Below are 131513 nucleotides of genomic sequence, written 5' to 3'. Positions count from 1 at the left end.
CCAGTTCTTTCCAAATATTGGTGGCGAGTAATGACACTGAGATCAGACTGCCTGAAGGTCAGGTGATGAGTCCATCCTGCTCAGAGGATAGACATTGTATCTTTAAATCCAGCTGGAAATTCAGAGATGAGAATCTTTGCTTGCAAGTCAGGTGATATCTATGCATCCTTTCCATGGGGAGCCCACAGCCCCTCCCCCACCAGGGGGACTTTGAGTTAATTCTGGGGTTAAGGAAGATGCTGTGAAGGTTAAATGAGCCTGGAGTTCCCACAGGTCCCTGAGACTGGAAGCTTGCACAAGGTTTGAGGTGATTCTGGAAAAAAAACCTTGCACCTAGAATGTCAGAGGTCAGTTTTTACTGCTGCACATGGAACATTTCAGCACAGTATCTGGTAGATAAGATATGGTCACTAAATATTATTACTTAGCTTTCATTGATTTGACAAATATTTACTGAACTCTCACAATGTGGCAGGCACTGTTGTAAGCACTGGGGATAAGGTAGAATAAAAAATCCCAAATCTTTGTCCTTGTGGAGTTATATTCTAGTGTATATGTTTGGGGGCAGAGATGACAGACAATCAGCAACATGAATAAATAAAAAATATTGAGGGGTAGGTATGTGAGGTGATGAATGTGTTACTCAGCTTGGTTGTGGTAACCATTCACACAACGAGTATCTCTATTAAATGCATCCCATTGTACACCTTAAATATACACAATTTTATCTCCCAATCCTATCTCAGTAAAACTGAAAAGAATTTTTTTTAACATATTGAAGTTAGAAAGTGATAAATGCTAAGGAGGAACATCTGGCAGAGTACGGAGGGTAGGAAGCGTCACATGGGAGAGGGTTCCAGTCTTGGTTACGGAGGTCTCGATGGAAGATTGAGCAGAGTGTGGGGCCAGCTTGCAGGGGCACCCGGGAGACTTCATTTCAGGAACTTTTCAAGCCAGTCATTAAGGCTTTGGTGGCTTGAAATCGGCAGCGATGAGAGTACTTGACTGCAGGTATTGGCAAACGCTATGTGTCGGGTTACTCTTACTGTTGTTCTCAGACAGCCGGTTGACCAGCAGCCCCACTGCAGGCCAGCCCTTCTAACAGCAAACAGCAGGGAAACCTGTGTGGCTGGCGCAGAGCTAGCAAGGGAGTGAGAGGGAAGAGCCAGAAAGTCCGGTGGGGTCTGGCAGCTTACTCTCAGAGCTCTGGCTTTGTGAGCCCGACGGGGGACCTATAGCAGGCTTTTAAAAAATAGCTTTATTTAGGTTTAATTTACAAACCATAAAAGACACTGGTTATAAGTGTACAATTATTATTATTATTTTAGTAAGTAAATTTACAGAGTTGTGCATGACCACAGTCCAATCTTAAAACATTTCTATCACCTCAAAGAGATCCCTTGTGCCCACAGCACTGTGCACCTGTTTAGCCTCAGGGAACCACTAATTTCCTTTCCATCTCTGTGTACTAGAGGGTTTGGAGCAGGAAAGCGACATGGTTTTTGACATCTATGATTGTCACTATTATATTCTTTTGCTAAAGCATAAAAAAAGTTCCCGTTCTCTGTTGAGATTAGGTGCTGACCTGAATTTACAGGGAAAACACCTCCCAGGTCCAGGTTGTGCAGGTGTTAGAGCTGGAGTTTAATCTCTCAGCCACTCTGAGCTGTGAGAAAGGCTTGCTGGGGCCACTGTCACGGGCTGAAAGTGTGCTGGCCCGCGGAAGCCACCGTGTGCTCCACTGGCTTTGGGCTTGTGGCTGGGGCCAAAGTTCCCTGTAGAAGAGTGAGTCAGCAAATCGCCTTCCCCAGTGTCCTGAGGATCCTCAGTGTTTGTTTACGAGCAAGCGTTAAGGCCTGCGTTCCGCTGAAGCAAAACATAGGAGTCCTTTGCATTTCCTGGGTCCAAGGACAAGATAGTGGGGAAAGAAATCCTCCAGTGACAGGTGTCAGCTGTCCTTGAGGCCTTTGCTGATTGAGCCCATTAGGGGGCATACCTGAAAGCGCCTTGGGCGCTTGGAAAGGAGGCCAGGGGATTCTAATGAGGAGCTGTCAAAGGGGCCTGAGGCGTCCAGGGCGGGAAGGAGAAGAAAGGCTTGGGGTGGAGCTCAGGAGAGGTGAGGAGTGGGGGAAGGAGGGAGGGGAGTCTGTGGCCCCAGGGATGGAGGCCAAAGCAGAGACTGGAAGCTTGGGCTTTCTGGGAGGAGAGACCTGGAAGTCACTCGTCCTCTCCTCGCTTGCTGTACTTCCTTTAGCGGTAAAACAGAGAAAAGTAACACTTGACAGTTGTTCTAATGATTTAAGGAAATAACTTTATCAAGTACTTTCCAAATGCCTGGGGCACAGTGAGCCTTCAGGGGATGATAGTTACTGTTTCTCTTGTTACTGTGACACATTATTATTGTCGGTTCTTATCTTAGTCTGTTTGTGCTGCTCTAACAAAAATACCATGTATTGGATGGTTTAAACAACATTGATTTCTCACAGTTCTGGAGGCTGGGAGGTCCAAGATCAAAGTGCTGCAGGCAGATGCAGTGTCTGGTGCAAGCCTGTTTCCTGGCTCTTAGAAAGCCCTGTGTTTTTGCTGTTTCCTCACCAGGCAGAAGGGCAGCGGAGCTCTCTGGGGTCTTTCGTAAGGGCTCCACCCTCAGGACTAAGCACCTTCCAAAGGCACCCTTCTGATACCATCGCATTGGGGGTTAGGATGAACATAGGCATCTGGGGCGGGGGGTAGGGGGGGCACAAATGTTTAGTCTGTGGCACTGTCTCGCCTTATTCTGTGTAATTTTTCTTACCAAGAGGGGTTTTGTGGGCGGAAGCAGAACCTGGGCCCTGCTTCTCAGACTTGAATGAGCACACAGCTCACCCAGGATTTCTGCTGATGCACAGGGTCTAACCCCACACGTCTAACACAGGGTCTGAGGTTCTGCAGTTGGAATAAGCTGCCTGGACATGCTGATGCTGCTGGTCCGTAGACCACACTTTGAGTAGCAAGACTTACCGAGCCGCATCGCCCAACGCAGGAGCCCTACTGGCCACTTGTAGCTCTTGAGTCCTTGAAATGTGGCAAGTCCAAATGGAGATGTGCTTCTAAGTGTGAGGTACAGATCAGGTTTTGAGGACAACGCAAACAAAAAAAGAATACGAAATATCTCATTAGCAATTTATTTTTATATTGGTTACATGTTGACACTGTAGCATATGGCTAGCTAACTAAAATGTATTATAATTCATTTCACCTGTTTCTTTTTACTTTTTTGAAAGAAGCAAATAGAACATGGTACATTATAGATGCAGCTCATATTTTATTTCTACTGCATGGGGCTGCCCCAGAACTTACTCCAGCTTTGTCAGCCCAGTTCAGGATTCGCCAAAGGCTTCTGGAGAGATTTGCTTGGAAGGACGAAGTCTTGGGAGGTGGGCTGACCTCAGACCCATGAGCAGTGAGAGTTGGAAGGGGTGGACCCTCAGTCTCAGAGTGGAGAAATGACCAAAATCACACAGCAGAGCTAAAACTAAAGGCCAAAACTCCATTCTACAAGTCAATATGTACTACAGTCACTGCCAGGCTTCTCTCCAACCTATTTCTTCCCAGAGCCCAGAATTTGGGGTGATGCTTTTTTTTATTGTTGTTGGTAATAGGCAGCAGGTAACACCATCATGCTGTGGCAAAGAGGACTGGTCCTCCGGGTGCTGAGAAGTGCCCAGGGATTTTGTGGGCCTCCTGGGCAGCCATCACCTCCACCTGTCCCTCAGAGGATTGTGGCCACCTGGGAAGCCATCAGCCTGGGGAGGCAGCTAGTGCCTGAGTACTTCAACTTTGCCCATGATGTGCTGGACATGTGGATCAGCTGGAAAAGATGAAGCCCACTTGTCCTAGTGTACACCTTGGGCATCAGAGGCTGCCCTCAGGTACCCCAGTGAGACTCGAGGCTCCCAGGCATGGGGACATTTTGACCTAGGAATTTTGCATTCTTTGTACAATTTAATTTAAACTGTTAGCATTTAAGCCTTAGGAACAACAATTCTGACCAAGTTTTGTGAGCCTCAGACACTATTGCTCAATCCCTGGTGTGTCTCTCTTTAATTGCTCTCATGAGTGTCTTGTAGTTTTCAGAGTATAGATCTTTCACTTCCTTGGTTAGGTTTATTCCTAGGTATTTTATTCTTTTTGATGCAATTGTGAATGGAATTGTTTTCCTGATTTCTCTTTCTGCTAGTTCATCATTAGTGTATAGGAATGCAACAGATTTCTGTGTATTAATTTTATATCCCGCAACTTTGCTGAATTCAGATATTAGTTCTAATAGTTTTGGAGTGGATTCATTCAGGTGTTTTATGTACAATATCATGTCATCTGCAAACAGTGACACTTTGGCTTCTTCCTTCCAAATCTGGGTGCCTTGTATTTCTTTGTGTTGTCTGATTGCCATAGCCAGGACCTCCAGTACTATGTTGAATAACAGTGGGGAGAGTGGGCATCCCTGTCTTGTTTCCAATCTCAGAGGAAAAGCTTTCAGCTTCGGGCTGTTAAGTATGATGTTGGCTGTGGGTTTGTCATATATGGCCTTTATTATGTTGAGGTACTTGCCCTCTATACCCATTTTGTTGAGAGTTTTTATCATAAATGGATGTTGAATTTTGTCAAAAGCTTTTTCGGCATCTATGGAAATAATCATATGGTTTTTGTCCTTCTTTTTGTTGATGTGGTGGATGATGTTGATGGATTTTTGAATGTTGTACCATCCTTGCATCCCTGGAATAAATCCTACCTGATCATGGTGATAATGTTTTGGATATATTTTTGAATTCGGTTTGCTAGTATTTTGTTGAGTATTTTTGCATCTGTGTTTATCAGGGATATTGGTCTGTAATTTTCTTTTTTTGTAGTGTCTTTGCCTGGTTTTGGTATTAGAGTGATGCTGGCCTCGTACAATGAGTTTGGAAGTATTCCCTCCTCTTCTTCTTTTTGGAAAAGTTTAAGGAGGATGGGTATTAGGTCCTCACTAAATGTTTGATAAAATTCACCAGTGAAGCCATCTCTGGTCCAGGCATTTTGTTCTTGGGCAGTTTTTTGATTACCAATTCAATTTCATTGCTGGTAATTGGTCTGTTCAGATTTTCTGTTTCTTTTTGGGTCAGCCTTGGAAGGTTGTATTTTTCAAGAAAGTTGTCCATTTCTTCTATGTTATCCAGTTTGTTAGCATATAATTTTTCATAGTATTCTCTAATAATTCTTTGTATTTCTGGGGGGTCCATAGTGATTTTTCCTTTCTCATTTCTGATTCTGTTTATGTGTGTAGACTCTGTTTTTTTCTTGATAAGTCTGGCTAGGGGTTTATCTATTTTGTTTATTTTCTCGAAGAACCACCTTTTGCTTTCATTGATTCTTTGTATTGTTTCATTCTTCTCGATTTCATTTATTTCTGCTCTAATCTGTATTATATCCCTCCCTCTGCTCACTATGGGCCTCATTCGTTCTTCTTTTCCTAGTTTTGTTAATTGTGAGTTTAGACTGTTCATATGGGATGGTTCTTTTTTCCTGAGGTAGGCCTGTATTGCAATACACTTTCCTCTCAGCACAGACTTCACAGTGTCCCACAGATTTTGCGGTGTTAAGTTATAGTTGTCATTCGTCTCCATATATTGCTTGATCTCTGTTTTTATTTGGTCATTGATCCATTGATTATTTAGGAGCATGTTGTGAAGCCTACATGTGTTTGTTTGCTTTTCTGTTTTCTTTGCATAATTTATTTTTAGTTTCATACTTTTGTGGTCTGAGAAACTGGTTGGTACAATTTCAATCTTTTTGAATTTACTGAGGCTCTTTTTGTGGCCTAGTATATGATCTATTCATGAAAATGTTCCATGTGCACTTGAGAAGAATGTGTTTGCTGCTGCTTTTGGGTGTAGAGTTCTGTAGATGTCTGTTAGGTCCATCTCTTCTTATGTGTTGTTCAGTGCCTCTGTCTCCTCAGTTATTTTCTATCTGGTTGATCTGTCCTTTGGAGTGACTCGAGTATTGAAGTCTCCTAGAAGGATGCATTGTGTTCTATTTTCCCTTTTAATTCTATTAGTATTTGTTTCACATATGTAGGTGCTCCTGTGTTGGGTGCATAGATATTTATAATGGTTATATATTTTTATTGGATTGACCCCATTATCATTATGTAATGTCGTTCTTTGTCTCATGTGACTTTCTTTGTTTTGAAGTCTATTTTGTCTGATACAAGTACTGCAACTCCTGCTTTTTTCTCCCTATTGGTTGCATGAAATACCTTTTTCCATCCCTTCACTTTTAGTCTGTGTATGTCTTTGGATTTACAGAGAGTCTCTTGTAGGCAGCATATAGATGAGTCTTGTTTTTTTATCCATTCAGTGACTCTATGTCTTTTGATTGGTGCATTTAGACCATTTACATTTAGGGTGATTATCAATAGATATGGACTTATTGCCATAGCAAGCTTTAGATTCGTGGTTACTAAAGGTTCAAGGTTAACTTCCTTACTATCTAAGAGTCTAACTTAACTCACTTAATATGCTATTACAAACACAATCTAAAGGTTCTTTTTTTTTCTCCTCGTTTTTCTTCCTCCTCCATTCTTTATATATTAGGTATCATATTCTGTACTCTGTGTCTATCCCTTGATTGACTTTGGGGATAGTTAATTTAATTTTGCATTTGCTTAGTAATTAGCTGTTCTGCTTTCTTTTGCTGTGGTTTTATTACCTCTCGTGACAGCTATTAAACCTTAGGAACACTTCCATCTATAGCAGTCCCTCCAAAATACACTGTAGAGATGGTTTGTGGGAGGTCAATTCTTTCAGCTTTTGCTTATCTGGAAATTGTTTAATCCCTCCTTCAAATTTAAATGATAATCTTGCCAGATCAAGTATTCTTGGTTCGAGACCCTTCTGCTTCATTGCATTAAATATATCATGCCACACTCCCTTCTAGCCTGTAAGGTTTCTGCTGAGAAGTCTGATAATAGCCTAATGGGCTTTCCTTTGTATGTGATATTATTTCTGTCTCTGGCTGCTTTTAATAGTCTGTCCTTATCCTTGATCTTTGCCATTTTAATCATTATGTGTCTTGGTATTGTCTTCCTTGGGTCCCTTGAGTTGGAAGATCTGTGCACCTCCATGGCCTGAGAAACTATTTCCTTCCCCAGATTGGGGAAGTTTTCAGCAATTACTTCCTCAAAGACACTTTCTAACCCCTTTTCTCTCTCTTGTTCTTCTGGTACCCCTATAATGCAAATATTGTTCCATTTGGATTGGTCCCACAGTTCTCTCAATATTCTTTCATTCTTAGAGATCCTTTTTTCTCTCTGTGCCTCAGCTTCTTTGTATTTCTCTTCTATGATTTCTATTTCATTTATCGTCTCCTCCACCGTATCTAATCTGCTTTTAAAACCTTCCATTGTATGTTTCATTTCAGATACTGTGTTCCATAATGATTGGATCTCTGACTGGAATTCATTCCTGAGTTCTTGAATATTTTTCTATACCTCCATGAGCAAGTGTATGAATTTTATTTTGAAATCTCTTCCAGGAAGATTCATGAGGTCAATTTCATTTGACTCTCTGGTGTATTTATAATTTTGCTTTGAACCAGGTTCCTTTGACATTTTCATATTTGTATGTGGCACCCTCTAGTGCCCAGAAGCTCTACTCTCTGGAGCTGCTCAGCCCCTGGAGCAATGTCGGGGGTTGCAGGGGAGCGGTATTGGTGCCTGGGGAGAGGAAAGAGCTGTTTCCTGCTTTCCAGCTGCCCTGCCTGTTTCCACTGCCTGACCCAGTGGGCCGAGCACACAGGTATAAGCTTTTGTGCTTTGTGTTTGTAGCTGCTATAGGTGGGGCTTCTCTCTGGCTGGCCTGATGCCAGGGCAGAGTTTGCCGGTTTGCAAGCCAGGTGTGGGCTCTCTGGGAGGAAGGCACAGCAGGCTCCGTATCACAGAGTGGGGCCTTGGAGCTACATGGCCAGACCCGGGGAGGGAGTGCTTGAGGATTGTGAAAGTTCCCAGCCTGCTGGGGAGAGTGCACCCGGACAATTTTGTCTACCTGTCCTTTCTCCTGAGCAGTAAGCTCTGTGCAATCCTTGTCCCTTTAGGAGGCCTCTTACTGTGGGGAAGTTTCTCAGACTGTCCGCCTTTCTTTTGTCCCATAGCAGCCAGATATGGATCCCTGTTTTCCACCAGCAGCTGGAATCTCTGTCACCCCAGGTATTCTGCCTGTCTTAGCTTTTCAGCCCCCCTAATCATGAGAGCACTGTGTAATGTAGGTTTGTGCTCCCAGAGCAGATCTCCAGAGCTAAGTGTTCAGCAGTCCCAGGCCTCCACTCCCTCACTGCTCCATTTCTCTTCCTCCCGCTGGTGAGCTGGGGTGGGGGAAGGGCTTGGGTCCTGCCGGACCACAGCTTTGGTACATTACCCTGTTCCATGAGGCTTATTCTTTTCTCCAGCTGTATGCAGTCTGGTGCAGCCCTCTTTCCTGTTGTATTAATTATATTTTCAGGATTAGTTGTATTAATTATATTTTCGTAGTATATGTGGTTTTAGGTGGAAGCCTCTGTCTCACCTCTCATGCTGCCATCTTTTCTGCTTAAACTAGTTTCCAATTCAGGTTTCACATGGAGCATTTATTGTCAAATGCACATTATTCAACTTTGTGTTAGAGCTGTTTTAAAAATGAAGAGAAGAATAGCTTCAAAAAATTGGTAAGAGATTTGGTAAATATTTCAAAGCTTCCCCTGAAACATAGGTAGGTTTTGAGTATAGACAACAGCAGAAGTGAAATTGCATAAACAGGAACCTGGACACAGAATTGTCATTGTCATTGGGAATAAATGAGGCATAGCTTAGGATCCTAGCACAGAAGATATTTTAGAAAGATTAGTGCAATGCTAGTTTGAATATATACTGTGAACCCAGGTAATGAAAAATCTTCTTGATAACATCTCCAATGTTTAAGTCTTGATATTTGGAGCTTTGGGGCTCAAGGAATTAGATTTCTGAGTATAGGACTGTCAGTATTTATTTCCCTGAATGTGGATGAGAGCAACTAACAATAGTTCAGAGAATCAAAAAATTTTTAAGATACATAAAATAAAATCATAGAGGCAGCTTTAGAGAATCTGGTGTTTAAGGTGTTAAACCAAATAAAACCTGGGAGTATGAGAGCTCTTGTACATTTTGAGAATTAAGTCACAGTGTTATGTCAGGGACATGACTAGTTTTTAGGACTTTAGGAAGTCAGCAAATTGTAAGAAAATTAATAGCTTGACTTAAGCATTTGTTTTGTGTCATAAACTGTTCTAAGCAGTTTCCATGTACCAACTGAAGTATGTGTAAGTGTTAGAACTGAGGTTGCTTCATTTCAGCACTCTTAGCCAGTGAGCTCTGTGGTGGGACAGTAGTTGTTAGTGTCAAATAAGACCATTGTAGTCCTTCAGAGAGTTGATCATGTTGGGAGAATCTCTTGTCATCTGGCCTATCTTACATTTCTTTTGGACATTTATGTGCCTGAAACTCCTTCCAGATGAAGTTGAATGAGGGTTGAGGAGTTGGAGCCCTGTGTGGGGACTCTCTGTAAGCATGAGGAATGGGAGCTTTTAGAATGCATATTTGGATTTAGGGGCTTCAGGTCTGCACATGACCTTGGTAAGGGAGGGAAAAGGCGTTCACTTAACCATCATAAGTGAAGTGTAAGCAGAGCTCAGCGATGATATGCTAGAGCACTAGCCTAGGATGTCTCCCTCTTGTTGGGACAAGATACTACCTTTTCCAAACCACTTTGATTCGTGACAACTAGAGAAAAGTCATAAAAATACAAAACGGAAAGACAAAAACTACCATAAAGTTACCTACTGAACAGAATACACCATTCTGTTGAAAAAGAAGTGTGTGTCTCCCTGGAAAACTGAGCATTGTTTGGAGGGCATCCTTCTGCATTATTTGATTCCAGCCCTTTCTTGATCTTTGAGCTACTTTACCCTCTTTTGAGTTGTAGGGACCCTATGCAAATTCTGTCCTGCTTCATGGAAGCTCAGCTGGCTTCTGCCCGCCACCACCCCACCAAGAGAAAACCCAGTTTTGCCTTCAGTTTTCCATTTACACATTCCTTTCCACATTCCTGATGTGTAATGTGTGCTTCTCGGGATCTCTTTTGAACCGGTTACAACAGTTGCTGGTTCCCTCGATTTAAATAAAATGTTCAGCATATGTTCATTTGTATCTCACACACAGTGTGAGAGTCATGATCTTACCTTCATGTTTTAACAGTTGGGTGGGGAGTCTTCCCCGAGATCCCCAGTGGCGTCAGCAGGTAAACTTGCTGCCAAGAGTAGAGCAGCTCATTGTTACCTGTGGGCATCATGTGGTACAGCAGGCTTGCTAGGACTCACTCATCTTGTGTAACTGGAGCTTTCTGCTCACTGACAGTTCCCTCTCCCCCGTCCTCCATCTCCTGACAACCACCTTTGCATTTCCTGGTTCTCTATGTTTGGCTTTCTCAGATACCTCATATAAATGGTATCACAGTTTTGTCCTTCTTCAACGCACCTAATTCACTTCGCGTAGTCTCCCAGTTCTATCCGTGTTGTCACAAATAGTGGGATTTCCTGAGTAATATTCCATTGTATGTGTTATACCTCATTTACTCTATCCCTTTGTCTCTGGGACATTTAGGTTGTTGCCATGTCTTAGAAGCTGTAACTGTTTCCAAGCTGCTCCCATCAGATTGTTTCTACTTGTTTCCGTACATGCTGAATGTAGTTCCTCTGCTGCCCTTAGGCCATCTGCCTTGTCCCATTTCTGAATAATGTCCAGCTCATCGAACTGTTGTAATTAGGCACAAAGTCCCCGTGGCTCTTCTGGCCTTGGTGGTTTTCTGCAGTTGCTCCATGATTGTCAGCTGATGTCATTCAGCAGAACTGCACCCTGACCACTGACTCACAGATATGCTTCTCCTGTGGCTTCTCTTCACTCAGCTGCTCATGTCATTAGCTACCTCTGTGTAGAGAGAGCTGCTCCCATCTGCTAAATTTCTCACACCACCTAGCTATTCCGGTTGCCTTGTGAGCCCCTCACTGTTTCAACCCTTCTCATTTCTTCAGCTTCCGTAACCTCTCGTCATAGCTGTCCTGAAATGTTTACCTTCCCTGAGCACCTGAGTTCTGGCAGACTTCCAACAGTGGGTCAGTGTTGTACAGTGAAGAATTTGGCCAGTCCTTGCCCCTGGTGCCTGGGCAGGAGGTTTCCTGAGTGGAAGGGGAGTTTGTCTGTTACTCACGCTCGGCCCCTGCCCTACTGAGCACACCCAAGTCAGTGCCAAGGGAGGCAAGTCAGGGGAGGGGTCAGCCATGCAGAAAGACCAACCGTGTGATGAAATGGGGATTTGAGCCCCATGATATCAGGCCCCTCTCTGGGATGGGGAAGGAGGCTGGACATTGAGTTCAAAATGTATGGCTAGTGATTGACTCAATCCCATGTAAACAGGGAAACCCTACTAAAACCTCTGGCCACTGAAACTCAGGTGAGCTTTCCTGGTGGGTGATACACATCTATGTGCCAGGAAGGAGGTGCATTGAGGACACAGAAGCCTGGTATTTGGGACTGTCCAGTCCTCTGATGCTCCCATCTGCAAGATGCTTTCCTCCACGTATTCATGTCACCAGCTTTCTCTTCTCCACAATTACTCAACAACTGTAGCTCTTCCTATCTTCTTGTCTGTCTCAGAAATTTCCCCAGCACCCCCATTTTTTTACTTTTTCCTACGTAAATACACATTCTACCACATAAGACTGGCATTGGAGGTTGTGACAGAAAGTCCCATCATGATTAAAATGCTGGGTGCATTTCCTTGAGTCTGTGGGTCTGCTTTGCATGGACTGTTTCCAGGAGTGTGTTTTGTTGAGTCACTTTTCCTTCATTTTGAATTTTGGATTATTATCTATGCACCCAGTGCACTTTCTTCCTCTTCTCTACTCCCCACCTTTCTCCTTCAATATGTTCTCGTTTCCTGCTTTAAGGCTCTCGCTTAATATCTGCTTTACCTTCCTTTGGTGTTTCTACGTAAAAAATTGAGTCAGGAATTATTTTCCAGAATTAAGATGTTTGTTGAATAGTCATGACCCCCTCAGGAAGCAACAGTGTCATTTGACAGTGAACAGGTACGCCAGCCCAGGACAGCCACACACATTATGATGTTGAGAAGACCCCCAGCTTTATTACATTTCCCCACAGATGCTCTGCATGACCCTCTTTCATAGTCTAAAACAACATACAAACAAGTCTTCAAGGCAAGTTTTAAAAAAGTACAACTGAATTCTTACAAATTAATAATGAAGACTAAACATAAAAATATGTATTTATAGGAACTTGAGAGAACTACCCACCTCGCTGTAAGCATAAATGATATATTATGTAAATATAAGAGATAAAAACACAGAAACCTCTCCTGCAAAATGGAAACAAAACTTTATGTATGTATAGTGTTGGCAACAACACTGTTAAGTGACAATTGTTTATCACAAAACTTCGTAAGAATAGCATCTTTTCAAACCATGACTCTTTCCAAACTATTTAAAATAAGTGTATAGAGAATATAAAAATAAATATAATTCTTAAGGTAACATGTTCAAAATAAACATTTACAAAATGTGTGCTGTTTTTGGCATATGATAGGCTATCTATTACAATCCTATGGCTCTAATTTCATCTTGTTAAAATAGTTCCCTCCCAATCTGAGTCTCTTAACTCCAGTTTCAAATGGTTCTAGATTGTGGCAACCAAATGCATGAAAAACCAGGACCTCCAACTTCTACCTCAGGGGAGATTTGAATTAAACCATCTGAAAATTCAGGTAGTGCCTTAGGAAGGGATGGAATCTGGAAAAACTCTGGTTCCTTTTTATTCTCCACAGACTCCTGGGTACCCTCAGATCCCAGGAGCATGCCATGATGTTCCATCTCATTCTAGAAGATTTTCCTCCCAGGAGGCTTCTCTCTTCCTCCCGTCAGTGTCTTGATTGATTTCCTGCTGAAAACTTGCATCTTCCCGGGGCTCAGTGACCTGGAGATAAGGAAAAAAGAGGATGTCAGATTTCAAGGAGGCAACTCTCCATAAATAAAGCTTATTCACGTTCTTGGGCAATTCTAGGTTAATGTTTAGACCAACTTGCAAGACATAGAGTTCATTTAACAGCCAGTTATTATTATCTTTGTTTCATTGCTATTTTTATTTGCCTTCCTTAATGAATGAATCATTTCAAAAGTACTGTTTACAAAGTAATACTTGTTTCTACTATCTCTCCTGTAACAAATGCATTCTTTATTACTGTCCTACTATATGTCTCTCCACCAAGTCACAACTGATATCAAAATCAGAAAGAGATGAATGTCTTTAAGAATGCAGCTCTCTCATGTACAACTTCCAGGCTGTCATCCATAGACTATATCTATAAGTAACCATGACTTTGACAATTCAGGAAACTAGTTATTGGTGAAGTATGAGAAATGAGAATCAAGAGAAAAATCTGTCAGGTCATATTAGAATTTGTAAAGAAAAGCATGGGAAGAGTCATATACCTTTAATTTAGTAAGGCAGATTTCAGAGAGGTAGTCATGATTAATAATCACAGCTGATGCCAATAAAAGAAAAGGAAGTAGGTACTAAAGGAATCAGGATGGTAGCATAGGAACTCACTGGAGTGGCACACTATAAAAAACAACAGAACAGTGTGCTATCAAGACCAGAGCACAAGTTTTGAATCCAGCTCCACCACCTACTTAGATGCCAAGCAAATCACTCTCCTCTCTGAATGTTTCCTCATCAGCAAAGTGGGAATAACATCTCCCATGAAGAGCTACTGTAGGGGGTTTGCTGCCTACTAAGCTCAGTATTTCTTTGCTGTTCTTTTTGTCCTCAGACTATACCCCATTAAGGAAGCACAAATACTGTGTTCAAAAGTTACTTATTTTCCCTTGGTAGTTGCATTATCAATTTGGTACACAGGCTCATTGGTTTCAATTTGTATTCAATTAGGTCTTGCTTTCTTCCTATTATTTAAAATTTTTTGAAATATGTAAAACACACATGGTCCTTTTCCCATGTTATTACAGTAATGGTATTATTCATTATGTAAGGTAAAAACTCTGGCCAATTTGGCCAAAATGTATATTCCAGGATGGTAATATTTATATTTACAACCTTAAACTACACAGTACTTTTGATCAATTTTAAGATAGCTGCCTACATAGTACTATGTGCCAAGCCCTTTAGTACTTTGTACAGTGAATGCTTTCATCCTCTAACAGACTTCTCCAGTATGTTGGCCAAGACCATACTGCCAGTAAGTGGAATAGGAAGAATCTGAACCCAGGCTCCAGAACCTTGCTCTTAGACACTTCATTATGTCTCCTGCACTCTAACTGATTACACATATGGTTAGGCCATATGGGGATTATGGAATTTAAACCATTTCTGACTTACCTAGAAAAAGATGTCATCTTAGGAAAATTATCATACTTTCTCATTATAAATATTTAAAAGACAGTAAGTGAACATGGACTAAGTTTCTCACAAATACTTGTTACTATTTAGCTCAAATCAACTGCACTACTGATTCCTCTCATTCAATTAACATTTATTAAACACCTTCAGAAAGTAAAGTGAGTGAATTTACTCTTCTCCAAATCCCACTGAAATGATGTAACTATATATATAAAACTCTCTAACAGCATGGGAAAAATGACAAGTATATCAACAACAAATCAGAATCTCTAAATAATTTTTGGAATGTATAAAAGAGAGCAGTTTCACAGAAAAGGAGTTAATGCCTCTGTAGCCTATAACAATACAGGTCAAAAGTCAGTCCTAGTTAGAGAACTGCAAGTTCTAAAAACTCAGTAAAAACTGCAGCTCAGAGAAACAGAAGCTGAGCACAGTAAAGGGCTATGGTTGGTATTTAATGGGATACCAGAAAAATCTGAACTGTACCAGTGTCTTTGATCATTTGGAATAGCTGATGACATCTACACCTCAGACTTTTTCATCTGAGTACAAAACTGCTTGAATGGACAAGTTGGGGATTTGCCAAGAGGAAGGGCAGTAGAAAGTGATAAGGGATACAATATTTTAACATTAGGCTAACAGAGAGAACAAAAGCACTGGCCAACAACTTATAGACACAAAAAATAAAATAAACAGCAAAGGAGGAAAACCCATAATGTACCCACTTTCCTAGTAACTATGAAGATATTCACAACGAAGGAAATCAAATCTTAAATACAGGGTGGTCCACTTAAAGCAGACATCTTTTATGAGCTACTGGTGTGATTCTAAATGGTTACTGGATGATAGCTACCTACTGGATTGTAGCTAAGTAGGCACATATAGAAACAGTCTTCTAAAGCTCTGGGGATTAGTTCTATATCAGCATTTCAACACACAAGAGTTTGTCTTCTTATTCTAACCCATTTTGTCTTCTTATTCTAACCCACTGAATCTTATCTAGGAGTCCTAAAGGTGACTTAACATGCTGATATATTACTGTCTATATGTTTTAAATAAGATTCCTTGTTATGGTTCCTAAGTAATTCATTACTTTTTTAAAAAATTTAAATTTAACTTCAAAGTAATTATTTTATGTACAGGACAAAATATGTATTTTCTCATTTTATGCATCCTAATAAGCAAATGTAGGATTTTAACATCATCTTCTAGGCTACCTGTGATTATCAATCATCCTTTACTTTTAGAATACTCATTTACACTTAGTTACTGAGTTCAATTAATGAGGTTCAATTAATGACCTCACTAATACTTAGCTAGTTGGAGGAAAATCTACTCTTGGGGCTACTGACTATATCCATAATCCACCTAGCTAGAGTAAGAAGTTTGACAGAATGGTTTTAGTTTAGTATAATGTCATCATTACTGGAAAATTCCCCAGTATATGTTACCTTTGATATGAAGAACAGCACTTGCATATAAACATTTGGATAGGTTGTCTGGTACTCTTTTCTCAGTGCAGTAATGTGGAAGAAGGCAGCAATCCAGGTAAGTATACAGTGCATATGGTAAAAATGACACAGAGATCCAGGTCTAAAACAGTGATATACCTTAGATTTAAAAAAATCAGAGTGCTTTTGGTGACTATATGATGGGTAAATAAGCAACTACATTATATTCCATGTATCCAATGTGATGAAATGACTCTATTTTGTCCTTAACAACAACAATACCTACCACATGTACTGTGGTGTTTCAGATATATTAACTCTTAATTTTTACAGGAGCCTTGAAGGGTAGGAGGTATTATCCTCATTTATATCCTATATATAAAGATAAAGCTCAAAAAGGCCAACTAACATGTCCAGAGCCACACAGCTGGTAAACGGCACAGCCAGAATTGGAACTGAGTTCTGACTTCAACCCCCATATTCTTTTCACAACTTTCTTAATAAAATAATCTCTGAGAATTCATGTATGTTCATTTTTAAACTAAATCAAGAGATGGGTGTGGGATTGATGGGGTTAATACATAATTCACATAAGGCAGAAATCAAATGCATAAGCACACATGACTTGATTGTTTTTCCCACACACTCTGTTGATGTATAATTAAGGGCTGAGTGATGAGAACCAAAGCAGTTCTCATGGCTTGGAGCTGCCTTCACTCAGTTTTGGTTTCCTTGAGAAGCGTCGCATCCTTGGGCTAGACTCAAGGCCGGAGAATGATGTTTGAGTTCATTGTAAGTTCATTTACTCAATAAATATGAGGAGTGCCTTTTCAGCATTGCTCTTGAGCTGTTACTCCTTGAGTCCCCTGGCTGGACCTTCCAGATCTCCAATATCTCATTGTGTCTCCTCTCTTGTCTGTGGGTCGGAAGCAGGGAGGAGACCAACAAGTGGCTCCCAAACAGGGACGGTTGAATCTCAGAACAAAGACCACTGAGACTCAGAACGGCGACATTTGAAACCCAGAGCGGGGAAGCTCTGCTCGGGCGACCCTTGAAAAGCAGAGCAGACAGGCTCCGAAGATTGTCTATCTGGTAAGACTCCTGAGAAATCGCGTGTAGGAATAGGATCGAGACGTCAGGGACAACTGAAACCAAAACAGCTAAACCGGAGGATTATTTACAATTGCTCTGTGCCCTCCTAAAAACATCAGGAGTGAGAACTTCTAAAAGAGATTTTGCTCAGCTTTATAAATATATTAAGAAGCATTGTTATTGGCTGCCACCACAGGTAACCTTTGAACAGACTGATTGGAATAATGTATTAAGAGACTTTAAAAAGGCTCACAGAAAGGGGGATGTAATCCCTGTGCCTGTCTGGTCTTTATGTAATCTGACTGCTTTTGCCTTGTAGCCTTTGCAGACTGCCCCACTGTCTGAGACTAAATCTGATGCACAGGAAGAAGAGAGAGAACTCTTAGATGATGTGGCAAAATCAAGTAAATGTTCCTCATCTCCACATTCTTTTGACTCCTCTTTATCGCCTCCCTCCTCAGAGAACGATGATGAAAGTCCTGTTCCATCTCTCTCATCATAAAAAATTCTCAGCCTCTGCCTCTGCAGTGTCTGCCTTTGTGGCAGGAATATGCAAAGCCCGGAGATAGGGTGATATAGATGCTTATTTGGCACCCTTAGCACCAGTTAACTTAACCCCTTTTGAGCCAGGTGAAGATGCCGATTTTCCACAAGGTGGAGTCAGAGAACTTTATATGCCTAATCCTTATAAGACATTAAAAGATTTCAAACAAGCCATTTCTGCTTATGGCACTAATTCACCATAAGTTGTGGGTCTCTTGAGAGGGTTAATGGAACAAGAAAGGATGATTCCTCATGATTGGGACTTATTAGCTAGTACCTATTTAATCTCTTCTGAATTTTGACAATTCAAAGCATGGTGATATAAGGAAGCAAAAGCACAAGCTTTGAGTTTGAGAAATCAGTGTGCCAATCCTCTGGTCTTATAACTGCTGAAAAACTGACAGGACAAGGATATTGGCTGCAGTTAGAGAGACAAGCTGGGTATGAGGACACAGCAGTAACACAAGTACATCTATATTGTCTGAAAGCTTGGGAAAAGATCCAAGCAGCTGGAAAGCCCACTTTACCGTTCAGTAAGCTTAAACAGAGACTTAATGAACCATATGTTGACTTTATTGTGAGATTACAAGATAATTTGAGAAGGACTATAGCCCATCCAGATTTAAGAGAAATGTTGTTGCAAATACTAGCTTATGATAATGCTAATACAGAATGCCAAAGAGTTATTCAACCCTTAAAAGCTGTGGGAGCTGGAATGGAAGATTATATTAAGGCTTGTGCTCATGTGGGTTCTCCTACATATCAAGCTAACTCACTAGCAACCGCTATGAAGGGAAGATCAAGGGGAAATTTAAGAAATCTGAAATGTTTTGGCTGTGGTAAACAAAGACATATGAAAAGGGACTGCAGATCACAAAAGAGAGCAAAAGAGTTAAATGTCAAAAATAAACTGCCATCTGTTTGCCCAAAATGTAGAAAAGGGAAGCATTGGTCTAATGAGTGTCGTTCAAAATTTGATAAAGATGATAATCCTATCAATGAGTCTCAGCTTTTAACTTTCAACCAGGCCAGCCTCTGAGGCCCTAAAAAATAATACAGAGGCATCTTCCCCAGGTAAAAGAACATGGCATGGAAGGAGAGGAGCCAAGATGGCAGTGTGAGTAGGGCAGCGGAAATCTCCTCCCAAAACCATATATATTTTTGAAAATACAACAAATACAACTATTCCTAAAACAGAGACCAGAAGATACAGTACAACAGCCAGGCTACATCTACACCTGCGAGAACCCAGTGCCTCACAAAGGGGGTAAGATACAAGCTGCGGCCCGGCAGGACACAAGCGCCCCCGACCCCAGCTCCCCAGCAGGAGGAGAGGAGTCAGAGCAGGAAGGGAAAGGGAACCCAGGCCTACTAAATACCCAGCCCTAGTCATCCACACCGGGAGCGCAGACACACAGTGCATGGTGTGCTGGATACTAGGGAAACAGAAAGTAAAACCTGCAAGTGGGTCCCTGCAGCTGGCGCCCCTGGGACAAAAGAGTGTTTTTTTGAAAGTCTCAAAGGGACAGAAGCCTCACAGCTGGACAGAAGCACCTCGGCACACTTAGCCCAGCCGCTGGGAATCCCGGAGAACTATGGGTGCTCTAACAACCTGGGCGGCACCGCAGCTCTGAGGCCCCTCTTGGCGATAAACAGCCTCCCGCCCGTTCCCCCTCCGGCGTGGCCCCTCCACAGTGAGGCAGTAGCCTGAGGGCAGCTACGCCGCCCACAGCAGCTGCCTGGGCCACACTAAGAGGCCCTGTCGGCGCGCAGCTGCCCAGCACAAAGCCACTAGGGGTCGCTGTTCTCACAGGCAGGGAAGGCAACAGGCAAGCAATAAGGGACTTTGTTCTCCAAGATGACACACGCCAACTGCCTACGACTACCTCTATTGTCATGAAAAGACAGAAGAATTTGATACAGACAAGAATATCCCAGACATTGCCTGAGAGGGAACCTGGAAGATAGATTTAACCAATCTTCCTGAAAAAGAATTCAAAATAAAGGTCATAACCATGCTGATAGAGATGCAGAGAAAAATGCAAGACCTAATGGATAAAGTTGGGAGGGAGAATACAGAAATAAAACAATCTCTGGAAGGACTTAAAAGCAGAATGGACGAGATGCAAGAGGCCATTAATGGAATAGAAATGAGAGAACAGGAACGCAGAGAAGCTGATGCCGAGAGAGATAAAAGGATCTCCAGGAATGAAAGATTAAGAGAACTGTGTGACCAATCCAAACAGAACAATATCTGCATTATAGGGGTACCAGAAGAAGAAGAGAGAAAAAAAGGGATAGAAAGTGTATTTGAAGAAATAAATGCTGAAAACTTCCCCAAACTGGGGAAGGAAATAGTGACTCAGATCACGGAAGCACACAGAACTCCCAACAGAAGGGACCCAAGGAGGACAACACCAAGACACATAATTAAAATGGCAAAGATCAAGGACAAGGACAGACTATTAAAGGCAGCTAGAGAGAGAAAAAAGGTCACCTAAAAGGTAAACCCATCAGGCTATCATCAGACTTCTCAACAGAAACCTTACAGGCCAGAAGAGAATGGCATGATATATTTAATGCAATGAAACAGAAGGGCCTTGAACCAAGGATACTGTATCCAGCACGATTATCATTTAAATATGAAGGAGGGATTAAACAATTTCCAGACAAGCAAAAGTTGAGGGAATTTGCCTCCCACAAACCACCTCTACAGGATATTTTAAAGGGACTGCTCTACTATGGAAGTACTCTTAAGGCTAAATAGATGTCAACAGAGAAAATAAAATCACAACAAAGAAAGCAGACCAACCAAATACTAACTAAAGGCAAAAAATAAAATCAACTACTCACAAAAGCAGTCAGAAGAAACACAAAAGAGCACAAAATAAAACACCTAACATATAGAGAATGGAGGAGGAGGAGTAAGAAGGGACAATAAAGAATTATCAGACTGTGTTTATAATAGCTTAATAAGAGAGTTAAGTTAGACAGTAAGATAGTAAAGAAGCTAACCTTGAACCTTTGGTAACCACGAATCTAAAGCCTGCAATGGCAATAAGTACATATCTTTCAAAAATCACCCTAAATGTAAATGAACTGAATGCACCAATCAAAAGACACAGACTAATAGAATGGATAAAAAAGCAAGACCCATCTATATGCTGCTTACAAGAGACACCTCAAACCCAAAGACATGCACAGACTAAAGTCAAGGGATGGAAAAAGATATTTCATGCAAACAACAGGGAGAAAAAAAAGCAGGTGTTGCAGTACTAGTATCAGAAAAAATAGACTTCAAAACAAAGAAAATAACAAGAGATAAAGAAGGACATTACATAATGATAAAGGGATCAGTCCAACAAGAGGATATAACCATTATAAATATATATGCACCCAATACAGGAGCACCAACATATGTGAAACAAATATTAACAGAATTAAAGGAGGAAATACAATGCAATGCATTCATTTTAGGAGACTTCAACACACCACTCACTCCCAAGGACAGATCCACCAGACAGAAAAAAAGTAAGGACACAGAGGCACTAAACAACACACTAGAACAGATGGACCTAATAGACATCTATAAACTCTGCACCCAAAAGCAACAGGAAACACATTCTTTTCAAGTGCACATGGAGCATTCTCCAGAATAGACCACATATTAGGCCACAAACAGAGCCTCAGTAAACTCAAGATTGAAATTCTACCAACCAACTTCTCAGACCACAAAGGTATAAAACTAGAAATAAATAGTACAAAGAAAGCAAAAAGGCTCACAAACACATGGAGGCTTAACAACATGCTCCTAAATATCAATAGATCAATGACCAAATCAAAATAGACATCAAGCAATATATGGAAACAAATGACAACAACAACACAAACCCCCCACTTCTGTGGGATGCAGCGAAAGCAGTTTTAAGAGGAAAGTATATAGCAATCCAGGCCTATTTAAAGAAGGAAGAATAATCCCAAATGAATAGTCTAAAATCAAAATTATCAAAATTGGAAAAAGAAGGACAAATGAGACCTAAAAGCAAAAGGAGGGACATGATAAAGATCAGAGAAGAAATAAATAAAATAGAGAAGAATAAAACATAGAAAAAAATCAATGAAACCAAGAGCTGGTACTTTGAGAAAATTAACAAAATAGATAAGCCCCAAGCCAGACTTCTTAAGAGAAAAAGAGAATCAACACACATCAACAGACTCAGAAATGAGAAAGGAAAAATCACGATGGACCCCATAGAAATACAAAGAATTATTAGTGAATACTATGAAAACCTATATGCTAACAAGCTTGGAAACCTAGGAGAAATGGACAACATCCTAGAAAAATACAACCTTCCAAGAATGACCCAGAAAGAAACAGAAAATCTAAACAGACCAATTACCAGCAATGAAATTGAAGCAGTCGGTAATCAAAAAACTACCCAAGAACAAAATCCCCGGGCCAGATGGATTCACCTCAGAATTTTATCAGACATACAGGGAAGACATAATACCCATTCTCCTTAAAGTTTTCCAAAAAATAGAAGAGGAGGGAATGCTCCCAAACTCATTCTATGAAGCCAACATCACCCTAATACCAAAACCAGGCAAAGACACCACCAAAAAAGAAAACTACAGACCAATATCCCTGATGAACGTAGATGCAAAAATACTCAATAAAATATTAGCAAACCGAGTTCAAAAATACATCAAAAGGATAGTACACCATGATCAAGTGGGATTCATCCCAGGGATGCAAGGATGGTACAACATTCGAAAATCCATCAACATCATCCACCACATCAACAAAAAGGACAAAAATCACATGATCATCTCCATAGATGCTGAAAAAGCATTCGACAAAATTCAACATCCATTCATGATAAAAACTCTCAACAAAACGGGTATAGAGGGCAAAGTACCTCAACATAATAAAGGCCATATATGATAAACTGACAGACAACATCATACTGAACAGCGAGAAGCTGAAAGCTTTTCCTCTAAGATTGGGAACAAGATAAGGATGCCCACTCTACCCATTGTTATTCAACATAGTACTGGGGATCCTAGCCATGGCAATCAGACAAAACAAAGAAATACAAGGAATCCAGATTGGTAAAGAAGAAGTTAAACTGTCACCGTTTGCAGATGACATGATATTGTACATAAAAAACCCTAGGACTCCACTCCAAAACTACTAGAACTAATATCTGAATTCAGCAAAGTTGCAGGATACAAAATTAATACACATAAATCTGTGGCTTTCATATACAGCAACAATGAACTAATAGAAAGAGAAATCAGGAAAACAATTCCACTCACAATTGCATCAAAAAGAATAAAATACCTAGGAATAAACCTAACCAAGGACGTGAAAGACCTATATACCATGAAAACTACAAGACACTCTTAAGAGAAATTAAAGAGGACTCTAACAAATGGGAACTCATCCCATGCTCTTGGCTAGGAAGAATAAATCTCGTCAAAATGGCCATCCTGCTCAAAGTAATCTACAGATTCAATGCAATCCCTATCAAATTACCAACAGCATTCTTCAATGAACTGGAACAAATAGTTTTAAAATTCATATGGAACCACAAAAGACCCCGAATAGCCAAAGCAATCCTGAGAAGGAAGAATAAAGCAGGGGGCATCTCGCTTCCCAACTTCAAGCTCTACTACAAAGCCACAGTAATCAAGACAATTTGGTACTGGCACAAGAACAGAGCCACAGACCAATGGAAGAGAATAGAGAGTCCAGATATTAACCCAAACATATACAGGGAAGACATACAGGGAAGACATATACAGTCAATTAATATATGATAAAGAAGACATGGACATACAATGGGGAAATGACAGCTTCTTCAACAGCTGGTGTTGGCAAAAATGGACAGCTACATGTAAGAGAATGAAACTGGATCATTGTCTAACCCCATACACAAAAGTAAATTTGAAATGGATCAAAGACCCTGAATGTAAGTCATGAAACCATAAAACTCTTAGAAAAAACATAGGCAAAAATCTTTTGGACATAAACATGAGTGACTTCTTCATGAACATATCTCCCCAGGCAAGGAAAACAAAAGCAAAAATGAACAAGTGGGACCACATCAAGCTGAAAACCTTCTGTCCAGCAAAGGACACCATCAATAGAACAAAAAGGCATCCTACTGTATGGGAGAATATATTCATAAATGACAGATCTGATAAAGGGTTGACATCCAAAATATATAAAGAGCTCATGCACCTCAACAAGCAAAGAGCAAATAATCCAATTAAAAAATGGGCAGAGGAGCTGAATAGACAGTTCTCTAAAGAAGAAATTCAGATGGCCAACAGACACATGAAAAGATGCTCCACATCGCTAGTCATAAGAGAAATGGAAATTAAAACCACAGTGAGATATCACCTCACACCTGTAAGGATCGCCACCATCCAAAAGACAAACAACAAATGTTGGCAAGGTTGTGGAGAATGGGGAACCCTCCTACACTGCTGGTGGGAATGTAAATTCGTTCAACCATTGTGGAAAGCAATACGTAGGTTCCTGAAAAATCTCAAAATAGAAATACCATTTGACCCAGAAATTCCACTTCTAGGAATTTACCCTAAGAATACAGCATCCCAGTTTGAAAAAGACAGATGCACTCCTATGTTTATCTCAGGACTACTTACAATAGCCAAAAATGGAAGCAACCTAAGTGTCCATCAGTAGATGAATGGATAAAGAAGATGTGGTACATATACACAATGGAATATTATTCAGCCATAAGAAGAAAACAAATCCTACCATTCGCAACAACACGGATGGACCTAGAGGGGTATTACTTACGCTCAGTGAAACAAGCCAGGTGGAGAAAGACAAGTACCAAATGATTTCACTCATATGTAGAGTATAAGAACAAAGAAAAACTGAAGGAACAAAACAGCAGCAGACTCACAGAACCCAAGAATGGACTAAGAGTTACCAAAGGGAAAGGGACTGGAGATGATGGGTGGGAAGGGAGGGATAAGGATGGGGAAAAAGAAATGGGGCATTACAATTAGCATGTATAATGTGTGGGGGGGGCACGGGGAGGGCTGTGCAACACAGAGAAGACAAGTAGTGATTCTACAGCATCTTACTACGCTGATGGACAGTGACTGTAATGGGGTTTGTGAGGGGGGGCTTGGTGAAGGGGGGAGCCTAGTAAACATAATGTTCTTCATGTAATTGTAGGTTAATGATTCCAAAAAAAAAAAAAAAATACTAGAGGGGAAATAGGAAAAACACTTAGGATTCTATAATCAGTTTACATACTACCACAGATGAAAAATAATCAACAATATAAATGTCTAGAAACAACAAATTTCAACAGCTACTTTCTTTTACTACAAATCAATCTTCTTAAAAACTTAGTATCTTTGAGTGTAATCTCAAAATGCACTTACGAGCGTGTGGATTCTGAATAGCAACAGCTTTGTCAATCCTTAGCTGAGACTGAATAGCAGCTACTTTCCAACGACGAAATTCTGGTGCCGTGGAAGGGAACTCCATTAGGATATCACTGCAGAAAACATGAAGATAAGAGCTGCGAGTCAAAAATTTAAAACCAATATCCATTCCACATAACTGTAATGCTCTCAATATTAAACTTTAGGCTGTGCTATAAGCACAGTGTTCTAAGCAGTCTGTAAATTATAATCCAAAACCAAAGTGAGAGATCATACTGCACATTAAAAAGACCAGAACTCAGCAGTTTAGCATTTCTCTAAAAGCAGATGCCCTAATCACATGCAGGTACTTACATATCATCCCGCAGGCATTCCACAGTGTAAGCCATGTTTTCCCTTGTTGAAGTCACACTGAATCAGAAATAAATTACAGTGAATTGTCTAAATCAGAAGAACAAGCTTTCCTTTATATCTTTGTTAAATCAACTGATTCCTTTGGGAAAAATTATTTTGAAGTATAAAAAAATATGATAAAAACAAAAATTATTATTCATCAACAAAATTTTAAAAATATTTTAAAAAATTTTTAAATAAAAAGCAAATAATTCTACCTTAAAAAGGAAGGAAATCCTTTTTACACATGGATGAATTTTGAAGATGTTATGCTAAGGAAGGTCAGACACGAAAGGACAAATATTGTACATGATTCCACCCGAGATACCTGGAGTAGTCAAATTCATATAGACAGAACATAGAGTGGTTGCCAGGTGCCAGAAGAAGAAGGGAATGGTGAGTTACTGTTTAACAGCTACAGAGTTTTAGCTGCGGAATATGAAAACATTCTAGAGATGGATGGTGATGGCTGCATACTGCCACTTAACACCTAGAACTGTACACTTAAAAGTGGTAATTTTATGTTATGTACGTTTTACCACAATTTAATAAAATGGCAACTAAAGTTAAAGATTTCTTTGTCTCCTTCCCAGGCTAATGCCTTTACTCTCTTCCACTCTAGAGACAACATAATTATAAGCATTACATATTGTTACTTTATTTAAAAAATTACAAATGCTCATACCTTAAAAATATCTTAGAACTTGTTTTTCCACAGAACATTTTGTTCTTAACCCTGCTATACTGATACTTAGATCTAGTTTATTCCTTAACTGCTGTGTAGTAGTCCCATCATATGACTGTATCCATTTTCCCTCAAGAAGGGCATTTAAATTGTTTCCCGTCTATACATCAGCTTTGTACACGTAGATTAGAAACTGCTAAGTTATAGAATATGCTCATTTTCAGTATTACTCCTTGATTCTTTTCTAAGTAGTTTACTGTATTACCCTCCCACTGGCAATGTGAGACATTCTCCATCTCCCTTAACACTGCCAACATGATATATAAAAAAATCTAATGGGTGTGTATCTCCTGATTATAAGTAAAGATGAATGTTTCTGGCTTCCTCTTCTGGGAATTGCCTGTTCTTAACCTTTGTCCACTCATTTTCTCTTTGTTTTGTTCCTAATTTGTACTTTATTTTTCAAAATATTCCTCTCCATGTTATCTTTATTACAAATATGTACTTCCCGTTAAATTTTTACTTTAAGGCATGAGATGTTTTACATTTTGATATAGTCAAATTCATTAATCTTTTCTTTCTTGTTCCTTACTTTAAGAAACCCTTAACCACCTCTGTAAAAGAAAATTCCCTTATAATTGAGTATTCTCTGGTGTTTTCACTCTTTATTTCCTACTAGTAATTTTCAACAAACCTTAATTTACCACCAACTGCTTCAATTCCTCAGGTTATCTTGAAAGATGAAGCTCCTTTTGTAGTCTGGAAAAAGAATAACAATTGTTTTTAGTAGCTTTTTAATGATGAGTTTGCCAAACATCACACTGAATCAAAATCTCATGTCTAATTGTCATTAGATTCAAGAGGAACTTTACCTTAAATAGTGAGTCTTTCTTATTTCAGAATTACAAAACAAAGTGCACCAAAAAAACTTAAGTATATATTTTTATATAAAGTATGTTTAAGTAAATATTCCATTAAAAAATACAAATGTACTGGATTCATCAGTTTATTCTGAAAGAGATTTGCATATGGGAAAGTGTTATTTTCTTTCAATTTATGGCACTTTTTTTTAGAATTCAATTTTTTTTTTACTGGTTTCTTATACTCTAGAACTAACATTCAGATGGACATGAATTTAATGCTGCTCTGTGGCAAATATTCTGTGTTTTTTCACCTATTAGGTGACTGCACTGGGAACAACAAACTCATGCTCACCCAGAACCTGTGAATGTGACCTTCTTTGGAAATAATCCTTGCAAATATTAATATTTAAAATGAGGTCATACTGGATTAGAGTGGGCCCTACAGGCTAATGTGACTGGAAATATCAAATAAGAGGAAAACCTGGACACAGAGACACAGAGAGAAGGCCATGTGACAACAGAGGCAGAGGTTGGAGCAGCAGAGCTATAAGCCAGGGAATACCAAACACTGCTGGCAACCGTCAGAAGCTAGGAAGGGACAAGGGAAGTCTTCCTAGAGCCCTGAGAGGAAGCATGGCTCTACTGACATCCTGACTTTGACCTCTATTCTCTAGGACTGTGAGAGGATAAATTTCTGTTGTTTAAGTTGCTCGGTTTGTAGCACAGGCATACCTCGCTTACTGCACATCATAGATATTATATTTTTACAAATTAAAGGTTTGTGGCAACCCTGCATCAATCAAGTCTTACAGGGCATTTTTCCAATAGTATTTACTCACTCTGTGTCTCCTGGTCTCACTTTAATTCTTGCAATATTTCAATTTTTAATTTTTTGTTACGGTGATCTATGATTATGACCTGCTGAAAGCTCAGATGATGGTTAGCGATTTTTAGTAATAAAGTATTTTTAAATTAGGATATGCACATTGTTTTTTCAGACACAATGCTATTACACACTTAACAGACTACATTATAGTATATGTACTGGGAAACCAAAAAATTCATTTGACTCACGATAAAGCGGTATCTCCAGGGTATGCCTGTAATTTGTCATGGCAGCTCCAAGAAACTAATACTCAGATGTTGATTTTAGGTTTTCTTTTCTGTAGGACCAAGATACCACAGCATTTCTAAACATAGTGAGGTAGTACACATGCTTACCAAACTGGATGCAAGACGAAGCATATGAGAGGTTCCCAAATTATTGGAGTCCTCATTTCTACTGCCTGCTTTAATGAACAAACCAATTCTTGACAAAGGAACATAGTTTTTCAGAGAAGCAATCACTAAGCCATTTGGTAATTTGGTAAACTATATTTAAAATAAAATAGAGATGTGATTAATGTCTTTACTACTACCAAGGACAGAAAGGTATGTATGAGTTCCAGTGAGCAGCTCAGTGGGACTAACCTCAATGTCCTGAGGATGTGCAGGTGCTCCTGAAGGGGCAACCGTGGCTTTAATTTTGGGAGCAACTTTGAGGAATAAAATCTCTAAACACAAAAAGACAGGTTACACTTAATTCTCAAAAGAACAATACATACTATACACATCACTTTATAGATTTTAGCATTACTGATTCTCTTATCTGCTCAGAGTCTCATCTTTTTAGTCTATTTCCAATTGCAATGACTTCACCTCCTTCTTTTAGTAATCTTTAAAGAAAGGCAAAGCCTACCAAGAAAAATTTTCTCCAAGCCCCCAGTATTTCCCATAGTATCTGTACTCTCTTGTAAGCTACACTGAGACAATACAACCAGGGATTTTACCTTCTTTGACTAATACAAAGTTGCATTACCCTGAGATTAAAAATAGCTTCATTCACAGCAGTTTCTTGATTATGGAGAATCTGGAAGTCATTGGAAGGGTAACAGGGTCCTCTTAAATGTCCAATAATGGGTTCAAAATGTGTAACTTTACTTTTGGGGTGTGTGTGTGTGTGAGTGTGAAAATGATGCCACAGAATTCATTTTGATTGTGCCTAAGGTTCATGAGATTACTCGTGGAGATGTTAAGAGTTAATTGAACTTGGTACTTCCAAGATGGTGAGGAACCCCCCACCCCCCATCAGAGGCTGCAATGCCCCTAGGTCTGTGGAGACCAGCAGGGCTGTTTGTTGTGCATTCAGATCAGTGCTGTACTGAACTGGTTTCTAGTTCTTACTGCTGTTAGTACATTTTAATTATAGATGACAATCAGCTTTGCTTTTTCATCATCAATTTCATCTTTTGCTAGGTGTGGTATTTGCAACCCTACTTGTGACTTTAGCTTTTGACCTGCTAAAAAGTACAATTTAGATATGTGGGTATAGCAGTTCAAGTATGAATACTCATTAGTTCCACTGCCAAGGGAAATTTAGGTGATTTCCCCTCAAATGTGCCTGAACAGCGAGTGTATTGGTTATGTGCTTCCTGTAATTTGTCCCACTCAAACGTGCTGCAAAATTATCCTAGTAACTGTCAATTACTAGGTTATTTAGTATTTAATAAAATATGCATAAATTTCTTATGGGAACTAAGTGTTATAATTAGAAACATGAACAACTGCTTTCAAGTTTACTGCAATTTTTTTACATTGGTCCTCTCCTACTCTGTTATCTTTGAGTCTTTTTTTCTACTGCAAGGTGGGGATGGATGGAATTGAGGAAATTTCGCCATCTTTTGCCAGTCTAACTGGGCTTCTCTCAAAGGTTATTAACCATTACTTTGTCCAAGGGCAAGACAATTACAGCCTAAATCATAGTCATTTGTATCATCCACAGCGTATCTATTTCAACATTAAGTACAGGTAAACTCCATTCCCTGTTCTGTACCTCCCTCTGGCAGGTTACTAGGTTACCTATCGGCATTTGGGACGTTTTTGTAGGGGGCTATCTTTATGCGCTGCATGATGTTTAACAACACCCCCACCCCTCCGCCAAGTTGTTATAACCAAAAATGTCTACAGATAGCGCCAACTTCCCCTGGGGGATAAACTGGTCTACTTGAGGTTTTTAAGTATTCCCCATCTCCCTCTGATAAACACCACTCCACGAGAACATACGCTGACATCTACAGAATTTCCCCCAAGTGGCAGCTATGTTTCACTTGGGCTTGAAGGAGGAGCCTTTAGTAGTTCTTGAGAGCACACCGAGACCCTCTAGAGGAACAAGTGATCTCGAGAAAGCACACATTATTCTGCGAGGTCACCGTTATAATAATCAAGTTCCAGACATAGTGGTAAGGGTTACTATACAGGCCTTAGCTCATTTCTTACAATTTTGCTCATAAGCCCACTTAAGCGTTGGGGAAACTAACTGCCCCAGAAGCATAGGACGCAGCTGATGGGCTAAGAGTTGAGGGCTAGGTCCGCGGCGGCCCCCTCCTCGCGATCGCTTCGGCACTCAAGTGCAGCAGTGACCTTCAGTGGTCTCTCCACCTAGTCGCCTCACCTCCGCTCTCAAGCCCTTTCCATCTATTCAGGTTTTCCGGTGTTCGGCTTCTTCCGCTCAGAGCACGAGAGGGGCCTCCAGAGCCCGACCCACCCAGCCTGCAGCCGCCCGTTTGGCCCGCAAGGTTCAGCTGAAGGGCAGCCCCAAGGCGAAGGCCCAGGGACCCCAAGCCAGGCGCCTCCGGTACGTATCAGCCGGCTCACAAACGGCTCCCCAACACTTCCCCAAGCCCGCCGGCTGTGCTCACCGAGAAGAACCCAGCTCTGGTTAGCAGCTTCATCGTTCAAGGTTGCTCCGAGCCACGGTCAAAGCCCGCTCAGAAGTAAGCAAGACGGTGACCGACGAGTTTCCCAGCTTTCCCCGCGACACGCTTTCCCACACGCCCTACGTGAAGGGACTCTCTATACGGACCGCACTCTACTGCTCCCTGGAGGAGGTTGGACCAATCCAATTCTTCCGAGATGCAGAATAGGGAGACGCATAATTTCATAAGCAAATATTCATTGGGTAAATTAGCTTACCCCTTTTTGGTTTCCATTCCTGGCTTGGAGAGTCACTCTGTCATCTTCTGACAGTGTCCACGACAGCCCATCGCAACTCCCCTGCACTGTGGATTCTCCCGATCCGAACCGTCAAATGAAACAGCCCCTTTTCCCGGGATTCCTGCCGCAGTCTCCGGCCTCGCTCGTCCTCGGAAGCCAGCGGCTCTAGGAGAGAGGTGGCTTCGAAAGCCGGGACTGATTGCCTTTCGCTTGAAGCCCACTCCGGGTCTCTGCTCTCTGGAATTTATTTGTAGTCTGAAGTTACGTAGAAAATAAAACTAACCATAGTTTTTTTACGTAACTCTTTGGAGTAGGGTGTGTGTGTGTCCGCGAGAGAGAATTGCATACTTGAAATTTGCTGAGAGTAGCTCTTTAAAGTTCTCACCACACAATAACAAAATGTAATTTTGTGAGGTTACGGATGTTATCATGGCAATCATTTCACAAATCACATTTTCTCTTTTTAACTCATACAATGTTACATGTCAATTATAGCTCAGTAAAGCTGGGGGTAGGAGAAGGATTTTCTGTTCAGGTCTCTTGGGATTCCATATGAATTTTAGAATAGATTTTTCTACACCTTTCTCCTGCCCCCAAAATTGGAATTTTGAGACGAACTGGCTGAATCTGTTGGGGAGTATTGACATCTTAACAGTTTTAAGTCTGCCAGTCCATGAACACACAATGTCTACTTATTTGTCTAATTTCTTTCAGCAACATTTTGTCGTTTTCAGCATGTCTTATTCTTCAGTTATAACATGGCCCACACATCAAAAACACAACTGCAATCCCCCCCCCGAAAAAAATTCTGTTCAAAGTGTGGTAGGATCTGAAACAATTCCTGATATTGGCTACATAAATAACAAAATCCTAAATTTATTACGTATTTTTGCAACATTGCAAAATTTCCTAGTAAACTTTCAGCTACGAGTAGGACTGCCATCTTGTGGTCAGATATTCCACTTCCACATATGCCCATTGAAAGACATTAACTGCTGCTTTTATGTGGAGGGTGTGTGTGAATGAGTGCGTGGTTGGGATGGGACGCCATTATTAATACACGTGTACGGTGTTGACAGGTGGTGTGCGTTTCTGACCTCATGCTTTTGTTCAGCTCCCAGTTTTACAGCTAGTCATAGTGAGAGGAAGGTAGACGCCTGAGCTCCAATTCTTATTTTGTGTTATCACTCCCATACACTTTGAAGAATAAATGCTCGGAGTAGTAAACCCCCATCCCCATAATGGAGAGAAGTAGTGAAAGAGCTGAGAATGGAGGACACAGAAGGAGAAAGTGGGAGATCGAAAGGGTAAATATAGGTTACAAAAGGGGGTGGTTAAAAGAGGATTCTCAAGATGAGGTTCCAGATTAATCCTATCTTCTTAAAGTTACTATTGTTAATTAAATGTAGTTTTAAAATTCTCTTTTCCTTCTTTATAATACTCATGGCCCAGTATAGTATTAAGAACAAAGGTGTAGGCAACAGAAAACTGAGGTTTCTCCAGGTTGCCTTACCAGCTTCTGACACAGCTCTAGCATTTTACTGAAGAAAGTCAGGTCCTTGAAATTGTTTCTGTATAGGAGACACTGAAAGCCCTGGAAGAGGAAATGAGCAGACAGAAGAGAGCAGATGTGGAAGACCATGAGTGCCTTGCTGGAAAGCTATAGTTTTTAGTTTTCTTAATGTGGAGTCAAATCTGACTCCATGGAAACCCAACTCCTGTCCTGAGCAGGAGTGGGTGGGTGGGTATGTGCAGGGGTTGGGGATGTCAAATGCAAGACTACAGTGGAGGCAAAACAGACCTCAGGGAAGGGGTTTGATCTTATTCTTGGGAACATTACCTTGCCATGTAATTTCGATGGTTGGCATTTTCTTCTCCATTCCACTCAGAATCCTATCCAGGTATTATCTGGAATTTTCTCTCCCTTCTCTGAACTTTACTGATTTATATTAATGTTATATCATTAATTTTTATGTTTATAGTTAACTTTGTACTGTTTTATCTGCCTTAACTAGAGAAAAAGCATTATTTGCATTTTTAGACATAAATAGAACTTAAACAGATAGTATAATGAACTCCTATTTACCTGTTACAGTTTCAACTGTAATTAACATTTACCTGTCTTTGATGTTAAGCTCCTTAATGGAGAGAACTATGACTCATAAATGTTTAAGATGGCTTCAGTCATGACTGAGGAGGCATGAGCATTTCTCTCACGAGAAATGAAAATATAAGTCCACCGAAAGACCTACATGGGAATGTTCACAGCAGCATTGGTTGTGAGAGTCAGAAGTTCACACAACCCAAATATCCTTTAACTGGTGAATGGATGAGCAAATGTGGTTTATTCATGTAACTGAGTACTAACTATTCAGCAGTAGAAATGAAATATTGATTGATACATGCTACAACATGGATGAACCTTGTGTAGGCAGAATAAAGATAGCCATTCCTAGTTTTTGGTGAGTATGTGACATGTTTCAGTGAGTATGTTACCTAGCAAAAGGGGTATCACTTGACTTAAGTAAAGGATCATGAAATTATTGTAGTGAGCACAATGCAATCCACAGGAGTACTTGTAAGAAGGTAATGGAAGCAAAGTTCAGAGTGGCGTGACCAAAAGGCAAGAAATGGCACATAGCCTCTAGAAGCCCCAAAATAAGGAATGAATTCTTCCCTAGAGCCTCCAGAAGGAACACAGCTCTACCTATACCTTGATTTTAGCCCTGTAAGTCCCATTTTGGACTTCTGACTTCCAGTATTGTAAGATAATTTGTATTGTTTTGAACCACTAAATTTGTTGTAATTTGTTACAGCAGCAATTGGGAGCTAGTATAAACCTGATAAACATTATGCTAAGTGAAGAAGCCTGACATACAAAAAGAACTTACATGATTCCATTTATATGAAAATGTCCAGAAAAGGCAAATCTGTAGAGACAGAAAGATCAGTGGTTACCTGGGTCTGAGAATGGGAACAGGGATGAACTGTAAATAGAGGATCTTACTGGGGCAATACAAATGTTCTGAAATGGGTCATGGTGATAGCTGTACAACTTGGAAAATTTACAAAGAATCATTAATTTGTATAATTAGAACAAGTGAATTATATGGTAGTGTAAATTACACCTCAATAAAGTTGTTAGAAAGTGGGCAGATAGTCACATTAACTATGACAATGGTTCATCACAATCTCCTAGAAAATTAGTTTAAAAAGATGCCTTAGTCCCAATCCTCTAAATTCTTACTCATTTGGTTTGAGATAAGGCCAGGGGATGTTTCACAAGATCCCTGGGTATATCCTGATATTACCACTAGAATGTTTCTCAATGTATGGTCTGCACTATCATTTTGGGTGCTTATGAAAAATGCAGACGTCTGGGTCCCGGTACACTTCTGCTGAATCAGAATCTCAGGGAGTGGGGTCCATCATCTGCTGTTCTAATGAGTTTGAAAACCTCTGTTCTATGCAGCAAGCAATGTCCCTCCTTTTGCTGTTATCCTAGGCTTCCAAATGCTGTTCCACATCAGTGAGACTAGCATCACTGGATTTATATATCCCTCAAAAGTCAGAGGTTACTTTTTTTCTCTCCCTGTCATTGGATTTGGCTCAGGGATTAAAAATGATAGAGTTGTTGCCGAAAGATCTCAGCTAGAACACTTGTTTTTCCTTTTATATCTCCCATACATCTGAAAGGCTTTTTGTACAAATAGGTCCTTGCTTTAGTCTTCAAAATAGAAGATAAACTCATTGGGAAACTTCTTTAGAAATAATTTTTTACTTTATTTCCAGGGAACACATTTTATACACACATTTATCAAGGCACATATGTGCACACTTCTATGTAGACATTGTCGCTATATGTCAGTTATAGGCAGAAGGCTGGCAAGGTGGCTTGAGATGGTGGTTGAAAGCACAGTTTGATTATCTTTATAATTTTGATTTTGTATTTTTATTTCTGTTTGAGCAAAGCTCAGGAATATCTGTGGTCTAATGGAATAATCTTCTAATCCATATTCATCTTTGATTGACTCCAAGAAGTAAATACCTTCAGGGAAGCAGCAGAAATCAGTTATTAAAGGCCTTCAAAGGGACAGGTGGGAAAAAATGTTGAGTGGAGAGAAGGGGGAAGAAGGTTCTCTTTACCCTCACCTTGCATGGACCTAGAGATACCTGTGAATCTAATAAATCCCAGTTAGAGGAAAAGTTTTGCCCCTCTACTACCTCTCTGTTAATGTCCGTTTCCCAGGATACTGTGAAATTTATAAAGCTCACACTTGTGGACACAGAACTTATCTATGCCTTCAAATAATTTAGGGCTAAGACATGTCCTATAAAATTACTATGCTGAGAGCTGGAAAGAACCTGCACAGGTTTTACAAAAGTATCCAAGAAAGGGGAGAATAGATTCCAAACCTAGAAATGGTCTCTGAGGAGCCAGGTTTGACTGAAATTGGTCTGATGCCTTAATTTGAATGCTTCATGTTATTTACCAACTCTAAAGTCAAACACCCAGCATAGTTTTAGGGAGCCTGATACCACACTCACCTTTCCCCAGGTAAGGTCCTTGCTGGGTGTGTGGTAACGGACCTTCTGTTGGTGCTCATGCTTTTTATTTTAGGGAGCTGAGAAAGGGAAACAGATACTTTCTGTGAGGGTTAAAGTGGAACAAGGGCCACTTCCTGGCATATATTTTTTTCAAACAAAAGCAAAGGCTAGAGTGAATTCAACAGAAGAAATAAGTAAAAGCTTCTAATTAAAAAAAAAGATTGCTTGCATTATTTACCTTTCTAGTCATATTTTACTTCACTAAATACATCCTTTTTTTCTGTGTTCCATAAAAATGCACAGGGGTGGCAACAGGAAAACTGTTGCAAGGAGGTACAGGTCAGTTTTGTGTCCATATATTCTCAGCAGGGAAATGTGTAAAGACAAAAGGTGCTTCTCCCACTTTATTCCTGACTGCTTTTCCCTCTGCACATTTTTTGGCTTCCCTTTGTTATACATGAAGGGAAAGAAATCGTCCTGTATTTCACGTTAAAAGTAATAGGTAACATTCCAATAAAAATGCATCCCTTACATGATTGGGTTCCATCCTTGTGCAATGTTGGTAGGAATATGAAATGGTGCAGCTGCATGGAAATCAATATGGAAGCTCCTTGCATATATCCGTATGTTCCAGCATCATTTGTTGAAAAGTGTTATTTTTAATGTATGAAGTAAAATAAATTTACTTTATTTACAACTACTATATAAATATGTGACAGTGAAAAGGCTGCCATCTCTGCCTTCATATTGTCTCTGTCTCCTTTGCTGCCTGATCTTTGGGTAAAAAGGTTCTGCTCAGCCCTGCAACCCACATAAGGCTTGTTAATCATCAGAAGGAATTTTGCTCATGACTTAGGATTGATGTAACCAGGCCCTTCCCTGAAACTCACCTCCCGTGAGGAAATAAAGAAGTATGTAGAAGAAGTGATGACTGCATTATCAAGGACTTATAGGAACAGCATGGCCAGACCCATGTCAACAAAATGACTGGAGTCATCTAACCAAGCACAAGTTTTAGAACCCTCTTCAGACGCTTGCTGCTGTCCAGATGTCTGAGGTCAATCATCACCTCCTCACTTCAACCCTCTCCTGCTCCCTTTCCCTAATATAAAAGAAGCTTGAAATCAACCCTGAGGTAAGATGGTTCTTTAGGGCATTAGTCTGCCATCTTCTTGGTCTGCTGGCTTTCCAAATAAAGTCGCTTTCCTTGCCAAAAAAAAAAGAGAAAGAAAACAATATGGAGGCTCCTCAAAAAATTAAAAATAGAGTGCCATCTGTCACTTCTGAGTACATACGCAAAAGAATTAAAAGCAGGATCTTGAAGAGCTTTTTGCACACCCATCTTCACAGCAGAATTATTCACAATAGCCAAGAAGTGGATGCAACCCAAGTGTCCATTGATGGATGTGATGGATGATGAATAAAATGTGGCATATAAATTCAGTGGAGTATCAGCCTCAAAAAGGAAGGAAATTCTGAGACGTGCTGCAACGTGGATGAACCTTGACATTATGCAAAGTGAAGCAGACCCAAGTATTTTAGAATTCCACTTACATGAGGTCTCCAAAATAGTGAAATAAAGAGAAACAAAGTAGAATGGTGGTTGCCAGGGAATGGGGGAAGGGGGAAACGCATTGCTATTGTTTAACAGATAGTTTCAGTCGGCAAGATGAAAAAGGTCTGCAGGTGGGTTGCACAACAGTGCATATACTTAATACCACTGAGGTGTACACTTAGAAATGGTTAAAATGATAAATTTTAGACAACAGTTCTAAAGTGGGTATTGAGATTAGAACTTAGAGAACAATAAAAAGAAATATAATTAAATTATTAAGTAAATAATTATTTTGAATACTGTAATTTTTTCCTCTTTATGGGCCTGCATTACCCATTAATGGCTGTAAACTGCATGATGTCAGGGATCCCCCTTTTTTTTATATAGCCTAACACCAGCACAGTGTCTGGCAAAAGTAGTGTCTAAAAAGATGTTTGTTAAAAATTAAACTGGTCACCTGGAAAAGGCACTCATTCTATATACCCAGGTGAAGTCCCCCTCTTTTGCTGAAGCCCTCCATGACTGCTCCCCATTTTTCTCCTAAATTTCTACACTACTTTGATCTATGTCACATGGTTAAGCACACTGTCCTATACCTAATCCATGTCTACATTGTTCTACACCTAAATAATTTAATGATGAAGACAACTTTAAAACACTAAATGTTGTAATTTTAACTCATTTTATTTTTATGGGGGAAAAAACCTGGGGAAAAGACAGTATGCTCTATACTAATATATCTCAGGTATAGGAAGACATGGAAATGCATGGCCATCTAGATTGCAGAACTATGCTAATGACATAATGTAAGCTAGCAAAAAGTCCTCACTGGGGAAAGTGGTGTCAGTCAGATACTGTAGACGTAAGATTGAAGGCAGAAAGCACTGCAGGCAGGTAGAAGAGGCTTCAGTGGGTAAAGTTTGTGCACAATGGGAATGGAAAAAGAAAAGTTGCAGACTGAAGCTTTTTTATCTGGGCCAGTTCACAGATGCCCAGCTGGGCTACCCCTTTGTACAACATACTGGCTAGACTAAACGTCAGCCCTTTCATATTGCGTGTGGAGGAAAATAGTCCTCTCAGCAAGAAAGGGTTGGGGCACTGGGATTGTGACAATCCATCACAATTAAAATCTAAATATTTTATTGAGGGGGAGAGGGTTTTGTTGATTTTGAAATCTCTTAATTTCATCAGAGGGAAGCCAAATAGGAGCCAGATATCTGAACTCTCTTTTTCTCATTTCCTAATTCGATTGGCCAAGCACTAAGGTTTAAGTACATAAAAATTTCCATAGTGTGTCAGGTTCCAATTCTATTTCTACCCCAGAATATTATCCCTTCCTTCATGGAATTTATGAGTGAGACAGGTACCCATCAGAATAGCAGTCACATAGAGTATGAAAAATTCTATGGTAGGGCAAGTATGGGAACAGATAGCAAAAGCTTATCACTAGTCTAAACTCTGAAGTTGGATTGGTCTTCAAAAATACAAATCTGATCATGTCACACTCTTTTCACCAAGTTTACTGAATACCTTCTGTGTGCCAGGCACTGAGTTAGGCATGGGATGCGATTAACTACAGGAGACAGGAATATAACATGTTATTAAAAGTGGAATGAGTATTATAAAGAATGCTATGTAAGCATACGGCATAACTGGAGCATGGAGAAGTATGGGTGAGGGAGGGCTTCCATGGAAAGGAACACTGAAACTGAGATCTGAAGACTGATTAGGTAGGAATTAGCTCTGTGTGAGAGTATGTGGTGGGGAATGGAGGATAACAAAGGGGGACCATTACTCTTAGAACAAAGTCTAAACTCGGTATAAAAACTTTTCATGGTACGTCCCTTTTCTCTCTGTCCACTCTGCCTTGGGTGTATAGTGTACACTGGTGGGAGGAGCAAGACTAAATCCGGGAGACAGTTTGGAGACTGTTTCAGGAATCAGATAGATGCTAAACTCGGGCATGACATATGGATGACATATGGACGGATGACTTCCGGATGTTCACAAGCTAAACTGAGTTGTCTCCCCTTGTAAAGATCTATATGTAGCTTATATGGGTGAGAGGCAAGAGCACTAGGGTACAGACTCACATCAGTGACCCGGCTCCTGTACACACAGGGGCTCTCAAGATGTGTTCCACTGCTTGGCATAAGTACTTCAGCAATCCTGGTGACAAGCAAAGCCAGATCAAATCCAGCACTGAGACCCACGTTACTACATGCCCAGAGAGAAGGCACAAGTCGTGGGGACATACAAAGCTGGGTATGTCTAACTAACAGGGCTCTGTCATTTAAGTAAAGAGGACATCTGCCCTGTGTAGACTTTTATGGGTTATACGTGTAGTTATGTGCCTCATACAAATTCTGCCTGAGAAATGAGAGGGCTGTTAGTGCTGCTTAGGAATTCTTCCATATTCTTCAGCTAAGGTAGCTGGAAGAAATCTTAATAACTGGATCCAATAATTAGTGCATGGATACTTATTTTGTAGTTATCAAGAATTATCTTGTAGAATAGTTAGAATCACATGGAAGAAGAAAGCATTGTGACTGTTTAAAAACAAAAAGGGATGCTGAAAGTCTTACTCTTCTTTCTACATCATTTGGGATGGAAAGCTTGGGAACACTGTGTCCCAACAGAAGCTGGGGTGGGGGGGTTGTGCCTAAACTTTAGTACCTGGAAAGGTAATTTTTATGAATGTCTTTAGCTCTTGCACCTCCTCTGCCTGCTTATCCTTCTTGATTTTGGCTTGTAGGATGTATCCACTACCACACTTGAGATACTGTGGACTGCCAAGGCCCTGGAACTTCCCACTTACCATAATGGCCAGTCTTGAACACAAAGCCTCCCATTCCTCCATACTGGGAAAATATGGAACCAGGAGGAGGTAGGGCCCGAGAGGCCCACCATGGCAGGGTGAAGGCTGGAACCCTCAAAGAGTCAGGAGAGTCTTGGTATGACTACTAATTAGGAGCAGATTTGAAGAACAGAGAGATTCTCTTGTAGTCAAAAAAGGAAACCAAGTAGCAGATGCTTAAATCTGAAATAATAATCAACCCCAAATTCTTTCTACTTTCCCACTTTTGGACAGTGTTCCCGTGATTTCATCTAAGGACCATAGCATATTTCTTCTGGCAGGCATCACAGACTAATTTCTTCAGAAAAATTAATAGGCCCTGGAAAATTCATTACTGACCTACATTCTTAGACTTAATCATGTCTAAGAACGATGGTAGTGAGGGTAATTCTCCTTTCCCACCCCTCAATTAAGATACGGGACACACCTATGCGAGGTTATGAGATTGGCCTTGCCAGACTCACGAATCTGTGGGACTGTTTCCCAGAGGAAGTGCTGGGCTACAGGGCAATACCTGTCCTTAGTCTACACTTGGTGCCATTCCTTCATAGGGAAGGGTTTAAGCAGAAAAGGAAGTAAAAGAGGTGGTTATAAATAACGGTAATTTTTACATATATCACAAATGCTTAGAAGACCAGTAAATAAAATGAAATGTGCCCCGTACTTGTCCCTAGCAGATACACAAGCATGAGTATATACATTTAACAAAGCTATATGTAAAAATACACATATACATAAATACATATATACAATTGTTATAACATATATTTAACCTATGGCAGGCAACCTCATATGTCTAATAACAATTGAGTAAATGAGTCCTGGAAGCATCTTAGTGTGTTACTTTTAAAAATTCCATTCTGTATGAGAATCTGACTTTTGGTTAACTCTCTAGGTATGTTCTAGTAACCAGATTAAAAGCAGACTATTAACTATGTTATTAGGCAATATTGCTAATGGTAAAAATGACCTCTGAATGACAAATCACACCTGGACAGGAAGAACTATAAACACTTGATGAAGAAGCCATACTTTGGGCTTTCTTGAGGGCAGTGACCCTCATTGATTGCAACTGGGCCTCCCATGGGGACTCTGGAAGCTATACCTTTGAAATTGGGTTGTAAGAGATACAAGAGTATTTTGTCCTCTAGCATCTGAGTTATGCTGCAAGGACTTGTAGAAGAGCAGTACCTGATGCTGCCCTGCTGGCATGCTGCTTTTCCTGTCCTGTGTCTTTCTGAGTAGACTGGTACCAAGAATGGCCCTTGTGATTAATATTAGCTGAACCTAAGACCACTCTTGGTGGGCCTACAATGGATCTCAGAGCCATAAGAGAATTATGTTCTCAAAATGAATGAAGGGTATTAAAGGGACTGATCAGGTTAGAGTAGTTCTCAGAGATGGGAATCCAGTTTGAGTGGATAACCAAGGCCTCTTTTGCTAAGAAACACTCTCCTTTGACTGGAATAAGCTCTTCTTCAAATTTGAATGGTTATGGAAAAATCTCTGCTGGCAAGGCAATTTTACTTTAAGTTCTTTTAAGTTCATCTGCAAAGGTACCCAGGAGAAGTGCAGTTAGTATGTTTTTCACATATGCAGGAATATATTGTCCAGGAACTCCCCACAGACAGGTATGCAAGGCTAGCATTTTATACCCTGTTAAGTGTTCCAGCAAAGAATCATGGGTGTGTGGGACAGTAGGTGATTCGTTGACAGATCTGAAATGAGAACATCTAGAAGTGATAAATTCAAGGCAAGAGAAAGGAATGAAGGAGAAAATTCTATCCGTTGTTTATCTGAGGGATATTAGAGATGCAGAGGACATGGATGGAGTCCCTCTTCATTTTAGCAAGATTTGCTCCCTACCACTTTCTTTTGCAACTATGGATCATGGGTAGATGTTTGCTATTAGTTGGGGATGCTATGGTAAATATCCAGTTGGAATTTAGTTCAAATTAAAGATGTAAGTATTCAACACATGTTATAGGCTACATGGTATGTAAAGTAGTTTATAATTTTACTGGGAAGAGCATGTCTGTCTGTTTTGCACTCTCCCTCCTGTCTCAACTCTAGTATCTTTATGTCTTATCTACCTCAGCTCCCTTCAGTTCCCTTCCCATCTTACCCGAAACCACTCCAGCTCTGAATATACCTCTGGTTCCATTATACTTAAGTACTTGTATTTTGCTACTATGTCAGCATTTTCCCTGATTCCTATCCATAACAGAAAAGTGTGTGTGTCATCTCTGTACTCTGCAGTACACAGTGTCTACTTAGTTATAATATAACATGTACCATATTATATTAAACTTATTTCCTCATCTACTTCTTTCCAAAGACTATAAGGTCACTGAGTGCAAGGACCATGATTTTCATGTCTGTAATCCCAGGACCCAGCATAATACCAGAAATATAATAAACATCTAATAAATATGTTGAATGAATTAGGGATAAGGAAGAGATGGTCCTAGGGAGAATGAGGCTTTATGCTACAGTATCCATCCAGGTAAAGGTGATAAAGGTGGCCTAACAGACATCAGTAGATAGCATTCCGACTGACATTATGAATCTTCAACTTAATACTATCTTGGTAGAGTTTATTGTTGGCAGAAACGGGGAGCTTGTCGTTCTCTCTCTTCAACTTAGCAGCTAGTAGAAGCTTACCTGACTTGATTCAAGATGCTGGACTGAAATGATAGAAAGGTTGTTAAACTAAACTCATATCCGTGAGTTACAAGAAAACTAGATAATAAAAAAACCAACCAAACAAAAACACATGCAAAACACACTAATGGGAATTGAGGAGAGAGCTCATTCTCCTTAGGCCTGTTTGCAGATAATCTATGAGAGGAGGATTCTGGCAAGAGAACAAAGTATGAAGCACCAGAAATCTGTACCGGAAGAACCTTTCTGGTATAACAATTTTGGAAATCTGGAATCTACTAAAGGCTGGCAACTTCCAGGGGAAGGCTTGGACTATAAATTGTAGTTAATTTTTGTCAGTTTTAACTCCTAGCACAGTAGCTGCTGCCCATTGCCCACCCTTAGCCACAGGGCAGGCAGCTGTATATGTGTTCCTAGAGCGGCTTGCATGCACTTTGGGGAAGCCAGTGAAGTTGAAGCCAGTGTGGGCAAAAAGAATCACCTGTCCAAATAGAGGTGGTCTGTGCTCTGATCACTAACTGCTGCTTCCTATCAGAGAGGTGCCCACTAAAAGACAGGCAGCCATTGTTGTTGTGCCTACTGCCATTGCTGCAGCTCCTCCCAAGGCTGAAGTGATGTCCAGAGGATTTAAAGAGCTCGTACCCTTTTTTCCCCTCCCATTTTTCTCGTTTTACTTCTTTGAGAGCCAAACATTAAAGAGTAGGACATTCAAAACAGGGACAATTAGAAAGCCACTGTGCATGCCTAGTGAAAGCCTCAAGGAAGCTGTGAGAAGACCTTCAGTTTACACCACAGACTCATTCTCAGCACAGATACAATCTATAACAACAAGACAAAACAAATCCCAACACAAACAAAAAGCAGCAAACCCTGGGAAAGGGGGAGATTCTGATTTTCCAGAGTTATGACATTATTAGATTCAAATATCCAGTTTTCAGCAAAAAAATCACAAGGCTTGTAAAGAAACAGGAAAGTATGGCCCCTTCCAAGGAATAATAAGTCAGTGGAAACTTCCTAAGAAATATCTGATAGCAGATAAACTAGACAAAAACTTTAAAACAACTGCTATAAGCTCCTCAAGCTAAAGGCAGATGTTGAGAAAATCAAGAAAATGATGCACAATAAGCAAAATGTAAATATCAACAAAGAGAAAGAAAACCTAAAAGAAACCAAAAAGAAAGTCTGAAGCTGGAAGTACAGTGAATGAAATGAAAAATTCAGTAAAAAGATTCAAAGGCAACATGAACAGACAAAAGAATCAGCAAACTTGAGATAGGCTGATGGAAATAAACAAGTCTGAGGAACAGAAAGAAAAGATTGAAGAAAAGTGAACAGAATCTAAGGGCCCTATAGGACATTATCAAGAAGACGACCACAGCACTGCGGCAGTCTCGGAAGAGCAAAAGAGAAAGTACTTGAATAATGGCTGAAAACTTCCTAAATTTAATAAGAAACATGAATGTAAATATTTGAAGAGATTAACAGACTCCAAGATGAACCCACACACACCTAGACATCTTCTAATATAACTTTCAAAAGCCAAAGACTCATAAGAGAGAATCTTGAAAGCAGCAAGAAAGTGACTTGTTACATACAAGGAATGAAAGAAGAGACAGGATGCGAACTCAACAGTCCAAGTAGGTTTACTGCTGAACCTGAGAGGGACCCCTCTGTCCTGGCCAGCAGAACAAAGGACAGAGAGTCTCTAACAGGTCAAGAGGCTTTTTATGTCCAGGGCTTTTGGTGGGCTCTTTGAGGGGAGGGTCAGGGGAAAGGTGGGCTTGTGGCTTGCTGGGGTCTCCTCTGGAAAATGCTTATAGCCTAGGGTAGATGACACCTAGGTCTCTCTGAGATGGTGGGTGGGTTTATTTAAAAGGTGGTACTCAGGTCCAGAGTCTATCAAAGAATGCTTATATTACCAGTATATTTCTCATCAGAAACTTTGGATGCCAGAATGCAGTGGGCCAAGGTGCTACAAGTGCTAAAAGAAAAAAACTATCAACCAAGAATCCTATATTCAGCAAAACTTTCCTTCAAGAGTACTGGATAAATTAACACATTCACAGATAAACAAAAGCTGGGAGAATTCATGACCACTAGACCTACCCTGAAAAAAAAAAACTCAAATGAAAAAATACTAGACAGTAACTCAAAGCTCCATGGAGAAATAAGGATCTCAATAAAGGTACATACATGGTCAGTTACAAAAGCTGGTAGTATAATAATGATGGTCTGTAACTCCACTTTTTGTTTTTTGTATGATTTAAGAGACTTAGAATAATTTTAAAAATTATTAGTCTAAAAGTTACTATTACTGTAACTTTGGTTTTGTAACTCCACATTTTGTTTTCTGTATAATGTAAGAGACTAGGGCATATTAAAAAATTACTAGTTTATGTATTTGGACATATATAAAGATGTAATTTTTGGACATTCACAATTCAAAGGGATTGAATTCATAGAGACTCACAACAAGAGTTCGCATCCTGTCTCTTCTTTCATTCCTTGTATGTGACAAGTCACTTTCTTGCTGCTTTCAAGATTCTCTCTTATGAGTCTTTGGCTTTTGAAAGTTATATTAGAAGATGTCTAGGTGTGTGTGGGTTCATCTTGGAGTCTGTTGATCTCTTCAAATATTTACATTAAGCAGAGTTTCATATGTTGTTGAAAATAAACTGGTATAAATTCAAATTAGAATGTTATAACTTTAGAATTTTAAATGTAATCCCCATGGTAGCCACAATGAAAATAGCTACATAATATACACAAATGGAAATAAGAAAAGAATTTAAGCATTTTGCTACAAAAAATCAACTGAAGACAAAGAATGATATTAATGCAGGAAATGAGGGACAAAAAGCAATCTCACATAGAAGATAAACAGCAAAATGGCAGAAGTCTTATTGGTAATTATTTAAATTTAAATGAATTAAACTCTCCTATCAAAAGACAGGAATTGGCAGAATGGATAAAACTGCTTGATTCAACTATTTGCGGTCTATAGATATTCACTTTAGACCAAAAGGTACAAATTGGCTGAAAGTGAAAGGTTGGAAGAAAACATTCCATGAGAGTAGTAAACCAAAAGAGTGCAGGGCTTGGCTATAGACTTTAAATCAAATAGACTTCAAATCAAAGAAGGTTTCAAGAGACTAAGAAACATATTATATATTAATAAAAGACTCATTTTAGCAAGAAGATATAACAATTACAAAGTCACAAACTCATAATTAGACAAACCACTAAAATATATGAAGAAAAATTGATGGAACTAAAGGGAAGAAAAGACAGTTTTGTAGTAATGGTTGGAGACTTCAATACCCTACTCTCAATAATGGATATAGCACTAGACAGAAGTAAGGAAGTAGAGGATGTAAACAACACAATACCAAGTAGATCTAACAGATATATACAGAACAGTCTGCCTCACAACAATAGCATATACATTCTTCTCAAGTATACAACAGATATTTTCCACAATAGACCATACGTTAGTTGAGTTAAATCTTGATAGATATAAAAAGATAGATATCATACAAGATCTTCTCCAACCACAACAGGATGAACTTAGATAACCGTAATGGTAAAATTGGAAAATTCACAAATTTGTGGAAAGTAAACAACACGGTCTTAAACAACCAAATGGCACAAGGAGAAACCATGAGGGAAATTAGAAAATACTTACAGATAAATGAAAACAAAAGCAACATAAAAAAACTTAAGGGACAGAGTAAAAGTGGTTCTAAGGGGGAAATTTATCGCTGTATATCAAGAGTTACATTAAAAAACAAGAAAGATTTTAAATAAACAATGTAACTTTACAACTTAAGGACTAGAAAAAGTGCAAACTAAACCCAAAGCAAGCAGAAGGAAGGAGAGAATAAGGATTAGAGTGGATAAAATATAATAGAGAGCAGAAAAACAGAAAAATAATGAAGCCAGAAGTTGGTTCTTTGAAAATATAAACAAAATCAAAAAACCTTCAGCTCGATGGACTAAGGAAAAAAAGACTAAAATTACTAAAATCAGAAATGAAAATGGGGAAATTATGCAAAATTCCAAATGATTATACCAAATGATTTCACTCATCTGTAGAGTATGAATACAAAGCAAAAACTGAAGGAACAAAACATCAGCAGACTCATAGGACTGAAGAATGGACTAACAGTTACCAAAGGGAAAGGAACTGGGAAGGGTGGGTGGGAAGGGAGGAAGGAATAAAGGGATTAAGGGGCATTATGATTAACACACGTATTACAGGGGGTGCACGGGAAGAAAGTCTAGCACAGAGAAGACAAGTGTTGATGCTACAGCATCTTACTATGCTGATAGGACAGTGACTGCAATGGGGTTATGTGGTGGGGACTTGATAATAGGGGGAATGTGGTAAGCATAATGTTGCTCATGTGAAACCTGAGCATAAGATTGCATATCAATGATACCTTAATAGAAAAAAATAAATAAACTCCAATTGGATCAGTGATCTAAATGTAAAAAATCCAACACGACCAAAAAAATTGGTGAATTTCCCTAGAACCTTGATGTAGGCTTCCTTTCTAACAGTGAGTCAAAACATAGGTATTAGGACTTCTGCCTTCAGCTAAGATGAACACAGACTGCATTTACTTGCCTACCTGGAACCCCAGAAAAAACATAAGAGAACATATGCACAGCAATGCTCTTCAAGACACTGATCATCAGGCAGTGAAGGACAGTAACCCGTTAGGCAATAAACAGAGTGAGCCCTACAGCCCCTGCCCTGAGAGTTCCAGTCATGCAGCAGCACAGGAGCACCCAGAGAGAGGTGGGGAGAAAGGGTTGAGAAACTGGGGGGAAAATGTAGGGAAGTACAACCCATCAGGAAAATAATCAACGGAAATGGGCCCAGAACAAACAGATGTTACAATGAGCAGAGAACATTAAAACAGCTTATAATCATATTCTTTATGTTAAAAAAAACTGAGTACAGACAGGGAAGATATAAAATGAAACTCAAACAGAACTTCTACAGAAAAGAAACAGCATCTTAAGATGGAAATAACACTGGGTTAGAATAACAGTGCTGCCAAAAAAAGGATTAGTGAACGTGAAGACACAGCAGTGGAAGCAGTTACAAACAAAATATGCAGAGAAAAAAAATTAAAGGGAAAGGAAGGGTATTAGTCAGCTGTGGGACAATGTCAAGCCTTGTAATATACAGGTAATGAGAATCCCTGAAGTGAGCCTGGGGGAAGCAAAGGGAACACTTGAAGACATACAGTCAAAATTTCCCGAAAGTTGATGAAAACCGTGAACACACAGATCCAACAAGTTGCATGACCCCCAAGCACAGACACATGAGGGAAATGCAACCAAGATGATCAAGCACATCACCTACGACCAGTGATAGTGAGAACATTTTTTTGGGTATAATTAATCTACAATTCCATGAAGAACATTTTGTTTACTAGACCCCCCCAATCACCAAGTCCTACCCACAAACCCCATTACAGTCACTGTCCATCAGCGTAGTAAGATGCTGTAAAATCACTACCTGTCTTCCCTGTGTTGCACAGCCCTCCCTGTGCCCACACACACATTATACTTGCTAATCGTAATGCCCCCTTTCTTTCTCCCCCCTTATCCCTCCCTTCCCACCCATCCTCCCTAGTCCCTTTCCCTTTGGTAACTGTTAGTCCATTCTTGGGTTCTGTGAGTCTGCTGCTGTTTTGCTCCTTCAGATTTTTCTTTGTTCTTATACTCCACAGATGAGTGAAATCATTTGATACTTGTTTTTCTCCACCTGGCTTATTTCACCGAGCATAATACCCTCTAGCACCATCCATGTTGTTGCGAATGGTAGGATTTGTTTTCTTCTTATGGCTGAATAATATTCCATTGTGTATATGTACCACATCTTCTTTATCCATTCATCTACTGATGGACACGTAGGTTGCTTCCATTTCTTGGCTATTGTAAATAGTGCTGTGATAAACACAGGGGTGTGTCTGTCTTTTTCAAATTGGGCTGCTGCATTCTTAGAGTAAATTCCTAGGAGTGGAATTCCTGGGTAAAATGACATTTTTACTTTGAGCTTTTTGAGGAACCTCCATACTGCTTTCCACAATGCTTGAACTAGTTTATATTCCCACCAGCAGTGTAGGAGGTTTCCCCTTTCTCCACATCCTCACCAACATTTGTTGTTGTTTGTCTTTTAGATGGTGGCGATCCTTACTGGTGTGAGGTGATATCTCACTGTGGTTTTAATTTCCATTTCTCTTATGACTAGCGATGTGGAGCATCTTTTCATGTGTCTGTTGGCCATCTGAATTTCTTCTTTAGAGAACTGTCTATTCAGCTCCTCTGCCCATTTTTTAATTGGATTATTTGCTCTTTGCTTGTTGAGGTGCATGAGCTCTTTATATATTTTGGATGTCAACCCTTTATCAGATCTGTCATTTATGAATATATTCTCCCATACAATAGGATGCCTTTTTGTTCTATTGATGGTGTCCTTTGCTGGACAGAAGGTTTTCAGCTTGATGTGGTCCCACTTGCTCATTTTTGCTTTTGTTTTCCTTGCCTGGGGAGATATGTTCATGAAGAAGTCACTCATGTTTATGTCCAAAAGATTTTTGCCTATGTTTTTTCTAAGAGTTTTATGGTTTCATGACTTACATTCAGGGTCTTTGATCCATTTCAAATTTACTTTTGTGTATGGGGTTAGACAATGATCCAGTTTCATTCTCTTACATGTAGCTGTCCATTTTTGCCAACACCAGCTGTTGAAGAAGCTGTCATTTCCCCATTGTATGTCCATGGCTCCTTTATCATATATTAATTGACTGTATATGTTTGGGTTAATATCTGGACTCTCTATTCTGTTCCACTGGTCTTTGGCTCTGTTCTTGTGCCAGTACCAAATTGTCTTGATTACTGTGGCTTTGTAGTACACCTTGAAGTCGGGAGGTGAGATGCCCCCTGCTTTATTCTTCCTTACAGGATTGCTTTGGCTATTCAGGGTCATTTGTGGTTCCATAAGAATTTTAAAACTATTTGTTCCAGTTTGTTGAAGAATGCTGTTGGTATTTTGATAGGAATTGCATTGAATCTGTAGATTGCTTTAGGCAGGATGGCCATTTTGACAATATTAGTTCTTCCTAGCCAAGAGCATGGGATGAGTTTGCATTTGTTAGTGTCCTCTTTAATTTCTCTTAAGAGCGTCTTGTAGTTTTCAGGGTATAGGTCTTTCACTTCCTTAGTTTGGTTTATTCCTAGGTATTTTAGTCTTTTTGATGCAATTGTGAATGGAATTGTTTTCCTGATTTCTGTTCCTGCTAGTTCATCGTTAGTGTATAGGAAAGCAACAGATTTCTGTGTATTAATTTTGTATCCTGCAACTTTGCTGTATTCTGATATTAGTTCTAGTATTTTTGGAGTGGAGTATTTAGGGTTTTTATGTATAATATCATGTCACCTGCAAACAGTGACAGTTTGACTTCTTCTTTACCAATCTGGATGCCTTGTATTTCTTTATTTTGTCTGATTGCCATGGCCAGGACCTCCAGTACTACGTTGAATAACAGTGGGGAGAGTGGGCATCCCTGTCTTGTTCCTGATCTCAGAGGAAAAGCTTTCAGCTTCTTGCTGTTAAGTATGATGTTGGCTGTGGGTTTGTTATATATGGCCTTTATTATGTTGAGGTACTTGCCCTCTATACCCATTTTGTTGAGAGTTTTTATCATGAATGGATGTTGAATTTTGTCAAATGCTTTTTCAGCATCTATGGAGATGATCATGTGGTTTTTGTCTTTCTTTTTGTTGATGTGGTGGATGATGTTGATGGATTTTCGAATGTTGTACCATCCTTGCATCCCTGAGATGAATCCCATTTGATCATGGTGTATGATCCTCTTGATGTATTTTTGAATTCAGTTTGCTAATATTTTGTTGAATATTTTTGCGTCTATGTTCATCAGGGATATTGGTCTGTAGTTTTCTTTTTTGGTGGGGTCTTTGCCTAGTTTTGGTATTAGGGAGATGTTGGCTTCATAGAATGAGTTTTGAAGTATTCCCTCCTCTTCTATTTATTGGAAAACTTTAAGGAGAATGGGTATTATGTCTTTTCTGTATGTCTGATAAAATTCAGCAGTGAATCCATCTAGCCCAGGGGTTTTGTTTTTGGGGAGTTTTTTGATTACCACTTCAATTTTGTTGCTGGTAATTGGTCTGTTTAGATTTTCTGTTTCTCCCTTGGTCAGTCTTGTAAGGCTGTATTTTTCTAGGAAGTTGTCCATTTCTTCTAGGTTTTGCAGCTTGCTAGCATATAGATATTCTTAGTGTTCTCTAATAATTTTTTGTATTTCGGTGGGGTCTGTCATGATTTTTTCTTTCATGTTTCTGATTCTGTTAGAATGTGTGTAGATTCTTTTTTTCTCTTAATAAGTCTGACTAGGAGTTTATCTATCTTGATTATTTTGTCAAAGAACCAGCTCTTGGTTTCATTGATTTTTTAAATTGTATTATTGTTCTCAATTTTATTTATTTCTTCTCTGATCTTTATTATGTCCCTCGTTCTGCTGACTTTGGGCCTCATTTGTTCTTCTTTTTCCAGTTTCAATAATTGTGACTTTAGACTATTCATTTGGGATTGTTCTTCCTTCTTTAAGTAGGCCTGGTTTGCTATATATTTTCCTCTTAGAACTGCCTTCATTGCATCCCACAGAAGTTGGAGCTTTGGGCTGTTGTTGTCATTTGTCTCCATATATTGCTTGATCTCTGTTTTAATTTGGTCATTGATGCATTGATTATTTAAGAGCATGTTGTTAAGCCTCCATGTGTTTCTGAGCCTTTTTGTTTTCTTTGTACAATTTATTCCTAGTTTTATGCTTTATGGTCTGAGAAGTTGGTTGGTAGAATTTCAATCTTTTTAAATTTACTGAGGCTCTTTTTGTGGCCTAGTTGTGCTCTATTCTTGAAAATGTTCCATGTGCACTTGAGAAGAATGTGTATCCTGCTGCTTTGGGGTGTAGAGGTCTGTAGATGTCTGTTCAGTACATCTGTTCTAGTGTGTTGTTCAGTGCCTCTGTGTCCTTACTTATTTTCTGTCTGGTAGATCTGTCCTTTGGAGTGAGTGAGTGTTGAAGTCTCCTAGAACAAAAGCATTGCATTCTGTTTCCTCCTTTAATTCTGTTAGTATTTGTTTCACATATGTTGGTGCTCCTATATTGGGTGCATATATATTTATAATGGTTATATCCTCTTGTTGGACTGTCCCCTTTATCATTATGTGATGTCCTTCCTTATCTCTTGTGACTTTCTTTGTTTTGAAGTCTATTTTGTCTGATACAAGTACTGCAACACCTGCTTTTTTCTCACTGTTGTTTGCATGAAATATCTTTTTCCATCCCTTCACTTTTAGTCTGTGTATGTCTTTGGGTTTGAGGTGTGTCTCTTGTAAGCAGTATATAGATGGGTCTTGCTTTTTTTATCCATTCTATTACTCTGTGTCTTCTGATTGGTGCATTCAGTCCATTTGCATTTAGGGTGCTTATTGAGAGATATGTACTTATTGACATTGCAGGCTTTAGATTCATGGTTACCAAAGGTTCACGGGTAGCTTCTTTACTATGTAACTGTCTGATTTAACTCTCTTATTAAGCTATTATAAACACAGTCTGATGATTCTTTATTTCTCTCCCTTATTATTCCTCCTCCTCCATTCTTTATATGTTAGGTGTTTTATTCTGTACTCTTTTGTGTTTCCTTTGACTGCTTTTGTGAGTAGTTGATTTTATTTTTTGCCTTTAGTTAGTATTTGGTTGGTCTACTTTCTTTGTTGTGATTTTATTTTCTCTGTTGACATCTATTTAGTCTTAGGAGTGCTTCCATCTAGAGCAGTCCCTTTAAAATATCCTGTAGAGGTGGTTTGTGGGAGGCAAATTCCCTCAACTTTTGCTTGTCTGGGAATTGTTTAATCCCTCCTTCATATTTGAATAATAATCATGCTGCATACAGTATTCTTGGTTCAAGGCCCTTCTGTTTCATTGCATTAAATATGTCATGCCATTCTCTTCTGGCCTGTAAAGTTTCTGTTGAGAAGTCTGATGATAGCCTGATGGGTTTTCCTTTGTAGGTGACCTTTTTCTTCTCTCTGGCTGCCTTTATTACTCTGTCCTTGTCCTTGATCTTTGTCATTTTAATTATTATATGTCTTGGTGTTGTCCTCCTTGGGTCCCTTCTGTTGGGAGTTCTGTGGGCTTCCATGGTCTGAGAGACTATTTCTTCCCCCAGTTTTGGGATGTTTTCAGCAATTATTTCTTCAAAGACACTTTCTAACCCTTTTTCTCTCTTCTTCTTCTTGTACCCCTATAATGCAAATATTGTTCCATTTGGATTGGTCACACAGTTCTATTAATATTCTTTCATTCCTGGAGATCCTTTTATCTCTCTCTGCATTAGCTTCTCTGTGTTCCTGTTCTCTGATTTCTATTCCATTAATGGCCTCTTGCAGTTCATCCTTCTGCTCTTAAGTCCTTCCAGAGATTGTTTTATTTCTATATTCTCCCTCCCAACTTGATCCTTTAGCTCTTGCATATTTCTCTGCAGGTTCATCAGCATGGTTATGACCTTTATTTTGAATTCTTTTTCAGGAATATTGGTTAAATCTGTCTCCCCAGGCCCTCTCTCAGGGGTTGTCTGGGTAATTCTGGACTGGACCAGATTCTTCTGCCTTTTCATGGCAATAGAGGTATTTGTAGGCAGGTAGCACATTTGTCAGCTGGGAGAACAAAGTCCTTTCCTGCTTCTTGGTCACCTTGCCTTTCTCTGCTGCCCGTGTCACTTACCCACACACCAGAATCAGCCTCTGGATTAATCCCCTGAACTGCCGTAGGCAGGGTTGCTGTCAGGGTAGCCCAGAGCCCTGCAGGGAGTGGCAGGCATGCCGGGTGTGCTCTCCTGCAAGAACAGTGCCCCTTTGCGCCTTGTCCCAGTTTCCTCTGCCTGCGCCAGGCAGCCACATGCCGGTGGCAGCCTCTGGGTTTGGCCTCAGCGGTTGCATGCTGGGAGGAGATTCTGGGTGGTTGTTGTGGGTGCAGCCACTCTCCAGCTGCCCTGCTGCCACGGGCATGCAGCCCCTGTCCAGGTGCTCGGCTGCTGTGTTGGGGCCATGCCGGCCAGGGGAATGACTGGCAGGCTGCCTATTGCTGTTAGTGGTTTCAGGGGTGCAGCGCCACCTAGGGGGCCAGGGGGCCTGAAGTTCCTCAGGATTCCCAGCCTGCTGAGTTGAGTGTGCCAGGACACTTCCGTCCAGCTGTGGGGCCCCTGTCCCTTTAAGACTTTCAAAAAGCACTTGCTTTTCTTTTGTCCCAGGGGAGCCGGCTGCATGGACCCACTCACAGATTTTACTGTTCCATTTCTCTAATATCCAGCACACCATGCAATGTGTGTCTGCCCTCCTGGTGTAGATCACTAGGGCTGGGTATTTAGCAGTCCTGGGCTCCCACTCCCTCCCCTCTCTGACTCCTTTCCTCCCGCAGGGTATCTGGGGTGGGGGGAGTGCTTGGGCCCCACCTGGCCATGGCCTGTATCTTATCCCCTTCTTGAGGTGCTGAGTTCTCACAGATGTAGATGTAGCCTGGCTGTTGTACTGTATCCACTGGTCTCTTTTAGGAATAGTTGTATTTGTTGTATTTTCAAAAATATATATGGTTTGGGGAAGAGATTTCTGCTGCCCTACTCATGCTGCCATCTTGGCTCCTCCCCTTTAAAAATTTTAATTGTTTTATCTTTTTCAACCAGATGGTCATCCCAACCAATTTATTACCAGTCAGTTGGAAACAAAGTGTTTTGTTTACAGCTGAATCATTTTGGCCAAGTCACCTGGAATTTACCATGTTATGCCAAAACCTATTTTATGAGGTTCTGATTTTATTGCAAGTTCAAATAGGATTGTTTTTTTTAAAAAAAATAATATGTCCCTGAGGAGCATGCCTGCCAAGGCAGAGAATGGGGCCCTTGGAGCAGAGTTTGCAGCCGGGGGGAGGTTACTGTCCAGCCCCCTTAGGGGCCTGGGGCCTGGACCTAGAGAGCAGTGCTGGAGGGTGGTGGGGGGGGTGTCCTGACACAGGTGGCCTCATCTCCCTGGTGGACAAAGGTGGCAGTTTCAGAGCCTGTGGCATTGTTTGACTGGAAGAGAGGCACTGAATCCTGACGTGAGGGAGAAGCAGAAGAGCCAGACCGGCCTGGAGCTGACTGAGGGCTACGGTCATTCTGAAACGGTGAGTGATGTAGGGGCTGGGGTCAGACGGGGCATGGCTGACCCACAGAACTTCTGCCTTCCTGGCTGGCAGCTCTGTGGCCCTGCCCACAGACAGGGGAAGCTAATAACACAACTCCATCAGCTTTTCTTCCCTTTTGGTTTAAAGGTGATTTAAAGTAATTTCACAGTTGACACCATAGCCATAAAACAACTCTCCTGGCCGAGGTATTGTTTGTCTCCATCAGAATAGCCTGTGTCTGTCCCTGGCCAGAGCCCAAGATCTTAAGCAGTTTTCTTTACAGCCATCCAGGCACAGATGAGGCAATTGGCTGGGCCTGGGGCTCAGGGACACGTTAAGTTCATTATGTGTGAGCGCCTATTAGAGTGTTCAGTGAATGTTTGCTAACTGTGCAAAGAGTAAAGAAGGGATGGCAAGAAAGAAGGAAGAGAGGAAAGGAGGAAGGAGAGAAGGGAAGAGAAGGTAGGGGAAGAAAGAGGGAGGAACGGTTAGAAGGCAGAGAGAGAAACCACAGCCCAGGAAGGAAGTGAAGGGGATGTGGCTCCTCCTCATTGGTCCTGGTTTCTCTGCAGGCTGTAATCTGTGCCAATCCAAAAGGCACAAAAATCAAGTCTGGATCCATGGGGAAAGCATCCCCTCCTTACGAAGTGCAGGTAGGGGCCCTCTCCCAAATGTTGGTGAGACTTGGTTCAAAGAGGAGAGCAAAATGCACATCCCTGGGTTGCAACCTCAGGCTCAGTTGCTGGGTGGCCCGGCTTGCAGATATCCAGACACGGTCCTCTCATCTCCCTGCCAGATTGTGGGCAATGGAGGCAATATCCTGCCTGCGGGAGAAGTGGGGAGTATTGCCATCTGTGTTAGACCCTCCTGGCCCTTCTGTTTCTCCAACTGCTATTTGGTAAGTGGTGGGGAATGGCCATTTCACAGTCATTGCTGTGTGCTAAGCATTGTGTTCTGCACTTTAATAAACACTTATTTTTTGAACCCTTGCAATACTTATATGAGGTGGGTTGGACTCTTATTGATAAGGTGCTATTATGATAAGGAAGTTAGATAAAGTGACTTATCCAATGGCAAGCAATTAGTGTGTGCAGAACATGGGATTTAAACGTTGGTGTCTGAGAGAGCAAACTTACAGCATAAGGGTGACCCCATCATTTTAATGAAGAGAAAATGAAGTTCAGAGAAGGGAAGGGACTTACCAAAGGTCAAACTGCAATTTCATGTCAGAGCCTAGTTTTGGGGATTCTTTTCATCTTGAGTCTTGTGTGGATAGGGGTTTGCAGGCAGGGTTTGTGTACTTGGATTCTAGTTCTTTCTTTAGAAATGTCTTACCTATTCTTGGCCCTCTACTTTTCTGTATACCTTTTAGAATCACCTTGTCAAGTTCCATGGCAAGTATTTATTAGCATTTTAACTGGAATGTCATTAAGTTTCTAGATCAATGTAGGAAGAATCAACAACAACTTTAGGACATCAAGTCTATCTTTCCATTTATTTATATCTTCTTTAATGTCCTGCAGAGTTTTAAGTTTTCTGGATGCACTTCTAACAGATTCTGTGTTAGATTTAGTTTTAGATATTGATAGCTTAGCTTTCTTTTTCTTTTTTCTCAAAATGCAGATTTAAATTGAGGCATAATTTACATACAATAAAATGCCCCTGTGACAAATGTACAGGTCAATGACTTGAAACAGATGTGTGCACGTGTGACTGTCACTGCAAAACATCTACCAATATACAGAACATTTTTATCACTCCAGAAATTTCCCTTGTGTTCCTTGGCAGTCAATTCCCAAGCCCTGGGAAATTGTTAAATTATTTGTTGTAATAGAATAGAATAATTTTGCCTTTTTTTAGAAAAAGAATTTCATGCAAATGGAATCATAAAGCATTAATTTTTGGTGTCAGGTTCCTTTTATTCAGCATAATATTTTGAGATTCACTTGTCGCAAATATTAGTAATTTACATATATCTAAAAAATAGAGCCAGTGACCTGGTGCTCCCCTTCCTGCCTTCAACTGTGCTTCCTTCTAAGAAGGTAGTAAGTGGCTGTTCTTAATCATTTCCTGGCAGCTTCCTTGTAATTATAACAGGGAAAGCCCACAGTCCACGCCTCCTTGTCCAGTGAGGATTTGTGGCCAGCTTGGTCTTTTGGAACTGCTGGACTTCCCTTGAGAGGTCCTCAGCCTCCTGCGTGGGGCTCCAGGGCCATGCCTGGCCTGAGTGGCTGTGTCCAGATGGCCCTCAGAAACGATGGTGTGATCAATTCTTCAAGGTCTAGCTCTCTGCTCTTTCCTTCTTCTGCCTTTGCAGCTTTGTGAGGGAGAGGAGGGCATGTCAAAGAGTTTGTTTTTCTCGTCCAGCTACTGGATCGTGCCCGCTGAAGTGGAAAGTGCCCTTGCTGAGCACCCAGTTGTCCTGGAATCTGCTGTGGTCAGTAGCCCAGACCCCACCACAGGGGAGGTAACTCATCCCTCCAAGAACATTGCCTCCTGGGTCTGTACCTATTAGTTTCCAGCTGAGTAAGCTGGAAGGCCCAGATTCCCCCCACATCTCACACCAACCAGGTAGCACAAAGTCTGAAATGAAACCAGATAGCCATTCCTTTCTGTTAAACATTACCTTCATGTCTTTAGAGATCTAAATACTCTCTAGAGGGACACAGTGGGAAGATATCAACATTTTGGTGTCAAGTGAACACGGAACTGGGTCCATAGGAGGCTGACAGTTGAGTGGGAGATCTTGGTGATAGGTGTAGGCTCTGTCACCCATCTTGGAAAAGTGTCCTTTTCCATTTGCACATGAAGACATAGCAAACATACCAGTGCTGATGGTTCTACTGTGGGAGGAATAGCCAGCTTGAGAGACAACTGGACATTTATCCAACATGACCTTCACATGTCAGGTTGCCCATGTGATTTTATATTAATGATACCAAAAAAAAAAAAGACACCTAGGAAAATCTGCCTAATTTTGTATGCTGCAAATTCACTGGGGCCATGACAAAGGGCTGTGTGCTCAACGTTAATCCATGTATGGCACTCAGAACAGAGCCTGGCACATAGAAAGTGCTCAATAAATGTTTGCTAGTTTTAGAAGTCAAAAAAAGTCCTTCCTAGAAACCAGATCTGTCTGCATATGAAATGGGAATGAGGTGCCCATCTTCAGGAAGTATACAAGGAGGAACTACTTAACAGACTGTTGTTGGCAAGTTGCACGCTGATACGGATAAGCAACCTGCTGGCCTTTGAGTGTTTGTATTCCTAAGAGAAGCCCTGTTCTGTTGTGCCTGAGCTTGGGGCTCTTCCTTCCCCCGGCAGAAGGCCACCTGCCAGAAAGACATGGGCAGAGAGCCAAGGCACTGAGTGTCTCTCGGGATGCTGGGAATAGAGGCTCTGCAGCAAAATGTTTGCCAATTGCAAACCCTCATGCAGGCAGTCTGAGAAAGACCCACCTCCACTTGCAAGTGGTCTGCATTTTTCCCAATCCCTGTCCAAACCTATGCTTAGCTATGCTCCTCATGATGAAAACCTGGAAGTAATGGACCCTAAGGGGCTTGCGAAGCCCCTTTCTCCAAAGTATTTGCATCTTAAAAGAGAAGCATGTCTGCTCCTAACAGTGTCACTTCAGGTATGGGGAGTAGTTTAGGAAAAAGGTAAGATTATGAAATCATTCCCCAAAAGCTAGTGCTCCCAAGATTTGATCCCAGAAAGAGAAGCAACAGAAAATGAAATGGTGGTGTCCATTTCACTGGCTGAGCCCAAGGAACTGGCAGAACCTTCGTGGTGGGCAAATAAATGTGAACACTTATTCACAGGGCTAGGTTAAGGAGAAAAGAGGCCTTATTCTGTCTATTTGCTTTGTTTTTCATTTTTTGCTGTTTTCTGGCAGGTGGTAAAGGCATTTATAGGCCTTTCTCCAGCCTACTCCTCTCATGATCCAGAGAAACTAACCCAGGAACTCCAGGAGCATGTGAAAAGGGTGACAGCTCCATACAAGTACCCTGGGAAGGTAAAGCTCTGGGGTTCTAGGGCCTGAGGAATCAAATAAGCACACACTACCTGGGCTCTCTCTCAGAGTTCGGTGCTGGGGGGATACAGAAACAGGTAACTCTAGGTGCTGCTTGAAGGCTTTTCTCCCTGTTTCTTCACTGGGCCTGCCCCAAAGCCCATTTTATTTCCTACTCTAAGCAGTGACTATAAATCAGACTCAGGGCTAGGGGTTGCTGAAGTGCTGTTTCAAAGATCATGCCCTGCAGACTCTAGCTGTTTTTTGATGGTTGCCATTTGGAGAAAACCAAGAATATTGGAGACTTTCCAACAAAGTAGTAAAGGGTAATGACTCCTTCAGTACAAAAGTCTTTCTGGGAAATGATGATTTCAATAATGATTTTGTTTTTGTTTTACAGTCACAAGGTGACCTTTGTTTCAGAACTGCCAAAGACAGTTTCTGGAAAGATCCAGAGGAGTAAAGTGAGAAGCCAAGAGTGGGGGAGATGAGGGGCAGCCCCAGAAAGGCCGCTTGCCGCCTCAAAGCTTCTAAGAAGAGCTGGTGGGATCACTGGTTAGTCCTCACTTAGAGCATCATCTTTTCAGCCCTATAGACATCAAAGGCTTTCAGCTTCAAAATTAGCATCTCCAGAATCATTGTATGGCCCTAGAAGAGGGCAGAAGAACCTCCCAGAGGTTCAGAGCCACTGCCAGCCCAGCAAACGTTTGGCAGCTTACTCCCGTCTGTCTGCTGGCATCCTTAGCGGCTGCCCACTGGTCTTACTTGCTAAGAGTGTCCAGCTGGCCCTCAGAAGGACAGGTGACCTCAGTGTCGGGGCACCTGTGATCCTGTGCACTGCCAGGGTGAATGTGACCACTTGACCCTTTGGTAAAGCCATTTGGTAATCACATCCAGTGCCATGAAAAACTGGTCAAACCCTGTAGCTCAGCGATTCCGTATTTGGGAATCACTACAAAAGATTAAAAAGATGTTTACCATAATATTGTTTAAAACCACAAAAAAAGAGAAAAGGAAAGAAAATTGATGTCAAAGCAATAGGGCAATGATTAAATTGTAGTAGATTAACTCAGTAACACATTTTGCGGCCATTAAAAACATGCCTTCGGGAAAACTTGAGCAAAATTAATTTTAAATCACAATTAAAGATAGTATTTATATAGTGGGAAAGCCTCAGCTTTGAAAGGTTAAGGAAAAACTATAAATGGAAAAGCAGTTGGAAGGAAATTCATTAAAATGTTAGTAACACTTTTTCTGGGTATTGAAAACAATGGAAGACAGTTTTCTTCTTTCCTCTACATTTATACATCATCCCCAAATGTTAGTGTATTACCTGTACCAGGAAGGCACAAGGACCCTGTAGCCACATCCCAGGCCCAGAAACGGAAAGGGTGGCTCTGGGCAGCTGAGACCAGCCATGCGGAGAAGCTGATGGAAACTCAGACCGGACCCCAGCACCTCCATTCACCCACAAGTCAGTGTTTCCAGAGCACCAGCCCAGTGGCAGGCTCTGGGAATGCAAGGATAAGCAGAGCCCGGGCAGTCCCCACCTGCTCAGGTTGCCCTAAGAGTACTACAGCCTGGATGGCTTTCACAGCCGACTGATTTCCTTGGTGTTGGCGGCAGGAAGTCCAAGACCAAGGTGTTGGCCAGGCTGGTTTCATTCTGAGGATTCTCTTCTTGATTTGTAGATGGCCACTTCTCCTGTGTCTACATGTGACCTTTTCTCTGTGTGTGTCTGAATTCTAATTTCCTCTTCTTATAAGAACACCATTCAGACTGTGTAATATTGTGAAGATGAAATTATATTCAGTTTAGGGCCCATGCCAATGGCCTCGTTTTAATTTAATCACCTCTTTAAAAGCCCCATCTCTGAATACAGGTGCATTCTGAGCACCTGGGGATTAGCATATGAATTTTGGGGGAATACAATTTGGCTGGTGACACTACCCTTGCGGAGTTTACAGTGAGTGTGGAGGCCACTGTTATTCATCAAAGAATAATGCAAATAATGCACAACTGTACTAAGTTCCCTGAAGGGCCTAGTGTAGTTAAAACAGAGGCTGGGGGACTCAGGGTATCAGAATCTTCCATGAGGAGGTCCCTGGTGAGCTGGGATTGAAGGAAAGTGGAAGTTACATAAAGAGATTGGGGCTTAGCTTTCTGAACAAAGGCTACAGTTTGTGCTAAGGCCTTGAGGTGGGAAAGACAGGTGTGTATTCCTTAGAACAGTTCCTGCTCAACACCAGCTCTGTCGGCAGAGTTCCAAATGTTTGAACTCTCAACCATCCTGTTGGATGGGTACTGATAATACCCTCTTTTTACAGCTAGAACAGAGAAGTTAAGCAATTTGCTAAAGTCCACATAGCTGGTATCTCACAGAGAGGATTCAAACCCAGCTGGTCCAGCGCCTGTGTCCACACTTCATAATGGATTGACGGCCTGGTTTAGGAATTTGTTTTTCTCCTACGAGTGCTAGGGAGACATTGAAGGTTTGTGGCAAAGAAATGATCTTCTTAAAGTTTCATTAGCCCTTAAAAAGAAAAAAAAACTTGTCCAAGTGATCATGGTCTTTACAGCATTCCTGGGCTGGGCAAATTCTCTTACGGGTGGCAATCAAAGGGCTTTGGCACCCAGGAGGGGGCGCCAGAGACAAGGAAAACACGCAAGTCTGACTCCTCAACACCGTTTGTGCTCTTGGACTGCCCCTCCTCGGGTCCCCGCTGAAACATCTGACTCCCCAGACAGCTCTCCATTGTCACCGCAGACCCGAAAGGAAAAAGCTCATCTCCAAAAGGAAAACGGCAAAACTCCTAGCTGCAGCTTCCCCACAGGAGCCAGGCACCACCGCCCCACTAGCAACCCCAGCCCGTCATCGGTCATCAAGGCAGCAACACGGGCTACAGCCACCACGTTGTTGACAATTTATTCCCTGCCAGACATAGTGCTAAATGCCCCACTGACACCCTCTAATTCAGTTACTCTATTCCCATCCTGCCTTCATGATTGTAGCTCTATCCACCTGCCATCTGTGCTATAAATCAACTTTTAAAAGAAAATATCTTTAAGCAATGTAATATGTATTGAAAGATGTATCTGGAATTCTGTTGTTTTTCTAATGCACATCAAAATAACCATGAACGTGACAAATGCCCATCTAAAATCACCTTGCAAAATCCACATGAAGGAAAACGGATCCAACTCGTTTCTCACTCAAAGCCTGAGAAGAAAGTAGTATAATCTCCATTGAACAGATGAAAAGTCCGACGGTCTGGGGGGCGGTGGGTTTTACAATGCAGCCCCTTCCTGGATTTCCAGCCCCTCTCCTGCAGGAGTTGGGGGACCCTACCACGACCCCTGCCCACCTTTCCAGGTTCACCTCTTTTTCTCCCTCTTGCGTCCTCCACCCATTCCTTTTCTCCTCGAACTTCCCTTTGTTCTCCCACTTTGCCTCTTCCTGGCCTAAGGGCCCACCTGTACATGTGGCTCAGCTTTTAAGTCATTTCTTTTGCAAAGTTTTCTGGGAACCCTATATTAGGGATGTTTTGGGGGAATCCCAAGACACTCTCCCTAACCATATGGTGGCAGAAATAATAGAGATGGAGTGGACTGAGCTTGATGGCTACAGCCAGAAAAGAGCTTTTTATTTTTTCTTCCTACCGATGATACTCAAACCCACTGGTCTGCTCTCTCTTCCTCACTTAAAGGACTGTATATCCTTGGGCAGATCCCTTATCCCCAGCCCAGCTCTACCCAGGATGTGTACTGGGTTTTTTCGTACTTCTCCAGTCTGTGTTTTTCCTCATAGCCCTTATTCATTCACTCACATACTTACTAAGTACCTACTATTGGCTAGATACTATTGTTCAGTTCTTGAACTAAATCAGTGAACAAAACAGGTAAAGGTCTGTCAGCTCATGCAGCTTAGATCCTAATGGGAGGAAACAGAGCAAAAAAGAATGATTAAATTCTATAATATCTTAGAAAGTGATGCATATTAGGGAAAAAATAGTACTATGTAAGCAGGGAGGGGACCAGTTTTCAGAGGTGGGTGGCAATTTGAAGTTGGTGGTCAAGCTAAGCTTTATTGAGAAGGGGATATAAATCTTTGGCATAGATTTGAAGGAGGAGAGGGGATTATCCTGGTGGAAAGTGGTCTGGTAGGTAAGTCCTTATATTTTGACACTAAATTCCTTTAGAAAACATCATCTCCTTTTCCCAAGCAGATGTAATTATGTCTTAAAGTCCTTTAATATCGCCTTAATGGGGACAGCAACTCAGGTGCCTTCTGTAAGATTTAGGTCTCTACTCTAGGTGTTAAGGTCTCTTACCCTCCCGGGAAAATTGGTCAAAATAAAAGGAGTGACTGAAAAGAAGGGAAATTGTTGTCCAGCTGGCTTCCTGCTCTGAAGCCTTAGTGTAGGTAGGCGGTGGGATGGAACAGAGCAGCAGCAGCAGCAGTAGGGATTTGGGGCAGACACTGGGGAGAACTTCCTAAAAGAGAATTAAGAGGCTCATGGTTGTGATTCTGAGACATTCAGGAATACCTATTGCAGGGGTATTTAAGAAGGGACAGATACCTTCAGGGCTGGAGGGGCTGGGTGGTGGAATTATATGCATTTTCCCAGAGCAGGTGAGAGATTCTTCCCAGGGTATGGTTGCCACTCTACATAAACAGGTTTTTCAAGCCATATCATTTCTAGATTTGCCCACACACAAGCGCAGAAGGGCCCGAATTGCTTCTGGCATCTTCTGCAGGTTATCCTCTCTTCTCTCCCCACACCTCCACCTTGGACCCCGGCTTCTAGGATCCTTAAGCCCCTGTGGCTCCCCCCAATGGTGCTGATGTGGGTCTTTGTTTCTCTGTAAGGGCAGTGATTAGTCATTGCCAGGTAACACTCTAATCTTGTCCCTGGCCTGTTGGTCTCCATTTGCAAACTTCATTTCTCCAACAGAGACCTCTGCATTTAAGGAGCCCCCATCCCTGCCTGACACAGGGGCCCTCCTAGCAGATGGTTGCCAAAACCTCAAAGGAATAATTCTCTAGGAAGGGCATTTGGGGTGCAGACTGGCCAGGATGGGGGCAGGTAGGGAAGCTTCTCTCCATCTGGGAGGATACAGGATCTGAGATGGCCTGTAATGTCACAACTCCCTTAGCTGGCTGTGATATTTTTCCCTTTGGTGAGTGTTCCTGGAAAGTAGCTTGTCTCTGCTGCTCAGAGCCCTCTGGTTTCCCACTCCAGTCTCGGGGTACAAGGACCCGCTGCAAATCAGCAGCACATGGGCGTGAACCATTCTGGGAGGTTCAGATTCCAGGCCTGGATCTGGGACTGACTTGCCATGTGACCTTAAGCAAGTTATTGTTCCAGTACAGACTTTGACCTCATCCTGTGGACGATCTGGAAAGGTCATTTTTTTTCTGTTACTGTGATCCAAACAGAGCTGTGTAAGAGCTAACAGTCACCAAGATGGACGGGGTGGTAGTTGGGGTGGGATGATTAGCAAAGAGGGACTATTGGATTCAGCTTTGGGCACAGTACGTATGACAAGCTTAAAAGACATCCAAGGGGAGAAGTCAAGCAGGTTAGGATGCAGGAGAGAATCCAGGCTGGAGAGGTGCATGTGGAGGTCAGTGGCAAGAGAGTTGGGGTCCAAGTCATAGACGAGATCACATATGGAGTGAAAGTGGATAAAGGAGATGAGAGAAGCATTCAAAAGAGACAGAGTGAGCGAATGTGTATCATGGCAGCTCTTTCTCTCTCCCTCTCTGGGTTGGAGCAAGGACTTGCTGGGGGTCCTGTACTTAAATCTCCTTTTTACTCCCTAGATTAAAAGAACAATTCCTGCTGCCCCCACAAGGCCATGGGGCTGTGCAACCCACAAACACAGCAAGGAGGACTGACATAGCCCCAGGAAGGCTCCGTGGTTAATGATTAGCTGTGCCCTCCTTGAAAGCTACAGGGACTCTGGAGCTGTCTGCTAGATTAGTTGTGCATCCCTCCCAGCTGCAAGGGGTTCTGGAGGAGGAGGCTGGACCAAGAGATCCCCAGAGAGGGTTCCTGAAAAAACTTGGCAGGTGAGCACCGTTACAAGGAATGGATGATAGGATTATGCCTCATCATGGCATTAACCAGTCGAGGATTTCGAGGAAAATGTAAATGCCCAGGAAAAAGCAGTCTGTAATCCCTTAGGGGCCTCAAAAGAGAAGCCAAGTCTCAGTGAGGAGGCAGGGCAATGTAAAGGATCAGGTGTCTTTAGTGTAGCAAAAGGGAAGGGCTGGGATGGCTGGGCCTTGGGCGGTCAGATGGGGTCGGGGGTTGGGTAGTGGTCTGGGGAAAGACCTCTCTGAGGTGAGGCCCATAAAATAAGAAAGAGCCAGCTGTGGATGGAGAGAGGGACCCACAGGTACAAAGGCAATAAATATTCCTGCCAAGGAGGTAGTAAAGAAATCTTTACTTCTTGATCTTTTGAAAAATAGGAGAGGAGGCACCACAGATATCAGAAGCTTTGGGGATTCTGGCTGCTGCTGCCCAGTTAACAGGGTGGGAATCCATCCAGTTAGCAGGCTCCTGGCTGGATTCCTTGAATCAGAGTTCATTAGACTTATACTCTTCATCCCCCTCAGGCCCCATCAAGATGCACATGCTGGGACTCAGAGACCATCCCACACAGCCTTGGAACTACTTTCTCTGGAGCCAACACCTGGCTGGAAATAATAATTAAGGCAGTTATAATGTCTAAAATGATTCTGTATGTTAGGTGTTGTGTGCTGGGTGCATAGGGTTTAAGATATCTGAGCTTCAGTTGGAGGAAATACATGCTACTTTTATTAGTCAGCATTTACTATATTAACTAAACATCCTGAACAGCTCAAGTGCTTATAACCATACATATTTTTTTCCACAGATCTGAGGGTTGGCTGTGGCTGCCCTGGGCTCAGCTCGGCTCCAGATGCATTACCATTCTGGGACCCAGGTTAAAGGCAGAGCACCCATCTGGGATGTGCTGCTCTCATGACAGAGGACAGAAATGCAAGAGTTGCTGGCCAACCGTGGACACATCCACTCACATCTCATTGACCAGAGCACATCACACGAGCAAGCCAAAGTCAGTAAGAGGTGGATACACACTCTTCCCTAGGATGTCCAGGGCAAGTCACGTAAAAATGAGTGGAAACATATAATCCCCCTACAGGAGGGGTGGCCAATTGTTGGGAATGATGCAGCCTACCACCCCACTGTATTTTAAGGGCAAAGGGACCTATTGCTTGGAATGGAGTGTTCACAAAACCATCAGAAGGGCTGGAGAGTGAAGCTCTAGGCTGGGTGTTTTGCTTCTAGCATAGCAGAAGGAAAAAGAACTGGATGCTGAGTGCCAGTTCACTCGTTACCACCAAAGATTCCTCTCCAGAAGAACCCTGTAAGGCTGGATGTATCTCCTTAGGCAGCTGATGGCTTGTAGAGCAGTCTACATAGGACAGGCTCACCTCTGCATTCTTCCCTTACAGCTCTGACCATGCATGGGCTGCGGAAGCTCCAGAGGGTTTGCATCTTGCGGGGCACTCAGATGTCACGAAGCACTGCCCACCTTCACACCAAGCACCTGGCATCCCTGCAGTGGGGCCGTCAGGAAGTTCCTGCCAAGTTTAACTTTGCTAGTGATGTGATGGATCACTGGGCTAGCATGGAGAAGGTAATGGGGTGGAGAAGAGGCACAAAGCTGGACAATTTTGCTGAGTTTATAAATTCATTTATTCATTCAACAAGTATTTATCCCACACGTACGTGTCAGATACTATGATGAGCTATGAGGGAGATGGTTATCTTCCCTGGAGTGCTCTGTTGTGACCTCCCAGGGTAAAGCAAGGACTAGTGGACTAGTGGGCTGGGGTCATGGACAAAGTGGATTTGGGTTTAATAAGAGAAAATTGGCACCAACTGGAGACTGAATCAGTCTTCTCAGAAAGTTATGTGTCCTTGTCATTTGGGGTGTGTAAGCAGAATGGCCACTGAGCAGGAATTATCAAAAGGACCCAACATGGGACATCAGAGAGAGAGTGATGTGGATCCTGCCCTGGGCTCGTGCAGTTCCATGCCATCCATGCTGATCCCCCATTGCCTTCTCTTGAAGTTCTGTGCACCTTTCTGGAGGATGGAAGGATTCATCCTGGCTGCGATAAGGAAGGAGGTGGATTTGCCAGCATAGAGTTAAAAGAATGGCACTCAAAGGGAGTCACACTGTGATGGTTCATTTCCTAAGATAGTAAATACTGATTGATAGAACCTATATAAAGAAAAAGTCTTTGGGGTTTTTAAAACTTAAGAGCATATAGAAATCAAAAAAGTCTCCTAAGCATTGATGTGGCAACTCCAAGCTGGGGAATTTATTTGACATGCTGTGTACCAGCCTACACTAATCAGTGTGCCTTCTGTTTTCTTCAGGCTGGCAAGCGATCCCCAGGCCCAGCCCTGTGGTGGGTGAGCGGCGATGGGGTTGAAGTGAAGTGGAGCTTCAGCCAGCTGAATGAACTTAGCCAGAAGGCGGCTAATGTCCTTTCAGGGGTGTGTGGCCTGCAGCGTGGAGACCACGTGGCAGTGATGCTACCCCAAGTGCCTGAGTGGTGGCTGGTAACCCTGGGCTGCATGCGAGCAGGTTGGTAATTGGGTAACTGACCACCTGACCTGGGCACTGTCTCTCTTGTGAAGGAAACTGATGGCAGAGAAATGCAGCCACCCCTCCTAATAGATGTCCCCTCTAGAGAGGATACTGTACCTTCTCACAGGGAAATGCAACCCTTGTTCCCATTATTTAAGCAAACTGTGCCAAGCACTATGCTAAGGTTGCTAATACAGAGTAAACAAAATGTGGTCTGCCTACTCATGGGACTTCCAGATCTTTGAAGACAGCTATTAAATGATGAATTGCACACATAATTATTTAACCAGAATTTCGCTGAGTGGCATGAGAATTCTAGAAGAACCTATAAAAAAAATAGTTGGCAAACTAGGATATATGAGCCAAATCTGGCCCACAGCTTGCTTTTGTAAATAGTTTTATTGCAACCCAGCCATGCCCTATTTACAGATTGTCAGTGGCTGCTTTTGCACTATAATGGCAAATTTGATAGTCGGGACAGAGAACATCCAGCCCACAAAGCCTAAGATAGTCATTACTTGGCCCTTTGCAGAAAAAGCTTGCCAAGCGCCACTATAAAAGGAGCTGGCTGATCTGAGGCGGTCACAGAAGTCTCAGTGGGAGTGATATTTGGGCTGAGATCTGAAAGCTATGTAGGGTTTGTCCAGCAGAGGAGGCAAAGAGGAGTGCTCCCAGCAGAGGAAACAGCACAGAGGAGGGAAGCCTGAAAATGATGAGGAGACCTGGGAGGGTGTTTGTGTACCTGCAGCCCCAGCAGCAAGGACACGGCAAAGGAGCCTGGAAAGGTGGGCAGGTGCTACTGGCAAAACCATGGGGGCTGTGAGAAGGATTCTGGATCCTTAGCCAGTAGGGACAGGAAACCACGGATGAACTGAGTAGCACAATCATTTTATGAACATGGAGGGTAGGTGGTTGTATTGGCCTCAGGCTGTCAGTGGTGTAACATTAGACAACTCAATTCCTTTCCTTAGTCTTGGTAGATCCCTTACAGCACTGACAGCCTGGGGGAAATCTGTGTTCAAATCACTCTCGAATCTTCGGTCCCTTGTTACTGATACTCCTCTTTGGTCACCCCTCCCTCGCCCTCCCCTCCCTTGCCTCCCCACTGGCTGTTCACATGAGGTTTTTCTAGGGAAGAAAGCCACCCTCCCTTCCAGGGCTCTCTAACATCTGGCTTCTCCAGGCCTCGTCTTCATGCCTGGGACTGTCCAGATGAAAGCCAAAGACATTCTCCATAGGCTGCAGGTGACTAAGGCCAGGGCCATCTTGGCTGGGGATGAAGTGGCCCAGGAAGTGGACACTGTGGCACCTGACTGCCCTTCTCTGAAAACAAAGCTACTGGTGTCTGGGAAAAGCCGGGATGGGTGGCTGGACTTCAAAACACTACTACAGTGAGTATCTGCATGTCTTAGCTTGGATTTTCACAAAAAGTGGGATAATTTGAGAGGCCCAGGGAGCACTGTGTGGCCCAGGGGAGAGTACAGCAGGGAAGCAGGACAAGCTAATGCAAGAGTACATTATCAAGTCATGGCAGGGGATGAGTGGGGCTTGATCTTCAGGGACCTTCTGAGGAGCCCACAGAATGCCTCTTGGGATTGTTCACTCAGGGATTGGCAAGCATTAAGCCATCCACACCTGACCCCACTGGTGGAGGGTCGCGCCAGGGCAAGCCATCTGCCCCATACTTCTGGGCTGCACGTGCATGCAGGCACAGCAGGCTCAGAGTCCAATGCCGTCATGGCAACAGAAGCCCTGGGGTGTGACATAAATCACTTGCAGTCCACATCAGAAGTAACATCAAGTGGGTTGAAACTCACCCAGACTGTTCACTGCAACCATGGCTAGAATCAGAGGTGTGGCCAAGGGCGTATGATGTAAAACACAAGAGAAGGCTGATATCCGAGTTTCTAGGCTCCTCTTCCCACCCGCTGTATCCCAAGGTAGGTTTCTCGAAGCAGAGGACTCTGTGCTTTTCTAGCATGGATAACAAGGCTGGATGAACGAGTTTCCCTTTCATGTGCCTGGAACTCCTCTACTAGAGATACATACCTTAGGAAGCCCCTGGGAGAACAAACAGTTTTTCTGATGTCATGGTCTTTAAGAAAACTGTCAGGGAAGTAGGCCACCTGAGACCTGCTCTGAGAGACTCAAAATCAAGAACTGAGAGGCAGGCAGGTGCTTCCAGGAAATAAAAGCGGGTGTACAGGGAAAACTCAAACTCATTGAGCACCTCTGTTCACCTGGTATCCTGCTAGGGTTCCAGGCAACAATCAGGTTAATGTTTATTGAGGTTTTCATTTCCTCTGTGTTTCAGTTAACTCCCTCAGTTAACACTGAGGAGGGTATTAATGATCCCATTTCACAGAAATGAAAAGTGAGACTCAGAGGAGTTAAATAAATAATGTAAAGTCACACAGTTAACAAAGTGCCGAACCTGAGTGGTTTCCAAGCCCAAGTCGGACTCAGAATCCAGAGATCTTGACCGTTCAGAAGCCCCCCCTGAAGTGGACCTACCTGCCCTTGTCCGCATGGGGGCCAGTAGGAAGAGATGATCCGCAGGTCACCTCGGGACGTCAGGTGGCCGGGCAGATCTGAGGTGATAGTATGTGTCTCGGTCAGAGAAGCGTCGACTGCGCACCGCTGTGTGAAGAGTGGAAGCCAAGAAGCAGCTGCCATCTACTTCACGAGTGGGGCCACCGGCCTTCCCAAGATGGTGGAGCACTCCCACTCAAGCCTGGGCATCAAGGCCAAGATGGAAGCTGGGTAAGAAGGGCCCTTTCTCTCTACAGGGCGCTGCATTGCCGGGCCCTGAGCTCCAATACAGTTTTGGGATGGGGCAAGAGAGAGAGCATGGCTGAGCAAGCTGGGTGTCCTGTGACCTTCCGTGGGACATTTCTGTTTCAGATAACATGGCATCTCGGAACCCCTTCAGTGCTTTGAGCCATGTGTCTACTAGGGTGAATGATTAGCACAGGTGTATATGCATTTTCCCCCCAACAGATCTATGTTTTGTCCTTTGGGGTGCTGGTAATGTGCTTTGATGCTATGCACATTCCAAGAGGGTATATTTGTCAGCATGAAGTTACTTTTCAAATTCATGGAGGTGGAAGCTGTAGTTGGACTAATCAGATGAACTGAGATCGCAGAATTTTCAGGTCTTAGCTGTCCTAATTCAGCTTCCTTCCCCTCCCCATCAGCCCATCAATGGAATCAGAAAATACTGTGCCAAGGTTGCCATGTAACAATAACAAGAGATCTTCAGGGTCTTTTTCAGGAGAGGCTGTTCACTGTGCTAATTCTAATTTTACTATTCGAACTGGAAAAAAGTATTTTAATGCAAAAACCTCAAAAGCTTAAACATCCCACCTGTGAACCTATGGTATCAGAAAATTAAATTATTAAATAGAAGAGCTATAGTAAAATGCTGTTTCTTAAAGGGGGAGAGATAAGTCATTGAAATGTAAGTAAGATATTAAATTCCCCAAAATTTGGTCTTAATAGGCTATGACCCCCAGGCTGGGACTCAGTTTCTCTCCAGAGCTGAAAGTATCAGTCATCTTCAGGTGGGGCATATACTCTGGTGATTCCCAGGCAGAAGAAAGTTCTGCTTGTCTGGCCCAAGTCCTGTTTGCTTTAAGACAGGCTTGATACCTTTTACTCTGGCCTGAAGAGAGAAGAAGAGAGAAAGGGAACAAGTTTCACCCTGTACAAGAGCAGGGTGTACTTAGGCAACTCAAGTATACTACTTAGGCAATTCACGATTCTTGGAGAAAAGAGAACCAAAGGTCTATGCCACCAAACTTGACCTTAGGAAGGCCAGTTGTTAGAATATTCACTTAGATGTCATTTGTTAATAAACATCTCCTGGGTGGTAACCACATGCCAAAACTGCGCTGAATTCTGGGGCTAATAGACAGTGAGACCAGGTGATCTGTTAAGTCATGTCAGCTGGGGTCACACCTTCTGAATACTCACCCCATCTTGAAAAAGGATGTGTGATTAGAACAACTCTCCTTCCCCCTGCCTGCTTAGACTTACACTCCTACATATATAGACACACTCAGTGTGCATGCCCACCTACCTCTACCCACACTTACACATACACTCATGCTCCACTCACCCCAGCACAAACTCAAATTAATATGCATGTGTTTCCTCTGTGTTCTCAGTGCATGGGTAGACCTGCGAGCCTCTGACATAATATGGACCATATCAGACACAGCTTGGATATTGAACATCTTGACCTCATTTCTGCAACCTTGGATATCAGGAGCATGCACATTTGTCCACCTCTTGCCAAAGTTTGACCCAGCAGTCATTCTAAAGGTAAGAGAGGATCCAGTTTGCACCCAGAGAGAGTGAGCCCAAGGTTTGCACATTCCAGTTTCTTGCAGTTTGTTTCAATTCATCTAATTTTTACTAACCCAGTCATATAGATGGACAGTATTTGGTAAGCAAGGTGGTAATGGTCCCTGCCCTCTTACAGCTAATGGTCCAGGGAAAGAGACAGACCCATACACAAATAAAAGGAATATATTTAGGAGACTGGAATTGTAGGTCACTTATTCACTAAACATACATTTAATGAGCTCTTGCTCTGGTGTCAAGTAGCAGATAGATGGTGGTGAGCCAAGTATAGAAGAAAGGCAGGGCGTATCAGGTATGATGTCATGTATATTTGTGTGTGTAGAGTGCAATCATCTTAAATGTACAACTTGAAAATAATTTACCTATGTTAGATACTTCACTAGTCAACTTGGGTTGATAGAACAAAATACCATAGACTGGGTGGTTTAAACAGCAGACACTTATTTCTCAAAGTTCTGGAAGCTGAGAGTCTGAGATCAGGGTACCAGCGCCATGAGGTTCTGGTGAGAACTCTCTTCCTGGCTCATAGATAGCTACCTTCTTGCTATGTCCTCATATGATGGAGAGAGAAGATTCTGGTATTTCTTCCTCTTCCTAAAAGGGTACTAATCCTATCATAGAGGATCCACCCTCATGACCTCATCTGAACCTAATTGCCTCCCAAAGGCTTTACCTCCAAATGCCATCATGTGGGGAGTTAGGGCTTCAATATAAGGACTGGGGGTGGGGTGGGGGGCACAACATTCAGTCCACAACAAACACCCATGCAACCACCACCAGATCAAGACACAAAACATTCCCATCATGGCAGAAAGTGCCCACACCCCTCCCTGCCATTGTCCATACCCGTAAGTTAATCATTCCTTTGACTTGATCACCATTGATTAGTGTTGCCTCTTCTTGAACTTGATATAGGTGGACTCATGAAAAGTGTAATCTTGTGTGCCTTGTTTGGCTTCTTTCATTCAATATATTCCCTGAGTATGTCCGTATTCTTACACGTATTAGAAGCTGGTTCTTTTCAATTGCTGTATAGTGTTCCATTCTATGGACCTATCACTATTTCTTTTTCTATCTTATGGCTGATGGACATAAGGATTGTTTCCAATTTGGTACTATCATCTATGAGGAATTTTGAAAAATAAACAGAACTTTTTTCTGTGGAACTTGATGAGGCAGCCATTAAATAAAATCCATCAGTTATATGACCCTGGAGCAACAAAGTGAAGGAAATGGGCTCACTTTGCTTGCAGAGGCACACCCTATTTGGATTCTATTTGTGTTAGGGTGTAGGGCTATTTGACATCCTGGGGCCTCCAGGAAATCTGTAGCAGTTGATGCCCTACCCAGGCTTCTGTTTGGCTGGAGGCAGAGACCCCAGGAACAAACTAAGGCATGAATGGCAACCTTTAAGGTCAAAAGGTCAGGCACAGTCTGAATTCTCTTGGGAGATTCTTTTCAATTGATTCTGTCATTCTCTGTTTTAAACAACCTCTTCCTCTTTCTCTTTCCAAAAACGATTTTAAGTGACTTTTGTTAAATGTCACAAATAGAAAAAAACAACATGAGAACAGATGTAAAATTATAAGGCCTAGTAGGAAAATATAGGGTGGAGGTGTGGGGGCAGGAGGAGACAAAGGAGAGTAAGGAGAAGTACAGCAAATAAGTAGGTAATTGCATGCTGAGCTTCCTGTAAGGCAAAGCAATAAGCAAAATGGGATGATTGTCAATAGCTCATTCCAGTTCATCAAGAACACTTGGTGGAAATAATCACATGATATGATAATGTTAATCATATTTTCTGTGTAATACATTATGCACAAAGCAAAGCATGGGATAGAGGTGGTATTAACATAGCAGTTAAGAGTACAGACTGCAAATTCTGGTTCTACCACCTGCTGGTTGTGTGACCTTGGGCAAGTTACTTAGCCCTCTGATTATAGTTTTTCCTTCTGTAAAATGGTGGAAATACAAACTCCATGAGGCTATTGTGAGAAGTAAAGGAGATAGCATAGGGTCTGGCAAGTATTCAGTACTGGCTAGTTTTCGTAGCACTTCTAAGTTGTCTGTAGGCGTTTCTAACTTTTCAAAGCACTTTTCTACCTGAATTATGTCCCAAAAATATTTTCAGGAAAATAGTGCTGGAATTAATCTCTTATGAGACAAGTCCCAGGAGGTTAAGTGACTTTAGTAAGACCACACAGCCAATTTGCAACAGTGGCTGATCTCCTTCCCTTGTTGGCTGGGGTTTATATAATTCTAGAGGTGTGTTTATGGGGGCAAGTCATTAAATTGGAAGGAACAGTTAGCCAGGGTTTGACAAAAGTGTTCCAGATTAATCCAGAAACATATTCCAAGATGTCCTGGACTTTTCTTCATAATGATAGTAGTCATTTCTCTGCCATTTTTGGCTTGAGGGTACATGAGAATTGGGACTCACTTGGTTTGAACTAGACATAGCAAATTCCATAACCCAAGCTTGTGACTACTGTGCATACTGGTCAGTTGGGCATCTGACCTGCTAGTCCGTGTCTCAGCCGGCTCTCTCTCTCCAGGTGCTGTCCAGCTACCCAATCAACAACATGGTAGCCCCACCCATCATTTACCAGACGTTGCTACAGCAGGACATTTCCAGGTGACGGGGCCTTGGGGTCGGTAAGAGCTTCTGGGTCTGCTGGCCCGTTCTTCTGCATTCCCCACATACACATATGCTCATCTACCTAACCCTTCAAGTGTGGGTTGCCCTATGAGGCCAAGCTCATCATCAAAGCACCCAGAATCCAGCTCTAGGCCTGGGCAGAGTTTGGTTCCAGGAGGAACACTTACCTCTCTTCTCTTCAGTTACAAGTTCCCACATCTACAGAACTGCTTCAGTGGAGGGGAGACCCTCCGTCCAGACATTCTGAAGAGCTGGAGGGCCCATACGGGACTGGACATTCGAGAATTCTATGGCCAGACAGAAACGGTACCTGCTCCTAGGGAATAGCTGGTGGGACTGGTGGGCTTCAAAAGTCTCTCTGACAATAAAATACGAGCCACCATTTATCATGCACTTATCAATTAATATTTATTGAGCACCTCAATGGGATAGGTATTGACAATTCTGCAGAAATCAAACAGGCAAAGTTCCTGCTCTCATGGAGATTACATTCTAGTAGGAGTGGGGAGAAAGGCATAAACTAACAAACACATGACATGGCACCATGGTGGGAAGTTCAGGGGAGAACAATGGAACAGGTGAGAAGGGGTGATGTGGGATGAGGGGCTGGTATTTCAGATATGGTGGTCGGGTAAGTCCTCTGTCATGGGGTAGTATTTTAGCAGAGATCTGGATTTATCAAATGTGCCAGACACCATACTGAGCTGCTCAGACTGAAGTGAGGAATGGGGAAAAAAGAATCCACAGAGACCTCCACCTCACCTGCTGAGACATCTTGGAACTCTTGGGACACAGTGTGGATTTGCATTGCTCTATATTGTGCTGCTTATTCGAACAACCTGGCAGTACTTTTCCCCACCTCCTTTTCCCGCTACCTCTTACTTGTGGCCCTCAGCATTTCTGGCCGCCTCCTCTCCACTCTTTACTCTACATCCTTCTTTGGCTGATGGGTCCCCCTAGCAGAACTCCTGAGACGGCTCATGGCAGCGCTGTAACTTTGCAAACAAAAGTGAGGGCAATGGAATCGTGGCAGGCTTTCCCCAAGGAAGCCATGTTTAGTGGCTCCTTCAGACACCAGCAAAGTATCTGTGTAGGATTCATGTCAGATGCAGAGCTGGCTGGCCTTCTTAAGGGAGGCAACTTCATCCCATACTGTTTTAAAGGACTTTTGGTATCTGAGGTCCCTTTTTAATGTAAGTCTCCCTCTGAAGAGTTTATAATGTGGTTGCTAGTTAATCTTGCCTGGAGAGTGCTCAGTCACATTGAGCACATTGCTTTCCAGCTTAGTACAGCCCCCCAGTTTGGTGGTTCCAGTAAAGAGAGAGCCAGGGAAGCCAGGGAAACAGGGGCGGGGTGGGGTGGGGGGCTGGAGCCACCACCGAGAGGCAACGTCAGGACTATGTTGGGACCTATACTGTTGGATATTTTTCTTTTCTGTGATCTTATGACTCCTCCTAAAATTTGCCAATCTGTCTACTGCCTTTCACAGGGACTCATTTGCAAAGTTTCCAAGACAATGAAAATCAAACCTGGCTACCTGGGAACTGCAATTCCCCATTATGATGTGCAGGTTCGTTAGGGGAACTGAGAAGGGAGGTTAAAAAAACATGAGTTTTTTAGTAATTTGTTATTATACTATTCATTGGGGAAAAAATATCTGAAAGCAAAGATATTAAAATAATACTCAAGAAAGGAGGGAGGGAGGAAAGAAAAGAGAAAGCCATTTATATTCTTACCCAGAGAAAACCACTTTGAATAGCTAGCAAATTAACTAGCTATATAAATGTATGCATTTTTAAAACAAAAATAAGGTGCATTTTGACATACCATTTTGTAACTTACTTTAATCACTGAACAGTCCTGGTGACCGGTTTTCCAGGTCAATTAATGCCTCTGTGAAACATGACCTTTAATGGCTCACAGTAGTAAGTAGTATGGCTCTCCCACTCTTTACACCTTTTGTTGGTCAATGGGTGATTTCCAAAATTTTCACTAGTAAAAACAACACTACAAGAATATGCTGCAGCTGAATTTTTTCTCTTTTATTATGTTTTTGGGCTAAATTCCAAGAAATGAAATTTATGTATATGTATCTATGGTTACACATATAGGTCTATAGACCTAAAGTGTAACAATTTATACTCTATTTAGTGTTATGTGTAATTGCCTGCTCCTTCAACCCCCCAACTGTGTAATATTTTTAGTACCTTTTTTTAGTATCTTACTTCATTCTCATACAATCCTGTGAAATAAGCTGTTATTATCTCTGTTTCATAGATGAAGGCACTGAGATGTAGAGCTTAAGTTAGCTCGAAGTCAACTAATCAGGTAGCAGAGGCATAATTTGAGTTTTCATCTATCTGATGTCCAAATCCATGGCCCTCAAAGATATGAGAGGCTATTATATTTACTGAGCTCCTAAAGCCAGAAGAATCTTCCCAAACACATGTGGTCCAGTCTCCGTAAGGGGCTTCCCCTAAACCATCCCAGGCAGATGGATTAGCAATCTGGTTTTAAAATTCTTGGCTCCCCTTGGTATCTGGTTCTTGTTTTCAGTCACTCTGGGAGCAGGGGGGTCTTCGTTTCTGTCAACCCAGCTCTTCCATGCTGCCATTCAAGCCACCTCCTATTGTGCAGATCATTTCTTCCCGTCTACTTTTCCTCCAGGTCATAGATGGTGAGGGCAATGTCCTGCCCCCCGGTGCAGAGGGAGACTTGGCCATCAGGGTCAAACCCATCAGGCCTGTAGGCATCTGCTCTGGCTACGTGGTGAGGAACCCATGCTGCTCCCCCTCCGTCTCCTGTGAGGATCCCGGACTCTGAGAGGAATGAGGGGGGGATCCCGAAGTTATGTACCCGCAAGAGGCATTGGCAGGACATGGGGACAAGGGCTGTCTGGTCTCCAAGAAAGGGCACTTTACCAAGAGGAAAAACTATGCATTCGCCGCTGCCACCCTTAACCCATTACTAAGCTCCTCTTTGAAGAGTTATCTTTTTCTAGTTTCCCTTTTCCATCACCAACAACTGTTTTATGCTAAAAAGCTTACTGCCCTTGAACTGTATATAGCAGCAGCCTCCCAAGGGCAGCCCTGCCCCTCCCTGGGTATCACCCCCCTGCTCTATGCCATTGATCTCCTTCAGAGCCATGCTCAACACCCTACGTGGACACTTCACTGCATAGCTGGGAGCATCCCAATCTTCAGACTTTGGAACATTTGAAATAAATGATCCTCCAGTCTAACTGGTGAGGCTGGTGAAGTTAGAGATTTACAAGACCCATCCAAGCCCACTACTGTTGAACAGTCAGCAGGGAAGACCTCAAATGCAAACCTTATGACACCAAGATGATTAAGTAATAAATTAAATGATAAATGCTTATAGAAACGGTGCTGCTTACTGCACGGTAAGCACTGTCCTCAAGTGCTTCACATACATTAAACTCACTTAATCCTTTCCAACCATCCCCTGAAGTCCTTGGGCCCAAGTTGCTTGAGAAACCCCACTCCACTACCGACTGATGATCTTGGGCAGGTTAACTGATCTCTCATGCCTCAGTTTCCTCACCTGTAAAATGTGTATTACAACATCTCATAGCATTATTTCAGACAACTAGAGGCATTAGTATTTGAAACAATTAGAACAGTGCTATATAAGCATGTAGAATAAAAGAATCGCTATAGATCCACATTCTCATTCCAGTTATGCAGATGAAGGAAAGCGAGCCTCAGAAACGAGGGCATGGCCACATTGCTCCTCCCCAAGCATTTCCTGTGTGCTGCCTCACTCTTTTTGCACATGCCAGTGAGGTGCCTAAGGCATTGGATTCCCCCTACTTTACTGACAAGAAAACAGACTTGGAGGGGTAGGTCATGGAGGTCATGCTGGCAGGGGCTGCAAGGTGACAGGAGAAAGTCAGGCTGGGGGTCCAGAGATTTGGCTCCTGGTGTCAGCTCTGTCTTCTGTAATGGTTGTCTGGTCTGGTCAAGCCTCTTGATCTCTCTCATCATCAGTACCCCTGTTTTCCAAATCAAGGTGCTGGGCTACGAATCCCTGTGCTACCTTGTGATCCAGTGACTTAACATCCAGTTGGGAGCTCACACCCCAACACCTGAACAAGATAGAAGGATGCACTGACATGGGGCAAACCTCAAGCCTTCTCACTGCTCATGAATAAATGTCTTGGCTAGTAGAGGCACCTGACCATGGTAGAAACATTGGGCAGGGCCCTGGGGCCCTGCTGGTATATCTCTAGAGCTTTCAAATCTAACAAGAGACCCAAGAGAAATGTCCAATCAACCTTTGCATCCCTGAATGGTGTCATGTGGAGCAAGGGTTAGGTTGATGACTGAAGTGAAGGTGGAGTCAGTCGGAGAAAATGCCCTAGAGCAGAGGTGAATATTATCCGTCAGACTGGACCCTGGGGAGTAGGTGAGAGACCCTGCGTGGAATAACTGAATAAAGGGGAAGTTCCAGTCCTATCTGGGGCCTGAGATTGGCGGGTTCAGGGCAGCCCCCCATGTGTAGTTGTACAAGTTGTAAAATGAACAATCCACCATGTGTTCATGGAAGCCTTGGGGCAGAGGATTTAGGCTTTGACAGTGACTATGTCTTTCTGTGGCCAACAGGACAATATGGAGAAGACAGCAGCCAACATTCGAGGAGATTTTTGGGTCTTGGGAGACCGAGGACTCAAGGATGAAGACGGATATTTCCAGTTCTTGGGGCGGGCAGATGATATCATTAACTCCAGTGGGTGAGCTTGTTTCTGGGCTGGGAGGAGTTATCTGGATCTTTATTCTGGCTGGTTCTAGACTTTTGGGCTGGCCTAGAGGTTGGGTATCTTCTCTGATGGACAGGGTCTTCTTCAGATATCAGATTGGGCCCTTGGAGGTGGAGAATGCACTGATGGAGCACCCCGCTGTAGTCGAGACCGCTGTAATCAGCAGCCCGGATCCCGTCCAAGGAGAGGTGATGTGGGAGCAGCAGCCAGTGAGAATGGGGGGCAGTCTTGGGAAACAAGTACATATAGCAGGGTGGGTGGACAACCTGGATCCAAATCTTGGCTCTGTTGCCTACTTGCTGTGTGACCTATAGCAAGTTACTTAGCATCTCTGAGCTTCAGCTGCTGTAAGATGAGGAGCTGTTTTAAAGAGTAAATGTGCTAATATTTGTAAAGTGTTTAGAAAAGGCCTGGTACGTAGCAAGCACCATATAAAGTCTATTATTATGGGCCTGCAGGGAATCTGATTCCATCTACTGGTTGGCAATTGAATCAGAATCTGATCCCTGACCAGAGCAGAGAAGGGACTTGAGCCAAGAGATAGAACCCCTGAGCCATGGGGTTTACAGTGAGAATACTGAGAAGAAAGACACTTACAATGCCAGGGTTATAGAAATAGCCTCAGATGGGGACTAACACAGCCTGGTGCACATGTTGATGAGGGTTAAGGTGCAGAGGTGTGGTGTGGGTCTGCGGCTGAGTACATCTCTGCAGGGTGCATGTTGAGCAATATCATATCTCTGTCAAGTATGGGATGTATCACCCTCGGATATCACAGGCAAGTGAGGCCCAAAGGGGATCATCTATGGAGAAAACCCTGTGTGTTCCAAGTGCTGAGCTAAGCCATGCTGTATAGGATTTCATTTTATTTCCCGTGAATTAAGTATGACAACTAGATCACCATTTTATAGATGCACAAATTGTATTTTGGGTGGCCCCATAAATCACATAGGTTTACGGTCCCAGTCTTTCCTTCTCTCTCTTCACCTATAACTCATTTCTTCCATCAGTCTCTGTTGTCCCTGGGATATGAGGAGAGCCTGCTCTCTGTCTATAAACTACCTGCCTATCCAATAAGCCACCTGAGAGAGTTGGAACGCCGGCCATGATTAGCCCGGTTTCTCCCTTCCCCTTGCCCCGGGTGTCTGGGGGAGCCACTGAGGGGATGTACAGGTGACGGCTGTGGTGGAAGTCAGAGTGTTGATTCTGCATTATCCCAGGAGATGCAGACACACTCTAGACACACTCTGCTCCCTTTCCTCCTGGCCTCTATCCTCACTGCAGGTGGTGAAGGCATTTGTGGTCCTGGCCCCACAGTTCCTGTCCCATGACAAGGACCAGCTGACCAAGGAGCTACAGCAACACGTGAAGTCGGTGACGGCCCCATTCAAGTACCCGAGGAAGGTGAGGCCTCTGGGCTCCCATGCTCCCCGGACTTGAGGAAGGAGAGATGATTCTCCCCTGTATTTCTCTTCTTTAGGCTGTGGATGAGGCTGCTAACCCCAGAGGTCTGGCCTGGCAATAACCAAGAAAGTCCACAATCAGTTCAGCTACTGCCTGAACATCAGCCTCAATCTTTAGCTCCCAGGGGAACAAGTGCCAGCTAATACTGGCCTATATTCCTACTCTCTGCACTGGGATTCTCACACTTGTGTTAAACAAAATTCAACTGAGGAAATCCTTTCCAATGAGGTTTGAAGGCTATTCTTCTCTGACGGTGTTTCCAGAACACCCAACCACCAGGCTCCAGACTGTGACCACAAGGATTCTTTGAACTGGAGTCCAAAAAGCCTTCTTTTAAGCTGTTGATGACAGGCTGTAGCATAAGATATTAAAAACAAAGAGTTACTGGCCAAACCAGCATGAGACAACAAGATGTCAGAAGAAACTTGTACGCCATTAGACACTGATCTTCTGGGGACTGGCCCCTGCACACGTCTCCTTTATGATTTCAAAGGAGGATATCGCAAACAATCAGCAAGACCGAAGTCCCTTAGGTCAGGAAAGTCTAGTCTAGTAGTTTTAGTAAATTTAGAGATTTTCAGTTTGAATATCTCATTTTTCCTACCTTGCCTGATGATTGGGGGGAATATGGACAGTGATCATTCCAAGGTTTTCATTAAGGTTTGTATGATTTGCCCAGTGATGTGGGTGCCTCAATCACTGGAGATTATAGAAGGTGTACCCCAAGGGGGAAAGATGTCTTCAAACACAATTTCTTTGCCATTGTAAGGGCATCAGCCTTGCGACAGGAGGCGGCTTTAACCCATCCAAAAAACACATGCAATAAGAACATGTCGATAATCCATGGTGTGGTGTCAGTTGAATGAAGTCCAGCTGTAGGTGTTCAGAGAGTTCAGAGGGAGGAATTCTGAGGCCTCTAGGAATAAAATATAGTTCTTACAGGATTGTAGACCTGACAGGTCAGGCATTACTGGTAGGCTGTTTGTGCGGCTTTGTAGAAGTCTCCCTGCCAATGTTGATTCATAATCTGGATCATCTTCAATGCACCATGGTGGGTGAAGGAATGTAAAACACAAAAAGTGGGGTTGGGATTTGCCAGGGCATTGGGAAGAACTGAGGAACAGTCCTGGGTTTCCCAGAGACCTGGCTGTTTGATTAATTTATGACCATTTCTACCGATCTTAATTTCTCTGATTCAGGAATAGACTGTTGTCATGTTGCAAGGACATCAGGATGGCAAAAGTCTGTCAACAAGGAGTCATTTTGTTTTTTACAGAAGCAGGATGTGCTTTATCCACATGTGTCACAATCTTTATAGATTTTTGTTGCTGCCACCTTTGTATAAAAGTCACCTGGGGCAGTTCCCTGCTACTCAGGTTCAGTTCTTTTAGTGTGAGCTTCAGTTTTGAAGAGAGCAGTTTCAGAAGGTAAGATAATTTTATATAATTTCTAGGACACTTACATACCTACACAAATACAACATAAAGTTCGGTATTACTTCTTATTTGACAATAATTCCCATGTAATTTATCATGTCAGATAAGCCTAATTAGTTTAACAAATCCTTTGGAATGCTCATTTCTTCCAGGTCAAAAAAGACTTCATTTAGAATTTCAATTTGGTAAATTTATACCAAATATCAAAAACAGGTTTTAAAACATTTGATGAAATAGGATTGTAGGTCACTGGGAAACAATACTTAGTTGTCTATTTAACCCAAGCAACAGTTAAAGACATCAACTTACATAGTTGCTAGCAGAACTTAGCTCTTTAAATTTTGAAAAGATTCTGTTGTCTTAAGAAATCAAAGACCCCATACAGACAAAATATAGAATCTTTTTATTTAGACAGATTAATTACAGATAAAAATCTTTGTTTATAATTTCTTTTAAGAACAGACCCATAATCTAGAAAACTATGTCCTTTAAACAGAGAAACAAGACAAATTCTAATCTTACACTGGTGTACTTGGATACTGAAATTTATTCTTAAGTAAACTCATTTTCATCTTAGCCAGTCTGACCACACATTAAAATTATTTTTCAAAGATTCCTTTTCCATGTATCTTCTACAACTCTTTTTTTCACATTTAGATTTTGTCCTAAGTTTTCCTGTAACCAGTTTTACTTAGGACAAATTTACCTTCTTTTCCTGTAACAAAAATGTCTTTCCATTCATTATGCCTTCTTTTATCAAAAGTATACATGCTACTTTTCTTGTATACAGAACTGTTTCTCTTATTATTTCTAGTGCCTCTAATTACATTAGAATCCTTAACCTTTAGAAGCCTCCAGTACTTTCTAGTGAAGACTAATAAACAATTGTGAACTGTCATAACAGTATTCCTTAGATTTGCAAATTTATGAATATATTTCAGAATTTCTAGAAGCAAATAACTGCCATTTTCAATTTTTCAGTGCAGCCCTAACACATCCAAATAAGTTTTAGTTTCTCTGTAATATGAAGCTAAAAGTAGATCATTCTGTTCAGTAATTAATATTTCAGTATTCTATCTTATTGGGAATAATCTAGATATTCAATGAATACCATTACTTAACTTAGCTGCAAAATTCTAAGGATGGAAGCTACCAAAGAGATTTGGAAAACTGTTCAAGTTGACATAAATATTGCTGGAAAGAGTTCATTATTACACTTTATCTTACACCTATTTAATTTACTTGTCTTATAATTTTGTTTAGATTACCTACAAAAACTTTATTAAACATTAGAGAAAGTCGGCCATTTTTCTTGTTGATAAATTCTGTAGCAGAGATAACATGAACTTATTTGATTAGTAAAGCTAGGTAAAATAAAAATATATTTAATATTGATAACTCGGACTTGTCAATTTTAGTTAAACCAACAAACTTAAACTAGCTTTTTTATTTACCAAAAATTATCCAGGCTCAAATGACCTTGAAATACATTTGGGTTAATTTCTATTATATTTCTCAGATTTCAAAATGTTTAATTGATAACCACTTCTTTTTAAGTCACTTAAGTAGAACTCTTCACAAACTGGTTTTGGCAATAACATCTGGAGGTAGAAAATACCACCCATCTACAATACATGAACATACAGATGGACACAGAGAGAGACCACCTTATTGCTTAAATTTTTTTAGCCATGAAATGGGTATGATAATGTAAAACCCACCAGTTTAGAAAGGAACAGTTGGATTCAAACTTTTTCTGGCAGATGGAATAAGTTACGATCACCTGCTTATCTGGCTAAAGTTTATCTACTAATATTTGTGGAGAAGACACTTCAGATTTGCATTTGTCCTCAACGACACCCTTCTGGAAGCTGTGAGCTAGATTTTGGGCAAGGGCACTTTTATAGCCATTTGTGTTTTCACAAGGCTTCTTTTTCTTTTTTTATTTTCTGTCAGTCTTAGGAATTAGGGGTGCTCAAGCTAAGAATTCCTGGAGAGGTTACAAACCTTTTGAGATAAATATGGGAGGTTTGGGGATTGTTGAAAAGGAATGGGTGGAATTTGAACTGTCTCTAGAGCTACATTTCTAGTTTTGTAAGTATTTGTAAGATTAGGACAATTGATCTCAATTCCTTAAAGAATCGAGTTGTAATTTACATTTACCTCATAGGTTCATCCAGCTATCCAACTATATATAATTCTTTGGATATACAATTCTAATGTTAACTTAGGGGAGAAGGCCTTTTAAAAAAATTCCTATCAGGTTCTGAATATTAGTTCCTAATCTGGCCAACTCTTTGACTGCAGAGCTACTTTAAAAAATTCTTTTAAATATCTTGTCAGTTTTCAGCCAGGACAAACAGTAAATATTTTCAGCAGTATTGGATAGTCCTCCTTGGGCTTAAGAGGCATTCCCAAAGAGGATGCAAAGGATGCTGTCTTCCCAGGATCCAGAACCACTCCCAAAGACAGACCGAAGAAAGAGCCAACACCCTGCATGTCCCAGGCAGGCAGAGAGCCCAGCCCAGTTCTTAGGACATAAGACAAGAATGAAAGCAATAGCTGTCTGGGCGAGAAAGGATCAATAACCACGGGTCTGGATTTGGAAAGGAAGGGGCAATGTGAAATTGTATTTTCCTCTCTTGGACTGGGCTCTACAAATGGAGATTCAGAAGAGCTGATCTGGTAAGAATTTTCACCTCTGCTGGTTTCTGTCAGTTTTTCCAGGAAACCCTCTATTATCTACTTAGCTGTTTAAGGGAATAATATAGTACTTTGCTAGAAAATCCCTCAGTTTAATCAACAATGGGAGAGGACCAAGTGGGAGTGTCTATAAGGCCATTAACTTGGTGGCCTTTTGTTTACAGTCAGTTGTACAGTCTTTTTGAAGTGGAAAGATAATTCACAGGACTACTAGAATGAGTACTCAAAGGAGGATGGAGGGAAGCACTAGGACTTCTATCAGTCTTAGTATCTTTTGTTTCAGGTACCTCATATCTTTAATTCCTCATTAGCATTTTGCAGTGAAACTTTTAATGAAGCTGTTTTGGAATTTTGAAGACTCTGCTTTTAAGTGAACTTCTTAAACGACTTCATCTCATTGGAACATTCCTCACACTGGCCATATTCTAGGTTGTAATTCCCCAAAAGCTGGCAGCAGTTTGGTAGGACCCTAGCCACAAATGGAGTTTAACCCACACTTCTGTCCAACCATACCTGGCTGTAAACAGGGAGTAACTCACATTTCTAGGAATTCAATCACACCAAGCATACTGTGAGTTTTGAATTGTAAGTGATTATTTGAGAGGATCCAGTGGAGGGGTCTGATCACACATGACAGTTATTACTCAACAGATGTGTCTCTTCTTACAAGTCTCTCCTCTAGAATGCCCTGGGCAGCAGCTTCTGCTGCCTCCTTCCAGAGAGCATGCCCTTCTTGATACGCAGAGTACCTTCCTTCTTAGCATTAAACCTGGGAGTCCCCTGTGACTTCCTTCCACCCTCTCTTTACCCCACAAGGGCCAAACAGTCTGTATTTTAGTCCATACTGTCTTGCTTGCAACTACTCAACCCTACCCTTGTAGTGCTGAGCACCCAGAGACAATTGCAAATGGGATGTGTGGCTATTTCAATCAAATTTCATTTATAAAAACAGGAGGAGGGCTGGATTCACCTGTAGGCTATGTTTGCCAACCCCCTGCTCTATGCCACTGTGATTTTTAACAAACTCCTTCCTCAACAAAGTCTTGTCTTATGGAAGATTCGCGCATCAAGTGCTAAGAAGATACCAGTTCCATATCAGTATCCCTATTGTTATTGTTTTTTAACCCAAGGCAATATGACTCCTAGACCAATGGTCTGGCAGGCTGCATCATATAATGGGAAGCCTCCATGGATTGTCTTCATTTGTTCCTAAATCCATGTCAGGACTCAAGGATAGTAGGGATGGAGGGAATCTTGAAGTTAAACACTTCCTTTGTGCAGGTGAGAAAAGTGAGGAGGTTTTATACCTCTGCCAAGGACAACAACAGGAGATGGTGGAGATGGAATTAAAAACCAGATTTCCTAAGTCTTAGATGTCTATGTCTCTAGTCCAGATTGATAACCACAGCTAATAGACATACATATTTTTTTTGGAGAGCAAGTGAGAGGCTTTTATTTAGAGATAAAGCAAGAGGACAGAGCTCCTGGCTTATGCCAGGAGGGGACCAGGGTGGTATTCCAGAGTGGTGTCTTGTCTAAGGGATTTATAGGAGGTTGAGTTGCACACCTGCTAGGTGGTTCCAAAATGTTTATCTTTGAAGAGACATTAAGTTTCTTATTAGTCTTCTGGGTTATTTACAAGAAATTTACTGCTCTGATTTCCTCCCAGGATAGCAGCTTCCTGGCATGGGAGCATATCATTCAAGACTGCCTGCTTTGCTCCCGTGGTGGGCTGAGTTATTGTCTGTTTATAAAAGAGTAGGTTAGAAACTTACTTTTTAACTAATTGGGTTTCAAAATGCAATCCTATCTTCAAGATGGAATCTTTCCTATTTTTACTACATTGTTTTGGGCTTGCTTGTTAAATTGCCCAGGTTGCAAATCACTTGATTAGGGCTGGAGGAAGAAAAGCTGCTCCTGGGTAAAGTCAGAAAAGTAAGCTGGGCCCCCCAGCAGGTCAAAGGAAATCTCACAATGGATTATCTTGCTTTCCCCCACCCCCAGACCCTCACCCTACTCTGTCTAAGTCTATGGTCCCTGTCTCATTCCCCCATCTACAGACGGAGACCCTAGCTTCTGCTAGGGGAAAGGGGGCAATGACTGCTCTGGCTCACAGCTAATATATTTGAGTATTTACCCCACGCCAAGAATTTAGCTGGCATAATCTCAATCTGTCCTCATAGCAACCCAGCAAAATTGTTTTTATCCTCCAGTTCGCTCAGTGGGGAAACTGAGTCTCAGAAAAGCCAAGTGATCTGTCCAAAGCCAAGTAAGTGGTCGAGGGGAGACTGGAGTGAGAGAGACTGATGCCAAAGCTCAGGGGTCTGACTGCTCTGTCACATTGTATTCATCACACTGCTTCTCTGCAGTCCTAGGATATGTCAGAGGCCAGTTGACTGTACCTTTATGCCCCATTCCACCCATTCTTTTCTAGGCCTTGTCCCAGACCACCTTCTGAAACTTCTTTCTGTCTAGGGGGATGACCTGGGAGTGCTGCAGGCTCTGTCCTCACTCACTGGGAGCCTCCAGCTTCAAGATCTCCTCACCCTAGAGCAGGTCCTCTGAAAAGTGCAATGCCATTGGAGTCACAGATAGCCCACCCTGGACTGGTGTTTCCCAACAGATGGAGTTTGTCTCGGACCTGCCCAAGACTGTCACGGGGAAAATCCAGCGGGCAAAGCTTCGAGACAAGGAGTGGAAGAGATCTGGGCAAGCCTGGGCCCAGTGAGACTTGCAGGAGGCTGTCCTTTGGGCCCTGCCCTTCTTTCTCATCAGTTTCCCTCTAGGTCTTCCACCTTCTTCTAGGCACCTGAGATTCCTTTATGACATGACATTTGATTTTTATCTTTCCCTGTTTATTAGCACAAAATCTTGCTATGTTAGATATTGAAAGAAGAAAGGGTAGAAATGAGAGAGTGTAAAGAAGAGGGAACAGAGAAAAAGGAAAAAAATTAAAAGATTAAAACAGCAAGAGAAAGCAACTGAGAAAGAAAAGGAGGGAAGGAGGAGGTTAGTATGGAGGAAAGGAGAGAAAAAGGAAAAAGAAGAAAAGAAAGAGCTCAATAAAAATAGAGAAAATGATAAAGAAAAACAATGGCAGACAGGAAGGATGGGAGAGAGGAAGGAGGGAGGGAAGCAGCATTACTCCCACAGAGAGACGACAGTGAAGATGTGAAGCAGAATACCAGGTCTTAGGAAAGAAACGAAAGCCCGTGGACCCCAATCTCAGCCCTGAGACGAGACCTCCATACAGAGAGGCTTGTGTATGTGGTGGGGACATTGGTCTGGGGCAAACATGACCAGAGAAGGGGAAGCTCTATTTATTGAGCATTTGCCATGTGCCAGACACTGTCCTGGGCACTTTATAAATAGTCTCCTGTTCCATCTCTGTGTGGCATCTACAGACCTCAGATCACAGCTGTGAGAACAGTGTAGGCATCTCAAAAGTGTCCCTCCCCCCATGGCTTATGTTTGCAGTGATATCTACTCTTCCTAGAATTAAGTAATAAAATCATTTTTGAATCAAGACCATGGGGATTGTCTTTGGGGAAAACAAAGGGGAGAGTGGTGTTGCCAAAGGATAAACCACAGACTCAGTTCTGAGGCCTCTGGGACCCCAAAGCCAGGGATCCAGGGCAGGGAGGGAGGAGAGGACTATAATGCTTCACCTACAACCCAGAGATGGAGGGTGAATGCTCCTAGCAGGTTCAAGTGAGCGGGAGAAGAGAGCAAAGCATCTCTGAGGGTCTTCTTAAGAAAACTAGTAATAATAGCAACAATGGTCATAATAATACTGGTCATTTATCAAGCCAATGTTAGGCATTATGCACACACTATGTTCACAGTACTATTGTTTTCCCATTTTATAGGGTAGAAGTTACTAAGACTTTGATCAAGTGTTGAATCCCTAAAGCTACCAACCCTAGAGCTGGCCAATGACAACATCAGGTCTGCACACAGGCCTTTCTGCCTACAGCACCTATTCACCCCTTCCATTTGTTTGCCTTCTCTTCTGGCCCTTGGCATCTATAGTCACCTTTTAAAAAAGCCACGTGAATGTGGCTATACTGTGATATACTTCTGGAGTCCCCTAAAATATATCAGACTTTTATGTTTGGCCTGGAGGAGAAATGCAATCTGCTAATCAAATAGCAAAGCTTTTCTTTTCTCAGTCTGTATTTATCAATGTTTAAGGGAGTATCAGTTAACTGACAGCTTCCAAAAAATTTAAAATCTAGCAGATTGTTCATTCTGAGACTTTCACTGCTATTTTTAATCTTACACTGTGAATGGGTTTTTTTTGTTTTAGTTTTTTAATCATTTCCACTTACTCAGTGCATGGCCCATAATCTCCTTACCTTCTCCAGGCTCAGGAATGATTGATATGGGAGCCCATACTTTAGGGGAAATCTGTGACCTCCCCAAAGTACAGAATCTACCTCTCTTCCCTTCACTCTGTCCCCTTCTCAATATGGCTTGTATAAAGCAATCGTAATATTCAGCCGGTACCCTTCACAAAGAATGCCTCACTGTGACCACAGTGAAATCACCAACTCTTGTGTTTTTCAGGATGAGATAAAGGTAGACCACCATCTCCTTCCTGTCCTTGTCTAGTCCTTTCAGATGCCCCAGTAGCCCCCAGAACCAAGACATAAATAATGATTGCCAAGTCCCTGCGGCCCAGTATGGGAGGCAAAAAACTTCCTGGACAGTCATTGGCTCTAGAGGATTCCCCAGACTAACTTACTGTGACTGACTGTGTATATGTTGGCGGCACAGGTTGTCCCAGACTTGCTGCTATTGGCCCTAGACAGAAGGACAAACTTACCTTGGAGAGGGGGAGTCACCTCACTTACATCGATACTATTTTAACATCAGGTTCAAGCTGTAAAACGACATAAGAGGCAGTCATTATATCACATGACAAAGAGTTTGGACTTTATCTGGAGAATAATGAACTCAGGCAACAGTGCATTTCTAAATGATTACCTTGGTGGTTGACTGGTGAATGTGCTGAAAGAGAATTTGAGAAATGCTTAACAGAAGAATTCTTTCTTGGAACTTGGTGACCTTGTGTTAAATAAGACAGGTGAGGTCAATGGAGAGGAGGCCCTAAGGGAGGAAGTCTTGATTTTTGATTAGGTAAACTGAGGTTGGTGGATGTAATACTTTCTGAGAAGAATAGGATTAGATACGGGAAATTGAATTCAGTTGCAGTCATGGTAATTTAGGTTCTCTATGAAATACCAAGGTTAGTCTGTATTTAGTTGGATATACATATAAGTTTGAACTCAGGAGAGAGGTCGAGATTTTCAAGGTGTTTTAGGAAGTTCTCTACAGAATGAGCAAGAGAGAGAATGAGATGGACAAATGCATAAGGAAGGAGAGGAACTGTTGGCTGAAGATGGTTTTGGACAGCAATAATACATAAAGAGAATAAAGATGAAGAGGATCCCATGGAAAATATTGAGAGAGAAAACTCAGAGAAGGTAGGATGTGATAACAGAAAGATGAGAGAGAGCAATTCATGAGTTGGTTAACGTTGCCCAGAATGGCCAAGAGTCAGAACTAAAAAAGGTCCATTGGATTTGACAGCAAGAACATTAGAAATCTTGTTTCCAAAAAAAAAAAAATTAAGAGTATGGGTAGAAAAGTGATTGCTGTGGGTTATCAGTGAGGGAGGGAAAGGTGGAAACAGCTAGTGTAGTCTACTCTTTAATAAACATAATTGAAAGGGGGAGGAAGAAAAGAAAAGATACAGAATCAATGATGCAACTTTTGAAGAAGGGACAGACTTGAAAAAGTGTGGCAAGTACTGTTTGTTTTTTTTTAACCTATTTTGGACTGAATTGTGTCCTCCAAATTTCATATGTTGAAGGTACCCCCAGGACTTTAGAACATGACTGTATTTGGAGGTAAGGCTTTAAAAAGCTAAGTTAAACGCAGTCTTGAGAGTGGCCTTAATCTGGTCTCACTGGTGTCCTTATGAGACAAGGAGACTGGGACACCCAGAAAGACCCCTGGAGTGCATGCACAGAGGGGCAGCCATGCGAGGATGGCCATCTGCAAGCCGAGGGGAACCAACCCTGCCAGCACCTTGATCCTGGATTTCCAGCTTCCAGAGCTGTGAGAGAATAATTGTTGTTTACGCCACCAGGAGTATGGTGTGTTGTCAGAGCAGCCCTTGCAGACTGGTACACCTGCCCAGTGGCTGTTCTTCTCTACCACCTCCACACCATCCTGTTCTTTGCTGAAAGAACCCTGATTTTGTTCGGAACCAGAGCAAGCTTACCACTAGGCCCTGAATTATGCTTGGGTTAAGCCAGTCGTTTCCCAGTTCTTGTCACTTAAGCCAATTAGGAAGTTTCAGTTTGCCATTTCTGTGGTTTCCATTCCTTTATGGTAGATTTGAACAAATAATATTTGTTATTCAGCAAATATTCACTCTCTACTCACCCCACCACCACCCCTCCTCTAGGGAGGAATATAGCTCTGTGTTCCATGAGGTCAAACTTGGTTCTGTACTTTGCAGCGGCCAAGGGAATGTTAGCAGGCATGGTGCAAGCAGAGGTTTAAAATGTCCTTACGTGGTTTGGCTTGATTTGGGTGCTTCTGCCATCCACTGTGAGGAGAGCATGCTCTGGAGCGCCGCTGGTCTCAGACTTGTGAGAGAGAAATAGGTGTGTATAAGCCACTGAGACTTGAGAGCTGTTTGTTATGCAGCATTATTATAGCAATAAGTAACTGATGAAACCTTAATTTCCCTTTTTAACAAAAAATGAACAAGACATCTCAAATATTTGGCAAGCAACTACATCCTAATTGGATTTAATAACTAAATTTCATTGTATTCATCTTTAGTTTCTTCCCTTGTGGCAATTTCCTAATTATAGTCATGGTACAGTTTCATTTGGCTTAATATATTTTTGTTTTTTATTTAATTTTTAATGGAATCAATAAAGGAAAATGTTGAGTAATTAAGACTAGAGGTAATCATACACAGAGCAAAAAAAAGAAGAGAAAGGAAGTAGTATTCCCTTACTTAAAAGGACAAAGCCAAAGATCAGTGGGGAGAGTAGCTAACTATTTTAATTGAAGGGGTGTGTTTGAGTTCTAGTTCTGTTACTGCAGAGGACTGCCCTGCCCACCTCTGCCTCAGTTTCCTCAGCTGGGAAATGGAGTGATCCAGCATCACCACTAGTGGGCAGTGGAGATTCATGGGGCTCCTGCAGGAGGAAGCAGCTAGCAGGGCTCAGATAAACAACTAGGAACTAGAGATTAATGTTTGAGAGGGGTGAGTGTGCAGGGCAGGGCTGGGGGACAAGAGAATGTATCTGCCTCAGCGATCAAGGCTGCAGCCAATCTGGGCACAGCACACCAGCTGCGTGATCTGGGCACAGCACACCAGCTGCGTGAACTCTGCTCAGTAGCAACCTCTTACTTAATTTTAATTACCTAACTATGCCTTCAGTCCACCAAGAGAAGCAGTCAGCCCACAGAAGGAGTAATGGTTGGGAGAAGTGAGCAGAGTAGGGGCATTTTTTTCGGAAGAGCAGGAGTATTTACAGGAACTAATATCCAGCTTTTTGATGGAGTCATTGATGACTTTTTTGGGGGGGTCATTTTTCTCTGCCCACTCATGAGTACAATTCCATCTCCTATATCCCTCCTGGGTCCAGGGACTAAGTGGCAGATCTGAGGCTTAAACAAAAATCTTCCTGCCTCCTCAGCACAGGCTTTAACTACTGGGCCACAATGCCACTTGACTGTCATTTAAATGAAAATGTTGGAGGGACAGGGCTGGGAAAGGGGAGCAGGTTAGCCAGGCAGAACCAGGGAACATGCCCCACTGGACTTTCTTCGTTCACACACACCACAGTACATCCCAGAGGAATCTGAGACTGCACATAGATTGCTTTTTAACTGATGGTCCTCTCTCCATGGAGGCCTGTGGTGGTTTTCTGCCCTGTTCTACTCAAGCATCTCCTCCCCCTCAATCATCCAGTTGCTGCCAAGTTCTCTGCTCTAGCAGTGGCCAGCTCTGTGGGTGCACACTTCTGGAGTTGCAGATCAGACAGAGCTGGACATGTAGAGTCTGCTTTTCTATACCAGCTTGAGACCTAGCCCAGCTGCTTCCTAGACAGGACAGGTAAGACAGAAGCAAATGACAGCTCCTTTCGTGTGTGTGCGTGCGTGCGTGCGTGTGTGTGTGTGTGTGTGTGTACCTGCCACAAGGCAGCAAAATACATACAGAGCTCTGAACTTAAAATCTGAAGGTCCAGTTTCAAGTTCTGGCAATGCCACTTACAGGTTGGCTGATCTTGGGGAAATTTCAACTTCTTGGATACATCACTTCCTTATCTGCAAAATGAGGACAGTGATATTGAGTAGAGGGATACATGGGAATATCCATGGAATCTGCCCAGCACAGTGGCTGGCCCACGCACGCACGGAGATGGATTTAATGTTAGGCAGCTCTGCATACAATGGGAGGTGGGAGTAAAGTGCAAAGGGAACTAAAAAAAGATCCAGAAGGTGGATACTCAAAAGAAATCTCTACTATGCAGAAGTAGGTTCACATTATATAAAGTGAATACCTTTCATTTTTTTAAATAGGTGTTTTTAATATTTAACTGGAGGGTTGACTTCACTATTTACTGGGAATTAAGGGCACCTCAGCATTTTTTGAGCCTTTTCTGTGTATTAGACACAGTGCTGGCAAAGTGAATTGTATAGATCATCATGCTGACTTTCTGGGAAGCTAGATGGTAGGTGTTACTACGCCCTCATTCAGAGACAAAAAGTGGCCAAGATCATCCAGCTGGAAGCAGTGAAGTCAAGCCTGGCTCTGTAACTGTGAGGTGCCTACAACATAATAAGTATGTTTTCTTAGAAAAGTAAATAGCTTTTTCAGTCCAAAAACTTAAGAAACCAAAGCTGTTGCAGGAATTCTTCAAGGCACTGTGTACTTGGGCACATGGAATGAGCCAGCCCCCTCTCAATTCCACACTGCCAAAGTGATTTCAAAATACACTTTAAAGCATTTCGAAAGATTGTTTAGCCACTAGTTCATAGGCTGTGCTTTGACTGTCATCTCCAGAGGGTAGGAACTCTAGCGGTCTAATTCATCTCTGTTGGTCTCTAAACATTATATGGCACAGAGCAGATCCACAATATTTGATGAATGAAAAAAATGCATTTTTCTGTAATTCAGACATTCTGAGGGCACACTGGCTCTTCTCTCCCCAGTTTTCATCTCCTAGATTTCTGAATTATGACAAAAGGGGAAGAATCTAATATTTTGTTGAGTGCTTATTATGTCAGGCATTGTGAGGAATACATATACATGTAATATAGTTATAGATACAGATGTAGTTATAGTTAGTTATATATAGTGATAGACATATAGATATCAATATATTCCTAGATAAGTACAGACATAGATATAGGCATAGTCATATAGTTAAAAATATGATATGGTTATAGATATAGATAGTGATAAATACTTGGTATAGTATGGATACTATATAGTATATAGCACATAGGACCAGGTCTGAGCCAGCTGATATCTTAGTGTCTTTCTTGACCAAAGATGCTCTGATAAAACAGAAGATGGTACTGTTGGTTGACAGGCACTAAAAAGGAAGGGGACATGTATTAGTTCATGTGGCCCAAGGATCCACGTGGAAAGCAAACTGTAGGAAATGAGCTTTCCATTTGCCTATCCTCTTTTATATCCTTGTAACCCCAACTGCATATTTAGAGGGGTCACCTGCTAGGACTGCATGGTGGGGGCAGCATCAAACTTAATTGTGGTTAGGTTGTTACAGGTTTAAACTGCCTGGAAGTAAACTGAGTCAATTTTGGTTTGATCTGTCTATCAAACAATATTATCTTATTTTGAAACTGAAGGGGTTAATTGTTTGCAGAGATAAAGTGCTTGAATCTCAAAGCTGTTTGTGAAGTGGTTTTCTTCAGTCTTCTCCTGGAAAGACAGTTCTAGCTTAAGACAATTTCCACAATCAAACTTCAAGAAGGACCCTAATAAATGAGGATTCTGCACCCATGTTAGGGGCATTTTTGGGGATCTGGAGTGGCAATGAAGTTCCATTTCTTGGGTCAACTCTGATGGGTTAGTAATAACTCCCCAGGCCAGCATCCTGGGGAGACCCTGGGGCCAGTTCCCAGCCCAGAAGGGAAAGTGCTGAGATATTAACCTTGTCTGTTCTGAGTATGGTGGTGTATTTTTGGCAATATCCTTAGAGTTGCAAGTGACAGACAGCTAATGTTAGGCAGGAAAGACTGCTGGTTCACACATGCACTTTCTGTCACACAGAGCACTCATATTCATATGCAGGGATCATGGCCACCACCACTTCCCAAAATGTTTAGCTCATGGCTTCCACCAGAGACCCCTGCATATACCCCGCAGAAACAAGCACACACACAGGTTTTGGAAAAGGATTATGGTTAGTCCAGTTGGGATTAAAAATCACAGGGGATGCCTGCTCATTAATTTTGGATGGGCAGTAGAATCATCTGAAAACATGACCACTTTCATGGGAACCACACAGTTGGATAGGTGGGAAGAGAGGTCTCTTGATCAACAATAGCAAGTGGTGCAGAGCTTTTAAAACGGTAAGTTTGTACCACGAGGGGAGGGCCATGTGGCTGGCATCCCAAGCTTAAATCCCAGAAGGAAACCCTCAGGAATATGAACCAACCTCAGCGGCTAGCTATGGCCCCTCCCTATCACTTTCTGCCTGTAGGTCCTCAGCTGAGAAGAGAAAGCTCCACCTAAATCAATGAGACTTGCCTTCCAAATTCTGCCGAGCTGAAACAAAGTTACTACTCTAGCAATTAACCAAGGAGGCTCATTTTTTTTTTGAGAGGGCATCTCTCATATTTATTGATCAAATGGTTGTTAACAACAATAATATTCCGTATAGGGGGTCAATGCTCAATGCACAATCATTAATCCATCTCAAGCCTAATTCTCGTCAGCCTCCAATCTTCTGAAGCATAACGAACAAGTTCTTACATGGTGAATGAATTCTTACATAGTGAATAAGTTCTTACATGGTGAACAGTACAAGGGCAGTCATCACAGAAACTTTCGGTTTTGATCACACATTATGAACTATAAACAATCAGGTCAAATATGAATATTCGTTTGATTTTTATACTTGATTTATATGTGGATCCCACATTTCTCCCTTTATTATTATTATTATTTTTATTTTTAATAAAATGCCGAAGTGGTAGGTAGATGCAAGATAAAGGTAGAAAACATAGTTTAGTGTTGTAAGAGAGCAATTGTAGATGATCAGGTGTGTGCCTGTAGACTATGTGTTAATCCAAGCTAGACAAGGGCCTTAAAACATCCATGGATGCAGAAGATTTCTCGCAAAACAGGGGGGGTGAGGTTCTAACCCTCACCACTGTTGATCCCCAATTTCTCACCTGATGGCCCCCTTGCGACTGTGCCTTTCTTAGGTTGTTCCTCCCTTGAGGAATCTTACCCGTCTCTGGCTAACCAGTCATCTTCCGGGGCCATACAGGGAGATGTAAAGTTGGTAAGTGAGAGAGAAGCCATATTGTTTGAAAAGGTTAGCTTTTTACTTCTTTGCAGATTTATGCCCTGTGGCTTCTATGCCCAGCACTTGTCTCGAGGTATCTTTACCACCTGGAGGAATTATGATGCTCGGTAAATTCGATATGAGGCACGAATTCTATTTAAGGGATGTAATTAGGAAGGAAGAAGAAAAGCTATAGAGGTAGCATATGGAAGAAAACATGGGAGGATTGATTATTTCTTTGACATATCTTCTTGTAGAATACCTTAAGCATGTATAGGTTTTAAACTACTAACTAACTTGCGCACACATATTAACATAATAGGAATATGGTGACATAAACTAAGCAAATCTATAATTACCAGCCATCTCCAGTGAAGCCAAGAAAACCATTTAGGCACCCTAGGCATTTGTGAGAATTAGTCTATGATATGATGGATATTGTCCAACTGTACTTGAACAGTCTGAGAGAAATCAGACAAATTAAAGCAACCCATTTCTGGGATCTGTTCACATCCCATATGTTCTTTTAACCATAGATAGTCTATAGTCGTAAAATTTGGAGCGCTACAACTTGCACCCCTCCCAACTCCTGGTTGAGTTCCAACAGTACAGATCCAGTCAAATTCGTTGTCTCACTGTATGCACATGCCAGCCTAGACATCTCCCTCCTCATTCCAGTGGCAAGTCCAGGAAACGGTGGGATGGACGCAGCCACAACCGCAGCATCGCCCGGATCCCTGTGGAGGCTTTTTGATGATCATTCCCTGGCACGAGTCCAAGGAGGTTCATTTTGTAGAGGAAATTCCTGCTCCATGACCAACCTGTTAGCCTCTCTTCCCACTGCAGGTGGTGACCTGAGAATTCTGGGCCTGCAACCTGAGGACTGCCCCACCATGCAGTGGCTGACGAGGTTCTGGGTCCTCAAGGGAATCTGCAAATTCTACCGTGGCTTCCACCCTGCCCCTTGGCACCAGCGCTGTCAGTCTTTATCAGGAGCTGGAGCCCCAAGATGGAATGACCACACTGTACCGAAGGAATTTAACTTTGCAAGCAACGTACTAGATTACTGGACTCAGATGGAGAAGGTGAGCAGGCACCCATATTGGAGAGGGCATACAAATTCATTCATTCTGTTTCTTTCAGTCTTCATTCATTCAGTTCATCTAACACATGGCAACTCCCTGACATGTGTCAAGCACTCTTCTAGATAAAGAAACTGGCAAAGTAAACAAAACATTTGACTTCATTTTTCCTCTTTAGATTTTAGAATTTCGCCGTAAATCCTGGGGATTTTTCATTGTAGGAAAGCTTTTAGTAATGGATTTAATTCTTTAAGAGATACAAAATTACTAAGATTTTGATTCTGTCAGCTTTGGCAAGTTGTATTACTTTTTGAGCAATTTGTTCAAATTGTCAGGTTTATTGGCATAACATTACTCATAATTTTCTCTTATTGTTATTTTAATGTCGGCAAGAATTGTAGTAACGTACACTTTTTCATTCCTGATATTGTTAATATGTTTATTGTCTTTTTTTCCCTTGATAAGTCCTCCTAAGAGTTCATCTATTTTTATTAACCTTTTTAAAACCAGCTTTGGCTTTACTGATATTCTGTTGTGTATTTGTTTTCCATTTCATTAATGAATGCTCTTAACTTTATTATTTCTTTCCTTCTACTTTGGTTTGATTTGCTCTTCTCTCTTGAGCTTCTTGAGATGGAAGCTTATATCCTTGCCTTTTGTACTTCCTTCTTTTCTAATACATATATTTAAAAATATAAATTTCCCACTAACAGTCCTGTTAAGTTCATGACACACATTTTGATATGTCATATTTTATTATCATTCAGTCTAAAGTATTTCCAATTTGCCATTTCGATTCTTCTCTGGCCCATAGATTAGACAGAAGTGTATTCATTAGTTTCCAGATAATTGGGGTGGGTTCCTCATAATCTTGTTGTTAACAATTTCTAGTTTAATTTCATTGCAGTCAGAAAACATACTCTATTTTAAAAGTTTGAATTGTCTTGAGGTTGGGAAACATACCAAATGTAATGGAAAAGAATCGAATCATATTATTGTTGGGTAAAGTGTTCTAACGATGCTAATAAGGATTTAAATTATATCAATCTATCACATTCTACCATTAATTTACAGAAATCACTGAATTTCAGCTTGTACTTCCCTGTAATTAATGCTGCAGCAAGTTCTTTCTCTAGGCAATAAACTCATAGGTGTTTTAATATTCAGAAAGAATCATCTCATTCATGAATCACCTAAGTAATTGATCTACCTTCCCAATTTACCTTCTTCAGAGTGTATTTGAGTTGGAGATTAGCAAAGATTAACCATGTAGGTTTTTATTTATTTAAATCAACTATGTTGATGATTTACATAGAATAAAATGTACACATTTTAGGTGTAAAGTTTGAGTTTTAGGACATTTTTATCACCTCAGAAGTTTCCTTTTATCCTTTCCCAGTTGGTCCCCATCTGCTTCCACCCTGAGTCCCCGATAACCACTGATCCGTTGTCACAAAAGATTATATTTCTCTTCCCAATGGTTTCATAAAAATGGGGTACTATAGGATGCACCCTTTTGTGTCTGGTTTCTTTTACTCAGCACAATGTTTTTGAGATTCAACCATGTTGCCTTGTATATTGGTTGTTCATTCCTTTCTTATTTCTGAGTTAGTTACTAAGCATTTTATCTTTAAAACGATTTCTCAATCTCCTTTAGCTTTAATCTCACTGCATAAATGTTCAAACTTTAAATCCAGTTTCAAAGTTGTTTTTATCTCCTTGAAAATAGCCCAATTTCAATATCACATCAGATTAACCATTAACACAAAAATCTATAACTGCTTAGGCAATATCTTTTTTTAAATTTTTTATTAAGGTATGATTGATATGCACTCTTATGAAGGTTTCACATGAAAAAACAATGTGGTTACTACATTTACCCATATTATCAAGTTCCCACCCACACCCCAACGCAGTCACTGTCCATCAGTGCAGCAAGTTACCAGAGATCCACTATGTGCCTTCTCTGTGCTACACTGTTCTCACTGTGATCCCTCACACCATCTGTACTAAACATAATACCCCTCAATCCCCTTCTCCCTCCCTCCCCACCCGCCCTCCCACACCCCTCCCCTTTGGTAACCACTAGTTCATTCTTGGAGTCTCTGAGTCTGCTGCTATTTTGTTCCTTCAGTTTTGCTTCATTGTTATACTCCACAAATGAGGGAAATCATTTGGTACTTGTCTTTCTCTGCCTGGCTTATTTCACTGAGCATAATGTCCTCCAGCTCCATCCATGTTGTTGCAAATGGTAGGGTTTGTTTCTTTCTTATGGCCGAATAGTATTCCATTGTGTATATGTCCCACCTCTTCTTTATCCATTCATCTACTGATGGACACTTAGGTTTAAGCAATATCTTTTAAAAACTGTAAGAGCTGTTGTCTGAATTATGTTACACTCTCTGAATTCTGAATAACAATTGTTTTCTACCTTGATATACTAGCTTCTCCATCATTTTTAAAACTCCTACAGGAATACTACTTACTCTACTATTCTTTATATAAGGAGTGCATAACTAGTCATTCACACTTGCTTATTTTCTTTAATCCTTTGGGCAAGAATTTTTTCCATAGCACTGATTTTTTCATAGAAATGAATATTCACGTATGTATATACATATATTAGTCTTACCTCAGGTCAGATACACTCTTTTGTTCCAATCATATGATGCAAAATGGTACGATCATATTTTTGTGGGAAAAAATTGCTGAAGTATATACACCAAACAATTGCCAGGTGTTGAACTTCAGGGAGTCAAAATGTGACAAGAATGCTGTAGAAATTTTTCTGCTCGTATTCTGCATTCCATGAAATTTTACTATGGACATGTTTTGTTTTGGAGATTCTTAAAAAATGGTCTTTTTAAAAAGTATGCTCGTTATTGAAAACGTTAGGAAAATGAGAAAGTTGATTTAAACAAGAAAATGAAAATTGGCCATAAATATTTAAAACCATTTACACATGTCCATAAATATTTAAAACCATTTACATATGTCATGTTCACCATTGTATCCTTTTGATTTAAGAATCATTTCTAAGAAATAATGAGAACTTAGTAAATACATAGAGAATGTGTAAATGGATACAACTATATAAATTTCAGTTATAATGTAAATATAGTTTTGCTTTTTAAAGTTGTATTGTGGGATTTTTATTGCAAAAAAAAATTCTGAAAGTATTCTTGATTGGTTTTACCATATTTCATCATATAGAATTAACAACTTTTGTAGACACCATATAGTTGGATCCTGTTTTTTTTTTTTAAATTCATTCTGCCAACCTGCGTCCTTTGGGAAATTTAGTCCACTTACATTTAAAGTAATTACTAATAAGGGAGGACTTACTGTTGCCATATTGTTTATTGTTTCCTTGATGTCATAGTTTTTTGGTCCCTTCTTTCCTCTTACTGCTTTCCTTTGTGTTTACTTGATTTTTTGTAGCGATATGTTTTAATTCCCTTCTCAATTCCTTTTGTGAATATTCTATTGATAATTTCTTTATGGGCACCACGGGGATTACATATAACATCTTAAAGTTATAACAATCTGTTCTAACCTAATAACAATTTAACTTTATTCACATGCAAAAACCCTACTCTTTTGCAGGTCCATCTCACCTCTCCACGTTGTGTTATTGACGTCACAAATTACTCTTTATATATCGTATACCCACTAACATAAATTTATAATTTTTTATGCTTTTGTCTTTCAAGTATTGTGAAAGAAAATTAGAATTATGAACCAAAATTATAATGTGTTTTCATATTTGTCTATGTATTTATCTTTATCAAAGTGCTTTATATTTTTGTATTTTAGTTACTCTCCAATGCCCTTTTATTAAAACTTGGAATACTTTTAGCATTCCTTGTAGAGCAAGTCTAGTGGTAATGAACTCCCCCAATGTTTGTTGATAATCTTTTCTGAGAAAATTTTTGTCTGAGACTATCCTAATTTCTCCCTCATTTTGAAGGACAGTTTTGCCAAATACATAATTCTTGGTTGCTAGGGGTTTTTTCCTGCATCACTTAAAATACATAACCCTACTACCTTCTAGCCACAGGTCTACAGTTCCCATGCACTGTGGCATCTGCCACTGCTTTCAGAAACCTCCAACCTAATATTCAGGCCGTGTCACCATTCCTATCTGAACCTCAAGTCGGATGGGACAGAAACCAGTCCTCCAGGCAGCCTCCAGACAAGCCAGAACATTGCAGACAAGTCACACTCTTTCCCCTCTGCTGCAAGGCAGGGACTGGGAATGGGTGACTTCCTCCTAGCCACACTGCACCACACCAGAGAGAGTGTGAGGGGATCAGAACAACAGAAAGTGTCCCAGCACTCTGGGTATGGCTTTCTATTATTTGGGTATTTGTCGGTTGCCGCAGAAAATACAGAGCTATTGTCATCTGGTTACTTGATGTTTCTGTGAGGGAATGAGGGCCTGGAGCTTCTTCATCTGCCTTCTTGATAATTTCACCTCTACAGGCACCTTAATTTAAAACAAGTTCCCCCAGATATTCAGGAATTAAATTAGCCTCTGTTATTTTGCTATAATGATAATAGTAATTTTATTGAGCACCTAGTGTGTGCCAGGTACCATCATACACACTTTACCTTTCAAAATAACTAATTTAAACTTTACTACCTTCTGGGTAGTATTACTGTACCCATTTCATAGATGAGAAAACAGGGGGCAGAGATTACCCTACTGTTCAAATGGAACTAAGACAGACACATGGGGAAATTAAATGTTAAGTCTTCAATAAGTGACATAAGGGCTATTCATAGTTTTTCATGACGTGAATAGTTTTCAGAGCAGGTGGCTACCATAGAGAAGTTAACCGGATCACGTCCCACCCCCATCTTCTCTTGCATCTATAAATGCTTCAAAATGGTATCTCAGTGCTTGAGCTACACTCATACTGGAACTTGACTATGGTAATGGACTGGCCAAGTCAGTACCCTTTTCCTCTGAAGCAGGAAGTAACTCACAGTGTATGGTCTTGGCCAGGAGGGCAAGAGAGGTCCCAGCCCAGCCCTCTGGTGGGTGAATGACGAAGGGGATGAAGTGAAGTGGAGTTTCAGAGAGGTGACTGATTTATCCTGCCGAGCGGCCAACGTCTTCACGCAGACCTGTGGCCTGCAGCCGGGAGACCGTCTGGCTTTAATTCTGCCCCGAGTGCCTGAGTGGTGGCTGGTGACCATGGGCTGCATGCGAACAGGTCAGTATCTCAGAGATGCCAGGAGACCTCATGGCTGGCTTGGGCCAGCTGGTCCTGGAATATTAGCTACTTTCTCTTCTCTGACCTTCTTATTTCTTCATAGTCCTTCTGTTTCTCAGTCTCCCTCAAATATTCTTTTACTCCTTCTCACACCATCCCTCCCACTCACACTGCCAAACAGAATGTCATAGTTCTCTCCTTCATACACACACAGACTTTCTCTTCCACAGTCTCAGAATTCCTACTTTCTCTTAAGATTCAAGTGTTAACATTTTCCTATATTTGAGCCCCGTGCCCCCATTGAGTCATTTAAGAATCAGCTGCAGACACGGTGACACCCATAAGCACCGGATGGAGACTGGAAACACTGCACCTCCACCTCGCATCTGCTATGATCCAAGACATGCCTTCATGTGGCCGCACCAGCGCTGTCACACAGGGAGCTGACACTGACACACGGTAGCTGCCTGATATACAGCCAGAGTCCAGATTCCTCAATTGTCTCAATAATCTCCTTCCTGGCAATTTTTTATTTAAATCCCAAATCCAGCTGAGGCTTGTGGATCAGGTTTAGTTGCCATGTGTCCTCAGCCTCCTTTAGTCCAGGATGTCTCTCTAGCCTTTTCTTCATGACAGTGACGTTTCTCAAGTGTCTAAGCCAGTTGTTTGGCAGGAGGTCCCTCCAAATTTGCATTTCTGACTTTCTTCATGATTAGATTGAGGTTAAATGCTTTTATCAGGAGTCCAAGAAGGTCAATATTGTGTCTTTCTCAGTATAACATCAGGGGATTACAGGAAGTTGTTTTATCACTTTAGAGAGGTGGTATCTACCTTTGTAAAAAGGCACCATTTCCCTTTGTAATTAGTAAGTGATCTGTGGTGTAATTCTTAGGAGATGGTGTATGGTATCCTGTTCCCCAGCTGTCTTTCACCTGTGGCTTGAGAATCCACTGGTGATTGTTGACTGAATTGAATATTTTATGGTGGCTTTATATGAGGATTTTCTATTTATATCATTCCTTCTACATTCATTAGCCAACATTCTTTAGAGATTTTCCTTCCCCTTTTAATTGCCTGTCTACTAATCTATACAATTTGGAATCCATATGGCAGTCATGGATTCTTTTTTGAATTACTTCAATTCTATCATGCATGCTTTTACAACAATCTCTCATGCCCTTGTTCATATTCTCTCACAGATAAAATCATTGATTAATGTATCGTGATCTATCAAGGTCATCTAGTATCAAGGATTAACGGCAACAGCAGAGGGAGTATAGAGATGCTGTGTCATCTGTAGAGCTAAGACACAGCCCATGGAAGTCCAAGACGTGGTCTGAGCCCTCGGGGATAATCAGAATCAAAGACGAGTAGAAGCAAAAATTCCAAAAGTGGGCACAGCATCAGGAGTAACCTTTATCAAGAAAGGCCATTTTGAAATAGAGAATAGAGTTGTGGGAAAGAAAGGTGAAGGATGGGCAGTGCCTGCCAATGTCAGGCATGTGGTGCTTTTCTGGAGAGAGGGTACAGACATTAGTGAAGGGAAGAAGTGTGGAGGGGAAAAGTCATTGCTCTGTGGAACATGAGCCGGTGATAATGCGGAAGAGGGTAATGGGAGGGTTCAGGACAGGGCATCAGTGGAGACATTAGAATCAAATCAGGGCCATGAAGGCTTGACCTAATTGTTGGTCATGGAAAATGGAAGGGGAGGGAGGACAGTTCAGAGGACAATGGCTGAATTTGGATATGAAGAATGAAGGAGACAGACGATATTCAAGATGACACAGGGACTAACAGAGAAGGAAGTGGGGAGAAAAATGGGGCAGGGACGCAGGTGTTCCTGATGTCAGGGGCACCGTCCTTGCACACCTATATTCCCAAACCCCATGCAAAGGTGTGTAAAGTAGGATCCACCTGTCTGCTGGCTAGATCCATCTAGAGTAGGAAGTTTAGGGCAGGCATTTCACATCTTAACATGCATTGGACTCACTCAGAGATCTTACTAAAATGCAGATTCCCCTGCAGTAGGATTGGGTGGGGGCGTGGGACCCTGTCCTTGGCAGTGCTGATGGTGCTACTGGTCTTCAGGGCATAATTTGCACAGCAACAGGTTGGAGGATTTCTGGGCATATAAGCCAGGCCTGAAGCTCCCAGTTGTGAAAGACAGGTCACTTTCTCATCCTCAGGGATCACCTTTATGCCAGGAACCACCCAGCTGACTGCCAGGGACATTCTCTACCGTCTACAGATGTCCAAAGCCAAGGGCATTGTGACTACGGATACCCTTGCCCCCGAGGTGGACTCGGTGGCTTCCGAGTGTCCTGGTCTGAAAACGAAGCTCCTGGTGTCTGACCACAGCCGTGAAGGTTGGCTGGACTTCCGATCACTGGTTAAGTGAGTATATGGCCTGAGGAACGGCAGAACGCCATTCACTCCCAGGTGCTGGTGGACAAGTACTGAAGCTCACCAGGTCTGACCCAGGAACCTCTTCTCTGATCTTCACTGATGTGCTGTGTGACCCTGGCCTAGTACCTTCCCATCTCTTGGCTGCAATTGGTTTATCTGTAAAATAAGGAAATTGAACTTCCATGACTCTGTCACTAAAGTGCAGTCACCCCTCTGCAAAGGAGATGTGTAAAGTCAGGGGGTTATTTTGTTGCATTGTAGGTAGGGAATTTGAAATACTGTTTTTATATAAAAAAATAAATATATGAAGAAGTTGAATATAAGACTAAAATGGATTTTTAAGGTAAAACTTGAGATGACAAGAAAAAGGTTCAAGGCTGTGGCTGGCAGCCAGCTTGGAGAGCAAACACTTTCCATGTCCTAAGGTCCGGGTGACCCTGGTCCCATCATGGCAGGACCTAAGGTCCCATCATGGCAGGAAAAGTTAGAGAAGTGTTGATTTTGGAACAACCCTTCTACCTCAAAAACTCTGCAAGCCTTCTGGCATTTTTCATATCACACACAAACCATGCAGGTTTGTTTTCTTGAAGTACCCTGTCAGTTTTTAAACCTCTTTATTTCAACCCCAAAAGGCGAATACTACACTGGAGTCACATCTTCCTATATTTGAAAATCAGAGAATGAAATGAAAGTAGCTTGAATAAAGCTACTCTTGAAAACTCCCTTCAGTTGCTCAGAGCTGGGATGCTGTCATTTCTCAGCCAAAGCTGGTGTTTCCTACAGCACTGGGATTGTTTGCAGTTTGTCTGACTAAGCACATAAGAAGCTTGCACCTACAATCATAGTGGGTACAAGAGACACTCAATCTAGTAGAAACTCCCAAGAATCAAGGCAGACTGAGGGAACTAAGATTCTCTCCACCACCTCAAGCTCATGCCAGAGCACATGCACATCTACATATATTTCTTTCACTGTTACTGTCCCTCACTATCTCTTCCTCACCCCTCATCACCAAGGTTAAGGAGTTAAATTCCCAAAGAGCTAGTTATGTGTGAAAAACAAGCTTAGCGTGATTAAGAGCACAGTGTGTGGATCAGACTGTATGAGTTTGAATCCTGGGTCCACCACTTTTGCTGGGTATGTCTTCAGGCAGGTTGCCTAATCTCCATGGGTCTCAGTTTCCTCATCTGCAAAATGCACATAAGAGCGGTACTCACCTCTTAGGGTTGCTCTGAAGAATGAACAATTCCTTACTTGTGAATCATTTAGAGCATCATGGGAAACACAGTAAATGTTATTTCAGTGTTTGTTAGATTTAAAAATAATCCATTGCCTTTTCTCCATTTTTCAAATGCAATGTCAGTCTACTTATCCAAGTCATCCACGTCTGACTCCAAGCCTCATATCAGTTCCTTTGCTCTCCCCGAGGGTGGGAAAGCAGGAAGCATGACTTCTCTCCTTCGCAGATCAGCATCCCCAGATCACACCTGTATTAAGTCAAAGGTCCTGGACCCAATGGCCATCTTCTTCACCAGTGGGACCACAGGCCTCCCCAAGATGGCGAAACACAACCATGGACTCGCCTTCCACTCCTCCTTCCCATCATGGTAGGAAACAGCACTGATGCCGAGGCGGGGCACAGATCCGATGCAGTGTGCGTGCGTGCGTGCGTGCGTGCGTGCGTGTCTGCTGGGAAGCAGCTGTAAGTAGAATTGGCTCCATCCTTTTCTCCCGTCTGCCCTCTTTGGCTCAGACTGCCTAGAGTCTGAGGGGTGAATGCCCGGAATCCTAAGGGTTCACCAGACTGATGCCTCTGAAAGACAAAGGAGGTGCATGGGTGGGAGGGTGGGCAGCAGGCTTTCAAGCAGACCACCCAAAGGCAAGCCATTGTTTCTGCCTGTGGTCCCGGGGTTCAGTGGGGAAAGACAGAAGGTTGTAACAATGTCAAATAAGGTGACAAGTCCTCTCCTCTCACCCATTGTGGATAAAGCAAGCTTGCAGTTCTCAATCATGCTCTGTTAGCAAAAATGATAGCTGGAAACAAGCCATGGCCCCTAACCTAGAACAAACACAGAGGCTGAAGCTGTGGCCTTGAGTTAATCATTTAATCAATTTTAAACCAAACCTTGTCTGCCCTCTGTGCCCTCCTCAACTAGTAATATTAAGACCAAAATTCTGTATATTTTCTAACTTACTAACCAGATTGCATCCAGGGAAGCCTTCTTGCAGACAGTGGGCATCTGTACTAATGATGAGGACTGAGTAGAAAAACCCTGGAGGAAGGTGGGGGAGGAAGGGAAAGGCTTTCTGTGCAGCCTGATAGAGCAAAGGCACAAAGGTATAAAAAGTACCATACAACTGCAGAGATTTGAATATAGCTGATGGTCAGAATGTCATGTAAGGGGTGGACTGGAGGTATTGGGAAAGTGAGCAGGGCCCAGATCATGGAGGGTCATGTGGGCCTTGATGTAAAGTTCAGAGTTTATTATGAAAACAGTGGGAGGTACTGAAAGGTTTTTGCAAGGGAGACACCTGATTAGATTTGTATTTTGAGATTACTGTGGCTGCAAGATGAGCAATGGATTGGGAGAAGTTAGAATGGAGTTTGAAAGACCAGTTAGAGGGTCCTGAAGAAACCCAAATGGCGGTGGCTTGGACAAGGTGCCAGAGGCATGAAGGAGTTAACACATTTTAGATTTTAGGAGATAAAATGGACAGGATCTGCTGCCACAGGTGGGAGATAAGAAAAGGAGTCCAGGTTGATTCCCAGATTTCAGGCTTGGATAGGTTTGTGGGCAGTGGTGAACCATCACTGAAATATAGAGAACAGTGGGGCAGAAAGAATTCGTCCAAGGGAGGCAGGGGAGATCAGGATCTGCTGGGTTTGAGGTGCCTGAGAGACACCCCAGAGGAGATGCTCAGTGGGCTCTTGGGTCTGAGGGTCAGAAGAGAGGTCCTCCTGACTGGTAACCTCCTGAGGGTGAGCCACAGTCCTAGGAGAAATGGGATGAGGGAGTGTGGATGGCTTATCAAAGCCCCTCTCTTCTAACATAAAACCTCCTCAAAGCCACTGTTGGCTAATGGACAGGTGTGTTTTCTCAAGACGTTATAGTGCTCAGAGGTCCCTCAGAAGAGCATTAGGGAGAGAAATGAGAAGCCTCCTCCACTCCCTCTTCCAATTATTGCTTTTGGCTAATTGTTTGCAGTCCATTGCCAAGATGGGGTATTAATTAGGCCTGCCTCTCTCTCTCTCTTCCCATCACAAATGTCAAAACCTCTGTGAGCCAAAGAGTGAGGAAAGGATCATGAAGCAGGGTGCTCCAGGGTTCGGCTACGGACAGAGCTGGAAAGCCTCTGGGTTGGGCTTTTATCTCTCCATCTGTCAGCTTTCTTTCTGCTCTATTTTGGTGCTCTTCTCAGAAAGGCTCACCCTTTATTATCCCAAAATAGCTGCCAGCATCACCCTGGACTATCTCAGTAACACATTCAAATCCAGAACAAGAGCAACAGACTTTGTCCAATATCCCCAGCCTTAAGGATCGTTATAATTGAGCCAGTTAGAGTCGAACATGACCAGGAAATATGACTTCGCGTACTTTTGAAACCTGGGGAAGGGATGGATCTGGAGCCCCACATACACCCAATGAACTGAGAGGGACAGGAAAGCCAGAGTCCCCAGCCCTGATCACTTCCTCCCGTGCTGACATAACTGAGGCCACTGTGTTTTGGAGTTAGCAGGAAATTGCTGCAGCTGAAGACGTCTGATACCATGTGGTGCATGGCAGACCCGGGCTGGATTCTGGCTATCTTGGGGTGCCTGTTTGAACCGTGGACAGCAGGGGCTACAGTCTTCATCCATCGTCTGTCCCAGTTTGACCCCAAGGTCACTGTAGAGGTAAGAAGACTGTAAGTTGCCAGTATCAACAAAGTCCCACAAGTAATTCAAAAGCTGAACCCTGCTGAGAAATATTTTATTTAGCCAAGAACCTATTAGCATAATAAAACCCTGGTTCTGGGTTTCTCAAAGTGTGAAGCACTGAATCAGTGGCTGTGTCAGAATCATATCAAGATGTAACCTTGAAGAAAATGTATATTCCAAGCCCTTCTCCAGATCTATGGCTCAGACTCTGGGGACTTGGGACCTGGAATATAGATTTTGAGAAATGAAAGCAACCAGAACTAGCTCAGGTCTTCTGGATCCTTGATCCTGGCTCTGCCAGGGCCAGGAAGCTGGCGTGTGTGTGTGCAGGAGCACATGTGTGCACGTGTGTGTGTGCCTGCATGTGTGTTGTTATTCAATTTAATAAGTGTTTAAATAAAAACAGAGCCCTTGGAATATGATGAATCTACTTTCTTATCCACATTTGACATTTATTACTGGCTTATTTGCCACTCTGGACCTCAGTTTCCTTATCTGCAAAATGGGAGTTTTAATAGTTACTACCAGAAAACCATTGGTAACATTGATGTGATAGTGTGCAGAGTGCTTAGCTCTGGGGCTGGCACATGGCAAACACTCAATAAGGGGCAGAGGTTGCTGCTAAACGGGTACATCGTGATGATCAATGAAGTCACCTGCATGGACTCCTTCCCTTGAAAAGTCTCTTTGCATCTTCTCCACTGACACCCTTGCTTTCCATCTCAGAGGCAGACCTGCCCTTCCACCTGTCAAAGTCCAGCCCTCTCCCCACAACTGCTGTTGTCCCTGCCTTTCTGTTTGGAGCTCCACGCTATTAATTCTTAATCCAGTAAACCTTCTCTCCTGTATTTTCAGCCTCTTACTAATACTCCCTCAGACCACAGACATATTCAAAGGTCCCCATCCTGAAAATGCCTGCCCTTTACCCTGTACCCCTGGGCCAACACTGTCTTTCCTCCCTTAATGTCAAACTTCTCCTTAGAATGTTCTCTGCTTGCTGTGGCCTCTTCCTCTTCACCCAGCCTACCCCTGAGCACCCCTCCAAGGGCCTGCCCTGACCTCTCCTCTCCCCTCCTAAGCATTCCCCTTCTCTTCCATTTCACCAGCAAGTACATCAGCTCAGGTGGTTCTCAAAGCTGGACCTTGGCGGTGCTCTTCGCTGATTCCCTCTTGTGTATCTGCCCTTGGTCTCCAGTCCCTGCGATCAGGCACCTCAGTGCACTTCCCGTGTCCCGCTCCATCCCCAGATCAGAGTTCACTGCCAGTCCCTGAGGCTTAAACTTGAAAAAAACAACATTGAATCCACCTTTCCCTCCACCACCAGGTCTAACTCCCCCCTACTGTGTGGGGTGTCCCAAATTATTATTTTGACTTATTTTCCACTTAGTACTTCTGTGAATTTTTAATAATAAAATGTTTAATGCATCTAGTTCAATTCCTCTTATCAAAGATGGGAGATACTGACTAAAACCAGGAGTGCTAAATACTATTCAGATCCACAGCCCTTTCCCTCCACTTCCTCTCTGCCCAGAGGGGCTGCAGAACCTCCCACTCCCCGCTCTGCACGCCTCCAAAAGCTGCACCTCCTCTGAAAAATCACCAAGATGAGTCACGAATTACAACTTATACAACAATAGCCAGAATCAATAGTCGGTGACTCAGCACCAGGCTCGGGCAAGACCTGGGACGGCTGCTGTCTCTTCCGTATGAACAGCGCTCCGCTGCCTACGACCCCCGGACACCACCCCACGCAGCTCGGTGTTCTCCGTGAGAATAAGGGAGGGAGGACTCTGGTCCAGCCTGTCATGGTGCTGGAGGAGAAGAGGAGAGGCTGAGCCTGACCAGGGTCTGCAGCAGGAACGGGAAGGGCACCAGGAGTCTCGCGAGGCCGACACCCGGTGGCCTCTCTGCTTTCCTCTCTAGACCTGTCCCTCCTTGTGGGCCGACCAGCTTGGCAACGGCAGCCCTCCAGGGGTGCCGTCCCTCCCTCCAGATGACCAGGCCGCACTGGCAAGAAGCTGAGTGGCTCAGCTTAAGTCCGTCACCAGTCACCAATCCCATGCTGCATGCCCAAATTTTTAAGAGGATAAGAATGTGAGATACTGTAGAAGTCCAAGCCAGAGGTTAAAAGGTGACTAGGCTCGGAAAGGGTGGGAGTGAGAGAGGAGGCAGACCCCTAAATGCCCAGTGCTACGTGGGAGATAGGGACATTCCCGTTTTACAGATGAGGAAACAAAGTTGCAGAGAAGCTAAGCAGCAGGGTTGGGATTCAGGCAGGCCGACCCCAGGCCCACAGTCTCTTCTCTTTGGTGTTCTTTGCTCTCCTGGCATCACCTCCCCAGGTTGGAAACTCAGAGACTTCCACCTCTGGCTAAACCGTGGTGAACACCGGCCATTTGAGACCCTAAATAATCTGGCTCCTACTAACCCCCAGATTCCTAAATTTACTTCTTGCTCCTCTCCTATGTGTCTAAATAAATCATATTATTTGGCTTAAAATTTCTATGACTTTGCCCCCGCTGTTCCTTCTGTCTTCAAGAGCCATCTCCATTCCTCTGCCTGCAGACCTGTATCCTTTTGTTAAATACCCCAACTAAAAGCCACCTGTTCTAGTAAAGCCCCTGGATCACCCATTCAGGAGAATTATTTCCTCTGCTATGTTCTCACAGAACTTCTTTCAGATTTCTCTTAAGACAGCTACCGTTTCTGCCTTATCACCTGATTCTTATTTTATCTCCTCCATCAGTACCTACTCTCCTAAGAGTTGGGGCTTTATCTTACTCTCCTTCCTCAGCACCTGACACACACCGTGTACAAAATTCAGGCTCAATATAGATGCATTGAAAGAACTAACAAATGAATAATCGTGCTCTCCTAAAGGGGACATCAGAATTAATATGAGTGGGCAATAATTTTCATCTTAACTATAAAAATAAAATAAAATGCCTTCTCTTCCCACTTTGTAGACATTGGTCAAATACCCCATCACCCAAATCCTTGCTGCGCCAGCTGTATTTCGATCGATTCTGAAGCAGAATTTCACCAGGTATAGAAGTGGCTGTGGCTGCTAATGACAATCTTTGGGTAGGATTTTAAGGAATCCGATGCACTGAGGTCTGACTGTTTTCAGCTGTTTCTTTGAGGGTAGTGGGTGTCAGGTGTTGGGGGCAGGGGTGGGGGGTAAGTGTGTGTTGGTGGTGATAATTATAAACTAGTCTAATTAGTTTATTAAAGCAGGACTGAGAGATCTGAATGAAACACTCCATGAGCCTTGCATCATTGCGAGTTTAATTTTTTAACAATTTTATTGTGAAAGAACATGCAGAAAAATATGTAAGACAAATTTACATGTTGATGAATTGTCAAAAATAAAATCCCTGTGTTACCACTCACCCAAGTCATAAAAACAGAACACTTCCAGCGCCCCAGGGACCTCTTCATGCCTCTACCTTCCCCTAAAGGAATCTGCTATCTTGGCTTTCATGATGTTCCTCATTTTTCCTTATAGCTTATTTCCTAACAAGATAACCCTAAATAAACAATCTGTTTTATCTGTTTTTGAGCTTCATGTGGGCAGTCATACATAATTCTGTAATATCTGGCTTCTTTTTTCAACATTGTATTTCCAAGATGTATCTATTTTGCTGCATATTGCTGTAGTTCATTTTCACTGCTGTACAGTATATCCCATTTTATGAAAGCACCACATTTTTTATCAGTTCTGCTCTTAAGACACATTTAGGTAATTTGCATTTTGGGGTTATATTGGTGATTAGTGCTGCACTGAATTCCTGTACATGTAAGAAAATAAGCATGCATTATACTACATGTACAAAAATACATGTAGTGTTTCTCTGTGAAAGGAATCGGTAGGTCACATTGCCACTGCATCCTGCCACCCTATTTTCCAAAGTATTGAACCAGTTTATGCCGCACTGGCAGGGCGAGAGAATGCCCATTGTCCACAGCCCTGGCTATATATGCTGTTGTTAGAGTTTTTCATTTTTGTCAGTCTGATGGATGCAAAGTCTTATCTCGCTATAATTTTATTTTTGCCTTCCCCTGTGTTTGCAGGTGAGTTTTTAGCTAAATTGAAATCTACTCTTTGAAACTTAAGGATATTTATGTATCTTTGAGAGACTCTGAGATTGAAATGGCTATTTCAAAAATCAGAGCTAACACGTTAGACCTAGCAGTTAAAATACCCAGGAGCTCAGTGCCTGCCCTTCCTAAGCTAACTCTGAAATGCAACTTGACTTTATCCATGAAGCTTCTGTCCGGCTGGCTTTCCATCTGTACGTCAAAGCTCTAATTACAGCCATGTTTGCAATATTCCTCAGGTGAGGACTGTTGTCCAAATCCAGTAAAAATCCAAGCAGAGCATAGCTAATGACTCTATCAGAGATTCCGTCCACTTTATTTACTTTGGAAAAGTGCCAGAAAGAGGAGGAAGATGCCCTCAATGAAACCAGCCCTCCTGGCCACTACCCCTACCCCTGTATGTGCCGGGAGAGGGTGATGGAGGGGCAGGGGAACCAGGGGTCTGCTGCCTCCCTCACTCTCAAGAGCTGGCCCAGCTCAGCACTGCACCAGGTGGTATTCAGACCTCAGCCACTTCTCCCTATTTCCTTCAGTGAATCCATTATTATTTTGTGTTTGCTTTTACTTAGAGAAATGTTATTTATGGAAAATTTCATGGGGGAAATGGAGGGAAGGATTTACAGCACACAGCACACCCAGCACATAAGGTCCTTGCTACAAATGCTTATAGCAGACTTTTCTATTCTCTCTGAAATTCTTTCTCATGGGCCTATAACCTGTGACCCTCCTCCTCTTTTTCCCTGTACTTAGTACAGTCATCCTCAATGACCTGAGCAACTGATTCTCAATCCCTAACTTGCACTCTTCACTCAAAAACACAAATTCAAAATATAAACAAAAGCACTTTAGTTCATCTAACCCCTCTCTCCATGGAAGGCATGTCCAGGGGGATCTTATCCCTCACTCCCCTTATGGTTTATGTAAATATCCCTCTTGGCCACTTAGAATGCCCCCCTAGGGCAAGATCTGGTCAACACATCCTTACCCTCCTGTTATAACCATGCCCAAATTTAATCTGAATCTCCCTGATTTAACCCATTACCATCACGACCACTACCCACCCCCTACTAGAGAACCTAATAGGCACTGCCAGGAAGCAGAACTTGGGTCTTGACCACCAGTAAATTGCCCAGAAGGTGAGCCAGAAAGTGAAAAAGCAGAAGGACAGATGGTGCAGATGACAAGGCTGTGAGCCCATAATACCCCAGGCCTGAGGAAGGGCATGCAAGGCCTGACCTGAGGCTCTGCTGCCCCCTGGCCTGCCCTCACCCTCAGGTTCCCTGCCCTGGAGCACTGCTGTACCGGTGGGGAGGCCCTGCTGCCTGAGGAACAAGAGCAATGGAAAAGACAGACAGGCCTTCTGCTCCATGAGGCCTATGGACAGACAGAAACGGTAGGTAGATGGTTCCTTCTGGGCCAATCAGGACATGCTCAGCCCCAGGCCCAGCGGGTGAGCTGCTTCATGCCATGCATGTGCAGAGGCCCGCTGGGCTCCCAGCATGGCTTGAGGCCAGTGCGAGGCTCTGGAGTTCTAGGCTGATCTGCCCCAAATCAATTTTCAGAAAGACCATTCGCATCTCAGACAAAAACTTTAAAAGTAGTCTAAGGACATGGTTCCACCGTCCCTGTGATCTCAGTCAAGGCACCCAGGATGGTGGTGGGATAGAAGGTTCTCTCCAGCAACATGGAGGCCATCACCCCAAGTCCTGCCCAGTTCATTGTCCCTTCCCACGGCAGCAGCCACAGGGGGCCACTAGGACCTGGCCTCAGAAGATGGTTTCTGGCTGTTCATGAGGACAGCATGCAGCATGTCATGGGGGACACTAGCAGGAGGGGAGCAGGGAGCAGATACTTTCTGTATACACACACACACACACACACACACACACACACACACACACACACACACACACACACACAGATTGTGATCCTAAAGGTGTCACAGAACAGCCATGTGGCAGGGCACACAGAATAACATGCATGTTTTGAACCATGAAACCTTGATTAGTGGTAGTGTGGACTTCTAACACATGCTCAACCCAGTTTGGAAGCTGAGCAGAGCCACTTTGTAGCTGACAGTGGATGACTGCCATCGCAGGAGCTGTAGCAAAATGTGTAGTTTAGTTCTCATCCACATACTTGTTTGATACGTCTTTGTTAAAATAAATAAATAATCAGTTTATTGGTCTGCTTTCAGGCCTGAAAGATGTTAAGACTCCAGGCCTGCCTCTGAGTGGCTGGACCAGGAGGATGGTGGGATGAGAACTATATACTGCATACCAGTCCATTTACATGAACTTTTTTTCAATGACAAAAGCCTCCCTTAGGCCCGATTGGTGCTTTATTTCTTAAAGTGCTTTCACACTGGTTCATCTGTGCAACATCTTAGCCACATAGCAGAGGGGAGGACACTTCCTTTCCCAGGAGCTTGGAGCCCAGTTCAAATGACCAATCTGAATAATCTCAACACATTCCCACATAGTTGAGGCAGGATTCCCACAGCTATTCCTCAGCCCCGAGTAAATGTTTGTTAATTGAACTCATGGCCTTCCCCTGACAAACAGACACATGCCTGGCTTGCAGTGGGCCCTGAGCACCCCACAGTGCTAGGCTCACTCCTTTGCTGCTTTTTCAGCCCCTCCCACTGGCCTCTGCAGCCCCAGCAGCTCCCACAGCCCAGCCACGCCCCTGCAGTGAATGTCTGCTGAGCATGGTTGGGTCGGTCGGTGCCTTGAGTATAGAAGCCCAGGATTCTAGCTCCCCCAGGAGGGGTCATTGAGCTGCATCAGATGGATGTGTGGGTGAGGATGCATGTATGACTCCTGCTGCTTTCTGCTCAGCTTGGCCAGCCCAGCTCTCTTTCTTTTGTGAACAGGGAGTAACCTGTGGCAATTTCCGAGGAATGAAGCTCAAGCCGGGTTCCCTGGGGAAAAGCATCCCACCCTATGATGTCCAGGTCTGGTCCTAAAGGCACTGACAGGGAGCAGTTAAGTGGTCAGCTGGGATGGGACCCCTGTGTGACACCAGGTGACAACCAGCTGTGTTCCCCTGCCCTGGCTGTCACCCTACCACCTCTCCTCCTGGTTTCCCTCTGATTTCCTGGGGAGGTTTCAGTTGCTGTGTCCTGGGTGTGGTGCAGCTCAGCATGACAGCCAGAGGCCTCACACACAGTGGGCAGGAAAGTAGCACCTGGAGGGGACCCTGGCAGCCATCGCCACCGGCTGGTGCGTTTACTTTTTCCTGATCATGTTTTCTAGCCCAGGACACATTTGCCATGTGTATGTATCCACGGGTTTCACCATTTCCTGATTTCCAAGACTTCTGACAGTTTGTTTCTACTGACAGGCCCCCTCTCTTAATTGTCCCCACCTGTGTCACAAGACTAAGTCAGGCACTGTTTGGGTGGGGCGGGGCGGTTGGGGTCGCCCTGCGGGTGGGATTCACAGGCCTCTTCTTGCTCCAGATCATTGACGAGAAGGGCAACATCCTGCCACCCAACACGGAAGGCAACATTGGCATCAGGATCAAGCCCTCTAGGCCCGTAGGCCTCTTCATGTGCTATGAGGTGAGGGCACCCCATCTGCTCCCTTCCGGGCCCCAGGAATCCCAGCAGGGTGCTGTGTAAGCAAAGGGAGTGGGCTCACCTCTGCATCCTGGGACTTCACATCTCCCTTTATTCGGTCCAACACATGAAGCCTTTTTTAATAATATCAAACAAAGCTTAGAGTGTGTCCCCATATCCCTTCCTGTCTTAGACTGATTTATGGGGTAGAAAAGAGCCTGGCTTAAGAACCTCCAAAGCTGGGTTCCAACCATCTCCTGTGGTTAAGAATGCAGGCTTAGACTGGGTTCAGATCCTACCATATCACTTACCAACAGGGTGCTAACAAATCTATTCACCTTGCTGAGCCTCCTGGGGGCACCATTATTCCCACTTTATGGAAAAGGAAACTGTAAATTGGAAGCATTGTGTCTTTCCAATGTCAAATAAATGCCAAGCCCAAGATTCAAACTCATGTTTTTGGGCCCCAAACTCTAAATGAGAAATCCAGGGTTTATGGGAAACTGTAATAAACTAAAAGGAAACCTGAAACCCTTGATCAGACAAACTCTAACCCTCCCAGGCTACTAGTGGTCACTAAGAGGCAATTCTCAAGTTCCCAAGTCTGGCCATGGAAGGATGGACAGATGCTGAAGTTGATATCAGATTCCATCTCCTTAATCCAAAGCAGTAGCCACTTGAGGTGATCTTGCCCTTCTTCTGTGGCCTCAAAGGGGTACCACACCTCTTGTGATACTACTGACCAAAAGCAAACATGCAGCTTTAGCCTTAATCCTCAGTAGAGCAGTTTTAATCTTGGATAAGAGAAAATAAACACAGAGTAACTTGTATTTGGATCATGGGTACTCAACCCTGCCTGCACATTAGAATCATCTGAGCAGATTGTTTAAAAAGTATTAATGCTGGGATCCAACCACAGAGATTCTGGTTAAATTGAACTGCAGTGGTCCAGAGAAATGACTTTTTTTGTTGTTCAAGACATATTTAATTTTGCATTAAATTAGGGCCAGCATCTATTTATCCCATTCCATGTGCCCTCGTGACAATACGTTGTCACTCCTCCATTGAGATTTGCTTGCTTTTTTCTTTTTATTGAAGTAAAAAATATGTATCATAAAATCAACCCTTTTTGACATTTTGAACATGCAATTCGGTGACACTGAGAAAATTCACAATATTGTGCAACCTCTATGCTTGTGCAGAGAATTTTCACCACCCCAAACAGAAACTTTGCTCCCATTGAACAATATTCCCCAGCCCCCAGCAAGTGGGGACCTGGGGCTTACCCATAACATGAGATACTGTTCAACAATATATGGGATTAAAGTGCTGATGAACACAATAACCTGCACAAATCTCCAGGGAATTATACTGCAACAGTTTTTAAAAAGCTAGTCCCAAAGGTTAACCAACAAGGTGCCATTTATGTAATATTCTTAAAATGACAATATAAAAATGAGTGTGGAATAGTCACTTCCAAGGATTAGGGATGTGGAGGGAAGAGGGTGAGGGAAGAGGAGGCAGGTGGGTGTAGATATCACAGTGCAACATGAGAAATCCTTGTGATGATGACAGGGCTCTGTGTCCCTACTGTGGTGATGGATACATGAACCCACACATGTGATCAAATTGCATAGGACTAAATGCACTCCACACACACAGATGAGTACAGGTGAAAAATGGGGAACAGCTGAGTGAGATTGATGGATGGTAGCAATGTCAATATCCTGGCTCTGATATCCAACTACATAGTTTTGCAAGATGCCACCATTGGGGGAAATTGGGAAATGGTATCTCTGTGTTATTTCTTATGACTGCATGTGAATATAAAATTATCTTAAAATTAAAGTTTAGTTTAAAAATTTAGCTTTCTGTGAGGATTAGAAACAGTAACATTTTTGGATTAAAATTCATTCAGTAAACTTTTATTGACACCTCCCATCTGTCAAGGCACTGTGTGAATGCTGAGCTTAAAGCAGTGCATAAAATTAACAGGGCTCTATGCTGGAGTGGAAAATTTATTCTACTGCAGTGCCACCCAAAAGTGAGTTGTCATTTTTTTTTTTTGTCCTTAAAACTGGCTTAATATTCTCTACTAATTGACTAGGAGCATGGATAGAAATTAGACTCAGAGAGATTGCAAAACTAGTCTAGATGCCAGGTAGAGTCAGCAGCAGTATTTGGACCCAGATCTGAGCTCCAGGTGTGGTTCATTGTCTATAAATTCATTGCCTTCAACAAAGGGGTGCTGATCTCTTTGCAGGATAACCCAGAGAAGACAGCCGAAGTGGAATGTGGGGACTTTTACAACAGTGGAGACAGAGCAACGATGGATGAAGAGGGCTACATCTGGTTCATGGGGAGGAATGACGATGTCATCAATACATCTGGGTAGGTGTGGCTTAACCTGAGCCAGGAGGTGTCGCCTTCCATGGGATCCCTGATGGGACCTAGCTTGCCCAGACACTCTTCCATGCATGGTGATGGGACCCTCAGTCTAACTCTGAACAGAACCATGTCTGTGGGGCCATGGCTTAGGGGTATATGTGCAAACTGCCTCCAGAAGAATCCATCAAACAAAAGTTCCAGAAGGTCTAGAAGGAACCATAATTAGACATCATGCAATTAAGGGGATCTAGAAGGACGACTTTACTTTGGTACCTGTTAGTTGAGGGAACTTATTCTGTATTTGTGTTTCTTGTATGGGACACAACAGGTCACAGAAATAAATAAATAAATACTACTAATCTTTTTAGGGTACTTACTATGTGAAAGCCTTCTCTGCATTGCTTTATAGAACCCACCTCTCAATGCTAGTAGGTAAACAAGATTGTGCCCATTTTACAGATGAGGAAACTGAGTCACTGACCAGTGGAGAAAGTTGTCTAAAGTTTGAGATAGTACAGGTTGTAGCCCAGAGCTGAGCCAAGGTAGTCTGACTCTGAGTCCATTCTCTCTAATCCTCATGTGACTTAGAAAGAACAATGATGACACATTACATTAGAGAAACAAGTGTTTTTGGACAGATGTCAGTGAAATTGAGTTTGCTATCATTTTTAATTTCTAAAAGAAAGGCTGATATAGTGGGGAGTAAGATGCAGAATCTGGATGAATGTCTATGATAAAGTTTGGGGCTTCCAAGAGGTCTCATGCTGGGGGACCTGGGAGCCATGCCTTAGAGCACTGGGAGGACCAAGCCCTCGCCATCCTGCCTCCCAGGGATAGGGAGGTGAGCAGTTCTGGGGAGCATCTGAGACTGGCGTTTCTTGGCATGTGCCCAGGTCTTCTCGTAGATCCCACTACAGTGTTTGCACAGCATGTGACAGTTGCTCTCGGTGGAAAGGGAAGAGGTGACCCTTTAAAAATGAGATATGAAGGCCTGGGGTTACCCCAGACCTGGCATCCACTCAGAGACCACGAAAAGCCCATTGGTCTTCCAGGTACCGCATTGGGCCGGCAGAAGTGGAGAACGCCCTGGCCGAGCACCCGGCGGTGGCCGAGTCAGCTGTGGTGAGCAGCCCGGACCCGATTCGAGTGGAGGTGAGGAAGAGAATGCGGAGGTCACCATCTCCGCGGGTGGGCGCTGGGAAAGCAGGTGCCGCGGAACCTTCCAGGCCATATCTTCCCAGCCTTAGGCCACCTGTGGAGGGAGGGCACAGTCGGTATGTGCACTTACAGTGTATGGCCACCAGGGGCCCTTGGCCTCATCTGTGACTGAAAATGAAGATTATAAATGACAGTCCGTGATGAAGCCTTACTGTGTGCTAGCTCATTTACCTCTCTCACAACAGCTGAATGAATTAAGGACCCATACCCTTTTTACACATAAGGAACAGAGCCTAAAGGGGTTAAATAACTTGCCCAGGTCACAGGGCTGGAAGAAGAGTGGGAATCTAAGCCATCTGGTTCCAGAGCATGCATTCACTGATTCAGCAGGTGTTTGTTGAGCACCCACTGTGTACAAGGCCCTGTGCAGTTAAATTGGGGGTATAAACAAAAATGTAAAGATAGTCAATTACCAGCACTCATTAAATGCCTTCACAACTCTACCTACAATAATCATAAACGTGGCAATGATAATGATAGGAATAAAAGTAGACTTAAACTAGCTTCATATTTGCTATGTATTATCTCATGGAATATTGACATAAGCCCACTGGGTAATTAACCTTGCTGTTCCCATCTCACAGAGAAGGAAATCGAGGTTACGTGATTTTCCAAAGCAAAGAGAGGAAATTGGAAGTCCTGGGATTTGAACCTGGTCCTGTCCTTTTCCAAAGGCTCAACTGTCTACTTGTTTTTCCATTCATGTAATAAACATTTACTTTTTAATCTATACAACTGGTTGCCACTCACCCTGAGCCTCCACTCTGGTTCTGCACTGCAGGTGGTGAAGGCATTTATTGTCCTGACCCCCAACTTCCTGTCCTGTGACAAGGACCAGCTGACCAAGGAGCTGCAGCAACACGTGAAGTCAGTGACGGCCCCGTACAAGTACCCGAGGAAGGTGAGTGATGGATGGTCCCTCTGAGTGGTTCCAGGGGCCCCCTGACCAGAGTCTCACTGGGTGGCCAGGGTGAAGCTCAAGTGGCCAAAAGAACCAGAATTTTTCTCTGCAGAAGCAGGAATCTGGCTTACTGGTGCGGGAGAAACAACCTACTTAGTCAGATAGAACCTCTCTCCTATGTCAGAAACCCACAAGGAACCCATGGCTGGCACGTTAACCTAAAAAAAAATGTCATATGAGTGCCTAGAAGTATCAAGAAGGTTATTTATAATCTTTCAAATTTAAAAAAAGAAATTCAAATCAACTTCCAAACTTTTAAAGAACATTATTTGTAGTAAGAAATGCATTCTATATGGCAATTCAGTATATATATATATATACACACACACATATATAGATATATACATCCATATATATGTGTGTATATATACTGTGTATAATTATATGCACATAAATAAAATTTAATAAAATGATACCCTAAAAACATGCAATACGTTGATATTAGTCTACATTTGTTTTAAATGCCTTATGTAATCTATGAAAATGTCCAATAGAGAAATGATTAAATTATTAATGAAATTTAATATTATGTTATAACTTGAAATGCTGATCTTTTATTTTTAACATAGAAATATTGCAACAATGTCTTATTAAGAGAAAGAAAATAGGCTATGAAAAAATATACATTATAATATCCTATTAGTTTAAAAACACAATTTGAAAGGGCACATAAAGCCAAAAAGTTAATATTTATTTCTTTTGTAATAATACTTTGCTAATGCTTTACAATCCATAAATATTACAAAGCTATATAGCTAACATTTATTGAACATTTACTATGTGTGCCAGGCCCTGGGCTCAATGCTTTTTATGCATTGTTATTTAATTTACTTCTCTCCACCTGAGATGGCATGACCATCCCATTTTACAGAGAACAAATTAAGACCCAGAGTCTCTAAGTAAATTGCCTGAGATTAGAGTTAATAAAAGGCAAAGGTGGATCTCAAACATGCATGTATCAGACAACAGAGTTTATGCTTCTAATGTTAGGCTCTGCCTTATAGAGAATAGAACACAGGACATGTATCAGATAGGATGGGCTGGATGTTACTGTGAGTAACAAACAGTCCCAATGTCTTAACAGCTAATGATAAGGAAAGTTCCTCGTTGATGCCACATGTCCTCTGTGGTCCTCCTGGGGCCAGGATAAAGAGGCAGCCACCATGTGGGTAGCTGCCAGGTGCTATATGAAGTGGACAAAGAGGGTTGCCAGTCTCAATGGTTCCCAGTCCTTCTGTTAGAGACAGCACACTTCACACATGGCCACAGGTCAGCATCCACGTTTAGGGCGTCAAGTTGACACTCACATTCTTGGTGGACCTCATTAAGGCTATCACGTGGAGCTAGGTTGTCAGGGGTCCATGCAGAGGAAAGGAGGAGGGTGGGGTATTGGTAGGAAATGTCAAGTCAGGAGGGGTTTCCTTTCCCTCAATCAGGTGGAGTTTGTCCCAGAGCTGCCCAAAACCGTCACTGGCAAGATAAGAAGAAGTGAACTTCGGAGAAAGGAGTTTGCTCAGAAGTAATCTGCAATAAGCTCAGAAACCACTGTGATCTTGGGAAGAAAAAAAAAGCCTGGGAGGTTTCCCCACTAAGACAAAGATGGGGATGTGGAGGGCTGGTGGGAAATACCATTAGGAATGCCAACATTGCAACATTTTTGTTCTTTTAAATTAATGTCAGTCCTTCTCCTTCCTCCAAGTCCTCTGTTCCTTTCATATTGCCCGAGTGAAACCCTCAGAATGCAGCTGGGGTAATAAAATAGTGACATTAGCATCAGCAGTGACCCTGTATTGTGCATTTATTCTGTGAATGAAACTGTGCTAAATGCAGTCCCTTATAATGCTCCCCAACCCACACCATGGAAAACCCAGGGCCTAATTCTCCCTCCTGATTTCAGAGACCCTCAGTGACCCCTTGTTTCCATTTAATGAAAGGGACACTCCATGTTGGCCCAGGTGTCCACCCCACCTGGCCTGCCCATGCCCCACAGGAAGGTGAGGCCAGGATAAGGATGACTGTGGAGTCTGGGGAAGGGGGTTGGGGATGGCCAGTTCAGCCTGGTGGCTATACTTGTCTGCCAGATCATGCCTCACCTGCCACCCTGCCACCCATTGATGTGCTCACTCTGCTCCCAGCCTGGAGCAGTGTATGTGAGTTGAGGAGTCTGCCCTGTGTATATATGTATTTCTGTAAGGTAAGATGCTTCACTGTTCAGATCTCATACCTACAGATGTTTTGTTTGCAGACATTGCTGAGGAGAGTGGGTAAAGATCTCCCATTCTGCTTGTGTTCGGACCCTTTTTGTGTTTCCATCATTTGCTTTATATGTTTGGCAGCCAAAACGAACTATGTGGATCTGCGCAAGAGAGAGAAAGGAGGGAGCTGATCTGGGAACTACCAGAAATCACAAGGACCTGGGATATTCAAGAGGGGACTTCTCCTGGGCTGGCACGTGGTAGCGGGGAGAGGAGGGAACTCTCCTTCAGAGAATGGGTCACAAGGGGTCCATTGTGAAGGACAAGGGATGAAGGCAGGGGTGGAGAGGGAGTACAAAGCATTCCGGTTGCTAAGGCAGCGTCCAACAGGAGAAGGCTCAGAGGAAGACGGACTATCATTTCCTCCAACAGCTCCTGAGCGTCCCCTTCACCTGTTGCTTGTGTCCTGCCCAACCCATTGACTTACTTACCTACTGGCCTACTAACCTATTGATCTACCAAATTCACTGACCTCTCTGATCCCTCCTCAGTCCCCTCTCAGCCTGAGTCTGTCCTCTCCCGCCCACACAGACCCCTGACTTTTCCCACCCTACCCACCTTCCTGCCACACACCTTCCCCACCCCCACACCCTATTCCCCCTCCCCGGCCCCCAGGGCCCCCGAGAGGTCCCAGACATGCAGGCGGGGACACTGCTCTTCTGGCTCCTCCTGCTCGGGTGTCTCAGTCACTCAACAGAAATGTGAGTAAACATTGGACATCAGTTTTTCTTCCTGTTTGGGGGCTCTTTCACACTGGTTGAGCAACACCTTTTTCCTGGGGTCACTGAATGTGAACCCAGTCTGTCCAGAAGTCTGAGGACCTTGGAGCAGGTTTCTTGACCAGCATGATGGGCTCTGGTCATGGCTGTCCACATCCATTGCTGGGTCCTGGGGGCACTCCTTGGTCCAGAAAGAGCAGAGGGATGGTCCAGAGGGATGGAAGCCTGAAGAGTAACTTTGTATATACTAAAAGCCACTGAGTTGTAAGTCTTACGTGGGGGATTTGTATGCTCACTTGCTCTATTTTCTATCAATAAAGTTTTCAGTAAAGGTCTCTTATTATTAGGAGTCATGGGGCTTAGACTAGCTCCAGAAGGCTTGTGCAAGACCCTCCTTCAACCTATACAAGTTTAGGGTCCATCTCATGTGTAGTTTGTTTTCCTAGAACACTGTCTTGTGAAGTTTGGTGGCCCCAGGAACACTGGTTTGCTTTTCCCACCTCCACCCTTGCTGACGGCCACTGACTGTCAGAACCTCACCTTTATTGACCCAATGAATTTAATCTTGGTTGGAGTCAACCACTGATATGAGCACTCAGACATTTGCCAAATGTAACACAAGTACCCGTGATGGGAGGTCTTGTCAGTTAGCAACAAGATGGTCTGTCTTTTTTGTGCATTTGATCCACAGGTTGACCACTGTGCTGAGAGCTACTGCCCCCTTTTAGACAGTGGCTACTCAGTGTATAGTTTCCATGAGCACACATTTTGCTGACCTCAGCTGTGAGGGCTGAGGATGAAAATGTTGTTTTCAGAGACTACTTTCTAGAGAAGTTTTACTTGCACAATACAAAAGCTCGGTTAACAGCTTAGTATGAATTACACGGGTGTTTATTTCATCCTAAAATACTTATAAATGTACTTTTTGTAATGTATGTCTGGGTGACTATACATTCCAGAAAGTTTTTACTTGTATTATACATTAATTTTCATGGTTGCTGTTGATGTAGGCCTATTACTATGAAATATGAATGTGAATTTTTAAGGGCTGAATTGGAATTGGGCAAACCTCAATTCTCATAATCGTAATAATAAGATTACTTTATTATCCAAATCTCTATGTACTTCAGAAATCTGTGCTCTGGTTCAGAATCAAAATTAACATTGAAAGACAATCTTATTGGTTCTAGAATCCTGGGCTAAAGAATAATCTGAAATTGATTTTATTGGGACAATCATCTCAGTATTATACTAGCAGCTGCCCATTTCTCTCAGTTATGTCCATATCAATAAACATCTCTTTAGTATCTCCTTGGTATCTTTAACACACATTTTGGTTATTTTTTTCCCCACTCTTCCATATATTTTGACTCTGGGGATAGTTAATTTAATTTGCATTTGCTTAGTAATTTGCTGTTCTACTTTCTTTACTATGGTTTTATTACCTCTGGTGACAGCTATTAAAACTTAGGAACACTTCCATCTATAGCAGGCCCTTCAAAATAGACAGTAGAGATGTTTTGTGGGAGGTAAATTCTCTCAGCTTTTGCTTATCTGGAAGTTGTTTAATTCCTCCTTCAAATTTAAATGATAGAGGCGGAGCCAACATGGTGGCATGAGCAAGACAGTGGGAATCTCCTCCCAAAAACATACATATTTTTGAAAATACAACAAATACAACTAATCCTAAAAGAGAGACCAGAAGACACAGGACAACAGCCAGACTACATCCATTCGTGCAAGAGCCCAGCGCTTGGTGAAAGGGGTAAGATACAAGCCCCGGCCTGGCGGCCTGGTGGGACCTGAGCACACCTCCCCCCAGCTCCCAGCGGGAGGGAGAGGGAGCCCAGGACTGCTAAAACCCAGCCCCAGCCACCCACACCAGAGCGCAGACACAGTGCATGCACGGAGGACTGGAAACTAGGGAAATAGGGCAACAAGACCTCTGAGCGGGTTCCGAAGCTGATGCCCCTGTGACAAAGAAAAGTGAGTGCTTTTTGAAAGTCTTAAAGGGACAGGGACATAACAGCTGGACGGAAACAACAAAGGCCACAGTCCAGTGGATGGAAATTATAGGGAAAACCGGGCGCACTAAACCCCTGGGCAACAGCTCTGAGACCCCTCAAGGAGGTAAACAGCCAAACAACCCCCCCTGTCCATTACCCCTCTGGGTGCTGCGAAATCAGAGAAGCAGCATAAGGCAAGCCCCGGCCTCAGAGAGGGAGTTTTCTCCATTTTGGCCGGGCAAGACGCAAAGACCCAGTCTACACGCAAATACCCAACACAAGACACTAGGGGTCGCAGTTGTCCCAGTAAAGAAAGGCCAGTAGCAAGTGAAAAGTTTGGCCCTCCCAGCTGACAGTCAATAGCACCTGTCAACATGAAAAGGCAAAAAAATATGATCCAGACAAGACTAACCCAGACAGCTTCGGCATCTGCTACATCTTCCCCTGAGAAGGAACCTGGGGAGATAGATTTAGTGAGTCTTCCTGAAAAAGAATTCAAAACAAAAGTCATAACCATGCTGATGGACTTGCAGAGAAATATGCAAGAACTAAGGAAGTAGAATACAGAAATAAAACAAGCTCTGGAAGGACTTCAAAACAGAATGGACGAGATGCAAGAGACCATTAATGGACTAGAAAACAGAGAACAGGAACGCAGAGAAGCTGATGCAGAGAGAGATAAAAGGATCTCCAGGAATGAAAGAATTCTAAGAGAGCTGAGTGACCAATCGAAAGGAACAATATACCCATTATAGGGGTACCAGAAGAAGAAGAGAGAGAAAAAGGGATAGAAAGTGTCTTTGAAGAAATAATTGCCGAAAATGTCCCCAAACTAGGGGAAGAAATGGCCTCTCAGACCACAAAGGTACACAGAACTCCCATGACAAGGGATCCAAGGAGGGCAACACCAAGACACATAATAATTAAAATGGCAAAGATCAAAGACAAGAACAAAGTATTAAAGGCAGCCAGAGAGCAAAAAAAGGTTACCTACAAAGGAAAACCCATCATCAGACTTCTCAACAGAAACCCTACAGGCCAGAAGAGAATGCATGATATACTTAATGCAATGAAACAGAAGGGCCTCAAACCAAAACTACTATATCCAGCACGATTATCATTTATATATGAAGGATGGATTAAACAATTCCCAGACAAGCAAAAGTTGAGGGAATTTGCCTCCCACAAACCACCTCTACAGGGCATCCTACAGGGACTGCTCTAGATGGGAGCACTCCTAAAAAGAGCACAGAACAGAACACCCAACATATGAAGAAGGGAGGAGGAGGAATAAGAAGGGAGAGAAATAAAGAATCATCAGACCGCATTTATAATAGCTCAACAAGTGAGTTAAGTTAGACAGTAAGATAGTAAAGAAGCTAACCATGAACCTTTGGTAACCACAAACTTAAGGCCTGCAATGGCAATAAGTACATACCCTTTAATAATCACCCTAAATGTAAATGGACTGAATGCACCAATCAAAAGACACAGAGTAATAGAATGGATAAAAAAGCAAGATCCATCCATATGGTGCTTACAAGAGACTCACCTCAAACCCAAAGACATGCACAGACTTAAAGTCAAGGGATGGAAAAAGATATTTCATGCAAACAACAGAGAGAAGAAAGCAGGTGTTGCAATTCTGGTATCAGACAAAACAGACTTCAAAATAAAGAAAGTAACAAAAGACAAAGAAGGACATTACATAATGATAAAGGGCTCAGTCCAACAAGAGGATATAAGCATTATAAATATATATGCACCCAATAGAGGAGCACCAACATACCTGAAACAAATACTAACAGAACTAAAGTAGGAAATAGAATGCAATGCATTCATTCTAGGAGACTTCAACACACCACGCACTCCAAAGGACAGATCCACCAGACAGAAAATAAGTAAGGACACAGAGGCACTGAACAACACACTAGGACAGATGAACCTAATAGACATCTACAGAACTCTACATCCAAAAGCAACAGGATACACATTCTTCTCAAGTGCACATGGAACATTCTCCAGAATAGACCACATACTAGGCCACAAAAAGAGCATCAGTAAATTCCAAAAGATTGAAATCCTACCAACCAACTTTTCAGACCACAAAGGCATAAAACTAGAAATAAACTGTACAAAGAAAGCAAAAAGGGGAGCGGAGCCAGGATGGCGGTGTGAGTAGAGCAGCGGAAATCTCCTCCCAAAACCACATATATACATGAAAATATAACAAAGACAACTCTTCCTAAAATAGAGACCAGAGGACACAGGACAACATCCAGACCACATCCACACCTGCGAGAACCCAGTGCCTCACGAAGGGGTAAGATACAAGCCCTGGCCTGGCGGGACCCAAGCACCCCTCCCCCTGGCCACTGGTGGGTGGAGAGGAGTCAGCAGGGAGGGAAAGAGAGCCCAGGACTGCTGAACACCCAGCCCCAGGATTCTGGACCAGAGCGCAGACACAGTGCATGCGTGGGGTCCTGGATACAAGGGAAACAGGGTGGCAGGACTGGTGAGCAGGTGCCTGAGGCTGACGCTGGAGAACAAAGAAATGGGAGCGTTTTTTGTTTTTTTGGCGAGTGCTTTTTGGAAACCTTAAAGGGACAGGGACCCCAATACTAGGGAAACAGGCCAGAAAGATCGGTGAGCGGGTGCCTGAGACCGGCGCCTGAGGACAAAGAAAATTGCACGTTTTTCCCTTTTTTTTTGGCGAGTGCTTTTTAGAAGCCTTAAAGGGACAGGGACCCCAATACTAGGGAAACAGGGCAGCAAGACCGGTGAGCGGATGCCTGAGACTGGAGCCTGAGGACAAAGAAAATCGCATGTTTTCCCCTTTTTTTTTGGTGAGTGCTTTTTGGAAGCCTTAAAGGGACAGGGACCCCAATACTAGGGAAACAGGGCAGCAAGACCGGTGACTGGGTGCCTGAGACCGGCGCCTGAGGACAAAGAAAATCACGCGTTTTTCCCTTTTTTTTCTCTCTTTCGTTCTTGCTGTTGTTGTTTTGGTTTGGAGAGTGCTTTTTGGAAGTCTTAAAGGGGCAGGACAAGACACTTAGCCCAGAGGCAGGGAACCTGGGGATCTCTGGGCACTCTAACCCCCTGGGCAACAGGGAGCACAGAGGCCCCTTACAGAGATAAATAGCCTCCCAGCCGCTCTCCCTCCAACGGGGCTTCACCATTTTGGAGGAGCAGCCCCAGCCAGGCCACGCCCACAGCTGCAGCGGAGATAAACTCCAAACCAACCGGGCAGGTAGCTGAAGCCCTGTCTGCGCACAGCTGCCAAGCATAAGCCACTAGAGGTCGCTATTCTCCCAGGAGAGGAAGGCCACAAACCAACAAGAAGGAAAGCTCTTCCAGCGGTCACTTGTACAGCTCTGCAAACTATCTCTATCACCATGAAAAGGCAAAACTACAGGCAGACAAAGATCACAGAGACAACACCTGAGAAGGAGACAGACCTAACCAGTCTTCCTGAAAAAGAATTCAAAATAAAAATTATGAACATGCTGACAGAGATGCAGAGAAAAATGCAAGAGCAATGGGATGAAGTCCAGAGGGAGATCACAGATGTCAGGAAGGAGATCACAGAAGTGAAACAAACCCTGGAAGGATTTATAAGCAGAATGGATAAGATGCAAGAGGCCATTGAAGGAATAGAAACCAGAGAACAGGAACGTATAGAAGCTGACATAGAGAGAGATAAAAGGATCTCCAGGAATGAAACAACACTAAGAGAACTATGTGACCAATCCGAAAGGAATAATATTCGTATTATAGGGGTACCAGAAGAAGAAGAAAGAGGAAAAGGGATAGAAAGTCTCTTTGAAGAAATAATTGCTGAAAACTTCCCCAAACTGGGGGAGGAAATAATCGAACAGACCACGGAAATACACAGAACCCCCAACAGAAAGGATCCATGCAAGACAACAACAAGACACATAATAATTAAAATGGCAAGGATCAAGGACAAGGAAAGAGTTTTAAAGGCAGCTAGAGAGAAAAAGGTCACTTATAAAGGAAAACCCATCAGGCTAACATCAGACTTCTCGACAGAAACCCTACAGGCCAGAAGAGAATGGCATGATATATTTAATGCAATGAAACAGAAGGGCCTTGAACCAAGGATACTGTATCCAGCACGACTATCATTTAAATATGATGGTGGGATTAAACAATTCCCAGACAAGCAAACGCTGAGGGAATTTGCTTCCCACAAACCACCTCTACAGGGCATCTTACAGGGACTGCACTAGATGGGAGCACTCCTAAAAAGAGCACAGAACAAAACACACAACATATGAAGAATGGAGGAGAAGGAATAAGAAGGGAGAGAAATAAAGAATCTCCAGACAGTGTATATAACAGCTCAATAAGCGAGCTAAGTTAGGCAGTAAGATACTAAAGAAGCTAACCTTGAACCTTTGGTAACCACGAATCTAAAGCTTGCAATGGCAATAAGTACATATCTCTCAATAGTCACCCTAAACGTAAATGGACTTAATGCACCAATCAAAAGACACAGAGTAATAGAATGGATAAAAAAGCAAGACCCATTCATATGCTGCTTACAAGAAACTCACCTCAAACCCAAAGACATGGACAGACTAAAAGTCAAGGGATGGAAAAACGTATTTCAGGCAAACAACAGTGAGAAGAAAGCAGGGGTTGCAGTACTAATATCAGACAAAATAGACTTCAAAACAAAGAAAGTAACAAGAGATAAAGAAGGACACTACATAATGATAAAGGGCTCAGTCCAACAAGAGGATATAACCATTCTAAATATATATATGCACCCAACACAGGAGCACCAGCATTTGTGAAACAAATACTAACAGAACTAAAGAGGGAAATAGACTGCAATGCATTCATTTTAGGAGACTTCTACACACCACTCACCCCAAAGGACAGATCCACCGGGCAGAAAATAAGTAAGGACACAGAGGCACTGAACAACACACTAGAACAGATGGACCTAATTGACATCTATAGAACTCTACATCCAAAAGCAACAGTATATACATTCTTCTCAAGTGCACATGGAACATTCTCCAGAATAGACCACATATTAGCTCACAAAAAGAGCCTCAGCAAATTCCAAAATATTGAAATTCTACCAACCAATT

General features: G+C 42.4%; 3 protein-coding genes and 1 long non-coding RNA gene across 17 annotated transcripts; 3 read left to right on the top strand and 1 right to left on the bottom strand.

Annotated features, from left to right (window-relative positions):
• Positions 1-12199: 12199 nt before the first annotated feature.
• LOC108394399 (uncharacterized) lies at positions 12200-30862 on the bottom strand. Of its 3 annotated transcripts, XR_012122290.1 has the most exons (8): positions 30711-30862; positions 28444-28526; positions 28048-28136; positions 26805-26869; positions 25387-25443; positions 25030-25145; positions 15964-16122; positions 12200-13072 (listed from the first exon to the last, which is right to left on the bottom strand). It is a non-coding gene; the product is annotated as an uncharacterized lncRNA (long non-coding RNA). The 3 variants fall into 3 exon arrangements; XR_012122289.1 differs by lacking the exon at positions 15964-16122; XR_012122291.1 differs by lacking the exons at positions 15964-16122; positions 30711-30862 and adding an exon at positions 30464-30704.
• A 24608-nt stretch (positions 30863-55470) lies between these two features.
• On the top strand, positions 55471-61984 carry LOC108386681 (acyl-coenzyme A synthetase ACSM5, mitochondrial-like). Of its 6 annotated transcripts, XM_017644678.3 has the most exons (5): positions 55471-55542; positions 55686-55787; positions 57207-57356; positions 58785-58904; positions 59302-61984. In XM_017644678.3, the coding sequence occupies exons 1-5, from the start codon at positions 55510-55512 to the stop codon at positions 59362-59364; spliced, it is 468 nt and encodes a 155-aa protein (XP_017500167.1). In that variant the 5' UTR covers positions 55471-55509; the 3' UTR covers positions 59365-61984. The 6 variants fall into 6 exon arrangements, with proteins under 6 accessions (XP_017500167.1, XP_017500162.3, XP_017500165.2 ...); XM_017644673.3 differs by lacking the exon at positions 55471-55542 and having other exon boundaries at positions 55549-55787; positions 57257-57356; XM_017644676.3 differs by lacking the exon at positions 55471-55542 and having other exon boundaries at positions 55549-55787; positions 57207-57326.
• Positions 61985-64818: 2834 nt separating this feature from the next.
• LOC108386682 (acyl-coenzyme A synthetase ACSM2B, mitochondrial) lies at positions 64819-88494 on the top strand. 6 transcript variants are annotated; one of them, XM_017644680.3, is made up of 15 exons: positions 64819-64977; positions 65808-66019; positions 66409-66593; positions 67343-67553; positions 68740-68947; positions 70176-70319; positions 71726-71882; positions 74480-74559; positions 74766-74889; positions 76073-76153; positions 77251-77352; positions 79209-79336; positions 79452-79551; positions 80648-80767; positions 87590-88494. In XM_017644680.3, exons 2-15 carry the CDS (start codon positions 65902-65904, stop codon positions 87692-87694), a joined length of 1863 nt encoding a protein of 620 aa, XP_017500169.2. In that variant the 5' UTR covers positions 64819-64977; positions 65808-65901; the 3' UTR covers positions 87695-88494. The 6 variants fall into 6 exon arrangements, with proteins under 6 accessions (XP_017500169.2, XP_017500168.2, XP_017500170.2 ...); XM_017644679.3 differs by having other exon boundaries at positions 79440-79551; XM_017644681.3 differs by lacking the exon at positions 87590-88494 and adding an exon at positions 87442-87551 and having other exon boundaries at positions 79440-79551.
• Positions 82145-123180, top strand: ACSM1 (acyl-CoA synthetase medium chain family member 1). Of its 2 annotated transcripts, none has more exons than XM_036992593.2 (14): positions 82145-82254; positions 97392-97630; positions 102639-102849; positions 105036-105243; positions 106722-106862; positions 108991-109150; positions 112141-112220; positions 114551-114668; positions 116151-116231; positions 116739-116840; positions 119101-119228; positions 120278-120377; positions 121225-121344; positions 122841-123180. In XM_036992593.2, exons 2-14 carry the CDS (start codon positions 97439-97441, stop codon positions 122925-122927), a joined length of 1728 nt encoding a protein of 575 aa, XP_036848488.2. In that variant the 5' UTR covers positions 82145-82254; positions 97392-97438; the 3' UTR covers positions 122928-123180. The 2 variants fall into 2 exon arrangements, with proteins under 2 accessions (XP_036848488.2, XP_036848487.2); XM_036992592.2 differs by lacking the exon at positions 82145-82254 and adding an exon at positions 92958-93115.
• Positions 123181-131513: the final 8333 nt, after the last annotated feature.

The sequence above is a fragment of the Manis javanica genome, chromosome 10 (genome assembly GCF_040802235.1).
Source record: "Manis javanica isolate MJ-LG chromosome 10, MJ_LKY, whole genome shotgun sequence".
NCBI classification, from domain to species: Eukaryota; Metazoa; Chordata; class Mammalia; order Pholidota; family Manidae; genus Manis; species Manis javanica.
This window is presented reverse-complemented; position numbering and strand designations above follow the sequence as displayed.

Coding starts and splice junctions, on each gene's coding strand:
- LOC108386682 (XM_017644679.3), top strand. CDS start 65,902: ATGTGCTGCTCTCATGACAGAGGACAGAAATGCAAGAGTTGCTGGCCA. Junction 71,883..74,479: donor ACCCAGCAGTCATTCTAAAG/GTAAGAGAGGAT, acceptor CTCTCTCTCCAG/GTGCTGTCCAGCTACCCAAT. Junction 79,337..79,439: donor GATATCATTAACTCCAGTGG/GTGAGCTTGTTT, acceptor TCTGATGGACAG/GGTCTTCTTCAGATATCAGA.
- LOC108386681 (XM_017644675.3), top strand. CDS start 55,596: ATGCACATCCCTGGGTTGCAACCTCAGGCTCAGTTGCTGGGTGGCCCG. Junction 55,788..57,206: donor GTTTCTCCAACTGCTATTTG/GTAAGTGGTGGG, acceptor CTGCCTTTGCAG/CTTTGTGAGGGAGAGGAGGG. Junction 58,905..59,301: donor CATACAAGTACCCTGGGAAG/GTAAAGCTCTGG, acceptor TTTGTTTTACAG/TCACAAGGTGACCTTTGTTT.
- ACSM1 (XM_036992593.2), top strand. CDS start 97,439: ATGCAGTGGCTGACGAGGTTCTGGGTCCTCAAGGGAATCTGCAAATTC. Junction 97,631..102,638: donor ACTGGACTCAGATGGAGAAG/GTGAGCAGGCAC, acceptor GGTCTTGGCCAG/GAGGGCAAGAGAGGTCCCAG. Junction 119,229..120,277: donor GATGTCATCAATACATCTGG/GTAGGTGTGGCT, acceptor TTGGTCTTCCAG/GTACCGCATTGGGCCGGCAG.